Source organism: Mytilus californianus, unplaced genomic scaffold (assembly GCF_021869535.1).
Source record: "Mytilus californianus isolate M0D057914Y unplaced genomic scaffold, xbMytCali1.0.p SCAF_1, whole genome shotgun sequence".
Classification (NCBI taxonomy): domain Eukaryota; kingdom Metazoa; phylum Mollusca; class Bivalvia; order Mytilida; family Mytilidae; genus Mytilus; species Mytilus californianus.
The window spans coordinates 17,785,234-17,929,412 of record NW_026262581.1 but is presented as its reverse complement, the minus strand read 5'-3'; the positions used below and the strand labels follow the sequence as shown (position 1 = coordinate 17,929,412).

Here is a 144,179-nt window from a genome sequence, read left to right as displayed (position 1 = left end):
ATTGTAAATGACAATTCGAAGATAGATGTATGTGAATTAGAAATTGGTGGTAAGTATTCAACTACCTTTTTGATTCTTCCATGTTGATAAAGTTTGAATAAACTTGTGGTGAATGGAGGAATATCCCTTCTTACTTTAAATATTACAAGTGAAGTATAGATTCCAGTGACATTTAAAAAAATATTTAAGAAAAACCAAGCATACCCAAATATTTCTACAGCTCAAAATAATAACAAAAAAAACCAACCAAATATGACAAGCAAACAAACAAAATAATAATAAAGGATAAGTGGTCTTAAACATAGTTAATTTTGTTTAACGGTATCCACCATATATTCTAACGATTCTATACGTGTATGTTGGCAAGTGTTTTATAGGAGGAACTAAAAACCTTTGGAATTTAGATCTTTAGAGGTAAAAACAAACCGTATCACCTATTGGATTATGTATACGAGAACATTTCATTATGTCAACAAAAAAAAAGCAACCAAGAGAACAGTTGAAAAACTAGTAAAACACGTGCCCTTCAAAGGGTTTTAAAGCAGGTAAAACATATTTCTGATCACTGTAGTGTATAGTATTAATTTTAGGATGCCCCGGTGGACGATATGGAGTTGACTGTGAAAAATCTTGTCCACAGAACTGCCATGGGCCATGTGATTTACAACATGAAAATTGTTTATTTGGATGTTTAGATGGTTGGCTTGATCAAAAATGTGCAACAGGTATATTTTTTGGTTGCTATTTGATACTTTTTACATTCGAAAAGGACTTCTTTTTTTAGGAGTATTTTGAGCTTAGGTATTTGTCAATTCACTTCAGTGAAGACCATGTGGGATGGAAAAAACTAATAAAAAATACAAGACCCACATGTTTGTCTCGCGCCTCGCCCACTAAAGAGTCATCATAGACGCTCGAATAAAACAAAGTCGAAGGCGAAATACAGTTTGAAGTTAAAGAGCGTTGAGGGCCAAGCATTCCGAAAGGTTTTGCCAAATACAGCTGAGGTAATCTTTTCCTAACGAAGAAAATCCTAAGTATTTCGAACAAATCAAAGTTTTGTAAATAGAAGATAATAATGATTAATGCCAACACTACTAAATAACTTAATTAAACAAAAAAGAACTGGTTTTGCATTTAGATATGATTATAAGTCATAAAGGGACAGAGTCTTCTCAGTTGCTTTGAATTTTAAATTTGCAGATATGATTTCAGCGTCCCAGTTATGAACTTTCTATTTCTATGTAGCAACATTCTAGCAGCACCTGCATATGGAGAGTATATCTCACTAGTTGATACGATATTTTAAAGCTTTTATTTGCTATTATGATATCCTTGATAGGGGGTTGCTGCTAACAAGGAATTATTGAACCAAGAGTTCCAAGTAGTGAATTTGAAATCGCCCGTTCGAAGTTTCTACGGACGCCATAACGAATTTGTTGACCGTTATGGAATATATGTTTCCAAGATGACGACGGATATGTTCAAAATTGTTGTAACCACAATCTCGTCCCCTTTTTGTCGAAAGTAACTACCGAATTAGACTTATCAGTGGATTTGTACTTACATGAGCAACACGAAGGGTGCCACACGTGGAGATGGATTTGTACTTACATGAGCAACATGAAGGGTGCCACACGTGGAGATGGATTTGCTTACCCCTCCGGAGCACCTGAGGTTACTCCCTGTTTTTCGTGAGGTTCGTGTTGCTCAGCCTTTAGTTTTCTATGTTGTTTGTATTTTTGTCGTTTTTAGCTCACCTGGCCCGAAGGGCCAAGTGAGCTTTTCTCATCACTTTGCGTCCGTCGTCCGTCGTCGTCGTCGTCGTCGTCGTCGTCCGGCGTCGTCTGTTAACTTTTACAAAAATCTTCTCCTCTGAAACTACTGGGTCAAATTTAACCAAACTTGGTCACAATCATCATTGGGGTATCTAGTTTAAAAAATGTGTCTGATGATCCGGTCAACCAACCAAGATGGCCGCCATGGCTAAAAATAGAACATAGGGGTAAAATGTAGATTCTGGCTTATATCTCTGAAGCCAAAGCATTTAGAGCAAATCTGACGGGGTAAAATTGTTTATCAGGTCAAGATCTATCTGCCCTGAAATTTTCAGATGAATCTGACAACCCGTTGTTGGGTTACTGCCCCTGAATTGGTAATTTAAGGAATTTTGCCGTTTTTGGTTATTATCTTGAATATTATTATAGATAGAGATAAACTGTAAACAGCAATAATGTTCAGCAGAGTAAGATCTACAAATAAGTCACCATGACCAAAATTGTCAATTGACCCCTTAAGGAGTTATTGCCCTTTATAGTCAATTTTTTACAATTTTTTCATAAATTTTGTAAATTTTTGTAAATTTTTACAAAATATTTTCCACTGTAACTACTGGGCCAAGTTCATTATAGATAGAGATAATTGTAAGCAGCAAGAATGTTCAGTAAAGTAAGATCTACAAACACATCACCATCACCAAAACACAATTTTGTCATGAATCCATCTTTGTCCTTTGTTTAATATGCACATATACCAAGGTGAGCGACACAGGCTCTTTAGAGCCTCTAGTTTCGTTTATTGCCATCGCATTGTCAATCTGTTTTCGAATTTATGAGTTTAAATATCCCTTTGATATCTTTTGCATCTTCTGCAGTAGCTTGAAGTTACTGCAAATCATCATAGATCAGATGGTTTTTTGAAAGTTGAATTTTGCTCTTCGAGCAGATCTGGTCAAACCATTTCCAACTTATTTTTACAGTTCTTAGGACGTGCTGTAGCATCACTTTCCTAGGTTCGGAGAAGAGTGGTTGCTGCCTCAAACATGTTTAACACCACCACATTATGTATGTAATTGTTCAAACTCATGAACATGTAGTCAAGTGGTTGTCGTTGGTTGCTATGTGACATATTTTGTGTTATCATCATCCACACTACATGTAGCAAACTTATTTTAGTATGAAACGGGCATTTTGATCTGAACAGCTCTCAACAATCTGAACAATATATTATTAAGTAGATATAAGAAGATGTGGTATGAGTGCCAATGAGACAACTCTCCATCCAAGTCAAAATTTATAAAAGTAAACCATTATAGGTCACAGTATACGGTCTTCAACACGGAGCCTTGGCTCACAGTCTCACAGGAAACCATGCAAATCAGTCCTAATTTTTTTTTTCAAAAACAAATGAAAGCCTTACCAGACAGTAAATACGAACAGGTAAAATTAAAACACAATTTTTTTTCGTAAATTTCATTAGAAAAATAAATTATAAGGAGGTGAAACTTTATATGTCATTTTACATAATAAAATTATGCAAATAGCCAAAAAATCACAATGTTCAACATTTTTTACCTTAGATATTTCATTACCATTAAGAAAGGTACATTTTATCAATGATTTTTGCAGAAGAACTATATCTAACGATTCAAACCATAAATATTTTTTTTTTATCTTGAACAACATTCTGACAAAATAGATTTAAAACATCTATATAATGGCACTTTGCTCATAGAGCTAAATTGGCATAAACTTAAACAAGTGTATTTCCATAAATGATGAAAATAAATCCAAATTAAGGTAGCTGGGGTGTTATCCTCCATCTTGGATTTTGAAACAGCAGATAACAATCGGTCTCGATCTTTAATGAAATGTGCAAATTTCAAGAGTAGTATGTAATTCATGTGTAAGACTTTTCATATTAATATAGAAAATTAAGTGATTTATCTTATTTACGGCATGACGTATTTTACAAAAAACAGAATATTTTTGTTTGATTCATTTTTTTTTTTCAACTTTGCCACATAATGGGAGATAACTCAGATATGAGGAGAAATAACTCAAATAAAGTAATTTTTATAATAGAATGTGTTGTGAATTTACCAATTTATTATGTAACACGAAAACGAGTCCGGTGACCCCATTTTTTCTTTCTCTTATCTGAAAGCATTTTAAAAGAGCTATCTTCTCATATTTTATCTTTAAATTCTATAGTGTAGTTTCATTTTTATCAATCAAAATTGGGTTTTCCATGCATAATCTATACAAAATCTGACATTTTTGCACAACCTGTAGCGTGAAAAAAAAGCCCGGTGACCTATACTTTTTATTATATTTTTGAAAAAAAGCATGATATAAACTACATTTTGACAAATTATTAAAAAAATCTATTGGATTTTAATTTAGAACCCCCATCTACATTAAAAGACTTTCTAAAAACCTTAACTTAAGTATAACAACATATAAAAAATTGATCCTCGGCAAATAATCATGAGGTAAAGGAAAAGTTTACAAAATTTGGGCACATTTGTCATGTGTACTTGAACGATTTTCAACAAATTGGCATAATAAGCTGTATCATACAGATACTTCGGACATTTAAAATGCTAAGATGTGAGATTTCATGTAAATAAAGGTTTCTTGAAAATTTTGATAAAAAAAGAAGGAGCGATAAGGACCACATTTGGCCTACATTTTTCAGAAATATGAACTTTTTAATTTTATATTTCTTTCTTGATTTGTATAAAAGATGAGGTAGTGGAAAATCAAAAATAATATGCTTTTAACCCATGAGGTCATAATTAAAGCAGTCATGATGTCACAAAAAAGGGCATTTTAACTGTTTTCAGGCAAATATGCAGATTTTGATCATTTTACCTTGTTTTTGGACATGCAGATATAGAGCACATGCAAGAACCAACTACATAATTTACGATTATGTTTGTTTAAATCTACAACACATTTCATGTTAATATTTTCGTGGTTTTTGCATGTGTATAATATTTCCCACTCCCTGACATGATTGAAATAATGCTTTAAAAAACTGAATTTTTATAAATTATAAATTTTGCTAGTTTTGACTTTAAAATCTGTGTAAATGGTCAATATATTTAAAACATATGATAGTTCACATTGTGCATATACTTAACAATTATTCTTAAGCTGAAATAAATCAAATTTGAAACAATTCATTTCGGAAATGACCTTTAAAGCACCTCCTCCTTTCATGCAAGTATGAGTAAAAAAAATACAAAGAATCGACGAGTTTCGCCTTTAGAATGTAAGACATCACATTATGGTACTGAAATGTAAGATCATCTTTTTTATGGACCCTTATATGATTCTTAAGTTAATGTAATGGTGTATATCATTGTACATACTGTTAACAAGCTTTACTCAAGACACCAAAATTATTTTGTATTGGGTAGTTTGTGACAACTTTCTGTATCGTATGGTTATTTCTCACATATGAAATGATCTACAATTAATCTAACAAGTTTCTTTTCCTGTATATACATGCAGTTTATATAGCATTGAAAATAATATAATAATAGAGACTGACAAACTTTTACTCAAGCTCACATACCACACAGCCCCACATTGAAGCTGGGCAAACAAAATCTGACCAAATTCCTAAGTTAAAAGACTCATAACTCCTACAAAAGACAATTCATAAAATGTTGTTGTGGATATGCACACCTTCATAGTATGTTCCTAAACGTTTCACGAAAGTTACATGAAATTCTGTCGTGATGACAAACTGTTGCAGTAGTAAATCATGACCACAAATTCAAAGGGGCAACTCTTTTCACTAAACTAGACACATTTTTGATTAGGGGCAAGCTAAAGCCCTCATCTGGGTGCGGGATTTTCTCGCTGTGTTGAAAACTTATTGGTAACCTTGTGCTGTTTCTGCTCTTTGGTCGGGTTGTTGTCTCTTTGACACATTCCCCTTTTCCATTCTCAATTGTATTGAAAGTCCCTATGGTATTCTTTGCCTCTCTTGTACAAATTATCTATGACGTTCTGTTGTGTGGTGTCAGAGGAATTGCGATAACGAGAACAGACTGACAGAGAGAATGACGAACGAATAGGTCAAAAACACTTTTACCAAATAATGGTAAATATAAAGTGACTATATCATAATAATAATACTATATTGCTTTTGGTCAGATGAAATTAAAACCTATGTGACATTATATGTTAACAGCATTGTATACAAAATTTTCAGTATTGTCATTATATGCATTTGCTTCTATAATTGCAACAGCTTATAGTTTTTTTTTTATCTTGTTCCACATTTTTCTTCAATTTATCTCAATTCAATAGACTGAACAACAGCACTATTATCAGTAATATAATTTGAATTAATAGATCCTGATTTTAGTTTAGTCACTAGTGTTGCAAAGTAACTTTTAATTTGAGTAGGGTTTAGCCATTCCTCAATCTTAAACATTATTTCTCCATTTTCATCGCATGATTTTCTCAGTTCATCCAACAGCGCAAAAATAATTTGGGCGTTTCCCCGTTTTCCCACAATTAAAACATATCTCATTTAAATTTTTTTAACTTTTGGTGAAAAGCGAATATTTGTCCTTTTGCCTTTTAGAGCATATCCCTTATTTTTCATATCACTTCTTGTATATCACTGTGTAGCTGTACTCACTGTATGAATCAAATTGTTTTGTCTATCCTGAAAAGATTGAGTCATAGAAGCATATACTTCAACTGAAGTATCTAATTATTTCCAGATTTTTTTTGGTGGTATATGAATGATTTCCACCAAAATATGCTTTTCCAGATTTGTTGCTCAAGCAAAGGTTTTGTTACAAGAAAGATCGGGACAACAGAAAAGTTTACATTTTGACTGTCACATACACTGGTTGGTTACTTTTCTTGAATAGTTGATTGTTCATTTGCTGTGTGGTGAATATTTACGGACGAATGTACTATTTTAGGTAAATCCAGAAAAGCGCTTCGGACGCATGAAATTATTAAACGTGTTGTTTTCAATTTTTTACATCACTGGGTCGATACCTCTGCTGGTGGACTATCAGTCCCCGAGGGTATCATCAGCTCAGTAGTCAGTACTTCGGTACTGACATGATTTATAACAAACTTTTCTAAAATTGTCCGTTTATAAATTTTGAAATTATAAAGAAACTAAGGTTTCAACTCCCTCAGGCAAAGTTGACCTTAGATGAATTTGGCTATTTGTTTTAGGTATTTTTGTCATATAGCTCTTCAACTGTTTCGGTACTTATACATCCCTCGGATTTCAAATGTTTGGCATTGAGCGTTCCTGATGAAGGTAAATCCAGAAAAGCGCTTCGGACGCATGAAATTATTAAACGTGTTGTTTTCAATTTTTTAGGATTAGGAACCTTCCTGGCTGTTTTAATACCTGTAAAGAGTTCATGGACCTGAAACATTAAATATATATATATATATATATATATATATATATATATATATACATGTATTGTCAAACATTCGTTGAACAAAATATTCAATAATATATAATAATCATTCTGAGTGTATTTCAAGGCAATAGTCACATTACAAGGTCACCTACGAGCCATAGTTTAAAACTCAAACTTATTCTACCAGTACACCTGGTCCATGCTCTCAGTATATATATGTAATCGAAATAAATGTTGCTAGGCCAATCATTAAAGATTGACGTTAACATTCTATAATAGGTGACATGTAAAGGGTTTTTTCAAGATGAAAAGGGTTAAGATGAGGCAAGTATTCAATTGTACTTTCTATGATAATCACCTAGGATACATTTGTTATGTTTAAATTATGAATGCCAGCTCATAGATATTCTATGAGATGTACATTGAAAGTCCTTGCTTAATCCGGATTGATTGTTCGTACATATTTTGTAAAATCCAGGGATAATTTGAAAAACATAACAGAAGTTTACAATTTTTTTTCAGTGCATCCTTTTTGAACAATTCTTAATCAAATCTAATATTCTAATACTTACCTCCATATTAAACATGTTTAACACCCTTTCTTTAGAAAGGTTTTGGTCAGATATTCCTGATGTTCGTATAAGCTACAGTAACTAGTATCACGAACCAACTTGATAGGCTTTTTTTGCAACAATCCCGTTGTGCAGTGAAAGCAAAATTGTTTAATACACTTATTCCATGAATTTTACTTGTAATCTTAGGCTCAGAAGCCTGATCAATAGAAACAAGACAAATATTTGTTTCTTTAACACCTCCATAGCTTTCACGGGCTTTTTCATGTCTTCTGCATTCAGAACATTGTGTCCTTCATTTGCAACCTTGAGGACCCTGTTTTACTGTCACACAAGTCTTTCCCTGATTGAGCCTCGATCAAATTGTATTCTTTGATTCTTAATGGGAATGATGAGTTGTTCTACTGGATGAAGCTTAAAAGGTTCACACAGTGGTTACATGCAGCATTATCACTTTTAAGATACATTTCTTCGAAAGACTGATTGTTACACTTGAGTTTTTCTAACAAATGAAGCAAATGTTTGCAATAGAGAACCATCCTTATGTCCCGTTTTCAAGTATGTGACTGTAACAGTTGAGATCTAACTCAAATTCTGACTGAGTCTTACGAAATTGTACAGGCAAAAACTTCATTGCCCAATTCATAATGATCACACCACTCTGATTTATATGTTAAATTCTTCAAAATATCATGTCTAGCAGCATCTTGATGCAGAGTTCTTAATGGGTGCCTTTTCCATTCCAATAAATTCTCTGTTGCACTGTTAAAATTAAAGCCAATATAAACTTGTACCCATTTGTTAACTTGAACTTAAGACAGCTCTGTTGTAATAAGGTCAAGAACATTGTCAATCAGGCTGCATGTATCACAATTAGCTTTATTCTGATGTTCATAACTACACAAATGTAGAAGCAAAATAAAAAATTGATGGGTCACTTAACACGCTAAAAGCATATATAGTGCAGTGATCTTTACAACCATTTAATTTATTCAAATGTAGTTTATACTCAAATTTCAAGAACTGATTAATTGCATGCAAATTTTCTTTCAATCTTTCCTCACTTTCATGACTTATACCAAAGGTCTCAAGTGTTGTCCCCAGTTTTAGCAATGTGTCAATTGCTCCCATTTCACCAGAAGTTGTATTGTCAAGTCCTTGTTAAGCTTTTTGTTTAGATGCTGCACATACTTTGAGAATTCAAAGTTATTCACTTCACAATAGTTTTGGTATTTACTTATAATTCTTGTATTTATTACATTTCTTGTTACTCTAGGAATTTCCATTTTTTCATTAGTTAACATAGTTTGTTCAAAACCAATGATTGTCGAGTATAATGGATTCATAACGAAATCAATGGAATGTGCAAATCTTGGCTTTGTTAATTTAGTTTGGTAATTTTTGGGTTGATTTACAAAGTTTCCTGCCCGAACAAATAATGAATGTTTTCGAGCACTATCCATTTTCGCCAATGATAATCCAAGGATCATTTTTTGAAGTCTAGTTTGGTAAAGTTGTTAACAATGAGAGAAATAATTTGGATCTGTGTATTTGAGTTACTAGCATTGTGGAAAGCATCAATTATGCATTTAGTAGTCGAATCAATGAAAACAAAATGTAAAAATTATCATTAAGGTAGTATGAGTGTTTAAAATAAAAATGATAGATTTTACTCAAACTTTGCACAGCTGATCCCTACAATATGTACAATGAAAATATAAAAAAAAAACAAAATGGGGGGTCACCGGCCATATAAGAGAATTATATGGACCTTAAAAAAATCATACATTTCTACATTTCTAGACTATTTTGTATAGATATATAGGGAAAACAGTCACCTTTTAACTGAAAGTCGTATTTTCATAAAAAAACGAAAACTGATGCTGATCATTGTCATTGTAGTCCTTAACACTTGCTGCAGAACTCATCTTTATGTCTTTTTTCCATCAATCCATACAACTGGCTTAGTTCTGTTCTCTTGTGAGTAATTATATGTGGAGATATTACTCCACCAGGACATGTTGTGTTATCAATCTGAAAGATAAAATAAACCAAGATAGTGAGATTGGCAACACAACAAATTTAAACCAATCAAATAATTCAATCTGATGTTTTTTTGTCGAGCCTATAACTATACTGACGTATAGATTTCCACATGATAAAAATATTTTCTGTAATTGAAAAATGGACTGTTTTATAAGTAAACACAAGAACTATTTAATCTAGTGAATACAGATACAGAACAAAGTTCCATCAATTTAAATGGCATAATTCTGGCTTGACAAGTATTGCGAAATAACATGTGACTATTTCAAGAATGTTTTTTTGTTTTTTTATATTATATTTCTAAAATTAAAGGTAAAGTGCATCCGATGTACTGTTTAATAGCACATGTAACCTGCTCGAAGAGTTTTTACTAATTGAGAAGGTTTATATCAACAAATCTTCAGTTTCCATGATAATTTAATATATTTGGAAAGGTAATAAAGTTCCATGTACAGATGAAAAAGTTGATTTTAGGAATTCCCCATTGTAAAACACGGACTTAATCCATTTTTCCATTCAAATAGCATCAACATATCTCTGAAAATTTCCATTAGAATTAATCGAAACGTTGCTTGATTATTAAGTAGCATGTGTAGATGTGGAAATAGCCTAAGTTTATTTTATCAAACAGACTTTTAGGTTTTCAATGGTAAAACAAGGACTTAGTTTTTTTCGAGTGCTCTATATCAGTATCATTTCTGAGGAGCACCACCCTGATGTATGCTGTAAAGGAGACATTTATCACACTGAATAGGCACAGATTTATGTGAGCATTTACCTATCCTGTTCCCCAGTTAGGCTGTTTTTAGTTCTTACTACTACATGTTAAACTACTTTCTAACTCTATAGGGTTGTGTACAGGGTGGATGGGGAATGCTTTATACCCTTAATTTTACGGTATGAATGAGCAGCTGCGACTTCCAGTACACATACCAGATGTATATTTTTTTTAATATGAAAATGGTATGAATATAAAAAGATACGTACCTTTTTTCTCACTAAACAATTCAAAATTTGCCGACTATGTTGAATGCATCTATTTCATCGAACTTGAGATAAAGGATACATCTAGATATTAACAATGAGGGTCTGTTGAAAACAAAACATTACGATAAAAGAGGTGATTTCAGTTTCCTAATTCTGAACATTTCATTTGTATGTTGCATCATTCTAGCAGCGCCTGCATACAGAGTATATATTCTCGTGATCGTATAATTGTAGAATGCGTTGTGTTATGAAGTGAGAAAAAGACGTCTATACAAATGAATGATTTAATGCTGGAATACAATGACGTTAACACATAGCAACCATGACGTTACATATAGACAGCGCTAACGCGTATAAGTACATGTATAATTCCCGCGGTACTGTGATAGTCTCTATTTATCCTCGACATACTCGGGGCCGCGAGTTTGTGCAATTAGATTCTTAATGAGCAATGAATCGAAATTAAGAAAATTGTCTATGAAATGAAAAGAAATGAAATATTTGTAACTTTAATGTCTATGAATCACATATAACTATCATTGAATCTAGTTGCGATTGAAAATTGTTCTCAGTTATAATTACAGTCTCTGATTGCGGTTTTGTAAACGAACACTCCTTCTAAGTATTTGCGATTCATCATTGTCATTAGAATTTATCTCTAGTGGATACAGTTTGACGATTGGTCTATTGGTAAGTCCAAATTTTGTACGCACTATTGCTGATCTCACCAAACCATCTCTACCACGCACAAGGTTCCCGATGATACCAATGTTCCATAGAGTTCTAGGCGAGTCATCATGAATCTGTACGATGTCCCCGGTCTTCATCCTCTGTAGATTATTTCCACTGGCTCTGTGGAATTCCCGTAGTGATGTTAGGTACTCTTTCTTCCATCTCGTCCTAAAGTGTTGTAGCAATTCTTGCATAAGCACAAGTTAGTGTTTTTCTAGTGTCTTTAAATTCGCTATGGTCATTTGAAGGATACGGAAGTGTTTTTATACGACCGTCAAATTTTTGACGGGACGTATTATGGTATACAAATGTCCGGCGTCCGTCCGTCTGTGTGTCCGTCTGTCTGTCTGTCCGGCATAAACATGTCGCACCGTAACTTGAGAATGACTTATCCAAATTTCATGAAACTTAACATAGTTGTTTCTTATGATGGTCAAACGATCTGTATACTTTTTGGTGAAAATGAGATTAAAACTTTTTGAGTTACGGGACTTAGTAACTAAAACAGGTGTGTGTTTTTTTTTCACATGTCGCGCCGTATCTCAAAAACAATTTATGATTATTGCTTAAAACTTTACACACTTCTTAGTTATATTAATCTTAAGATCTGTATACTTTTTGGTGATGATTCAAAATTTTATTTTAGAGATATTGAGTTTTTTGTAAAAAAAAAGGGGGGTTTTCGCATGTCACGCCGTATGTCAGAAACTATTTATGCTTATTGCATAAAAATTCACACACAATACGACGGGCGTATCATGCGCTCATGGCGCAACTGTTTATTAATCTTCTACTATACAAAAGATGAGACGGCGTAAGTGATTCTGGATCCTTCTCATCAGTAGAGATGTACGTTAACGGTCGGTCATTCAGTGTGCACTCGATTTCTGTAACAACGGTGTGTAGCATATCTAAGTCTATACAGGCACGTCCTAATATTTTCTTGAGCGAAGTTTTTGTGAGTCCAATAAGTCGCTTCCACCATCTTCAGTACCAAGGAGCCCTGCTGGGTATAAACTTCCACTCTTCCAAACTCACTAAGTTTTCTGTGCACAGTTTCTGACTTGAATATTTGAGAAATCTCTGACGCTGCAGATTTATATGTAGAAACATTGTCAGATATCATAATGTTTGGTAAAGATCGACGGCTAACAAATCTGCGAAATGCTAATAAAAACGAATGTGTCGTTAAAACCTGAACTAACTCCATGTGAACAGGTCTGGTTGAGGCGCACGTAAATAGACATATGTACGCTTTCGTTTCCTTGTTTCCATTTTGTCGTACATGTAACGCTCCTGTGAAATCAACTCTGTGACGCTGAATGGCGGCTCTTCTCCAAGACGATCCTTTGGTAGCGGTGGTGGGTCAGGCGCAACATACGGTCGACTAATTATCTTCCTACAGGGAATACAATTCCGTAATGCGGTTTTCACTCTTTGTCGGATTTTCGGTATCCAAAAAGTCTGTTGAATTAACGTAATTGTCCCATTTATTCCACTGTGTTTTTGTAGTTTGTGTGCGTCCAAAGTAATCAATGTTGTCAATGGGTGTTTTGTCCGAAGTAAATATTCCTCCGGAACGTAGTAGTCCTTTTTCGTCGATATATAACATGTATTATCGTAACTGACGTACAATAGGTAATCGATTAGTATCCTTTTGAACAATATTGCGGATTTCATTAATGAAAATAGTTTGCTGTACATTCCGTATCAACACAAGTGAAGCATTTTGAATCTCGTCTACCTCTAACTGTTGGTATTTCCTGTTTTCTGAAAGTGTTCTGCAATTCGTTATAAAGCGCAAAACGTAAGACATTATACGGAGCAGTTTTGGATAACTGCTGAACTTCTCTATATTGATGACTTCCTTTACAACTGTGAATCTGTCATCATTTTGTTGAATTTGCCGGTTTATTTCTTTAATTTTATTGTCTGTAATTGTTGTCATAGCAACAGAATTTCGATCCCAATGCGGCCATTGATCTTCATGTGCAAGCCATTTCGGTCCGTTGAACCAAGTTTCATTGTTCAAAAACTTCGATGAAGACATTCCGCGCGTAAGACAGTCAGCGGGGTTACAGTCGGTTGGACAGAACCTCCAAGTTTTATTTTCTACAAGTTGTAGGATTTCTGTAATTCTATTAGCAATAAAAGGTTTTTGTATTTTCGACGAATACAACCAGCTCAGAACGATTTGGCTATCACACCAAAATGTGATTTCTGTAATTCCTAAAATATTTGACACATGTTTACCTAATTTCGCTCCAACTACGGCGCCCATCAACTCCAGTCGCGACAAAGTAATAACTTTAAGTGGTGCAACTCTGTTCTTAGCCATAACTAATTGTGAATGTTTTCCTTGTATAATGTAGGCGAATGCTCTATAAGCTTGTTTGCTTGCGTCGGTAAAAATGTGTAAACTAGCTGTTTGCGGTGATAATCCATCGTTGTTTTGTACAGTTGTCTGGAAAGTTCAACTGATTTTGTATCGTAAAGATCTGTAGATAAAGTAGTCCATTGTGTAGTTACATCTTCAGGTAAGCGTTCGTCCCATCCAAAATTACGTTTCCATAGCGACTGCATTAGTATCTTAGCTTTCACTGTCACGGGACTAAGTATGCCAAGCGGATCAAAGATTTTAGACGACTGTCGTAATATTTCTCTTTTTGTTACATTTACCTTGGTTGAATCTGTGTCTACTTCTGCAAATAAAAGTTTGTCGTCCGCTACATTCCAGCGCATTCTAAGTATGTTGACCTCGTTACTTGAATCTAGTACGTTTTCTGTGTCAGCAAATTGTCGTAGTCAGTTAGAATTAGAATTCCATGATCTGAGATCAAATCCTCTTTTCTGTAATAAACACCTGGAATCACGGTAAAATTGCATTAAGTCGTCGTCATCAGTAAAACTAGTTAAAACATTGTCTACGTACAAGTCTTGTGTAATTCTTGAAGCTGTTGGACTAGGATTTTCTTCAAAGTGTTTTAATAAAGTTGCATTCAGTATAAATGGTAACATGTAGCTCCGAATAAGACTGATTTGAAACGATAAGTTGTAAACGGACTGTTTGTATCTGTCTGGTCACTTAACCAAAAGAAGCGAGTTACATCACGGTCAGATTTATGAAGTCCAACTTGCAGAAAATGCCTTTTCAATATCTGTTGTCACTGCAAACGTCTGAGTACGAAATCTGGTAAGTATCTCTGTTATATCATTTGAAATTGGTGGATATGAATGAAGACAGTCATTCAAACTCGGACTTTTTGTGATCTCTTTACAACTGCAATCAATCACAATTCTAATCGGAGTAGTTGTATAATCTTTTTTGACTGGGTGATGCGGTATGTAGTGTATGCGCTGTGGCTCATCCTCATTCTCTCCTACCTTTTCGATGAAACCACGTTTTTCCTGCTCTTTAATTATGTCGCCATAGATTTTAAATAAGTTTGGTTCCTGATTTAAGCGGTTAACGACTCTATGGGTCCTTGCTCTTGCAATCATCTCGTTTGTCGGTAATTCAGGACATTCTTCAATCCAGGGAAGTTTTGCCACGTACTTTCCATCATCATATGTTATCGATGTTGATGAAAATTGTTTGATGTTCTGTTTCTCCGTGTTAAGTTTGTCGTTTTCTTGTATACCAAAGGACTCCAATTTCCAAAACCTTTTAATACCATGTCCTCTTTTGTGTGACTAGATAATATATGCATCATGTGTGAATTGCGTTGTCCTCTGGTACATGTAAGCGGTCCAGATAACAAATATCCTATTTTCGAGCTCATCGCTGTCGGTTCGTCGCCTCGAACGATATCATCCTTGATTACATCCCAGTAGTTGTCTGCTCCAATGAGTAAATAAATTTCAAAGCTATTATCCTCTGATAACGGATGGGCTAGTTTTAGTCCCTTCAAATAATGTAGTTGCTGTGAAATGTACCTGCGATTATTCTGGATCGGCACTGCTATGGTAGGTACAATCAATACCTGTAAAGATATGTTCTCACCTGAGTCTGCTTCTAAGTACGCTGTGGCTTTATTCATGTGGCGAACATTCTTGTCTGAATTTCCAAAGGCGGATATGTTGAGGGTTTCCTTTCCGTCTGGCTTGACGTTCAACTTGTCGGCTATTTCCTGCGTCATAAATGATCGTTGCGCTCCTTCGTCGAAAAGAATATAAGCGTCGGCGGACTAATTCTGTGACCATATGGGAGCTATTGCGGTTTTCAAGAAGACGGTCGAATTTTCCTATTTAGCAGATGTATGCGTGATCCGCGTGCCATTTTCTGTATTACTTGTAATATTCTGACTCTGTGATTTTTGAATTGAAGATTCATTGCACAAACTTGTGTGGTGCTTACGTTTACATGTACGACATGTGTTTTTCGACCTACATTCTGATACTTTATGGTTACCCAAACAATTGAAACATAGGTTTCCCTTCTTTACAATCTCAATTCTTGATTAGCTATCGGTGAACTTTTTACATTCTGCAGGGCTATGTTGATCATTGCAATAAATGCACATTTTACTTTGAGAATAGTTTTTAGATTTTGATTTATTTACGTAATTTCCATTTTTCTTACTAATTCCGGCATGGAAACTTGCGGTAGGGATTACATTTGTTTCACTCCCATTAGTGCTGGCTTCTTGAATCGATATTTCCTGTTGTATTGCCTTTCTAAGATTTCCAAGGGTCCAGTCGTCGTTTCCGTTTTCTCTTGTTATATTAATTTTTACGGTAATAGGGAGCTTACCAAGAATAATTGGGATTAACAGGGAACTATACGTATTTTGGCACTGTCCTTAAGATTCCAATCCACGGATATAGAACTCTGACTTATTAGAAAAATTACGGAGACTATCTAATGTGTATGAGGGTGCTGGCAGATCTAAAAGTGCTTTCATATATGCGTTCACAATTTTATGTGTTTTCCCAAAGCGATTTACTAATAATTCTACGGCTTTGTGGTAATTTGCGCTTGACAAGTTCAAACCATTACGACATTCATAGCGCCTGCATCAAGAAGTGACTGTAGGTAGGTGAATTTCAGTTAGAGTATGATTACTGTGAACGACTCCCAAAAGTATTGCCACTCAAGAATATCCCCAGAAAAAGTAGGTAGGGTAAGCTTCGGCAAGCGGTGGTTTTGACTTGACAGTGAACTAGTTTGTGACGAAAATCTTGGGATGAATTCTGTGTTCATTACAGGACGGGTTTCGGGATTGACTTTATGCATGTTCATGATAGAGCGTGTGCTTGGGATATTTTAATGAGATACTTCTGTACATGTACGTGTAAATTTTTGTGCTAACTTCTTATAACGGCGTAAATGTGTTTCAAGTTCTAAAGCATACTCATCTGCATCTGTGATTTCTACTTCTATATCTTCTTCCGAGGTATTTTCCAAGATCTGTTCATCCAGTTTTTTGTTCATCTTTGTTTTTTCACTATAGCGTCAATAATTGGACCTGCAATGTCAATATCCATCTCCGAATCAGTGTTCAACTCATCTAGTTTCTTGAAGAATTTCGTGACAGCGGCTCTATTTCCAGCTTGAATAGACTTGATTCTCGTCGAATCCATCTTTTATCCTGGTCTCGGTACCAATCTTGTGATCGTATAATTGTAGAATGCGTTGTGTTATGAAGTGAGAAAAAGACGTCTATACAAATGAACGATTTAATGCTGGAATAAACTAACGTTAACACATAGCAACCATGACGTTACATATAGACAGCGCTAACGCGTATAAGTACATGTATGATTCCTGCGGTACTGTGATAGTCTCTATTTATCCTCGACAATATCTCCCAGTTGGTACGATATTTCATGGCTTGTATTTCCTATCATGATTTCCTTGATAGAGGGTTGCTGCTCACAAGGAAGCTATTTATTCAAGAGTTCTAAGTGGTGAGCTTGAAACCATCCCTACGTGAATTTTACGGACGCCATCACGCGTCGGTTGACCGTTATAGAATATCCGTTTCACAAATGATAGCGGATATGTTCCAAATGTCGTAACGGTATTCCCGTCCCCTTTTCCCAGAATGTGACGTTCCGAACTATACTTATTACCGGGTTTGTACTAACATGAGCAACACGACGGGTGCCACTTGTGGAGCAGGATCTGATTGCCCTTCCGGAGCACATGTGAGCACCCCCTTTTTTGTTAGGTTCGTTGTGCTCAGTCTTTAGTTTTCTATGTTGTGTTTTGTGTACTGTTTGTCAGTTTGTCTGTGTGTCTTTTCTTTTTTTTTTAGCCATGGCGTTGTCAGTTTGTTTTCGACTAGTGATTTGAGTGTGCCTTTGCTATCTTTCGCCTTTCTTTTTATCATATAATTTTTAACAAGAAATAGAACTAATGCTTCAGTTACTTATGATATAAACAACAACCTAATCATATATTTCTTCTAAATTTCTGGCCCATATTACATATATTATCAAGCTTGAAATAATTACCAATACCACGGACTCTTCCTTATCACTCGATACAAAGAAAGGGTAAAGGAGAAAAAAGGGTCACAGAAAAAAAAAATCAAAGGAAAAAAAGTCACAAATTAAGTAGGAACAAAAAATTACAAATCTTATACAAAAATTAGGTTCATTTTTGTACAACCGTTGAATAGTGTTTCGTTTCTTTTTTTCTTTTTTTACATTTATACGGAACTTTGAATAGTAAATAAAAGACACATTATTAAAAAAAAAAACCAAACAAAATCTTTTAAGGCTTTAAGTCTTACAATCTGCCTAGACATTTTGTAGATGATTGACATGAAATATAAACAGTAAACTGAAGGCAGTTATTAATGATTAGTTACTAACCCTCTGTTTAATTTTAGAAAAAAACTTGACATTTTCATGGTCAACATTTTGTTTAAAAATTTACTTAATTACAATAAGTACAGATGTTGAAATACCTTTCCCCTTCATTCGTGTGACTTTTTCCAATCATTAGAGACCTAGAATACATATACCGGAATATGATTCTGCCTACACTAGTAAAAATCTATCAAAATTTATATATATTCAAAAATTTAATATAAAACCAAATTTTCAATTGTTTTTATTATTGTGACTTTATTTCCTAAGATTTTTGATCTGTGACTATTTTCCTATGACTATTTTCATACATCAAAAGTAAGTGCCCCTTCCTTACCCCCATGGAGCCTTCCATAAAACCTATATCACAAAGTTTCTAAATAAATACACTAAGCGGACATCCCATCCAAACTTGTTGAGATGAAAATACTTATTGTGATAAAAACAAATCTGTGTTACAATCTGAACAAAAGAACAGAGTTCCAATGTCCCTCGCATTGCACATATCTTATCTATCCAAGGGTAATCCAAGGGCAATATTAAAAAAAAAACATTTCGTTCTTTAAAATTTTTAACAAATATCTTAGAGAAATTAAGACTTGAGAGCAAATCATACAAAGCAATTTCGAATGTTATCTTTATTTTTAAGGGACATATCTCTTTTAAAAATATTGATCGGAACGGTTTTTCGAACTTGTCCGAGACATTGCTGATATAAATCTTTGATATATATTTGATCAAAATCTGGCAAGACTTGTACACATGAGAGCACTAACAATGCAATTTTCCATATAATCAATATTTCTAATGGCATAACTCTTTTAAAAATAAATGATCGCCACTGATTTTCGAACTTGTCCGAGACATTGCTGTGATAACCTATGATATAAGTTTAAAAAAAATCTGGCAAGAATTGTACATGTGAGTGCGCTAACAAAACCGGACAGACAGACGAACGAATGGGCGCCCATTATTTTTATGTCCCCTGCAACGCGTCGCGCGGGGGACAATAATTACTTTTTAATTAGTGATGCTAAAATTGTGTAAACACCTACAATATAGCAATGAACAAAAATTGTTCAGTTGAATGTCATTTCCTTCTATAATTTTTATCATTGTTTTTCCTAAATCTAAGTTATTTATAGAAAACATTGAATAAACAATTTTTTTTTACATATCAACAGTCAAACCAATTTAGACAATTTAATAAATTTTAGGAGGATTTTCTTAATTCTCATACTCTTATTGAAAAAATAAACATTTGTCTAAATGTGTGTTCCTGCTGTCCTAAGAGTTACTGGACTTATACTTTTATGAATTTATACTTTTTAAAAATTATTACCAATATTGCATATTACCCAGTAGTGCCTATTATTACCCAGTAAAACCTGGACAATATTCATAAAACCCAGTTTTTTGCCATACCTGTTTTGAAATGCCTTACATTATATGTGTCATACACAGGCCTTAATAGGTGACTTTAATACAGTATTGGTATTGTAATTGTTGAAGGCTTTAAGGGTGACTTGTAGTTATAACATCATAGTGGATTAAGATAATAGGTAGAAAAATAAAATACTTTTCAACACTTGTTATAGTTGAGTGGACATGTCAAATATTAAGGTCGATGCATAATGATATATACATGTACATTTAAGTCGAATTGTCAGATATTTCAGTGGACATGTCATATTATACATCAAAAATCTGTGTTTTTTTTAATTTTTAATTGGGATAATTAAATACCACTTTTTAATGTTTTATATACTTTAAACATGTTAAACATCAATCTATTGAGATAGAAAGTTAAATTGTGTACCAAACTGCTTGCGTTTGCTAAACTAGTGATTTAAAGATCATATATTTTGCAGATTCATTGTATAATGACATTTAAATTTAGAAATGGGAAATATCCGATACAAATTTTCACTTTCCATGATGTATGTTTATTTGTATTTCTAACATGTTTATGTTTAAATTTGCTATATTTTATTGGGATCAAACAAGCAATTTATTCATTTTCTGGAGGAGAAATGAAAAATCGAAAGTTGCTTCTATTGATCTAGACAAATGCACTTTCAATATTTGTGCTAAATTCAAATATTAAGATTTTTAGCACAGTAAATTTAAATATCCTATTTGGGCAATCATATCCAAAATGGGTTACTGCAACCCATGTGGAAGATTGGTCCAAACCTAATAAGGGGAATGAAGAACATTAAGTAAATAAATTGGAGAGTCCTCAAGTCATGCCTTTTTGACAGTCCCCATTTTAGGAGTATATCTTGGAATTAACTTGGTCCTTTAGGCCCGGCCAGCTGAGGCATAGAAGCTGGTTAAAACACTTGAAATCACTCGTCATCATACAAAAGCTTCATTGTAATGACTGTGTACATGAATGATGTTGTATGATGTTTACATGTAGTTACAGTCCTGAGGTTAGTCAGTTCCCGAGTTTAAAGCATACTGTTGGCTAACCCCTACTTCAGAATGAGATGAAAATGTAAGATTACCTACCCCTACTGGAAGTATCTGTCTTGTCTATTACCAATACTGTTTTCAAAGATTAGGACAAGCTCCTCGATCTGCATTCGATTTTCTCCTTTGAATAACAAAATAATCTCTATGTGATTTACAAATAATTAAATTCAATTCTGTACTGTCAATGGAGAATATCCCAGTTCTATATAATATCAGAAAGGCTTCAAGGATGTTATAAAACTGCATACACTTATCTTGTATTTTCTTTGAGCACCGCAAAAGCGACAAATGTGGGTTTGTGCCCTTCTCACAGTAGAAGGGTTGGATTGAAGGACCACCAGAAATTCTGTGTTACTCAATTTTGAAAATTTACAAGGATTGCTCATTTTGGTCTGCTGCTGTCATTATTGAAATAACCTTTCTGTACTTTATACTTGGAGACTTGATTCAGGGGAATTAACACTTGATGCACATATGTGTTATTTCTATAAGACGTGTAAAAATATCATTTTATTTTGATTCTTCTTATTTACTACCATAAGTTTGATTTTGCAAATTAATATTTTAGCAATCTAATTTTTTTTAAGGTTTTAATTTAATAATTATCGAGTAATTTCGAAATACTTAACAAAAAGAAAGGAGGCGAGGATGGGTGTTAGGATGTATTTTAACTGAAATTTTAAGGTATTTTAAACAATTTGCCATCAGTGGGTTTTTTATATTTTATATAACCAAGAACAAAATTTGCTACAAAAGATAATTAATTCAATTATTTTCTACATTTAAGCAGATCAAGGGAATCAGACTTAACGTAAAAATGAAATATATAAATATAGGCATCATGTACATAAAAGGCTGATAATGGAATTCTTATTATAAACCCAAAATTAGGTGGAAATGGCATTTATGGATTTTAGATGTCTAAAGCTAAACCAACTTATGATGGTATTTCCGGCCTTTAGCATTGAAATATGCAATTTAGGTTTAAACACATAAGAACTGAAAAAATCAACCTCAGGAGGAAAATTTCAAACCACCCTTCTGGACAATTTTTACAATATTGCATGTTTTTATGTGAAACAAGCACTTAAGTCATTTGTATTTTTTCGGTCATTTTTTCAGGCTTGTCCACTGCAGGAAATCAGTACTGTTCAGACAACTCGCTTCCATTAAAATCTGTTCAGTCAATGTTAAAACTGTTATGAATCAGTAGTTGTTATTCACCAGTACAAATAAAACAACATACTGAATTGTTTAAAAAGCTCTTTGAACCGTACTGAATTGGCTGCAAGTGAATTATCTTAACCGTACGGAATCCACCAAAATCATTAATCTGATAATTGACTGAAAGACTGAACATGACTAAATTATTTGTTTTTGTTCAGACATTGAAGATAATGTAAAGAGCAAAATGATCCTTTCTAAGTGCTATATGTTTACTAATGTCATGCTGTTGGTTTTTTGTTTAACAATTTGTCTCATCGATCGGAGTCTTCTATAGCTTTATATATGATGTTTGGTTTCTCATTGTTGAAGACCGTTCGATGATTTAAAAATGATTAGTTCAACTTGATGTGGTTGATAGTTGTCTCTATTACAGTCAAACAACATTATAAGTCTGATAAGAAATTGTTTCAATACAAAATATTATGAATATTCATGCAGCATTTTTGGTATTCCTTGTTTTGAGGGAGTTTCATTTGTTATAAATAAGGTGTATCAGGTAGCAAGTAATTTTACCTCGTACAATTTCTCACTATCTCGTTCTCTATAAAAATATTACCAGCTCAATACATCATCTGTATTTAATGTTTGTTTTTTCAGTCAGTGTGTTTGATACTTTCTTAGTAGAAAGTAAATAATTACATGTACTTAGGAATTAGAGAGATATGTATTTTCCACAGCTTGTAGAGATGGTACGTTCGGGGGAAATTGTCTAAGAAAGTGTTCGGCAAATTGTATATCGGACCCTTGTAATCATGTAACAGGAGAATGCGAAAGATGTACTAACGGATGGAAAGGATTTAACTGCACAACAGGTTCGTTATAACATGTTTAACTGTGGATAAATACAACACGTTGGGGTTTGCATATCCCTTTGTTTCTTTCGCCTCTAGATCTTTTTGGGAAGAAAAATATTTTTATATTATAACATGACATTTCCTTAAATCTGATTACAATTATTTTTTAAGATCTACTTATCTTTATTTTAGTCTTTTGAAACGGAAACCAAAATAAAAACTAATCAAATAAGAACATTGTTACAAAATATCTATTTTAAGAGGGTTTTTTTTTTTTTTTTTTTTTTTTTTTCAATTTCTTTGTTTTAATATGAAGTATTTCTTCTAAACATTAACAGCCCAAGGACTACAAGTGGTTATCTTGATTCGTAATTAAGAGAGACTCAACAAGTTTGGTGGAAAGATTGCAGTTTTCAAACAAATAGTTTTAAGTCACGGTCAAAATTCAAATCAAGTTGTTTTCCCAATCTTTCGTTTCTAAATCATTAAGACGATGAGTTATTTTACTATATTGCTCAAAACATTTATAATGGAAGTTGGTATGTTGATAAAACGTATACATTTAACAGAAAGGATATTAAGTAGATGTTGGTACCAGTGTACTCGAGGAATTTATTTGCATAGAAACATCTGTAATTAATTTTACACAAAGCATTTCTGCTCTTGTGAACACAATGATTGATAACGTCCTTCAGATCAAGTACAAAAACAATTACGAGTTTTATTTGTTAGTCTTTGTAACGGCGACATTTTTTTCTCATAATGTTTCAATCTGATTAAGAATAAGAGTTATCATATCGATTGTGATAATATATATTTCTCTTCTCGAGACATTCTAAATCTCCTTCTCTAATTATGATCTAACTGTGTGTAGAAAAACTTTATTTTCTGCTATAAAATAGGCTCTTTAGATGTGATGTCATCAGATATGATCGCCCTTTGGCGTGACATCAAATTAAAGAAAAATATTCAACCTGTTGGGAAAATAATAAATCAGGGAAGAAAGAAAAAAATATTTAAACCATTGTCGTGACGTCAGCCTATTCATTTACCGTGGATTCTTTTTCTAGAATAAACGCTTTCTAAATCTGCGGCTGAAATGGATTCACCAAATTATATTCAATTTTTTCCTTTTTGTGTCTAGGGTGCCACATGTGGAGCAGGATCTGCTTACCCTTCCGGAGCACCTGAGATCACCCCCACTTTTTGGTGGGGTTCGTGTTGCTTAGTCTTTGGTTTTCTATTTTGTGTCATCTGTACTATTATTTGTCTGTTTGTCTTTTTTCATTTTTGGTCATGGCGTTGTCAGTTTGTTTTCGATCTATGAGTTTGACTGTCCCTCTGGTATCGTTCGTCCCTCTTTCATTAAGTTTGAATTAGCTAATTTACTGATTTCTGTTCACTAATGGAATTAATTTAAAAACTTGCCTTTAGTTTTTGTTATTTATATATGCCTTCACTGGGAATCGAACCCGTCCTTGAAATCTGTAATGTGTGACTGACATCAACATATCGACGAAACTTCTCGGCTACTAATTGGTTACAATTTAAATGTCTATTTTATATATATATAAATGAACATATGATATACATCGGTACAACGGACACACAGGGCTTGTACCTTTATATATACATAATAGGCAATCGTTTAGTATAAGTTGGTAGCCGCGAGGTTAGCATGGTTAAGATCAATGAGTTATAGAGTCAAGTTAAAGGTAGGGACTTGTCGGTTTAGGTTCGGATCCCTGTATTCTCTTTGTTGTCCCTATTCTTTAGTTTATCTGGTTTTTTTTTTTCTTATTTTGTATGTAACTGTGGATATTTTTGTGATAATAACGAGTTTTACCGTTTATTTTTGAATTATTATTGGCTATTTCACATATTTGAAACGAAAATGACTACATTCAATTTGTCCATTTTTGTTTTATAAATATAGTAAGATTTCATCTGTTTTACTGCATATAAAAATATTACTAGCTCAATACATCATCTGTATTTAATGTTTGTTTTTTCAGTCAGTGTGTTTGATACTTTCTTAGTAGAAAGTAAATAATTACATGTACTTAGGAATTAGAGAGATATGTATTTTCCACAGCTTGTAGAGATGGTACGTTCGGGGGAAATTGTCTAAGAAAGTGTTCGGCAAATTGTATATCGGACCCTTGTAATCATGTAACAGGAGAATGATAAAGATGTACCAACGGATGGAAAGGATTTAACCTCCGGGCTCATGGTTTCTTTTTCAAGAATCAACGCTTATTCATTGTATCTAAATTACAGAGTCTACCCCAACAGCAACCGTGAGAATATATGTCTCCATTCCAGATAGTTAATTTTGTATTTTTAAAACGCGAAGCTTGCCAATTTTTTTTACTTTTTAATTTGAACGTTAACTATCGACAGTGAAAACATATCGTATTACACGAGATTCGTTGGTGTAATTTGTTTCTCTGATAGTTTTTAGAAGATATGCAGATAAACTGCCAAACAATGTGTTTTTTCTATTAAACCTCATCAGAGATGGTGAGCTTTTCTTATCACTTGGCGTCCGTCGTCGTCGTCATTCGTCAAAACTTTTACAAAAATCTTCTCCTCTGAAACTACTGGGTCAAATTTAACCAAACTTGGCCACAATCATCATTGGGGTATCTAGTTTAAAAAAGTGTCCGATGACCACGCGTGCCAACCATGATGGCCGACATGGCATAAAATAGAACAACGTGGTAAAATGCAAGTTGTTCTGTCTATTATTTTGAAAACCGTTATAGATATAAATAAATATATATTATTATTATTTATAGTTATAAATAGAGAAAATGCGACCATAGCAAAAATGTTCCGAGTGTTGAGCTCTACCAATTGTTTATTAATGTCAAAACTGTCAGATGACATCTTATTTGAGTTATTGCCCTTAAATGACACAATTTACCATTTTGTTTCTTCTTTTTTGCCTATAATCTTGAAAACTATTATAGATAGAGAGAAATTTTACACTGAAAAAATTACCAGGAAAACAAGTTCTACAAACAAGTTTTGCGGTCGAAAACGTCAGTCAACTCCTTATTAGAGTTAATACCCTTTGATGACGATTTTTACCAATTCTGTGCGTTTTTGCCTCATACAATGTATCTTAAAAATCATAATTAGATAGATAGAAACTTTAATAAGCCAAAAAAAAATATTAGCGATACAAGATCTACAATTTAGACATATGGAGGGAATCGTCCGAAGACTCCTTATTGGAGTTATTGCCCTTTAATGACGAGAGAAACTAAAAAAATAATGATCAGCAATACAAGATCAACAAAACAGAGATTTTTTTAATGAATTCTATTCTCTTCTACAATGTTGGAGAGTGTCCTTTGTTGAATATGCACATAGACCAAGGTGAGCGACACAGGCTCTTTTGAGCCACTAGTTCAAATCATTGTAGAAAATCCAGTAGAAAGCAAAAAATGTGTCGTCATAAATGAATTTTTATCAATGCGGGAATAAGATCAAACGTTGGTGATAAAAAAAAATCAACTGGTCGGGAAAAGTATAAATTGGTTTAGAATTAGAGGAAAAAAATACAATGTTTATATACTGCATATGAAATTAAAAATTGTTGGAGCTGCAAATATGCAAATGTTTGATAAATACACTAACTAAGCAATGGACAGTCAACAAATAGAGTAGGGATTATACGGGAGTTTTGATAAAATCATTTCTAGCAAAAATGACATACAACCATCGGTCTATCTTTAACTGATTGCAAAAATCAATCAGCCCTGCATGTTTGTAGGAGCACTGTTTTGTGTTCTTGCATTGGCCAAACAGGCATGAGAGAAATTTTGGGCTAAAAAATCAAAACTTTAACAAATAAAAAAAAAGTTGCGACTTATTTATGCATAAGAGCGGGGAAAATAATTTCTTGAATTTCTTAAACACTAAAAAAAAAATTAACATGAGCACATTATTAGTTCTATCCAAACTAAGATAGCGCAAGGATCAAATTCCCTTATATGTTCGTTTTACTTATTATTGAAATTAAATGTAGTAAGCATATAAGAAAGAATAAGACTAAAAAAGTTATATTTGCTCCATATTTTAACTTTACTTTTGACTTTGGATTTCTGTTTCCTAATCAATAGGGTGTACAATATCAGTTGAGGTAACAATTAATTGATTAAAAGCATATACTTCAGAATTCATGTTCTTACTGAAGAAAAAAGGGAAGTATTTTTTGGAGCAACCTATTGCAAGGTGAAATCTCTGATCCTGTCTACAGTATGTCCTCTTTTTCCAGTTGCAGTCGAAAATCTTGTCCTTTAACTTAATCGACCCATTTCGTTAATTCGTCTCGGTCTAGCGAAATTACATAGAACACTGTTCCCCAGAAGAATTTCAAACAAAATTAGATCAATCTAACAAACCTACTTTTTGTATTTAAAAATACTGAAACTCTTTTGCGTCGACGTTTTTACCCTTAAACCATCCACTCATAATACTCATCGTTGTTTTCGATTTTGCGCCTAGAAGGAATTGATGTTTAATGCCCAGTGGCAAATTAAGATCATAATCAGGACGATAACATGTTAATGCAATATGAACATGAACCCGACGTTGTATAAGCCGACACGCTTGGCGGTATTTTGTTCGTGCTTGGTCAAAACATGATATGTCATGTCATGTCAGTCTAGCCGTACACAATAATCCGACTCCGAGCCTACCATTCTTTTCTCTAACTTTAAATGCTACGAGCTTATCGGAAAAGCAGCAAATGTCAATTTTAATCCTTGGTTTGACCGTCTGCAAATATTGTGCTACTGTAAGCGATGTTAGTATTGCTCATGATACGGAACTGTGCGTGTTTGGATATTACATTTGATAACAAAACGTATTGATAATTCACTTTTTCAGAATGCAGCAAAGGTAAATTTGGGTTGGATTGTTCTGAACCTTGTGATGGTTGTATTGAAAGTACATGTGATCGTTTTAATGGTGAATGTGTTGATAAAAGTGGATGTAAACCAGGTTATGAGTATGGACGATACTGTAATAAGAGTAAGTAATGATTGCTTATAATACTTCAATTCCCGTTTAACCAGCAAACTATATCCAAGAAATACAACTATACGAACGACTAGAACTAACAAAAATGTTATGATCATATATAGGTCTAACTATCATCATTTACCGTGACGTGTCGTTCAACTTCTACAAGAATTTAAAACAACTGCTTTTCGCATATATACATATGTTTGGTAAAGAAATAATCAATCCGTTATCGTAGATAAGATACTGTTTTAGATTAAATGAAAAACAATTCTATTTTTAGCTATCGTCGAGTTTGGAAATATCAAAGTATATACCAGAATTATAAGCCAATATTTTCGGTAATACAAGACATTACTACAACAAAGCACGAATATATATCCAATCGATAAAAAGAGTATTAAGAAATCTTCGTTAGGTCTACAAAACCAAAATTTTCTTTAAGTAAAATGTGTTAAAGAAAAATGAATGCTGACACAACAAATGTTCAATTATATATATATATATATATTTCCGAAAAAGATGATGTTATAAAATCGTAATTCAAATGATTAAAAATTGAAAACCGTTTGTGATAGACACAATCTTTTTAATTGAAAATGTTCTAAATGATAAAGCACATTAAATGAAATACAGGGTTACTCCCGAAGGGTCACCCCAATCCCCTGCCATTTAAGAAAGTTTTAATATCTTTGTAAGTGGTCAAGACCCCCACTCCTAAACCATATATATTCTGGTTTGTAATGCTAAGATGATTTGAATGATATACATGGTTAGTCCCCAGAAGTCATCCCGACCCCCTGCCATTTGAGAAAGTTCTAATATCTTGTAAATGGTAGAGATCCCTAACCCCTAAACCATATATATTCTAGTTTGTCATGATATAGCACTTCAAATGAAATACAGGGTTAGTCCCTAGGGGTCACCCCCGTCCCCTGCCATTTAAGAAAGTTCTAATATCTTATAAGTGGTCAAGATCCCGACCCTAAACCATATATATCCTGGTTTGTCATGCAAAGGTGGTTTGAATGATATACATGGTTAGTCCCCAGATGTCATCCCGACCCCCTGCCATTTGAGAAAGTTCTAATATCTTGTAAATGGTAGAGATACCCAACCCCTAAACCATATATATTCTAGTTTGTCATGATATAGCACTTCAAATGAAATACAGGGTTAGTCCCTAGGGGCCACCCCGTCCCCTGCCATTTAAGAAAGTTCTAATATCTTGTAAGTGGTCAAGATCCCGACCCTAAACCATAGCCCCAGAGGTCATCCCGACCCCCTGCCATTTGAGAATGTTCTAATAGCTTGTAAATGGTCGAGATCCCCACCCCTTGATCATATATATTCCTGTTGGTCATGTCTCGAACAGTTGAATGACATATAGGGTCCGTCCCTAGGGGTTCCCACACCCCCAATGTTCTAATATCTTGTAAATGGTCGAGATCCCCACCCCTAAACCATATATATATTCCCGTTCGTCATGTCTCGAACATTTGAATGACATAGAGGGTCAGTCCTCAGAGGTTCCCCTCACCCCCTATGTTCTAATATCTTGTAAATGGTCGAGATCCCCACCCCTAAACCATATATATTCTGGTTTGTAATGCCAAGATGATTTGAATGATATACAGGGTTAGTCCCCAGGCATCACTAATGGATATAACTTTACTGGACCAAACCAATTTTCACTGGACTATGCCCAATGTCAGGCGACCCTAGGAATTACGAATTATGGGAGCTTCGTACGGGAGACTTCGTAACAGCATCCTGTTACAATCATTTCTTGTTTAAATGCTTATTTTTATCGTTATCCGATGTTCTTTCTTCTTGTTAATCTATTTATTTATATTTTTTGAGGAGAAAATATGTTTTAATGTTTTTATTCCATACGCATTGTAGAAGATCACGAGTTTGTGCAGCGCTAAGGTTTAAGTTTCAACAGGATGTTGGACAAGTGGTCATTGCATATGTAGTTCAAGCATGCACATTCAGGACGAGATAAATATGAACCTGACTTTGTACTACACCGACAAGCTGATCCAATTTTTTTTAAAGTGTTAGTTCACAAGGTAACCATGGTAACAGTACACAGAAAGACAAGTCATCCTACCGGGAAATGTTATTATGACTCCGGTCCGAACATTTTGCACTAACTCCTAAATATCGCATGCTTAGCAGAAGGACTGCCAATCTTTGATTTGAACCAACCGAGGATCGAACCAAAGACCTCCCGTAGTCGAGGCGAGTACGTTATCATACGGCCATCGAGACGGTTATGAATATTGTAAATACACATACATGTACATGTATATTCAACCCATTTGAAACAAGAATATGTGATCATAAGACACCGTGCTCCCTCACATTATCAAATCTCTATTTTAAGTAAACCACTTAATCAGGGTAAAAACCTAGTTTGGTTTATAATATTAAATGTTTTAAATTTAAAACGGGACGCGTGAATGAACGGACGCACAAACTAGAAAGTAACATCCCTTTGATATCATGAGTTGGTCATGAAAATATAAATATTTTACTTCACACAATTGCAATGAAATATTCCAAAGATGTCCGTTTTTCAGACGTATTTGTATAAGCTGAACGCAAAACACTTCATAAACATATTTTGTGAGCAATTACATTAAGTTACGTATGCAAACTCCTCATAGAACTTATGCATCTTTATAATTAAGAAACAAGAAGTAAATATAATAACTGATTTAGTAAAGTGCAATCAATTGTTTTCTTGATAAATTCCATCTTATCAAATTTGACAGTAAGATGATCAAGTTCTATCAGATACAGATACATCAGTTATCTGAATTTCTCCCTCTGACAAAAGTATCTTGCAATAAATCATATAAATGATAGAACTTTACGAAAAAAGAAGTTAGTCGTGTACACTTTGATATTTCGGCATGTTTGAGGCCCCTGTTTCAAACTTATAACTTCTAATTAAAATATGAGAACATCATCTCGCTTCAGTTTTCATTTTTTTTTTTAATTCTTTTTAAGTTAATTTTGATTTAGTAGTTTTAAGAATTTATCCATTGAGAACTAAATATGTGATCCAAGTTAAATGACTGGTCGGTGCGTTTGATTAACCATAACTGAATTAGTTTTTTACTACATACGTTATTGAAGTGTATGTGTGCTTCATAAGTGAAAAACATAAAAACTAATAAGATAATAAGTTTCCAATAAAAATCCAGTCAAAAAAGCACGCTTATATTTTCCTTTTTAATGTTTTTATTCCTTATGCAATGTAAAAGATCACGAGTTTGCGCAGCTCTAAAATAAAACTTTAAACAGAATGTTTGACCATAAGTGGTCATTGCATATGTAGTTCAAGTATGCACATTCAGGACGAGATGAATATGAACCCGACTTTGTACTAGACCGACACGCTTATCCAATTTTTTTAAAGCACTAGTTCACAAGGTAACAGTGCACATGAAGACATGTCATTCTATCGGGACATATTATTCATGTTATTTTGACTCTGGACCGAACATTTTTTTGCACTTACTCTTAAATATAGCTTGCTTAGCAGAGGGCTGCCAATCTTTGATTTGATACAGCCGAGGATCGAACCAAAGAACCGAAGTCGAGGCGAGTACGTTATCATACGGCCATCGAGGCGGTTATGAATATTATAAATACACTTACATGTACATGTATATTCAAACCATTTGAAACAAGAATATGTGGTCATTAGACACTGTGCTCCCTCACATTATCACATCTATATGTTAAATAAACCACTTAATCAGGGTAAAACCCTAATATGCTTTATAACCTTTTTTTTTTTTTAATTTTAAACGGGACAGATGAATGAACAGACGTACAAACTAGGAAATAACGTCTCTTTGATATCATAAGTTTGTCATGAAAATAAAAATATTTTACTTAACACAATTGCAATCAAATATTCCATACATGTCCGTTTTTCACACGTATTTGTATAAGTTGAACGCAAAACATTTCTTAAGCACATTTTGTGAGCAATTACGTTAAATTACATTTGTACGTATGCAAACTCTTCATAGAACCCATGCGTTTTTTATAATTAAGAAAAAAGAAGTAAATATAATTACTGATTTAGTAAAGTGTCATCAATTGTTTTCTTGAAGATATATCCTAGCAAATTATATCTTATAAAATTATACAGAAAGATGATAAAGTTCCATCAGATACAGATACATCAGTTATCTGAATTTCTCCCTCTGACAAAAGTATCTTGAAATAAATGATATAAGTATACGAAAAAAGAAGTAAGTCGTGTACACTTTTGATATTCCGGCGTGTTTGAAACCCCTGTGACAACCTTATAACTTATAAATAAAATATGAGAACATCATCTCGCTTTTGATTTAATTATTTTATTCTTTTAAGCTAAATTTTGATTTTAGAACTTTTAAGAATTTATCCTTTGAGAACTAAATATATGGGTCAAGTTAAATGACCAAGTAATGGTCGGTGCGTTTGATGACCTGTAACTGGATTAATTATTCCCTTAAAAGGTTGTTGCTTATAAAATCATCCAGAATCTAACAAAATATGTAAAGATTTGAAATAGAAAATTGTGTTGCTTTTTGAAAAACAATTATTCCTACAAAATATGTGTATTCAACGAGCAAAAATGTCAATGAGTCTATGATCCCCTCCGTCATTGTAGGTTGGTTATGTCGAGTTTCGTCATTTTATAGGAAATCTCTAAAACAACGTGATATAACATAAAAAGGACTGAACTATGCGGATTATGAAACTGCATGATCTACTCCACCATTTTCTACATAAGGAAATGCCTGTACCAATTCAGGAATATGACAGTTGTTTTCCATTCGTTGGATGTGTTTGAAAGTTTGATTTTGTCATTTTAGAAAGGACTTTCCGTTTTGAATTACCCTTGGAGTTCGGTATTTTTGTTATTTTACTTTTTTCTGTTCTGTGTCAAACTTGCACAACATGCACAAGGGACGTACATTTAAGAAGCGACGACAAAAGTTTTGAAAAAAAACTAAAAAAATAAATACAAACTAGAAAAAAAACCAAGAAAAAAAAAACCCTAAAAAAACCAGTGTTGATCTCTATTTTGTTCCCGCTCAAAATGTTGCTTTACATTTTAAATGAAAAATTAACTGCAATTTTGTCACAATGTAGGCACTTATGTATACATATTGTTATTTTGATGATTGTGTGGATTGGCACTTTGGATCCAATTGCACAAAACATTTTTTACTGTTTGAACAACCCGAATGAAAATTCTTCTGGCAATTGCTTTAATGGCAGCTGCAAAGGGCTGGTGTTGTATCACTGTGTCCAAACTACCCCTGCAAAAAGTGTTTGGACCCGATGGTATCTAATATCCGGCACGGTGACGGAACATCAATAGACAGACAAAAGGTAGTTTTCTGTTTATTTATTTGTTATTTTTATGATATCGAAGAATATATATACATATATAACTATTTTCTATTGTGAGATGTAATAATTTCTACAACCGTTCTAGATTAACAGAGAAATAAGTACAAATGCACGACAAAATGACGAATTGAGTGAACCTTGCCTCGAATTTGTTTAATTTCTCGTTAAATTGTTCACATGGTACGGAAAGAAAGGTACGGAAAGAAAGATATTGAGATGGAGATTGCAAAACTAGTCACTTTGAGCACCTCAATACTTGTATTTCTGTGTATGGAACGAAAGAAACGGGTCATGTCAAAATGGAAGCACCCGGTTTTGTCAATGTGTACAACCCGGTTTTGTCCTTGATTTCACAAGGCAGAACCCGGTTTTGTCAAAGAAAAAAAATGCATAATTGCATAACATGTTTGAACCTCAGCGTTTAAAAGGAGTTTTGTGGCTGGTTGGAAAACGATTTCTCACAGAGGACAACTAATTATTGATTTGAATCTTCAAACACTTGAATTCCTACTTTATTGGAACAAAAATAATTATAATTATTATTTTGCTTTGCATTTAAAAAAAATACTCTTACTGCAAAATAGATAGAAATGAAGGTTAAACCACAAATTGAGGTTTAAGCTCTCTATATGTTTTTTTTTTATATGAATTATGTAAATTTGAGTGTTTAAACTTTAAATTAGAGTTCATGGTTTTAAAAATTAAAGGACGCACATTTGATATGTGATTTTCTTGCACAACAGGATGGTTATCTTTATAAGTAATCTAGGGGTGTAATCTTTCCTATGATCGTTTAAAATAAATCTTCTTAGGGCTAAATGTTCATTATAAGGCATGATAATCAGACAAATGTATATATGCATGCAGAATCGCCATAGAAAATGAATGTTTATGGTGTGAAAAGGATTACAATAATCATGTATAAAAAATCAAATCTATTTATCCCCAATTGTAACTATAATACTAAGTATAAATTAGAATAATAGTTTCAGGCCATCGAGAAAATGCAATAATGATTATTTTATTAATAAAGAAGCAATTCTGTTATCTCTCCATTGTGTTATGATTATCGTACATTGACAATGTATAGGATCGGATTCAGTTTTTTTCAAAATAGGCGTAATTCAAACGGCTTACATACCACAGAGCGTAGCGAAGCGAACAATGTTTTGGACGAATTTATGCTAAAATAAATCGTAAAGAAACAGATTTAATATTTTTTGGTCCATCAAAGGTGGGGGTGGGGGCGTACGACCTATACGCCGCCTGGATTTGCCACTGATGTTATATAACTAAATCGTAAACCAACTTAAAATTTTATAAGAACTAAGAAACCAGGGACACCCGCGAAATTGGATGTATGTGAGTAGGATTATTATGTTTATTCGAAAAATTCACATTGATATTTTTGAATTGTCGGAATGCGAGACCAAGGGATGCAAATTCGTGGCGGCTTGAACTATTTGTATGAGGCTTTATATGTCAGAAGTTTATATGTTGACTGCAACAAACCTCGTACACAGATCTTTTATGTAACGATGTTTCTATCTGTCATATATATGTCCATTGCCCTTGACATCATTTTCATGGTCCATCGATTTCCTTACAAAATGAATAGCTGATAAAGGCTGATATCTATGATCAAGGTTAACATTTCGTGTTCATGTCCGCATCTCTAATATCATAAGTAATAGGTCAACTATATTTGCTTGTATGGCGCAAATGACTATTTATGTGACCTTGAACTTATTTTCTTGATTTATTGGTAAATGTTAAGTTTTATATTTTTTGTTGGTTTGTTTTAATGATTGTAATGTGTTCATGTCCGTCTGGCAGGTTTTATCAGACCTTGACTTTTTTTTATGGTTCCATGAACCATGTTAATTTTATGTGATACTATTATTTAATTATTTATCTTACAGACCTTCAAAATAAATTTAATAACGATCATTCCAGCAGTCGCGACATGTCAGTGCGTACAGTCACTCTTGTATAAATAATACGTAGTATTCATTTTTGTTAAAAAAAAACGCAATTGAAGTTATTTTGCCATGTATAATTAGTTTATCTCGTTCGTGTAAGCCTTAATTATGAATTGTTAGACATTTTTTTCATTCAAGAACGGTGCAATCTTGTTTGGAATTCTTGGTTGGTTTTAGCTTACCTGACCCCAAGGGAAATATGAGTTTTTTTTCATCACTTGGCCCCTGTCGGTCGTCGTCTTCCGTTAATTTTTTACATAATTTCTCCTCTGAAATTACTGGGCTACAATACATTTAACAAACCTTATCCACAACCTTATGTAGGTTTTAAAAGGTCTAACGAAATTATGTTTAACTGTTTTTCATCATCGTTGGGGTATCTAGTTTAAAAAGTTTTTGATGACCCCGCTTGTCAACAAAGATGGCCGACATGGCTTAAAATAGAACATAGGGGGATGCAAGTTTTGTTAAACAGCTATAGATAGAGAAAATTTAACAGGAACAGATATGTTCACATTGTTGAGCTCTACCTTTTGTCCATATACATCAAAACTCTCACACGAACTCTTACAGAAGTTAATGTCCTCGAATGACAATTTTTTTTCTTTTTTCCATTTCTGTCTATTATCTTGAAATATATAAAAGTTATATCCATAGCAAAAATGATCAGCAAGACAATATATAAGAATACGTCGACTTGGCCGATATCCTTGTAAGCATTATTCACCTTTAATTACGATTTTTACCATTTCTTTGCGTTTTTGCCAATTATCTTACAAAAATCTTCTCCTCTTTAACAATGTAATTAAACTTAGCCAAAGTCTTTATTGAGGTATCTGGTTTGAAAACCCACATGATCAGCCATTTATAAATTTGTTTTTTTTTGTTTCAGAATACCGGTGTTAACGTTGCTTTTCATAAAATAAACAAAACCGGGTTCTATACATAGACAAAACCGGGTCATTGTGTAATAAACAACATTGACAAAACCGGGCGCTTCTATTTTGACATGACCCATTTCTTTCGTTCCATACGCAGAAATACAAGTATTTAGGTGCTCAAAGTGACTAGTTTTGCAATCTCCATGTCAATATCTTTCTTTCCGTACCATGTGAACAATTTTACGAGAAATTAAACAAATTCGAGGCAAGGTTCATATAATTTGTCATTTTGACGTGCATTTTTACTTATTTCTCCGTTAACCTAGAACGGTTGTAGAAATTATTACATCTCACAATAGAAAATAGTTATATATGTATATATATTCTTCGATATCATAAAAACAACAAATAAATAAACAGAAAACTACCTTTTCTCTGTCTATTGATGTGCCGTCACCGTGCCGGATATTAGATACCATCGAGTCCAAACATTTTTGCCAGGGTAATTTAGACATAGAGAGTATATAGTGTGATGAAAGTAAGAATTATATCATTATCATTTATACACAAAGAAAAAGTTGTATTCGTTTATCTCCTGTAATAATTTAATACTTTTGTCCTTGAGAGCCAATTACCAATATATAAACTGCTTTACTTCATATTAAGATCGGGATGCAAATATTAGAGTTCGAATGGTAAATTAAGGCGGTATTATAATTTAATTATCTTATGTCATGATTATTGTACTCAGCAGACCGTCCACAAATATTGTGCTACTGAAGGTGTTGTGAGTATTGTTGATGATTCGAAACTCTGATTGTTTGAATATTATATCTGATAACAAAACGTATTAATGATTAACTGTTTCAGCTTGCATCACAGGAAAATATGGGTTGGATTGTTCTGAATCTTGTGATGGTTGTATTGAAAGTAAATGTGATCGTTTGAATGGTGATTGTTTTTATAGTTATGGATGTAAACCAGGCTATGAGTATGGACGATACTGTAATAGGAGTAAGTAATACTTGCTTATAAAACTTCCATTCTGTTAAACCAGCAAACTATATCCAAGTAATACAACTTTATATGAACGACTAGACCTAATAAAAATGTAATGGTCATTTGTACATGATGTAGGTCTAACTATCATCATTTACCGTGTCGTTCAACGTCTAAAAGAACTTAAAACAACCGCTTCTTACATATATACATATTTTTGGTAAGTTATAGATAATGCATTTTTTAAGGTTTTTCTTGTCGTAGAACACACCAAGGGGTGTCAGGATTGATCAAATGAAAGACCGACCGTAGGGAGGACTTTCTTTGGGCAATCCTGACACCCCGAGGTGTGTTCTACGACAAGAAAAAGCAAAAAATATGCATTATCTGAATTGAATACCGTAAAAAAAATATTGTTTTTATAAAGATTTGTAAAATTTAGCATCCTATTTTACCGACCACACTAAAGTGGGATATTCCTTTTTAAAGCGTTCAGGTTTTAATACGCCATCCGGCTCATTTAGAAAGTGAAATAAAACTCACTAATTAATCTGGATATAAACCTTAGAAATTATTATCCATTCACAATAAAAATATTACTGTAACTGCATGAAGTAAGACACAAATGAATTGTTACCATCTGATAAAGGTGTATGAAAAAAACAAGATACTTTGTAAGCAATTTATTGTACCAACTTAGTTTATGGGAAGGGGGAGGTGATTTGTTTTTTTTTTGTCTATTTGTAATAACATTTTATCGCAGAAAAGTAATTATTTTTTCAACAATTTTAATTGAATCGAATGAAATATTCAGAATGATTTTCTTTTGAATAGCAATACATTTTTTAACAGATAATCAGGATATAATTATTACCCTTCCCCAACCCGACATCATTGTGAGGTACATGAATGTTATTCAATAGAATATAAGAATATTTTATTAGTTAATCATTTGATAGAGTAAAAGGTATACATAAATGTAAAAAAGTTAAGAACTGACACGAAGGGGGTACGAAATCGTGATACATGTACATGTTACACAAAAACGAAAATCAATACATGTAGGTCACAGTATGATTTCCTATTCAGTGTGTATCGTCCTGAACATGCATGAAATATTTGCCACTAGACGTTAAGTAACCATCAATCAATCAACCTATTCAGTGTGAATCAATAAGATTTTCAAAATCTTACACACGAATATGTTAAATCTGGCTTTATTTTAAAGTGTTATGAAAGTTTAACATTAGAATTCATCTCGCATATATGATAATGTCTCTGTATTGTAGCGATAAATTAACAAAACTTCACATTATTGTTTCTAAAATTAAAATTCGGGCAATGACGATTTTTTTTAAACCTATCATAGATTGAACTTTAAAAAATAAATTCCCAAATCGGCAACAAAAACTATCAGACGAATATAATTTTGAAGTAAATCACACAGATCATTATTTTATGCCTTGGAGAATATTTCATTGAAACATGGTATCGTCCGGGTTGATTCTTCGAAAGAATGACCTATCGTTCTGAAAGAAAATAACTCCATATAAGTATATAAAGAAATAATAAATCCCTTATCGTAGATAAGATACTCTTTTAGATTGAATGAAAAATAGTTCTATTATCAGCTATCATCAAGTTTGAAAATATCAAAGTATGCACCAGAATTATAAGTCAATGTTTTCTGTAGTACCATGCATTACTACAACAAAGCACGATAATATATGCTATCGATAAAAAGAGTATTAAGAAACTACAAAACCAAAATATTCTTTAACAAGTTTAAGTAAAAAGTCTTAAAGAAAAATGAATCCTGACGCAACAAAAGGTCAATGATATATGTATCATACCAAGAAGATGGTGCAATAAAATCGTATTGACAAATTTTCGGCTCAACAAATGGCGATCTTCAAATGTAATAGAATACTAGTTGTTTATGTTAACTTCTTTGTATATTACCATCTTCTATCACTCTCGTTGCGGAAATCTTGAGACTATATAATGTTGTCCGTATTTGCACAATATCGCCTATTCTAGACGGTTCGATACAAATTTTGCTTGTAAAACGAAACAAGTATTATAACACAACAATGTAATACTTCAGGTAATTAAGAATTTCATTTTGACAATTTCTATAATTGCAGCTCTGTAAAGTTTGTAAAGGAACACACAAAAAACATAGTTCCATAATACAGCGTAATGACACATAAAAAGAGACTTAACTATGCGGAAAAAGGAAACAGCATGATCTTCTCTGTTAAACTTGAAATTCCTGATTATATATCATCAGGACTCTTTCAAACTTGCACACGAGACATATATTCAAGCAGGCAACAACGACAAAACGTTTGGAACAAAACCTTAAGAAATAAAAACTAGAACAAAAACGAAGAAAAACAAACATGACTGATCTATATGTTGCTCTTACTCAAAATGTTGCTTTACGTTTAAAATAAAGAATGTACTACGATTTTGTCACAATGTACACACATATATATGCATATTGTTGTTTTGAAGCTTGTGTGGATTGGCACTTTGAAGCCAATTGCAAAACAATGTGTCACTGTTTGAACAACCCGTGTAAACATTTCAGTGGTAATTGCTTTGATGGCGGCTTCAAAAAGGGCTGGCATGGTAAATCGTGTGATGATCTACGAATATTGTGTTACTATAGGTGTTGTTAGTATTGTTCATGATACGAAACTCTCCGTGTTTGAATATTATATCTGATAACAAAATGTATTAATATTTAGCTACTCCAAAGTGCGACAAAGGCAAATTTGGGTTGTATTGTTCTAAATCTTGTGATGGCTGTATTGAAAGTATATGTAATCGTTGTGATGGTGTATGTATTGATAGTAGTGGATGTAAACCAGGGTATGAATATGGACCGTACTGTAATAAGAGTAAGTAATGCTTGCTTATAAGGCTTCCATTTCCGTTAAACCAACAAACTATATCAAGGATTACAACTTTATACGAACGACTAGACCGAACAAAAATGTTATGGTCATATAGAGGTCTAAATTTCATCATTCACCGTGTCAGTCAACTTCTAAAAAAAATTGAAACAACAGCTCTTTACATATATACAAATGTTTTGTAAAGAAATAATAAATCCCTCATCGATGATAAGATGCTGTTTTAGATTAAACAAAAAATAATTATATTTTCAGCTCTAGTCGGAAATATCAGAGTATGCACCAGAATTATAAGTCAGTGTTTTCTGTAGTACAAGACATTATTCCAACAAAGCAGGATTATATATGCAATCGATGAAAAGAGTATAAAGAAATATTCGTCTATATAGGTTTACAACACCAAAATATTCTTTAAGTAATATGTGTTACACCGAAAAATGAATGCTGGCGCAACAAATGTTCAATTGTATATACATACGAAGAAGATGAGATAATGAAATCGTATTGACAAATTTTCGGCTCAACAAATGGCCTTCTTTTGTGTCTATTTATCAAATGAAAAACAATACTAGGTGTTTATGTTAACTTTTTCGTATATTACCATCTTCTATAACTTTCGTTGCGCATATCTCAGGGTTTTTATAATGTTGTCCTTATCTGTATAATATCGCTTATTTTAGACTGTCTGATACAAATTTTTCTCGAAAAACCAAACAAGTGTTATAACACACCAATGTTATACTTCGGGTAATTAAGAATTTTATTTTGACAATTTTTTCAATTTCTGCTCTTCAAAATTTTATAATGAACACATTTGTCAAGTAACAATAAAAAATAAACATAGTTTCATAATACAACGTAATGTGGAACATAAAAAGAGACTGAACTATGTGGAATATGAAACTTCATGATCTAGTCTGTAAAGAATGAAACCCCTGATAATCTATTATCAGGACTATTTCAAACTTGCATACGGGACATACATTTCAGTAGTCAACAACGACTAAACCTTTTTGAAAAAAATTTAAAAAAAATTTAAACTTTGACAAACTAGAACAAAAAAAAACCCTAAAAAAACCAGTGCTGATCTTTATTTTGCTCCCACTCAAAATGTTGCTTTACTTTTAAAATGAAGAATATACTGCGATCTTCTCACGATGTACGCACATATATATGCATATTGTTGTTTTGAAGCTTGTATGAATTGGCACTTTGGAACCAATTGCACAAAAATTTGTTACTGTTTGAACAACCCGTGTGAAAAAAACAGTGGTATTTGCTCTGATGGCGGCTGCAAAAAGGGCTGGCATGGTCAATCGTGTGATGAAGGTAAGAATTATATCACTATGATCATATATGCACAAAGAAATTGTTGTTTTCTTTTATATCCTGCAATATTTTAATACGTTTATTCTGAAAAGTCGTATACTAATATCAACTGCTTTTATTTATAATAAGATCGTGATGCATATATTAGAGTTCGAATGGTAAATTCAGCCGGTGGTGTTATGAATGATCTAATTAATTAATGTCATGATTATTGTACTTTACAGTCCGTTTGCAAGTATTGTGCTTCATAAGGTGTTGCTAGTATTGTTCGTGATACGAAACTCAGCGTGTTTAAATATTCTATCTGAAAACAAAATATATTGATAATTAACTTTTTCAGAGTGTAGCAAAGGAACATTTGGGTTGGATTGTTCTGAATCTTGTGATGGTTGTATTGAAAGTGCATGTGATCGTTTTAATGGTGAATGTGTTGATAGTAGTGGATGTAAACCAGGCTATGAGCATGGACCGTACTGTAATAAAAGTGAGTAATGCTTGCTTATGATAATTCCATTACCGTTAAACAAGCAACCTTATATCCAAGTTATACAACTGTATACGAAAGAGGAGACCTAACACAAATGTTGTGGTCATATGTAGGTATAATTTTTATCATTAACATTGTCGTTCCACTTCTAAAAGAACTTAAAACAACTGCTCCTTACACACATACATATGTTTGATAAAGAAATAATAAATCCCTGATCGTAGATAAGATACTCTTTTAGATCAAATGAAAATAATTCTATTTTCAGCTATCGTTGAATTTGGAAATATCAAAGTTAACACCAGAATTTAACTCAATGTTTTCTGTAGTAGAAGACATTACTCCAACAAACCATGATTATATACAATCAATAAATATTATTAAGAAATCTTCGTTAGGTCTATAAAGCAAAATATTCTTTTAGTAAAATGTTTTAAAGAAAAATTAATGCTAACGCAACAAATGTTAACGGATATATATATATGTATGTATATACGAAGATAGTGATGTTATAAAATCGTATTGACAAATTTTCGCTCAATAAATGCCAATCTTCAGTGTCAATTTTTTATCAAATCTAATTTAATACTAGGTATTTATTGTTTAAATATACATTTTAAAAGATCATTTTGATCTGAACAGTTCTCAAAAACTGAACAGTATCAACTTCATTGAATTTTTGGTGGGTAGTTGTCTCATTGGCAATCATACCAAGTCTCTTAATTTAATATAAATTAACCATGTTAATTATCAAGCCATTTGTTTGGTTTTTTTTTTTTCATTCAATTTTCAGACATTTTTCTACTGCAGAAAATCAGTACTGTTCCGACAATTGGCTTGCAATTAAAATCTGCAAGTCTATGTTTAGACTTTTCAATAGTTGTTATTTATCTGTACAGATTAACAACGGACTGAATTGACTACAAGCAAGTTGTCTTACAGTCCTTGGATGGTGTAAACTTCCCACTAACACCATACACCATTACACCATTCAGCATACACCATTACACCATACACCCTGTGCCATTACACCATATACGTTACACCTTTGCACCATACACCTTACACATTACACCATAATGCAGTTTAATTTCAAAGAAAGCGTGCAACTACAAAATTATTTATTTATTTTAGAAAACAAATTTTGATCACAATATTGTAAATTAATGTACAAAATTAACAATCAGTTCAATATTTTGCATAGTTTTAAATGTCGTACACCATTCATTCACACCATACCCGATCGCACGTTACACCATTACACCATTCCCCTTACACCATACACCATAGCATCATACACCTTCTACCATTGCACCATATGCCATACACCATTACACCATACACGTTTTTTTTTTGGAAGTTTACACCATCCAAGGGCTGTAACCGTACGGAATTCACTAATGTCAATAAATCTGAAAATTGACTGAAAGACTGAACATGACTAAATTATTTATTGTTCAGACATTTGAGATGATGTAATGATCAAAATGACCGTTCCTGACTACCATGTGTTTACTAGTGTCAGGCTGTTTGTTTTCTTGTTTGAGTTGTGTATTTTCCACAGTTTGTAGAGATGGTTCTTTCGGTGGAAATTGTCTAAGAAACTGTTCAACAAATTGTGTTTTGTACCCTTGTAATCACTTAATAGGAGAATGTGAAGGGTGTAACAACGGGTAGAAAGTATTCAACTGCACAACAGGCTTGTTTTAATGTGTTTAATTGTTGATGAATACAACACGTATACAAACGTTTTTTCTTCGACTTATCCCTTGGTTACTTTTGCCTCTCTTTGTGAAGCGAAATATTCATAGATAAGTACATGCTATTTCCCTAAATCTGATAACAATGCCTTTGTTATGATCTAGTTAGAAGTTTTTCATGTTTTTGTAATATTTTTTTCCTATGCTTTACACTTTGATTTGTAGATACTCAGATGTCTCTCCCTGCTAGTTCTGGTACGGCCATCAGAGGAGGCATAAGTGCTGCCATTATGATCATTATTATAAAGATCTTCGAAGTAAATTATGTTATATGATATATAAATTTATAAGTAGAACTCTATGCACAAAACTTTTGCTGAAATGATGCATTCATATGGTTGCAGGGTTATTCATTGTAAAGACAATAAAACGTCAAAAGTTATGTCAAATTTGCAGATTGAATGTGTCGATTTCAAAGTAGATAACTAATAAAATATCTATCAATTTACAAGGATTTCCATATATGAAAATATGAAGATTTAGTATAATTGTCAATGAGACAACTCTCCACCAGAGACCATTCAACAATGAGCAAAAACCATACCACATATGAAGCGATGAAAGGCTCCATAATGACAAATTTAAGACAACTCAAACGAGACAATTTAAGGCCTAATCTGCATGATCTATGAACAAAACAATTTGTGAAAATATGATATTCAGCAACAAAGTACTTCATGTACCACTAAGTTACAGACTCATGATTTGCAACAGGCATATACACAATGTAGCGGGATTAAACATGCTTGTTTGCACCAAACTCTCACCTTACCAAGTACAGAGATGTTACAGCACAGCATAAGAAAAAACTTTAACAAGAGGCTCATGAGAGCCTTATATCGCTCACCTGGATGTAATTTCAGTTTCAGGCATTTGACTTATTTGTAGATCTTACTTTGCTGAACAATTTGGTCATTTACACTTTCTCTCTTTGTATAATAATTGTTTAATAATATTAAAGATATTACATAACCCAAACTGTAAACTTTCCTAAAAAATAACTATTTCTAGACAGTATACCAACAATAAGTTGTCCTATTGGTCTGAAAATTACTTGACAGGTAGATCTAAACCTGTTTAACACTTTCACCTATGTCAGTTTTGCTGTAGCTGCTTTAGTTTTTGAGATGAAAGCCAAACACTGCATTTGACCCTAGCTGCGAAAACGTAGCTCTTAAGGTCCTTTTGATGATTTTGATATTTGCGGACCGTAGAGCTACGATTTACTCCCATTGAAAAACCCACGAAATAGCGCTCTCAAACAGGTGCGCTACGTTTCATTCGTTTTCCTTCTTTTTGAGGGCATGGGACAATGTATATCAATCGAAAGCTGACACATTTTTCTTTAACCTTCCATAGTTATTTACCTTCGGAAACCTCATTTAACGCCCACATTCATCAAAATATTTCTTTCCAGCTAAGCTCCGCCTTTTCGTCGACCATTTTTGAATCAAACGAGATCGCTAGATTTGTACCACGTGATTTCAGGGGGACGTAACTCCACTTACAAAACACGTGTACGGTTTGTTTACGTTTTTTGCCGGTAAAGTCGCTAATTCGTTGGTATTTAAATTCGTTATTCGACTTGATTTTTTATGTTTGCACATTAAATTTTGAGAAAATAAACTTATAATATTGAAGTACATTTGTTGAATTCACATTTTATTGACAAAAGTTGAAAAATATGATACTTGTAAAAAACACATTCTCAGGATTTTTCTTAGCCAAAATCAATGGATGTAGAAAAGATATATGAGGAGAAAATAAGGGGAAAATATAAATTTCCTTTCCCCTTAAAAGAAAAACAAACTCAAATCATTGAGAATGTGTTGAGAGGGAACCATTCTGTTGGTATTTTACCAACAGGATATGGGAAAAGTATTTGTTTCCAAATATTGAAATATTGCCAATATTACATGAAGAACTTAATAGCTTTGGTTTTTTCACCTTTAAAAAGTTTAATGTACGATCAATGTGCAGCAACTACATCACAGGGCATTTCGAGCGTCTGCATTGTGCAAAGAACAGACATGTTTGATGATACAATAGAAGGTAAATATAATACCAGAAAAGGAAGTAAAAATAATTCCAGAAAGGGGGGGGGGGGCTCAATTTAATAAAAGCTAATTAATTTTAAAAGAGCTGAATAGAACATTGCCAAGTAATTTCAATAAATCATATAAATAGGTCTATATTCTAACCATTTTACAGTGATGACATCTTGGTAATTTTAATAATGAAAAAGAGTGGACCCCCTCCATAAGGTTCAACATTGGTTCATACATGAATGTGTTCTGTGCATATATAAACAATTATACAGGGTCTGCCCCTTCTTGATCCACCTAAAAATTAAAAATGTTGTGAATTTTGGGGGATTTGGGAAAGAAATGGTTAAAAAAATGAGGAGTTAAAAAAAATAGAAATGTCAGAAAAGTTGTTTCAGGGAATTTGAAAAATTATTTTTAGAGCATATGCTGTACTCGAGGATGAAGGGGGTTACAACGCCAACATTGAAGTAACGAAAAGTAACTATCAACTTTTAAACAATATATTTTCAATGTATTGTATGAGTTTTTGCTACACTCACAGTCACTCCATAACATTTTTTTAATGTCATTATGTAAATTTAAATGGTCTCGTGTTATTCCAGGCATAAAAAATGGATTGTATTCCCTAGTTTATCTGTCTCCAGACATTCTGCTTAAATTCAAGTACTGGCATGAGATATTAGTTGAGTCAGCTGTATATCAGGAACAGATTTGTGCCATTGTTATTGATGAAGTGTATCTCCTTAAAACTTGGATATCACAAACACTAATACATGAGATTAAAGTAATTATAAATGCATATCACGTGGCCATCTTGGTTTATATGTATAACCTGTCTTACATAGTGGTGATACCCTCCCAAAATTGCAGTTGAGTGTCCTTGTGTCTGGACCCTGGTGGTTTCCAGACGATTACTTGGTAATAGATTAATGATTTGTTGGCAAGATGAAGAAAATTAAGAAATAAAATCACATACATAAAATTTCATATCCTTTTTATTTTAACTAGTGCCATATTAAATCAAAAAGCACAATCGAGCACAATCAAACTATAAAACAAGCAATTTCTGCATGTATACAAAGGCGTGATTGACAAATATTGACTATTTTTCAACATATATAAGAATATCTTATTGAAGGGAAAAAAGATATTGCTTTCCATAAATTGACTGAAATTGTTAACAATCATTCTTGTCAAACATTGTATAAATGATTACAAAATCTTATTAGGCCACAACAAAATATATGTGAGTTTCAGGTTTATACATTGCTAAACAAAAAGGGTGGGTATGTACATGAATGTAAAATCATTTCATTTTTTAAAATCATTTTGTTTAGGCTACATGGACTTCAAAGGGGCATATTTCTTGACTTTAAATGAGCTTAACCAAAATCTTGATATTAAGCGATGTTTTGCACAAAATTGTCCATTAAATTGAGCTAGGGTAGGCATAAAAACTAGGGAAGTAAGGTCACCTGAAACAGACATATGTTTTTGCCTTATAAGTTTTAGAAATTATTGGTTATTGTAGGGGCGAGAAATTCAGGACAACATTCCAGAAGCTTGGGGAGCTAAGGAGCCATTTCACAAATGTTCCTTTCCTTCTTTTAACTGCCACCTGTACTGATAGCATGTTACAATCTATAATAAGAAAACTGTATATTCAAGATCCCATCATTGAATCCCTATGTCCTGACATGTTTGTTTAATCTCTATAGTATAAAAAGGCAAATAATGGGGACATGCAATAAACCCAAAAATATTTAACCACTGGAACAGTAACATCAAAGTGCAACAATGAACGGCACTGGTAAAATTAAGTGTCAATCTACTTTGTTTCATACTTTTTTGTCAAAAAACATAAATTTTACCATATTAAGTACCACACTTTAAACAACTGTGATGTGTCAAACTCTTGAAAAGTTTGTAATCTATTAACAAAATTAATATAATCATTTTTAATTATCAAAATCCATTATCGAATATTTAAGAGTGTTAAAAAATTGGGGTCAATAATGGCCTTTCTCCTTTCTTCTGCTTTTCATGTAATCTTGTCTTCAGTGTGAACAAATATATAGCATGTTCATTATTTTTTAAACAGACCAAACATATTTCTAAAATACAAAAGTGAACCAGGCATGGAACCGTTAGTAGAAATTAAGTGGTATCTTGATGAAATTAAAGAAAAAGGTGTAGGGGCAGATAAGGCCATATTGTATGTAAGGTAACTATCACTTTAAATTGGTTATGAAGAAGATTGTTGAAATAAGATTTACCTTAACACCATTCATAAATGAACATATTCACTGCATATGTTTGTTTAGAAAACAAAGTACAGTTGCTCACAAGATAAAAAAAAGTCTACATACAAAGTTTAAACATAAATATATACATAAAAAATCTAATATAGATGTAAAAATATCAGTACAATATTGTAGCAGAAAGAATCAATATTGTAGAAAGGCAATATCAGTGGTACAACATTGTAGCAGAAAGCATCATATATAAAATACATATTTTTTTTTATCAAAATCAATCAATTTCTTTCTAAGTTAAAATAATTCACTAGCTATGGTTACTTGAAGATTAGAAAAATTGATTTTAAATCTATATACTAGTATACAAGAGCAAGTCACAATAACAGCATAAATAAATTTTGTTAATCTGGTAAAAAGTTTCCATAACCAGTAACTGGTCAAGTATTTGTCTCCACTATCCTCTCAAGTAACAATAATGATTTGCAGAGTAACCTGTACATGAAATACATAAGTATCCATGGTAGCAAAAATATTGTATCAATATATATAAAAGAAGATGTTGTATGGTTCTCAATGAGACAACTCTACACAAGAGACAAAAATGACAAAGAAATGAACAACTATAGGTCACCGTACGGCATTCAACAATGAGCAAAACCCATACCACAAAATCAGCTATAACAGGCCCCGAAATGACGATGTAAAAGAATTCAAACGAAAAAACTAACGGCCTTATTTATTACAGGCTCCTGACTGTTTTAATCACCATTATTTCCTAACAATCATCCTTAAAAATATGACAGGAGTGTAACTGCAGTAGGAACATTGTTCAGAGACATAATGGGGAACCTACGTGATGATGGATATAAAGACAGGACAAAGAGATCACAAAACCGTCTTGTTGGGGAATTTCATGGTGCCCTAGAAGATCGTGACCAAAAAAAAATTCTATCCTCTTTTCTTAAGCCTGAGTCCCCAGTCAGACTACTCATTTGCACCGTTGCATTTGGGTTAGGTGTTAACATACCAGACATTCGGTATGTCATTCCTTGGGGGGCATGTGACTCACTGTTACAGTATTGGCAGGAGGTTGGTCGTGCCGGAAGGGACGGGCAACCATCTGCCACATGTTATTATGCTGTTAGGACTTCCCTCATACATGTGGAGGATGACATGCAAACGATATGTGGAAACATTAAAAATGGGAGTGCCAGATGCTTTAGACATGGTATTTTCAGCCACATGATTGGAAATTATTAAAAAGTTAGCCACAAATGCAGCGGATCATGTGATAAATGTAATTGTAGTTTCTGTAAATGCTGCAATATTTGTCAGTTACAGTGTGAATGTGTCAAAAACAAATAAAATCAATGTTTCTAATCTTCAAGAATGTATGCTTCATCCTCTAAAACTTTTGAGTACTTTTTGAGTCGACAAGAGAGTTTCTCTGGCTTATTCACAGCCACTGCATTGTTGAAACCACTAAAACCAGGATGGTGTCTTCGGATATTCCTGTCAAACAAATTTTCTGGCAAGTATATTCTAACAAATTTTTTAACCAGATCTTTATGTGAATGCCTCGAAGAGTTTGTCTTTCTACAATATTGATGCATTATTTTTGACTCAAAAATGTTTTCTATTCCCTTTCCCAGGCTACCCACAAGTCTGCTGCACCTTTGCACCTGCCGATCTGAGTATTGGCCGTGAGCATTTCTCAGGTTTGCTGAAAAATTTATGAGAATTAAATAAAAGGAAAAATATTTTATAGACATTTATGTACATAGCTTGTTTCTTGTGTTATAGGGGTTTTTAATTCTTTGTTATCTGTTATTGAAAAGATTTTTTTTACTGTTACCTGTTGTTGTCAAAATCAATTCACTGTTCTGCTGTTTTATTCAGATGGTTAGATAATTGCTAAAGGTTTTTAATAAAAATTGGTAGCCACATTTTGAAAGAGTTAAGTCCCCCTTGTATTTATATGATATTATTACGTGAGTATTTCTGTATTGGCCTTGTTATTGGTCCGAGGCTTGCTGTATTGGCCGGAGGCGAAGCCGACGGCCAAAACAGCTGGCCGAGGACCAATAACAAGGCCAATACAGAAATACACGTAATAGTATCTTTATTAATTAACTACAGTGTTACAATATTTTTTTTTATTTCATTTCACAAGAGATAAACATTTTTACCTTGAAGTGGAACTATCCAAATCTCAGTTTCTTTTTATAAGATGCAATATCTAATGATCTGGTGCCGTTTCCAGGTGTCTTCAGCATTTTCTCATCTGATGAATTTTTCTACCCTTTCCAGTCACTATAAAGTGTTACAATTTAAATTTAGACACAACACATAAATAGTAATTGGAAAGGTACTGCCATTGCATGTGTTATGTAGAAACAAATTGAATATATTTAAATAAAAATAATGTAGGAGTTGAAAATGATACAACTATCCATAAGCCAACTGACCAAAGAACGAAGATTTGCACAATTACAGGTCACCCTTCCAGAATGCATATGCCTGGTTCGGGTTTAAAAATAAATGACAGTTTACAAAACATGAGAAACGAAAGTAAACAGTAAATCGATTTGTACCATCGTGAAATTATGAGGTCGACAAGAAATGAACTTTGTGATAATCTACTCGTTCCCCAAACCTGAAATAATTCCATCGTCTGCTTTCAAAATGCTTTTTAAATGAATGTGACCATCTTTAGCCTGAAATATATTGCCATACTGAACGTTTCAGCATGTTTATGGTGAGTAAATGAAAACTGCGTCTTCCAACAACTGTTTACTTTCAGTTTGTGTTTATCGTGACTTTCGATCTAAAAACTAGAGACGTTCCGAAATCCTGTATTGGCCGGATCAGAACTCGGCCAATACAGAAAAAAAATCTATATTGGCCGAGTTATTCTGTATTGGCCGAGTTGACACCTTTATATTGCATAGGCAGTTTTCATCATATTAAGTCCAATAACAGTGTAGTTAATTAATAATTGCTTATACAGCCCTACCCCAGTTTCAATAAAACCCATTTGGCAGTTCTCAAGTTATCACTGCAATATATACTTACATTTGAATTCATTATTTTGAAACTCATTCACAAGGTCTAAGGCCAAATTATTGCCTGGTCCACCAGAGAGATTGGCTGTACTATTCTATGTTAACTCTTCATGAAGGCGTTGTGGCAGCCATCCAGCAACAGCTGTTAAAAAAAGTCAAATATTTAAAAATTAAATGTGGTTTTTACAACTTAAGAAGTTTTGAAATAGTTCATAAATTATCTTCTGTGATTAATGGGACCTTTAGACCCATATTATTTCTTTCTTAAATATTCTTGTCAAATGCACATTATCTCCATTTGCCTTAATCAATATGAGGTAAGCAAACATTATTTGTATACATATACAGTAATTTTATCACAGTGCTGGTCTGTAACATTTCATAAATACATGATTTTAGAGTTGTTGTTGTATTCAATATTTTTTGGTTGAGTTTAAAATCATTTAAGACCAAATAACTTGATAGAACAAGATGATAAAAACTTTCATTGTCTAAAATTGGAATCAGATGTTTAGGCAACCAGCTACCGTTACACAATAAAATTGAGAATGGAAATGGGGAATGTGTCAAAGAGACAACAACCCAACCATAGAACAAACAACAGCAGATGGTCACCAATACAAGAATGAATCAAATCATTGCAATAAATTAATTTGCATTCCTTTCCAGGTTTATCTCTGAGGTGTAAAATAAATGTATTTTTAATCTTTAAATTGACAGTGCATGGTGTACTAATTGTTTCTTTGAATAAACTTTTTTTTCATTTGGCGGAAATTGTTATACCTGCTAGTAATCGATGACCACTATCAGGTACTTATTGTGCCCATTCTCCCAGAAACTGACCATGTCAGTTTTCCAATCGGACAACATTGCCAACCCATCATTTTCCCTTTCAGCATCTTTGTCAGCCATCATTTTTAAGCCATGCCACAACATACTGCATGTATACATAAAGACATGGTCATCATCATATATATCAACATTAACATGGCGAGTATCTGTGAAGAAGAGAAATAGATTGTTGATAACAGTAATCATTAAGTGACAAAATCATACACATTACAAAATAATTTCTTTTTTACCATACCCAACTCGTCTTCATTTAACTTCAAATATATAGAAAAATGTTCATATAAATGCAAAATAATATATGTGAAATTTTTGCATATTAAATGATTTTCAAGTAAATGGAAAGATTGCTTTATTTGAAACTCATAAAATCCTTCATTATGAAAAAAGTTGATTATTGCTTACCATTTGTGGTACTCAACTTACTATTGATGTTATATGATAATCAGTTAAATCAATATTTGAATTATTGTATGACAACAAAACTGAATATGTAATTACTGAATCTCTTACTATTTTCTATGTCTTCATCATCACTAAATATATCCTCATAATTAAGGGTGTCATCTAGTTCATCAATTTCATCTGTAGCCTTTTCATTATCGTTGTACGGTATTGTTTTATCCAAATATTCTATTACTGTATTGAAGGACTCCTTGATTATTACTGGCCATATCATATTAACGATTTGCTCTGATGTGTGTTTTAATAAATCGGTTATGTCACCGTCATGATCGGGGATCTCCTCCAATGATGTTATATTCAACAATTTGCAACACAAAACACAGACGAGGCCTTCAGTGACAAATGTCCAAAAATCCTGTGTGTCGTTGATGCAATCTGATGTTTCCTTTTTCACAGTTTTGAATTTGAAGCGATTGCGAATTTGAAATAATGACCCACGTGATCCAGCACTCTTTCCATCGAAGAACTTATTCATACAGTCCTGAAAACGAGAGATAACATTAGTGTAAATATTATTTCAGGACAATTCAGCCATGGTTGTTTTGGAAGAATATTAAATGTAGCTTTTGTATACCGTAGTTGAATATATTACCCTTCACTTTAAATTGATAGAGTAATACTGAATAATGATGTTATTGAAGCTACATATTTCACATCCAATCTTTTATGGTAATATTCTTTACAAAGCACAAAAATGCCAGTATTCACCTCAAAAGCTAACAAAACCTTTAAACAGACTTATTAAGAAAGGATATAGTTACGATACTGTTGTCAGGTCATTAAAGATTGCATATTTTGGCTTTAATATTGATTCACTTATAGGGTCTTTGCATCGGAATTAAACATATTTATTCTAAAACCAGTTGTTGGCATGACACGGGTCATATATTTTATGACGGTATAATACTAAACCCCTAACAGGAGGGATTGTGCCTGATATTCATATGATGAAGACATAATCTTTCAATCAGTTTAATTGAGGTCTGGAGCTGGCATGTAAGTAACTGCTAGTAGTCTGTTGTTATTTTTGTATTATTGTCATTTTGTTTATTTTCTTTTGTTTCCTATTCTGACATCGGACTCGGACTTCTCTTACTGTTTTACTGTGCGTACTGTTGTACGTTTGTTTTTTCTACATTGGCTAGAGGTATAGGGGGAGGGTTAAGATCTCAAAAAACATGTTTAACCCCGCCGCATTTTTGCGCCTGTCCCAAGTCAGGAGCCTCTGGCCTTCGTTAGTCTTGTATCATTTTTTAATTTTAGTTTCTTGTGTATAATTTGGAGTTTAGTATGACGTCCATTATCACTGAACTAGTATACATATTTGTTTAGGGGCCAGCTGAAGGACGCCTCCGGGTGCGGGAGTTTCTCGCTGCATTGAAGACCCATTGGTGGCCTTCGGCTGTTGTCTGCTCTATGGTCGGGTTGTTGTCTCTTTGACACATTCCCCATTTCTATTCTCAATTTTACATGTACAAACACAAAAATAATTAGGAAAATATAAAATATTGTTAAGATTTCATGTCCATTTTGTCAATATGCAAGTTGCCACTTGGCATGAAATATGTGTATATTAGGCCAAAAAATATAATTTCTTGGTTCTCAGGCCCACCCTCATCTCTTCCGAGGGTGCCTCATTGCCCCTTTTTATTGACAATTCCATAAATTTAAATAAATAAACACTTCCCTCCTCCAATTAGGAACATTTTTACAATGTAAAAAAGGCCTTTATCACTTTTTTGATAGAAGAAAAAGGTAAAAACAGAACACATCATCATTTTTTTTTTAAATTAGCTTGAGAACCAAGGAATGAAATTTTGTATGGCTTTACCTGTAATAAGATACATCGCTTGTGGAAGCCCTGTGGTCTTGGAACCAATCCAACTAATTGATCCTCTGCTTCCTCACTTACAGCCATTGCCAATCGTCCTGTCACCATTCTTTCCACGATCAATTGGTCACCATTGCAAACAACTGTGATCGGCATTGCATTGCGGTCCAGGGGAATGTACTGTTTCAAAAATTTCATAATCTCTATAACACCCCAACAACTAGCTGGGTTTTCTTTCAAGACAACAAGGTTGACCTAGAGAAAGAAAATCCAAGGGTTACAAAATATCAGATATATGTGCAATAAGTTTAATTTGTGAAATGCCAACTCTGTCCCATATTATTAAAAATAAATCTATTTTCCATTACAATGAATGATATGCGGTACTTGTATTACTATTTGAAAGGATTTAAAATTAAAAAAAAATCATTAGTTTTGAAATGTTTTTTATTTGTCAAAGGAATTATATAGGTTAAAACTCCTGAAACTACTAGATGGATTTAGCACATATTTTTGTATGGAGTATCACATGTAGATACATTATATAGTTTATCATACCCCACAGTCATTAATTATTAATTTTCACAAATTTTATGGCAGCTATGGGATTATAACTTTCCTAAAGTGTGTGACATTTGGTTATATGCAAAAGAAATTTGATTTGATAGATTTGGGGAATCAATTTGCATGCCACCAAGACTGCCACTAAATTTTATCATTTCAAAATTAAGAAAGGAATTAAATGCACGTACAATTTCTGATTTTTTACTGGATTCTTTGGAATATCTGTGTGGGATATGCATGCAGACATCAGTTCCCTCAAATGCAGCACAGTGTTTCTTTAGAATCCTCTGAGTAAGAATCTCCATCTTATTGTGCAACCTCTCCCAGTCAGCGTCCATAGGCAGGAACTTCTATGATAAAATGAGGAAAAAATTTAACTAAATGAAATATTTCAAATAAGATTTGGTTCTATATAGTTAAAACAAAGACATGTTAAGTTTTTCGATTGGTTGGAAAATCTTGCTCTCACTACATTATAATGTTAGATTTCCAAGATAATTGTGTTAAGGGCATACGATACAGTTTTGATCCCATATTAAAAATGTTCTGACAATTTGCATATAGGCTATTTTTTTGCCTGATTAAATCAAATATGTAATAAAAAATATACCTTCGTGTGCTACTTTTTGAGTAAAATCAGGTCAAAATTTTATATATTTGCTCAAAATAACAATTTACGTTAGCAACGTCATTACCTCCCCTGTAACTATATTGTATGCCTTTAACTACTGGATGTGACATCATTTGAGCGACTCAGCAGGTGTTTCCGGAAAAGCAGAGGAAGGTTGGTTTTAGTGGAGTCTGGGTCCCTTATTTATAGTTTTAGGTTTTGACTTTGAGTGTTACCATTTTGTTATTTCATGCTGTTTTCATTGAATGTGTTAGGTTGTACATGTCACTGAATTTTTTTTATTTTGTCTAGCCTTATAATTTCCATTGCTTTGTTTCCACTTTTAAAGAAAGTAAGTGCTGCAAATTTTAATCTTATTTGATCGATAACAAAATGTATGACCAGGGTATAAAATAAAACAAATGAGACCTCCTAAAACAGACGAGGGAGAAAATTTGACCATTTAAATAAATTACATGTAATGGAATATCCTGAGCAGGAACAGTTTCGTCAAAGTCATCTAGGTTAAGAAATCCAATCCGATTTCTGGTGGCAATGGACAAGGCCCACAACATCATTTTATTGTCTGTTCCATCATCTTTGTGTCTAGCAATGCTAAGCTTTTGAACGTTGTCCCAGCACAGGGAAAATCCAGGCTCTGAAATTATCAATTGGTCATTTATTTAGTTATAGGCAACAACTGTTGGATTTTTTTGCCAAAAAAACATATACATAGATTCTGAATTTTGAGAAAAAATAATTTGTCTCAAAAGGAGACAATAATAATCTGATGATTTTTTTTTTAATCGGATATGGTAATGTTAAATATTAATATAATAATTTATTGTGTCATGTCAAAAAAAAGTTGTCCTATTAGAAAAATATTCCTTACTATATGCACAGATAGCCACAGAAAATCAAAATATGCTGTCTTTATATTGTGTGTGTATGTTTGAGGGTGTATGTGCAAGTGTACCAGTTATACTAGAATTTTAAAAGTTGTAACAAATATTGACAACACGCCATTCTTTCATTAGTTAGACATAATTTATACAGACACTCTTTTTATAAAAATTGAAAATTTATATTAATGTATTGTTTACATCTTGTGACCATCATCTTTCAATCAAAATGTTTGAAGATTTTTAAAAACTATAACAATACCTTGGTTATGATCAGCAGGATCATGTTGGTCATCAATTACAGATGATTCCAGTAGTGGAACTATCCCATCTAGATCGTCATGCACATGTGATCCATCAGATATATCTGAATCTAAGTCATCATTGCCATTCGAATCTACATCTATGGTGTCATTAGTCGATGATTCCATATAACCAATAGTGACATCAGACGAAATCGATGACCTCTCAGAAGACCCACCAGAACTGCCCTCAAATTACCGGCATCTATCTGTTTAATAATATAAAAAATATATTGAAAAAAAAAATAAAAGGTCTGGTCCTTGATATGTTGGAGTTTTTATAAATAAATGTTTGAGTTTTTGGTCACATATACATCCGCTTCATATCATTCCATTTGCTATTATTTTTACTTTTTTCAATTTCATTCAAATTTTGTATGAGATAACTTTAAAAGTCAAAGTATATACATGTACGTTGAGTATACTTTTCAAAAGTTTGATCTAATAAATCTTACTTAGTCTCATACATCGGATTTCAAGAGAATGTGATTAAATCGCTAAAATCAATATAGATGAGAGTACTAGTATGCAAATTTAATTGGACCATAACCATGTATTAATTATGAAATTGTGTCAATAAAGAATTTGTATTTTTGTGAAGAAATGAGTGGTGTTGATACAAAAATCTGAAGGAATTATAAATATTTTCTGATAAAAGGGAGTGTAGTCCATCAAATCTATATACGGGTATATATGTTACTTGATGCTTTTATGTAATATCACTACCTGAACATTATGCTTCCAATTCTTTATTTTGCTGTCATAATTAGCACATAGATCATCAATAACCATCTGGGTAGTTGTAACACTTCTACACAGTCCCAGCCTGTTGAACCATCGGAAAATCTGTAAAAATATATGTTTATAAAAATTAAATAATGACAAGATTGATCATATTCTGTATATGCATATTTCAAGGCATAACCATTTGTTGGCAGCATTCAACTTGAAACAATAGGAAGACAGGAAAACCAAATTATTATAAGAGAAGCAAAGAGTTTACCTCTATACTGTTTGATAAATAGCAAACTTGTACAAGTATATTTTCTTACCATAGCCTATGATGGTCATATCAAAATGCAGGTATTGAGAACAGAGGCAAAGGTCACAGCTCTGTCACGAAAAGAAACCTAAAGGTTAAACGAACAACATAATCTTTCACAAGACTAGTCAGTCTCAAATTTTGAAAAAAAATTACAGAGAATCTAGATTTTTTAAAATGATATAATAGTTTTACCTTATGATTACATCCTGATCGATACATTTCAACTGAAACAATGTTTTGCATGAAGTTGACCCTGGTTGGAAAGCGAACATGCAGTATGTTTGCCAGTAATGTCCCATAAGCAGGGAGTAGAGGTCCAACATGATTTTTCTCATCACTGTCAAAATATAAAATGATTTGAAATTAAAGTACAGATATAAAAAACTTGATGCCATTGTAATAATTAACTTATCTCCGGATTATACTTGTATGTTACATGTATATTATGTATATGTCTCACATATTCATTTGTGGTGTTTATACCATTTCTAGTTTCAGTTTTGATAGCACCAAAAAAACGTTTTACAGCTATTGTAAAAATAATAAAATATAATATTTTTTTTTCATTCAATGAACATCATCAGTTCAGACTCTCTCTGAGTTTTTTTTCCAACATTTTGATAAATTTCAAAGCAATTGAGACTTCATTTATATGGCTTCCTGTTTCATGCATTTTTTTTTGTTTTTGTTTTTTTTGTGACATATTGCATACTCTTCTATTGAAAAAGACTATAGTTGTTTTGATCTGCCTTTTCACAAGTGTTTACAATACACCAGTAAAAATAAGTTGTAAAAAGAAATCACCTTGTGTCTGACTGGTCATAATCAAAAGCTAGACCGTGGAAGGGGAAACAAACAATCTTTTATATGCGGCCTGGTTTTGAGGGTTTTGTCTTATTTATTATTTTCTCTATCAAATGTCTATGCTACATGTATTCAAATAATTTTATATTATATATAAGAATACCTCTTTAAAAAGGATCAGGTGGTTAATGTTTGGGTATCATAGAATTTATCAACTAAATAGCAGATGGCCTTAAACACATTTTTTTCAACAAAAAGTAAATTATAATTAAAGAATCATACATTGCAACTTTTATCTCTTTGCGAGGTGTTGGTGTCAAGGCGGCCTTAATGGCAGATGTAAGGGTTGGTATGCATTTGTCACTAGCATCTTTAAACGGCTTCCAAGAAAACTCATCCAGAGTATCTTCATTTAAAGGCTTTGAGAGATTTATGACACCAAGATCCAACCGCTTTATCTCCTGTCGAACTCCATATTTGATCAATTTCGCAAATCCCTGTCTCGCTGACTTGCTCTTCTCATAAAGGCATTTAAAGGCACTAAAGTAGTGAGAACTTCGAAGGGCCTGAACAGCCTTGTCCATAAAACCCTTAAAACTACGAATACTTGTTTTTTTTTTTGGAGAGACAATAACCTTTTTTGGTGAATAAATGTTACATCTCTTCTTGGAGACAGGAGGCAACAAAGATTTATCTACAGTACTTTGAGGCGAAAAAAATTCAAAAGTCTGTTTATTTGGCGTCGATTGAAACAGAGGCCGTTTTCTTTTTCTTATGTAAGAAGTGTCTGCTTTAAGTTTGTTGAACTCATCTGATGCGTCTTTAGTAGTGGACTGTGAGTTAAAAAAATTCACAACTGAACTGGCACATGTATTACAGACATATAAAGCTGGCAATTTGTTGTGACTGTCAATGGATGTTCTTTTGTATCCCTTATTCCTTTTTTCGAATTTATTGTTGCAATTTATACATGTGTCACTATCGTCCATTGTTATTATCTCCCTTTAAATCCTAAAAGGGACCTGGTAACCGTCGATTATGACCCATAACTGATCGAAATTGTAAACTGCTTACAAATTAACTTTTAACAACAAACTTACCAAATTTCACTTGTTCCAGATGATGATACCAATCAATGCGCCTATCTGTCAACTATAAATCGATTCAAAACACTATGTTTCTACGAAAATGTCGAACTTTTATGTCAAACTAAAAGTTTCTAACCGTAAACAAATAAACCGGAAGTATGTTTTGCAGAGTTACGTCCCCCTGAAATCAAAGGAAGACGAAGACGAATCACGTGGTACAAGCTTCGAGATCTCGTTTGATTCACGAAAGGCCGACGAAAAGGCGGAGCTTAGCTGAAAAGAAATATTTTGATGAATGTGGGCGTTAAATGAGGTTTCCGAAGGTAAATAACTATGTAAAATTAAAGAAAAATGTGTCAGCTTTCGGTTGATATACATTATCCGATGCCCTCAAAAATTTTAAAGAAGGAAAACGAACGAAACGTTGCGCACCTATTTGAGAGCGCTATTTCGAGGGTTTTTCACTGGAAGTAAATCGTAGCTCTATGGCAAAAAAAAATTCAAAAGACAATAGAGCTACGTTTTCGCAGCTACATTTGACCCCTATGTTCTATTTTAAGAAACTGCCGCCATGTTTTTGAATGAATCAAATCCCCGAATACAATCTATAAACTAGATAACCTAAGAAACATTCAATTAAAGTTTTTAAGTATTTGGCAAAGCAGTTTCAGAGTAGAAGATTTTTGAAAAAGTAATTGGACTTTCACAAAAAATGTAAAAAAAAAAAAAGTTTTAAGGGCAAGAACTCCTCAATAACTCCTCAAGGGGTCAATAGACTATTTTGATCATGTTGACTTATCTTACTTAGCTGAACATTTATTGCCATTTATACTTTCTCTCTATCTATTATAATATTAAAGAAAACAACCAAAAACAGTAAAATTTAATATTTCTAACAGTAACCCAACAATGGGTTGTCGAACTCGTCTGAAAATTTTATAACAGATAGATCATGCCCCATTTATCACTTTAACTCTCTTTCGCTTTTGCTCTAACTGCTGTAGTTTTTGAGATATTAGCCAAAAACTGCTTTTATCCCCTATGTTCAATTTTTAGCCATGGCGGCCATGTATATTGATGGATCAAAACTTCGGATATATTTTCGAAAACTAGATACCATAAGGAACATTCAGTTAAAGTTTAGAAGCATTTGGCCCAGTAGTTTCAGAGAAGAAGATTTGCACGAAATAATGTAAAAAATAAACGTTTCAAGGGCAGTAACTCCTTAAGGAGTCAATTGACAATTTTGACCATTTAACTTATTTGTAGATCTTACATAGCTGAACATTTTTGTCTTTTACATTTTCTCTCTATCTATTATGTTATTAATGAAAATAGCCAAAAACAGTAAAATTTCATAAAATAAACTATTTCGGAGAGTAACCCTACAATGGGTGGTCCAATTGGTCTGAAAATTTCATAGCAGATAGATTTAAGATCTTGACTTATTCATCACTTTAACTCAATGTCACTTTTGCTCTAACTGCTATAGTTTTTGAGATAGAAGCCAAAAACTGCATTAGACCCCTATGTTCTATTTTTAGCCATGGCGGCCATGTTTGTTAATGGATCAAAACTTCGGATACAATTTATAAACCAGTTACCCTAAGGAACATTCACTTAAAGTTTAGAAGTATTAGGCTCAGTAGTTTAACTGTAGAACATTTTTAAATGTTAGCAAACATGATGAACAAATTGTGTAAAATTGTCTTTTGAGGGCAATAACTCCTTAAGGGGTCAATTGACAATTTTGGTCATATTTTTTGTAGATCTTACTTTGCTGAACATTTTTGCTGTTTACTGTTTATCTTTATCTTCAATAATATTCAAGATAATAACCAAAAACGGCAAAATTTCCTTAAAATTACAAATTTTGTGGCAGGAACCCTGCAATGGGTTGTTCGATTCGTCTGAAAATTTCAGGGTTGATAGATCTTCACATATTGAACTATTTTAATTCGTGTCAGATTTGCTCTAAATGCTTTAGTTTTTGAGATATTAGCCAAAAACTGCATTTGACCCCTATGTTCTATTTTTAGCCATGGCGGCCATGTTTGTTGATGGATCAAAACTTCGGATACAATTTATAAACTAGATACACTAAGGAACATCAGTTAAAGTTTGAAGGTATTTGGCCCAGTAGTTTCAGAGGAGAAGATTTTTGAAATAGTTCATGACAACGACGACTGACGACGACGACGATGACAGACGACGATGACGACGACGACAGACGACGGATGACGACGGACGCCAAGTGATGACATAAGCTCACATGGGGCCTTTCGGGCCCCGGTGAGCTAAAAAAGTAATGCGAAAGAACATAACTCATCCAAACGATACAATGCCCGAAAACAATAAAGAAAATCACTAAAGAGACAACAGATCTGAGAGTACTCGCAGTACTGAAAGCTATTTCGAAGCCAGTAACAACTAACAAAAAGCACATATCTAAGATCTAACTTATTTGATTATAAATTGTATCATTCAATACTCAATACAACGATTTGTGAGTTTGAATGTCTCTATGGTATTTTTTGAATCTCTTTTACAATGTAATTCATTTGATGACAGGTATTATGCTTAGTAGAAAAATTGAAAATTATACTTTAAAAATGTTGTTCGCCTAAAGTGCTTTTACGAGTTTACCTTCATCAGGAAGGCCCAAAGCCAATAATTCTAAAGCCAAGGAAGTAAAAGTACTGAACACCATAGAGCAAGCGGATAAGTATGCACAGATAACGATCTTCTGCATTGTATAGAGACAAAACTATACAAATAAACTTAGTGACTATACTAACAATTATGTAGGCATTTTTTCTGGTTTTATTGGTAGCTGTCAGGAGGAATAATTTCTGCATTTCTGTATCAAATATAAAACAAAGATTCGGTACCTATTTTAGTCATCTCTTTAACATATCCACGGTAGCGTCAAGCAATTCATTATTACAAATATTGTGTGTGACCAATAATTACAAACACGTGTTGCTTGGAAGATGCTGTTGGTATCATTTGCTCCTATTGGCCATAAGTATTAGTTACCATATGTGTTATTGAAATAAAACTTCAATGCTTAGAAACTCTAGTAGATGATGTAATACAAAACAGAGACAACTATCATGGTAATACTTGAGTTTTCATTTGATTTAAGCTATATTATATATATGTATAAACTTTGTATATTGAATTGGGAAAAATACTGTTGTGAATTTACAGTACTGAAATATGATTATTTTTTATACAAATTATACAGACATTTTGAAGGCATCCTAAGTGTTTACTTGTACATGAAAATATAGCACAAATTATGTTTCTTTAAATTAATACATTGTACCATGTGCTGTAAATTAGAAATTACATCATAATAAAGCATCCATAACCTTCAAAATAAAAATAACAAACGCTTACAAACACTCGTGATATTGCCCATGTGTAAAGGATTTCGTCCTTTTCAAAGATTTACTAACTTTATGTTAATCAATTTTCTAAAATGTATTACGTGGGGTAAAGAAAAGGCAGTGAAAAAATATGATCACATTTGCCACATATCTCTAGTATAGTTCATATTTTGTACATTGATTAGGATAATTCATACTGATCACTTAATGATAGAGACGAAACTTAATCGCATTTAGTCATATGAAACGAGTTTCATGTAAGTCTTTAATGCATGTTTTTGCACTTATTACGAGCCAATGACATATAATCGACATCAAATATTGCATTCCCTGATTGAACTTTAGCTGCTCATTAAATTTCGTGCCAATGTTTACCGGATAGTGACCTTGATTAATGATAAACACATCATCATGGAGTACGTGAGAAATAAATGAGTTAATAGATCGATGTTATTTTTTAATATTGTCCATGCGTTCCCATTTGTTAATTTAACTTTGCCATAACAATGGTTAAATGATTTGGTGTATTTCAGAATCAATTAACACTATTTACAAGCTTAACTCTTGAAAATACAGGATGAGAACTTTTTGGCAGTTAAAATGTTATAATTGTACTATAAACATTTAAGTCAATGGTGTGTGTCTACCTGTACTATATATGTGCCCTTGTATACAGCGATTTAGTATGTTTTTGCTTATATATTACTCCCTTTGTTTATGTATCATCATCTTGTAAACATTTTGTTACAGGTATTTTATATGTATCTTATATGTAAATGTAGAAGGCCACGGGAAGAATTATTAACTGTTTTGTTAACTGAGTAACCTTCTGTATATAGGGATTTTACTATTATTCCAGTGTACGATTGTGTTTATTTAATTACGGATTTTCCCGCGCTTTTATGTAGTACGATTGTCGAAGGTCACTGCATATGGAAAAGCTTTTGGCGATGAAGAGTATGCGAAGGCAATGATTCAAAAGACGTATATTTCAGAAGATTTTGATAAGATAAAGGATTTTCTTTTACAAGAATTTCCATGCACACTTGTTTTAAAGTAAAACTTAGTCAGGAACCTGTTGTTCAGTGGTTGTCGTTTGTTGATGTGGTTCATATTGAGTGTTTCTCGTTTTTTATATAGATTGGACCGTTGGTTTTCCTGTTTGAATGGTTTTACACTAGTTATTTTTTTGGGCCCTTTATAGCTTGATGTTCGATGTGAGCCAAGGCTCCGTGTTGAAGGCCGAACTTTGACTTATAATGGTTTACTTTTACAAATTGTGACTTGGATGGATAGTGTCTCAGTGGCACTCATACCACATCTTCATATATCTATTAGCTATTCAAGTATATAAATCATACTCAATTTTTTTTTTAAATTTGAAGTTTTATATGACGTTATATGGCTGTAGTTAATATTTAACATGTATTTATATAAACATAGCCATATATTTTAACAAAATTGATACATTTACAACTTAAACTATTTGTAAAGGTTATAAATGTTGAAAGTGAAAAATCGATACTAGGTATGTACTTAATACTTTAAGAATATTTGTTTCTGTCTTTAGTTATGTTTAAATCAATAACTATGATTCTGTTTGCTGTATGTATATATTTATTTTGTTTGCATACATTTTTAAGTGTAATGCAGAAGTTTAAAAAGAATTTTGATCATGAATTTTCTTTCTTTTTTTTTCTAGCATTTCCTTTCAGTTTAAATATGGCGTACTGTACTTCTTAGTTCATGATTCATACAATTTCACATCAACCAGGTTCTGACAGTGGTACTATATGATATGTTTACCTATTATGTTTGTTTTGTTCACATATTGTTGTCAATATAGTGGAATTTTATGCGACTGTCATACAAGTGAGAGGTTTAGCTAGCTATAAAACCAGGTTTAATCCACCATTTTTACATAAGGAAATGCCTGTACAAAATCAGAAATATGACAGTTGTTTTCCATTCGTTTGATGTGTTTGAACTTTTGATTTTGCCATTTTATAAGGGACTTTCCGATTTGAATTTTCCTTGGAGTTCGGTATTTTTGTTATTTTACTTTTCTTTCTTTTTCTTTTTCAATGAACACATAATCTAAATGTTTTCTAAAAAAATATTGCAAATACATGTATTTTTATTTTAGTTTCAACGGTAGACATCAAGGAATTATAAAACAATATTATAAAGGGACAAACATCCCTGTATAGCATACTTTGTCATACTTTAATAAACGTTCCATTGAGAATGATCATACACTCACGTTGTCCGAAAATCCTCTTTTTACGTAATTATGAACGCTATTTATTCTTTGAGTAATAAAACAGTTGTTTTTTCACCTGCGTCTATTTAAGAAACAGACAAAAGTTTCTATTCCGTTTTAGTTTTGTAGGTGTATCCTTATTTGCCATATCTCCACAAGTTTTATTTTGAATCCATACTGAATCATAAAAAAATTGGTTTGAGTCTACCTCCAAACGACACAAAAATCTGTTATGAGGAGTACCTAAATTGCACCCATGCTTAACCTCGCTTCCGTAAAAATCGAACAACTGATGTTTTGTTTTATTTCTCTACATTTTAAGAACAATTTGACAATATTTCATGCCTACTATTCATTTTTTAAGAAATTGATGCCTGTAACATGTTATAGTTGCTCATTTTTAAAAGCTGACATTTTGTGGACGTCGCGTCGCATTCGACGTTTCCGTAGATTTTACTTTTTTTCTCTAGATACATCAACTGTTGATATATAATGTGACTGTTTTGTGTATATTTGAATATACTTAGCTATGTTGAACATCGCAGTAAATAAAGCAACCTTCACAAAAAGCGTTCACAAAATAACTGAAGATTCAATTACATACACACCAACAAATTCCGTACATTAACTTAAGTGTTCCGAATGGGTATGTTAATCATGCTCTCCACTAGTAGCCACCGTCGTGTTGCTTATTGCAGGTAAAATTCTAGTACTAATTCATAATCAAGGAACAGGGGAGAGGAGTGTTGCTGCAACAAGAGAACATATCAGAGGTCATCTGTGACATATACATATTTAATTTAAGGGATCAAATAAACAGAAATAGATATATCAAAGTATGTGCCGTAGATATATTCAAATTAGTCACAATTGATTGTGTGGAAGACTATAGAAATTTGGTATTCTTTCCTACTGATAATCGTAGCATTTATTAAGTAATTCATTGGTCAATGGGATATTCAGTGTAATGGTAAGCCAACTTGAAACCATTAAATAAGCAAATAACAAATCAGCAAAGATAGTTAAGCAATTAATTATAACACAATATACAAAGGAGCACCAATTCAAGGAAGGTATTTCAAACAAATTTGGTTTCAATCTTTGTTTATTTTTTTCAAAAGGTTGTGATTTTTTTAATTTTTATTTCATATTGCAATATACTAACGTTGTAACTCCTCATATCTAGCTAAACAGTGGATGATGTTAGTTGTAATGTTTAGTATGGAACTCCAAAACTGTCTTGTTATGACCATTTTTCATTATATGATGTGCATTTACCTCAATATGATGTGCACTTGTCATTATATGATGTACAAACACCTTTATATGATGTGCAAATATCCTTATATGATGTGCAAGCATCATTATATGATGTGCAAACATCATATATGATGTGCAAACATCATTATATGATGTGCAAACATACTTATATGATGTGCATATATATACTTATATGATGTACAAATATACTTATATGATGTGCAAAGATCCTTATATGATGATCAAATATACTTATAAGATGTACAAATATACTTATATGATGTGCAAATATCCTTGTATGATGTGCATTTTCAATTAATTTCATGTGCAAACATCTTTATATGATGTGGTTGTGTCATTATATTATGTGTTTCTAATCTTATATCATGTGGTTCGGTTAACTTCATTATATGATGTCGAAACGTCATTATAATTATGATGTGCTTTCATCGTCGTTATGGTCAATGAACATGATTACGATTAGAATGATTACTGTCTACGTCATAACTGATTCCGATCTGCTTCTGCGGAGTTACTATAATGCGAAAGTGCATTTTACAGTGGCCCTCCAGGCCCCCCTCCTGGATCCGCCTATGTTTTAAAGATAGAGTGAGACAGTGCAATTTAACAAAATTTAACGTTTCAAACATTTTGGAGGAAGAATAAGATCAATTAATACAGGAGCTAGTTGAAGAATTTCCCGGCTGCGGCGAAAATATGATAAAACAAATTTTGGGGCCCTTACTTATAGCTTGGTATTCGGTTTGAGCAAAGGCTCCGTGTTGAAGGTCTTAATTTGACTTATAATTGTTGACTTTTTACACATTATGACTTGGATGTAGAGTTGTCTCATTGGCGCTCATAACACATCTTCTTATTTCTATTTATTGCAAAAGACACCAATGAACTCAAAGTCAGTTTTAAAAATATTTCATAACGATAGCTACATTATTATCCTCTCTTGCATATATAATCATACCGGTATGAATGATTAGTTGATTAATTTGTGGATTGATTGGTGTTTAACGCCACTTTCAACACTATCATGTTATTTCGTGGCGGTGAGTTTATATTGATGGAGGAAGCCCCGGAGAGAACCACCGACTTTCGGTATGAAAACTAATAATTCTATTCAATTAAGATTGGAGTCGAACTTACCTGCCTCGTGTGGGATTCGAACTCACAACCTATAAGTATTGACAGGCTAGAAATACAGTAGGTCGACTACTTGGACCACTTAGCCACCGAGTTTTTCTCTGACTGTTGATGACGTCTGTACACTTAATCCATTGGATGTTGAATGTGTACTGATTGATAATTTAGTCTTAGATGCATGATTTTTTTTATTAGTTGTTAGTGGCTTTGAACTAGATGTCAGTAACTGCGAGTACTCTCAGATCAGTACTTTTTGTTTTTGGGAAATACAAGTACCCGGCCACGTCCACTTTGTGTAATTGTTAGATGTACTTCTATTTGTATCCGTCTGATGAGTTAAGCCTTTTTCAACTGATTTTTATAGTTTGTTTTTATGTTGCACTGTAACACCACTGTCCCAGGTTAGGAGGGGGTGTTGGGATCCCGCTAACATGTTTAACCCCGCCACATTCTGTATGTATGTGCCTGCCCAAAGTCAGGAGCCTGTAATTCAGTGGTTGTCATTTGTTTATGTGTTACATATTTGTTATTCGTTCATGTTTTGTACATAGATTAGGCCGTTAGTTTTCTCGTTTGAATTGTTTTACATTGTCATTTCGGGGCCTTTTATAGCTGACTGTGCGGTATGGGCTTTGCTCATTGTTGAAGGCCGTACGGTGACCTATAGTTGTTAATTTCTGTGTCAGTTGTCTCATTGGCAATCATACCACATCTTCTTTTTTATATTAACCCTGTTTTGTACTAGACGGACACCCTTAGCCGGATTTTTAACATGCAAGTTCACAGGAATACATTTCACCTTACCCGGACACATTATTCTGATTCCGAGCCGACCAGTCTTTGCTTTTACTCCTTAATTTCGCGTGATTAGCAGGGAAGCAGCAAATACCAATTTTAAAGTCTTTGGTCTTGAACCGGCCGGGGTTCGAAACCATGACCTCCCGCACTCGAGGCGAACATGCTACCATGAAAGCACTGCCAGTAGACAGTTACCCGTAATATAAAAGGAAAGCCGCTCAGATATACAACTCCATACTCTAGTAAACAGGGCTAACGTACTGACCATTGATTTTTTGGGGTGATTGTAAATGTTTGATTCCAAATTTTTTGAAAGATATTTTTTCAGAAGGGAAGCAAAATAATTTGTTTCCAGTGAAAATAAGAGAGAAAAAATAAAAACATAATGAAATTAAAAAAACAACAAAAAACATGTTATAGGAAAAAAAGTTTGTTTTTTTTTTAGTAAAGTCGAAAAATATGTTTGTCCTGAGCACAAGGAAATACACTGTCCACACTATAGATGAAGAGTCGTTGCCTTACCAATCTGAGTAAGATACAATGTACAGATAATCTGTCTAAGCTTTGATTACAAGGATCTGACAATACTTTCTGTTCTGGTAAATATTACATCAGCCAATAAGATTCATCCTCACATTTTTGAAGGTGTATATAAATCCGACAAAACCAAAGAATCCCAATGGTCTTTAAACAGAAAATAGAATGGAGCGTTTTCAGATCCGCGTACATATATATCCTGAACACACAATATCTCAGTGTAATTTAATTAGAATGGTGTCTAAATGAGCTAGACTCTAAATGAACATAAAAACATGATTGATTTATTGTTTACTGAAGCCTGGTGGTCTCTGACAAATAGAGAGTTGTGTTTTAATTTTTTCCAAGTGAAGATTTACGGCGGTGGCTTTTAATATTTTGCGTTTATCTTGAAACCTAAATAGAATAATAAAAAAAACAAATAGTGCAATGTGTCTGAATATATTCTATAGTAAAGGTCCCATTTTGGGCAATTTTGGCTCTTATGAGTTTTGTTGTTTTATTGCCTCTTATCTTGATACAGTGTAACTAATCTATAGAGAAACCTTTTTTTAGCAAAATGGTCTAGACAAGAACAGATTTAAAAATAAGTAAATTAATTATGGTCATTTTCTTTCATTGGTGGTTGGGACGTGGAAGCAAACATCGGAATTTCTCTTATTTTTGAGGATTTCTATAATTGTTTCCAAGTCAACACCTTGAAATAGGGGAATAAAAACAATCAAGACCCCTTTCCAAAGACCTAAATATTTCACTTCCCCCTCCCAAATAAAAAACCGCCAGCGAACAATTACACCCACATTTCTCGATACTTTTGTTCGTAACAACAAAAAAAATCGCATTAAATTTCTATTGCATTATAAGTTTAAAATAGCAAGTCAATAGTGGATCTATAACTTCAAGTGTGTAAGTTGTTTGCGACTTAGAACTTAATTTGGATATGCCGGTTATTGTTGAAAATAAGGATTTAGGTTTTAACAGTTGAGGCCAGTGGAGCGAGGCATAAAAATTGACGTCTTTCGAGTCAAAACTATTATTTGTTATTGGGGGGAGAACCCTGAACAGTTAGGGCAAGTATGGACACACCATTCAAGCTTGATACACATCTGAATGTTGATACTATTAAATATCTGACACCTCATAGGTTTGTGACACATAATGAATGTGGTCTAAGATTTTAAAAAGTTGAAATTGGACAATTAACTATTATATTGTCCAATATCCAAAATCTAAATATATTGTTAGATTCAGCATAATTATCAAAGAAGCCTAAGAATTGTTTGTTTTTGGTCCCGTTTTAGCCCCTAATTTCTAAACAGTTATTGTCTGGCAACAAAGTATTTACGGACAACAAACACATCGCCATAATCTTATACGGCGGCAAATCTATAAGTATAAACAATTGAATACCACCATTCTATTAAAAATAGAATAAAATTCAAGGCTCCCTTTATTTCTTCCTATCTCCTCTTTATGGGATTGCAAATGAACGGTCCATTGTATTAGTCATTACCCTATCAATGTCCGATTTTTGTGTCTATCTTGAGAAAAGGGATACATTAAGATAAACTTAAGCTTGCACAGCTAAAATGATCAGCAAGGCAAAATTTACAAAAAAAAAAACATACTGGAAATTCATGTATTTACTTTTTATAAAAAAAATACGCTAACGCTAGGTATAAAGATGTTGACAAATATAAGCCTAGTTCCCTTGTTAAAATGAGTATAGAGCAAGGCATAAAAGAATTATTTCTAACTTTAATTTAATAACTTTAACTGTATGCTCATTATTGTAGACCCTGTATGTTCATTATTGTAGACCCATCGATTAAAACTATAATACTTTGCAATTTATAATTTGACAATTTTCCAACAATATGTGGTGTATACGGAGTATATATCTCCCAGTTGATACGATATTCCAGGGCTTGTGTTTCCTATTATGATTTCCTTGATGTAGGTTTGATGCTCTGAAGGAAGCTATTAAACCAAGAGTTCCAATTAGTGAACTTGAAATCATCCTTTTGTAAATTTTAAGGACGTCATCATGAGTTGGTTGACCGTTATGGAAAATCTGTTTAACAAATGACAAGTCGACAGATATGTTCTAATTGTCGTAACTACAACCCTTCCCCCAAATATGTCTTTCCTATTTAAACATGTCCGGGTTTCTACTTACATGAGCAACACAACGGGTGCCACATGTGGAGCATTATCTGCTTTCCCTTCAGGAGCACCTGAGATCACCCCCAGTTTTTGGTGGGGTTCGTGTTGCTCAGTCTTTGGTTTTCTATGTTGTTTTTTGTACTGTTGTTTGTCTGTTTGTCTTTTTTATTTTAGCCAGGGCGTTTTCAGTTTATTTTCGACTTTGAATGTCCCTTTGGTAAATGTATCCTTCACCTCTTTTTTTAGACTTGAAATGGGTTTTGTTTTTTTTTACTTTGAGATACGTATTATTTTTTTTTTTAATTCTGTAGAATTTATTTAATGTAAGTTTTTTTTTGTGAAAACAGAAGAAAAAACTAACAGATAAATTGTATAATTTTCTACGTATTTGTTTTAGGGCGGCCCATTTGAGTCATATTTTCTAGTATACCAAGACACATGCTTAAGAGATAGAAAAAAAGTAATTTTGCCTGATACATGCTGTAAGGAACAAATTAGCTGAAAGATATATAGATTTCTGAAAAAAAAACACTCTTTTTTAATGACCAAAATAACCGTAAATATCGAAATATGGGATGGGTACTTTAAATGACAGACAATGTATTTGGACATGTGATTGGCTATTAGTGTAGTCAAGTTGACTGAAGACCTAAAGACCTAGTGTCGATAACAGTATTGCTGTAAGAAATGTTTTTAATGTCGGTTGAGTCAAGGTTAGCCCAACATAGGTCCATAATCGGGCCTAACATTACTGTCCGCTCTGCAACCCTATACATTTAATATATAAACACATCCTTTCTGCAATGATTTATAGATATAGGAAGATGTGGTATGAGTGCCAATGAGACAACCTTCCATCCAAGTAACAATTTATAAAAGTAAGCCATTTAAGGTCAAGGTACGATCTTCAACACGGAGCATTGGCTCACACCGAACAGCAAGCTATAAAGGGCCCCCAAAATTACTAGTGTAAAACCATTCAAACGGGAAAACCAACGGTCCAATCTATATAAAAACGAGAAACGACAAACACGTATGAACTACATAAACAGACGACAACTACTGTACATCAGATTCCTGACTTAGGACAGGTGCAAACATTTGCAGCGGGGTTTAACGTTTTAATGGTACCAAACCTTCTCCCTTTTTGGAACAATAGTATAACATCACAACATAGAAAGACACACTATAAAATATCAATTGGAAGGCTAAACTCAATCAAAAAACGTAAATTAACACACAATCTGCATTAGTTGCAAATGATAGACAGATAGACAGAGGCCTAAGAAATTCGAATTCATAACCGAAAGCCCAGTTAGATTAACCCACGGTTAATAATAATATCATAACCTTAACAGGCTAAATTATCTGTTTTATTACCCAGGTGCTGGTGATTTTTCGTTTTTTTTTTGCACCTGGGGCCTCAAACCCACGGTTAATAATAATATCATAACCTTAACAGGCTAAATTATCTGTTTTATTACCCAGGTGCTGGTGATTTTTCGTTTTTTTTTTTGCACCTGGGGCCTCAAACTTGCAAAATAATTCTGCTGTTTCTATGAATATGGAATATTTAGTACTTTTTCAGGATAGAAAACACTATTGTTAGTTTCATTGAGTTATTTTTGTATACCTAGATTGTATTTTTTATGCAAATGAAAGCCATTCAGGTGTTACGGCTTTCTTTTGGGTTTTTGACAGGACAAAAACACCCCAACAACAATATTTATCAATACTCTACGAGTTTCAATAACTGCCAAACAATTTAAATTACAAATGTGCATATATTATGAATTTATTTTGCATACAGGGCTTTAGGTTAACTATGTATATTGTAAACTGAGAACTTATGCTGAGTCAACATAGTAAAGGCCTAGGATTTTCTCAATCTTCCAGAAATATTTATAAAACTTTCTATTTGAATTAATTTCATTAAGGCTCTGAAGATAAACCAGATTTGGTGAAATTCAACATGTTCTCTTTTTTGCACCTTATATAGGTTACAATTCTGTAAATATAGACAATGTAATTTCCCATAGGAACTCCCTTTACGGCTAAAACTGTACCACTTTTACTACCAAGTTTCGTAAAAAAAATTATATCCTAGAATGGAAAGCTCATATGCACTACTTTCTTTTTTCAAAGGTCAAAATATAGGGTTGTGCGGCATATTTTCAACATTTATATGTCCCATGCCAGGAATGTTAGCACATCCAACAGATTCAATCCCTCTAATAGTATAGAATTATGTTTCAAGCAATATGTGGTTAAGTATTTAGTATCTGTATATATACATTTGATATTAACAGTATTGTTAAAATTATTGACACTGACGAAGGCTATTTGCTAAGCCGAAATATCTGTCAACACGATTTTATAACATCCTCTTCGTATATTACCATCTTACATTAGCGTTGTGTAAATCTTTAGACTTATATATTTTTTTACTTTTCTGCGCAGTATCGTCTATTTTAGACGATTTGGTACATGTAAAATTTGCTGGTTGGTCCTTTTTATAGACTTCTATGTATATACATATATATATAATTACTCTAAATATCAGCACAACAATGTTAAATCTGCAAATTTGCTGACTCAAATTTTTGTTCTTCCCTCGCCGGGATTCGAACTCATGCTATTGAGATATCGAGACAACACTGCCTGCACTGTGTCCAGCTCTCTACACCACTCGGCCACCTAGACTGAACTAAAAAAATCAGCTTTCGGTGGCCTAGTGTTACCTTTCCTCGTCAGTAGAATCTAAAGTTGTAACACAGTACATGATATATTAGGCATGATATATAGAAAAAAAAGCTTTGAGAAACACGAATAATATGTTTTCTTGAATTTTGCATGATACATCCTGAATAAAAGACAGGCATATTCAGGTATTATTAACCTTCGTCCATTAATAAAACTGAACTGTGATTTTTGAAACGCTAAATCATGTTTCAAATCCAATGTCCTATTCTGTTTATTGCGAAATCAGTCCGTTAATATACGTTTGTAAAGTAACATAGGAGAAAAACAATTTTTATGGAGTTGGTTATAGCTTCATTGAGAGTAACTGTTGTAACAATTGTTTAATAAATGATTTCTTGTATTGATATTGTTTTTGCCAAACGGTAAAACATTACATGCATTACTAAAAACCACTTGTAATATTCACGAGCCTTTTTTGGTATGACTTAAAATTTAACGTACTTGATTCAGTTCTCTTCATCATTTTGAAACATACGGCTGTTATAGTTGTTCCACATCCCCCTTTTTTGTTGGTATGTTCCTTTGTCTCATTTAAGCTAATAATAATTTCTTCGGGTTTTGTCGGCCTTGATTGTCTCCAGCTTTGAAAAGGTCTTCACAGTTTTCGATGTCCTTGAAGGTACCATTCAATGACTGTCTATTGATAGATCGGAAGATTTCATCAAAATGTGACCAATCCAAGCAGTGCCATGCTCTTCTATTTCGTTGTATAATTGATGATTCTTGGTTGATATGTCCCTAAAACCTTTTGTTTTAATTGTTTTCGGCGATTTAAATTAGCATATTAATGATATTTGCAGCAGCAACCTATATTTTCTGTTAAACTCCTGCTAAAGTTTCAAGTTTTCAGTTCCATAAAACAGTTCTGAATGGACATTGTTATTAAAGATACGAAATTTGGTGTTTTTATGGATTGATAAAGATTTCGATCTGGGCTTATCTTAGTAAAAACATCGTGTGCTTTCCTTATTCTTGATTTAATTTTCTTGATTGTCTCGTGCAAAAAAGACCCACCAAAAGGCAATTTATATACTAATGACAAAGAGTCCTGACTAACAGACTTTTTAATTCAAAAACCTTTGCACCCCATAGAAATAAGACGTCATTAGGAGGGTATTAATTTGTTCAAATTATACTTCAACATTGCTCCTTTCGTATTTTAGAAATATTGTATATAAGTTAATAATGGAAAATCGTGCTGTACCAAGTCTATACAATGCATTATCTCTTAGTAATTAAGATATATGATTTGTATGTTGAATGTTAAATCTCTATCTTCAAAACGACAGATACAAGTTTAGTGACAAGTATAATAATTGCACACATCTATAGGAAGAGAACAGGTTCTTAATCTCTCAATTTTGGCCCAGTGTGTATACTAACATTTTAATAAGACACACACTACCTATTTTCTGGCCCTTATTACTATCCACGTTGAATTTTTCACTTCCAAACATTAATTGACGGCTGGACCAATTTCATTGTTTATTCGTCGGACAGTACTGGTTACCGGAAATTTAGACACACCAAACCAGGAACTTCATATATGAGAAACAGTCAATATATGCCCTCCATTTTAAATTTAATTAATAATATTTTGAATTATTCAAAATTATCAGTCAATATTGGTTCTACAAGGACCACCAGTCCTTCGTCTTTCATTTTAAACCTTAATTACTAATATTTGTTCTGCAAAGTTTTATATTTACACCTTTTGGTAGTAACTATTTAGGTTTTAAATATGTACTTCTTTTCAGTGTGATCTTTTTTCCACCGGGCCCGATTTGATTGTGTTATATCTTACCAGTTCTATTCTAATCGTATTGCAATGAATTCCGCTCAAACCGGTGCTAGGGACCGTCTTAACTTGCAGTGGGGTAAGAGTTTTTGGGGTTGTTCTTTGATCCGTTATAAAGACCTCACTGTGACATTGAGATTGAGAACGGCAATAAAAGCGGTGTTCTATTGCTTTGTGTTTTTTTTATGTGCGTGTACTGGTGTTGTGTCATGAATGGATAACCTATGACTTTGCTTTTCTATTGCATAAAAAGATAATTAACCTTAGAAAGATGCTGATAATTTGCCCTGTTACCTAAAAACAGGTTTAATGATATCAGATGATTCCTTTCCCCGAACACATACATCAAATCCACCGTCGAAAATAACCGGAAATGACCGAATGTTTCAATCTCGAATGGACGACTCCTCAAGGTTGTATGACGAAGCGTTTCGTTTATGGTCGCGTAAGGTATACAGTATCTAAACGTTTAACATATGATAGATAGTTATGTTTAGAAGTAGCATTTTTCTTCACCTTAGCTCAAGTAAGTATCGTTAAATTACCTTATCATCTTTCGGTATATGTTCTTGTTCATGAAAATATGCCGTCATTGAAAAACTTTTACGGTTCATTCAAGTCAGCAAACACAAAGAATACAAATTCATTAAGTGATTTAGATTTAGAAGTGAAAAAAATAATATGAAAAGAAAAGATTTCATTACACAGTCATCAACAAAAACATTCTTTTTTTTAATTCTATGATGCTCGAAGGGTACATGGGGAACCGCTTGCGAAATGCGGTGCCCAATTGAATGTATAAATGGACACTGCTATCCTGAAAATGGCTCCTGTGTTTGGGGCTGTAATGACCAGAGCTGTTGGCACGGGATATGTGATTCAAAAACAGATGTGTGTACGAAGGGATGTGTGCCTGAACAAGGAGGAAGATAATGTACTTTCTGTAGGTATAATGTTCAAAAACGCGTCAAATTTATCGATTTTTTTTTTTAAATTTTATACAGTGGTAAATATCTAATGCTTATTTGCTTGCCTGGCCCAACGAGCCATTATGATCTTTTGCCATTTGTGTGGCCATCGTCGTCCGTTGTCTTCCATTGTCCGTGAACTTTTACACAGATTATCTTCTCTGAAACTACTGGTCCAAATTTAACCAAACTTGACCACAAAAAGTATTTCAGTATTTAGTTTTAAAAATGTGTTCAAGATCCCGCTTGCTAACTAACATCACCGACATGGCTTAAAAACATAGGAATAAGATGCAAGTTTTATCTTTTATCATGAAAACAACTTTAAATGAAAAAATCTGTCAGGCCGAAAATGTTTGGAATGATAAAATCTTTTTTTCAAAAATACATCAAATATGTGAGACAACTATAAGAGGAAAACAACGGAATAACAGAAACACTGAATTCAGCAAAAACAAACTCCAACATACATAGAAACGGACTATTTAATAACAACTGCCAAACTCCTGACTTGGTACAGGACATTCTTAGAAAAAAATGGTGGGTTGAACCTAGTCTTATGGCTAACCAAACCTCCCGCTTATATGACAATGTTAAAAATACCGCTGAAATGACAACATTACGTGACAGGAATACAGTACACAAAAATGCAAGAACACTCAGGACAGAGAAATAAATAGATAAATAAATAATATAATAGTACATAACAACATGTAAATAAAGGCAGCAGTAGTAAACAGTAGTAAACCACAGAATAACAACGGACACCTCCCATGAATTTACGACAGTATACCAGGACACCACAGACGAAGAATAAATTGCGATTCACACAAATGTGTCAATACCACAATAAGTGACGTTTTTTTTTGTGACGTTTTTATTATCACTGGTCAATTTCTAAAAATAAAATAGATTTTTTAAAGACACGTACATGAAGTAAAATTTGCATGAATATGGTGTAGTGGCGATAGGAGATATATAGAAATATAGTCGTTCAAGTCTACCACTTAATAACATTTAGAATGACTTCCGCCCACGCCGACGTCATTGACGTTCCGACGTAGACAAACAAAAGTACATTAACATAGGAACGTAGTTCGCTATATTCACGACATTCTCCGGGCGCGCAAAAGAAAATAAATACAATTATATAAAAAATCAACTTTCCAGTTACCAATTAATTATTTTGAATGAAATAATTCTCAAAATTGTCCATGGTAAGTTACGGTAGAAAGTGAAATTAAATTTAAACTGTCGATATAAGATTTCACTGAATTTAACTTTAACTTCACAAATTATTGTCCATGTATCCACTTGTGAATTCTTTCATTCGCTCGGACTGATGCTTCTCTTTTTGATAAAGTACGACCTGTGTTTTTTGTCAGATTTAACGTGATCGATAGAATCGTTAGTTCGTACAAAGTCAGTTTTTCCATTCACGTCAATTGGATAGAGTTTAACAATGGGTCGCGTTGTGTGTCCTATGCTAGTTCTCACTACGGCAATTCTGACGTGTCCATCGTTTCCCGTCACCAGTTCCTCGACGATTGCTAGTATCCATTTGCTTCTTGGTAACATGTCTTCATGAATATGCACGACATCACCAGTGTTGATTGCTCTGTCGTTGTTTTCTGTAGTCCGATGGAATTCTCGTAATGACGTGAGATATTCCTTTTTCCAACGGTTCCAAAAATTGTCCAGTATGCTTCTCTGTAGTTGTGCACGTTTTAAGATCTCCGATTTTCCACTGCAAATATTTGATGTATCTTGAACGTCTGTTTGCGGATACGGAGTTGTGGTTATTTTCCTTCCGTATAGAAGATGTGATGGTGTCAAAGGCTCTTCGTCTGTGATGTTTGAAGAAACGTATGTTAGGGGTCGGTCATTGATAATCGCTTCAATTTCTGTGAGGATAGTTTGAAGTGTCTCCAGTGACGTATGATCTACCAAGTGTCCTTTTCAAACAAGTTTTTGTCAAACCAATAAGACGCTCCCAAAAACCTCCATATCAAGGTGCGCGTCGTGGTATGAACGTCCATGTAGTCCCATGTTTTGCAAGTCTGTCTTTCAAAGTTGATGAACTTGTACGTTTCTGTATTGTGTCGGCTCCTGCTAAGTATGTAGACGCATTATCCGAAATCATTGTGCGAAGGAGAGATTTATGGCTGGTAAATCTTCTAAATGACTGTATAAATGATTCTTCTGTAAGGTCAGGTACTACTTCAAGATGAACGGCACGTGTTGAAGCACACGTAAACAGGCAGATAAATACTTTTCTCTCAATTCCATTTCTGTCGTTAACGTACAATGTACATGGGTCCCGCAAAGTCCACTCTAGTGACTGTAAAAGGCGGAGCTTATGTCAATCTGATTTTCGGCAACGGCGGCGGATCAGGTGCTATGTATGGTTTACCGCTGACTTTTCGGCAAGTTATACATTTGTGTAAAACTTTCTTCACATACTTGCGAATGGACGGAATCCAATATGTTTGTCGTATCTGAGTTACGGTAGCTATTTCTCCAGAATGTTTTAATGTTTCGTGTACATCTAGTACAACCAATCGAGTAAGTAGATGGTCTTTAGGTAATAAATAAGGGAATCTAGAAGTCTCTGTCAATGGTTCGTTGTGAATCCTCCCACCGCAACGAATAGTTCCAGTTCTATCAAGAAATAGTCTTAACTGTTTCACGAGCGACTATCTTTTGCTGGTCTGTGACTTCAAGTTTGCAATTTCCTCCGAGTATTGTCTCTGCTGACAGTTCATTATCCATAATTCCATGGCATGTTGTAATTCACCAGTTGTAAGCTGGTCGGGTTTTCTCTGTGATTTTGGAATTTTACAATTGGCTACAAATCTTAGAATAAGAGCGGTCACTCGAATAGTTTTGAATAAACTGCTGTTCCGAGTTATGTCCATAAAAATGTCAATTCCTGCTTCATTTTGACTGTTACTTTCTTTTCTTTTGTTGTTGGGATCGTTGTTTTTGTGTTCTACGAAGGATGATAATACGGTACTATCTGTGAGCGTTGACTTCCATGTCGGCCATTTTTCCTCATCGGTTAGCCATTCGAGTCCGTTAAACCAAAGTGCGTTCTGTCAAAACTGTTCCGTAGTCAGTCCTCGAATCAGTAAATCCGCTGGATTCTCTTTAGTTGGACAATATCTCCATTCATCCTGTGCAGTCAAATTTCTAATCTCATAAATTCTGTTTTGTACAAATCGTTTTAACTGTCTTGACGTATTCAACTAGTGTAGAACAATTTGACTGTCTGACCAAAATACGACTTTGTTGCTAGGTAGGGTAGTCCTGATATGGCTAGCGAGGCGAGCGCCGATAATTTCAGCCATTAGTTCTAGTTGTGGAAGAGTCAACTTCTTTAGTGGTGCTACACGATTCTTCGCCATTACTACTGCTGAATGATTTCCATTACAAATACATGCTATAGCTCCATATGCGTCTATACTTGCATCGACAAAAACATTTAATTCATTGTGGTCCATGTTAACTGACGAGCTTGTGAAATAGTCCCTTTTCATTTTTAAGTTGTTGTGATCTTTAAATCTTTAGCAAGTTTTATCCATAGATGTTGTAGTTCCGATGACGGTATAGGTTTGTCCCAGTCTATTTTCTGTCTCCATAAATCTTGCATTAGTATTTTGGCTCTCACAGTAATAGGGTTTATAAGTACTAACGGATCGTAAATCCTTGATGACTGGCTTAAGATCTCCCGCTTTGTGATATTCCCGATTTCCTGGTTCAATTTTACTTCCTGAAAGGAAAGTTTGTCTGTAATTGTATCCCAACGTAGTCCAAGTATTTTTGTTTTAGTGTCTTTGTCAAGCCCAGTTTCAGCTTGTGCAAGTTCTCGTAGATGGCTACTATTTCATGTCCAAGAGCGTAGATTAAGCCCAGCTTCTGACATTAACGATCTTGCTTTACAGAAATATGTAAGAGCTTTCTTCTCATTTTCATTGACAAAACATTATCAACATACAAATCCTTCTTCATGGTGGATGCAGTTTCCTTTTTGTATTTACCTAAGTGTTTCAGTAATGCTATATTTAAGATAAATGGAGAACATGTGGCGCCAAATAATACAGATTTGAACCTGTAAGTAATCAGCTGGCTAGTTTCGTCATTCGGATCGCTCAACCATAAGAAGAATGTTACATCTCTGTAACTGTTGTCTAGGCCAACATGTAGAAAGGCTGTCTCAATATCTGTGCTCACTCCAATTTTGTTCAGTCGAAATCTCATCAGAATTTTTGTAAGATCATTAAGTACTGGCGGTATAGGCATTAAACAGTCATTTAAGCTGGCATGGTGTGGCGATTGTCTGCAGCTGCAATCGTATACAATTCTTATGGGTGTGGTAGCTGAGTCCTTTTTTACAGCATGGTGAGGAATATAATGAGTTTTTAACGGAAATGTATCTTCATTTACCTTTTCTATAAATCCTCTTTTCTCTTGCTCTTTAATTATATCCCCATATCTATGAAGTAGCTCTGGTTCCCGGCAAAGTCTTCTGATTGTGCTCTCTGTTCTCGATTTTAGTGATATAGAAGTTTGATGACAAGTTAGGGTGGTCCTGTTTCCATGGGAACTTGGCGCGGTACTGTCTATTTTCAAATCTCAGTGAAGTCTGTTGATATGTCTGTAGGTACTTTAAATCTTCATCTGTTTCAGCTGGATTTATTCCGAGTGATTCTAACTTCCAGACGTTTTCAATACTTTTCTCCTCCATATGATGACTTGAAATGATATTCAAAAGGACGGGAGAAATTGACGAAGTCCTGTTATCGCTAACTGGTCCGGACAATAAATAGGCAATTTTGGAATTAACTGCTGTGGGTCCATCACCTTGTATCACTTTATCCTCCACTATCTTCCAGTAAAAGTCTGCTCCTATCAGCAACAAAATTTCAAACTGTTCATGTGAACTTAGTGGATGCGCTAGTTTATAACTTCTCAAATACGGCAAATTTCTTAAGTTACGAGTCATGTTGGTCTGCATAGGAACGGATATGGTTGGCACAATCAGTGCGTGAATTGGTATCTTCTCTCCAAAATCGGTCTGTATATCAATAGTTGTAGATTCAAGTTGGCGTACATTGTTACTTACGTCTCCAAATGCAGCAAGTCTCTTTTTCTGTGGCTTTAACATTTAGCTTCCTGGCTAAACTCTCAGTTATGAAGGAATGTTGAGCACCCTCGTCAAATAAAATACTTGCTTCTGCGTAATTGTGTTCAAAATGTACTGGTGCTATTGCGGTTTTCAACAAAACATTTGCATGTTGATTAACTATGCATTAATACTAGTACGGCTTTATCTCCATTTTGACCCCCCGACTTTACTAGCTGTGACTTCTGTTCAGCTACAAATCGACCTCTACCCATGCTTGTATGGTGCTTTTTGTTGCATTTTCGGCATTAATTGTGTGATTTACATTCTTTGGCGAGATATGATCCAAGGCAATTAAAACATAATTTCTTGCGTTCTACTACCGTAACGGCAATTCTGTCTGTGGGGTCCTTTACCTTTGTACATTCATTAGAATGATGTGTTTCGTCACAGAAAACACAAGCGTGTGTCCCTTTTGGCATTTTAGTCTGTTTATGGTCATAATGAGGTTGTTGTCTCGACTTCGCTCCGGTGAAAAAGGTAGCGGTCATGTGATTATCTCCGCAATCTGTAGTCTGGCCTATTTCTATAATTTTGATTTCTTTTACAATCGATTGCGTAATTTATTCAAAGAAATATTGTCGCTGTCATGTTCTCGTGCGATATTTTTGCGAATTTCAGGTGGGAGTTTTCCAAGTACTACCGGAACTAACAGGGCTCCGTACATCTCTTGAGTCTGACCTAATGACTGTAGTCCCCGGACATATGCTTCAAATTTGTCCCCATAACTTCTCAGGCTTTGTAAACTGTTGCTAGGAGTCGTCATTTCCATTAACGCTTTCATGTGGTCATGAATTATCTTGTGAGGCGATCCAAAACGCTTTTTGAGTAAATTAATGGCAGTGGTGTAATTGGCATTTGTCAGTGCGAAACCTTCAATAGTTTGGGCGGCATGACCATGGAGTTGGGCCTTCAAGTAACTAAATTTCTGTATCTCGGTCAAATTACTGTTGAAATGGATAGTTGATTCATAGGAATCCCAAAAGGTTTGCCATTGTAAAATTTCCCCATCAAAGTGCGGTAAATCTAGTTTAGGTAATCTGTGGTTTTGACTGCTATTTGATACCGAAGAAAAGCCTTGGTTGTACAAATTACTTGTAGACTGCAAGTCACGATGGGTATTTTGCATGGAGCGGAAATTATCAAAATTGGTTGGCTGTACATTAATTTCAGTTTCATTGTTGTGTATAACATTGGCATTGGTAAGCGATGAATTTGTAGGGTAAGATGGCGTAAAACTGTTTGCATTTGGATCTAGAGACGTTGATGCGACATTTTGAGAAAGTAAATCAGAATGTGATATTTTTCTAATTTTCCGAAGCTTGGACTCTAAATTAAACATATACTCATCAGACTCTTGAATTTCCTCCGCTACATCCTCCTCCGACGTCAAATCCAGTATCTTTTCATTCAAATCCACTATAGTCCTTTGTTTCTGTTCAATTGCATCCGATATTAGTTTCACTTCTTCTTTGTCTAAGCCCGAATTCTTTTCAATCTCATCAAATTTCTTTAATAATTTTGTAACTTGCCCTCTGTGTCCTCTTCTTACTGCTTTTAATTTTGATTCCATTGTTTCCGAGTCACGTGCACCAAAATGTAGTGGCGATAGGAGATATATAGAAAAACAGTCATGCAAGTCTACCATTTAATAACATATAGAATGACTTCCGCCTACGCCGACGTCATTGACGTTCCGACGTAGACAAAACAAAAAGTACATTAACATAGGAACGTAGTTCGCGCTATATTCACGACATATAGTTTAAATGCATATTTTAGTTTGTTTTTATGAAGATGAGAACTTTATTCAAACATCCATGCACAGTTTTTTCTCTGAAATAATACGATAAAAACTTATGACGGTACTGAACATGTAGTTAAAACATGTCTTATATATATATTTTAATGTGGTTTGTTTCTGTCTTGTTCTGTTAAAAGAAAACGAATTCATAAATTTAAATTATTCTATTAATTCAATCTAGTACGGTGTTTCTATCTTCTAAATTACTGTCTTCAATTTTAAAAATTGAGGTAAAAATAAAATGATTCATTTTTAAAAATAAATATATGTTCGGATTAAAACAAGGCCAGGTCTTGGTTTTTTGTTGTGTTTCTTTTCCGTGGTTTGTCTATTATGTGTGTGTGCAGTTTAACTTTTGCGTTTCAAAAAGGTGTTTGTATTTTATAATTATTTTTCAAAAACGGTAAAACTAAGTGTTCGTTTATCCGTTCTATAGGTAGCCATACTTGTAGGGAAAATGTCATTCTTGTTTCTGTGTCATTAGTGCTTACTGGATAGAGGGCATGACTTTTGCAACAATTTGGTTTGCTCACATGAAATTATGTATATTCCAATGGCTCTTCACAGCCAAAAGTTTTAATGAAACTTTACTTTTGAAATCAACTTAGAATTAGGCCTCATTTGCTAAGCCGATCGGACAGCAATTTTCACTTCACTGATAGCACTTTAACATCTTATGTCGATTTGGTACTTTAGACAGTAAATCCTATGTTCACGCTAATACATTAGTTTCTTTATATACATTTTGTTGTAAAATACGTTTTGTTTAAACTTAAAATCACAGATAATACGGTGTACAATTGGACTGCAAAAGAAGGCTTGTCTGGTTCCATTTCATCCACAAATGTATTAACCGATGGAAACACCACTTCCTGCATCAGTATAGGATCATCCAGTTTGGATTCGTATGTACAGATGGGAAATGAATCGTTAATTGTTATAACTGGGGTATATCTTTTCTTTGGAGGTGAGTTAATCATTTAAATAATATGTTCATTTATCGTATATTGAAACGTTGCATACGACCTCTATGCATTAAAAGTCGACTTTAAAAATTAGCAATTAATATATGTCACAGGCATTCGTTTTTTACGAAATGCATAATAAGATTGACTATTGTCAAATAATAAAAAAAAGTTGGAGGATTAAAACAAAATATCAGTTAATCGTTATGCATGTATTCAATGTACGTACACATACCTCCTCATTGCACAATCTTGGAACGATTTGAAGTCGGTTCAAAATTATTTTTCGATGATTAAGTATGGATTTCGAATTAAGTTATTGGAACTATATAGTAAATAGGGATACATCTAAAAAAAACACACACAGAATGGAAACTTTTGTCTGTTTATGAAATAAACATAAATGAACATGAGTAAACTGTACAATTCGTGCAATTTGGGTACCCGCACGCGCGTTAAGTAAAAGCATGGTTTGTTATAAAACGCTGTTTGTTCAATACGTAATATCATATTTTTAAAAAAATTGGAATCTTTTCCAAAATTCAAAAAGAAATATATCTCAGATTTAAACTATTCAATATCTTTAGTTTTTTTTATGAAAGCAGGCTACATTTTCTGACGGGCCTTTTATCTAATTTTTAACAACACGGCAGTAATGCCAATAGACATCTAGAGGACGGACAACATGCAGTCTTCAACAATAAAAGCCTGTCTATACAATATCTGAACTCTTTTTCTAAAATATTAGTATGGGCTAATGTTGCAACATAGCTTTCACTATAGTGGAAACCCTTGCAGCTATTGACTCGGTAATCGCATGGAGAAATTTGCTAGTTCTAACATTGTTTGACTGCATTCACCAACTATTTCTTCTTTTTCTTTCTTATTTAGGGTCTTTAGGGTCCATAACTCCGGACGGATGTTGTTGTCCTAATTGTTACAGAGGTTGTACCTGCTGCTGTGCCAAATGAACTAATATTGAATTATTCTTATCAAGTTATCAATAAATATTTATATATTAAGTGATATACATGTACATGTACTCTAACTGTCATATCTGTTTATTTGTTCCTGTTTCTATATTAAGATAAATGAATAGTGTTATGATGTTAACTTAATTATCAAAAGGTTTGTACGGGCGTATTTTACAGTTGAAATGCAATTTAGACATATTGGCAATAGTGCAAGCAGTGGAGGTTATACATGTACTTAAAAATGATGACGAAGTTTTTAGATTATTGACTATAGAAATTTTGACATAAAAGAGGAGAAAATCGATTATAATTTCAAAGTTTTTATTTCATGTGAGAATGGAAACTAAATTAAAAGAAAAATCGCCTAGTGTTATTTATATTCATCCTCATTCTTGAAGCCTTGAAGAATATGATTATCCTTCGACACGTTATGTAAAAACAAGTTAACAGTTTATTGTTGAAAACAGTATTTCACCGTACGATGTCTAAACTTATTGTAACCAAGAAAAATTACCTCGCAGATGTAAACCTTACATCTCCTAAGATAGTGTGTTTAGTGTATCTTGTGTTGTTTTTTTAATGTTAACTAGTCTGTAGCTATAATTTAAATAAATGAACCAGTGATAATAAAATTATTTATTAGAATATTATTCTAAAATTGAAAAGAACTATTATATTGTTAAATATTGGGATCTAACAGCTGCATCCACACAATCAACAATAATGACATATAAATGAAAACCAATATACACAAAACTTGAGGGATAAGATTTAAATTGTGGATAAAAGTATATAATTTTATCGAAAAGTCCAGTAAAAGATCCGTCGACATGATTAGATTTTTGAAAACTCATATATAAGCATGATTCCGCTCAAACCGGTGCTTGGGCCGTCTTAAACTTGCATTAGGTGAGAGGTTATTTTTTTGCTCCGTGTTGAAGGCCTCACTTTGACTTAATAAAAGCGCTGTTCAAATTACATCTTCAACTTTGATATAATTATGTGAACATTAATATTAGTCTATCATATCATTAACACTTTCATGCTCACAGCATTTCCAAGATCAGTATTTTCTTAAAGAATAGTTATGTACTGCAATACAAAAAGGGCTAATTCTTTAAACAGGTAAAGGGGTGTAAAAATGGTCACTGCATGAAGCCTTTCTCTAATTCATCATCAATAACAGTTGAGATTGAATCAAGATCTCTCCTGGCTGACAATGCATTTTTACTTTCAAATGCTGATACATTAATATCAGACACTTGCACATCAAAATCATATCAAACACTATTACACAGTAAATTGACAACATTTTTGTCGGTGTGATTTCTAAATTCAAATTCTAACTGATACTGATACAGAATAGGCGAAAGAGCTGGTATGGTAATTTAATAATCTTTTGGGTAATATTTTACTACTGGTAACTTGGTTTTGATTATTATTAGGTTGTTGTTCTCTTTTGTAGCTTTGGCAAGTAACTTTGCTGTGAGTTTTACTTTTACAAATTTTACAAGCATGTATGTAGACTCATCAGTTTGGGCGTAAATAACTCTGAGTAGGGTACTATATGGTTTAGTATAGGCAATCTCAAATAAATACCCTGTAACATATAAAACATACCATAAGAGATCATAAGACACAATACACACGTACTAAGAACGATAACTCTTATTATCTCCATATCAATAAAATCAAATATAAATTATCCAAGTAGTTAACTTCAGTTTGAAATATACCATAATTAATAATTACGTTTTACTACAAATCATAAGCATCTGTACCACAGTCTATATCCGGTAACTAATCAAAATGCAATATTACAGATATCAGTAACACCTTGTGTCAACGATCATTATTTAAAGTAATCAATATAATACACTATTTTATTTGGAGATAGTCGTAAACTGAACAATAACACATTACAATCACATAAAGTTTAAAAAAAAAACACATTACAATAACAGACAAGACACAAATCAATTAAAACACATAAGAACAAATAGACAACACGTAAATATATAAACATGTAAACACAGAACACAGCTTACCGTGTATTTAATACAGGGACTGGGCAGTGCTCCTCTATAAATTTACTGTACTTCTATATATACTTCGCATCCTGGAATCTGAATATAAAGAAATATTGACTTCATAAGTCTTAATGTCAAAAATAATATATAATCTTGTTAAAACTCAATGCAAGACAATATTCTATGCTGGAAATAATAACAGCCAAACATTTCCGTTTGAATGGTTTTGCACTAGTAATTTTTGGGGGCCCTTTATAGCTTGCCGTTCGGTGTGAGCCAATGCTCCGTGTTGAAAGCCGTACCTTGACCTATAATGGTTTACTTTTATAAATTGTAACTTGGATGGAGAGTTGTCTCATTGGCACTCATACCACATCTTCCTATATCTAAATATGAAAAATAATATAACAGCTGTAATATTTTATCTGTCTTGCAAATACCAATTTAAAGTTAAAATAAGAACTCTTTCATACTCATGGGAATCAAACTGGACTTTCATACACATTTTCATAACACTTTCATATCTTTCAAACCAAGATAAAAATATAGAAAATACACGCATCAAGGATTAATGTAGAGAATATAACTGACCTGAATGTGAAGAATGGTTTCCAGAATAAGAATAATAAATATATATATATATCACAATAAAGTGGTAGTGTTCTATATTCTACAAAAAAATTGAAATTAGTGCCTCAATATCAAAGGAGTTCAGGGGCCTCGAGTGGTCTAAGAAGTTACTACTGTAATCACTTGCCAGTCAACACTAAGGTTGTGAGTTCGACCCCGCTCGTGCGGGTGCACTCGACTCCAATCTTAATTGAATAGGATTGTCAGTTTTCCTATCGAAGGTCGGTGGCTTTCTCCGGACACTCCGGTTCCCTCCACCAATAAAAACTGGCCGCCACGAAATAGCCCAAAAGCGGTGCTTAGAAGTGGCGTTAAAAACCAAAAATCAAAAAAATCAAATCAAAGGAGTTCACAGACTAACCAATAGGAATAAAGAAATAGAAAACCGAGGATGTAAATACCAAAGTGAATAGAAAATCAAAGTACTGTCATACTGTATACTCTGTCAGAGTCAGTCAATAAGTCAATGCATGAACAAATATATACAAATACTGTTTATTAAAATGAATAATCAATTCAAGCTGTACCACATGTACATATTTACAAAAAGTTTTAACGCAACCTTTAAACCAATTAAAAATTTTACAGACAGATAAACCATCTACATAAACTACTTCATGACTAAGACAATCAGATGTGTTTTGTTGAATGTAGAATTTCGTTTCAGGCTGAGCATTATTTAGCTGTACACTGCACATGACGGTAGATAGGGTTGTTGAATGAAATTTCCTACATATGTTTATCTTTTATCCTGCGCATACCATTTGACGTAAAAGAGTGACGAAAGATACCAGAGGGACAGTCAAACTCATAGATCGAAAACAAACTGACAACGCCATGGCCAAAAATAAAAATACAAACAGACAAATAATAGTACAGTTGACACAACATAGAAAACCAAAGACTAAGCAACACGAACCCCACCAAAAACTGGGTGATCTCAGGTGCTCCGGAAGGGTAAGCAGATCCTGCTCCACATGTGGCACCCGTCGTGTTGCTTATGTTATTACAAATCCGGTAAATAGTCTAATTCGGTAAGTCACATTCGTGAAAAGGGAAGGGTATTGTAGTTACGACATAAGGAACATATCCGATATCATCTGTGAAACGGTTATTCCATAACGGTCAACCAACTCGTGATGGCGTCCGTAAAATTTACGAAGGGATGATTTCAACTTCACCATTTGGAACTCTTGGCTAATAGCTTCCTTGTGAGCAGCAATCCTCTATCAAGGAAATCATGATGGGAAACACAAGCCCGGGAATATCGTATCAATCGGGAGATATATACTCCGTATGCAGGCGCTGCTGGAATGTTGCTACATAGAAATGGAAAGTTCACAATTGGGAAGCTGAAGTCATCTCTTTTGTCGTAAAGTTTTGTTTTCAACCGACCCTCATTGTCAATTTCTAGATGTAAGTCAAGATATGAGGCAGAATTAACTGTATCTGTAGTATCCTTTATCTCTAGTTCGATGGGATAGATTCGTTCAACATAGTCACCAAATTTTGTATTATTTAGTGAGAGAACATCATCTACATGTATATAGCGGAACGTAGAGTTAAAGGATATTGCTAACTTCTTATCTTTCTTCCTAAGAAGTTCATGTATGAAGTCAGCCTCATAATAATAAAGAAACAAGTCGGCAAGAAGAGGGGCACAATTGGTTCCCATTGAAATTCCGACAGTCTGTTGAAAAACACGTCCTCCAAACGTAACAAATATGTTGTCAATCAAGAAATCAAGCATCTTGATAATGTCAGTTTCAGAAAAATGTTTGTTTGAATCAGAGTGATTTTTTACAAAGTAGGATTTATCCCTCCCCAAGACAAGATACTTCTATCTACGTTCGCCATTCTTTTTAATGAAACAAAGTAATACCAACTCTTTCAATTTGTCTTTTAGTTTGGAATGGGGAATACTTGTGTAAAGTGTAGAAAAGTCAAATGTTTTAATACTATTGCAAGATGAGAGAGTCTTAGATTGTATGTACTCTAAAAGATCTTTGGAATTTTTTAGTATCCACATCTGATTAACGCCACCTCTAGAATAGGCAGTTTCACAATAACTTTGGAGCCCGGCTTTGATTGCTGATAAAATAGATGTTAATAATTTAGAAAGAGGTTTCGTGGAGCACTTGGAAGACCCAGCAATATACCGTTGTTTGTAAGGACACTTGTGTAGTTTAGGTATCCAATACAGTGATGGAAGATCCAGTTCTTCATCTTTGGTTGAAATTGCAAAGGAACATAGAACAGACCTATGATTATCCAGGATTTCCTCTTTGGTAAGTGTCGTGAGGGTATATGTTGAGTTTCCAACTGAATTGTCAATACCTAATTCATTTATCAAGCAGTTTATGTAATGATATTTACACACAAAAAACGATGTTGTTTGGGGCTTTATCTGCGTAACTCTGGATCCCCCAGTGGACTAATCTATCTTGATATTGTGCTGAAGTAGCATAATACACCATTTTGCTGAGAACAATTTATTATATTTTTAAAACAAATCTGGCCAAATGTGAGCAAGGTTAAGATTTAACTCTTCAATTCTGTTTGGGAATGCTGCGCACATAACTCTTTTATAACGTCCAAGGCAGTTACAAACTCATCCATAGAGATGTTTCTCTGAAGTCTTTCATCACATTCTTTAAATTTATTATTTGCTGGATTTTCCATATGCACTGCGTATAAAACCGAAGACGAATCAATGAACTACCTCGAATTCTAAGTTGAAAAGGAGGCTATCATGCTAAAAGAGGCACAACAGTGAAAATTCCATCTTACTACTTTAAAATGAATAATCCTTTATGATGATTTCTATAAAAAAAATAAATCGCATCTATAGCGATCAAAGAGCCGGAGTCGGTCATACGGATTTCGACCAGCGCAAGAATACAGAATAGAGCCAAAAATAATTTGCGATTTATTTCAGTACACACGATCTGAAATGTCCTTTCATCTTATACATTGCTTTTCACTAAAAGTTATAGAAGCATACAACGTCTAAGCTTTAAAACAAAATGTTCATAAACAACACAAATAATACCGTCTTATCCTTTTTTGCCTCAGGAAGTTGCAACTTTTTAATACAATTATGAACTGAAAATTTGTCAAGATGTATCATTCAAAAAGTAAAATCAAACAAATACTGAACTCCGATTCAAATCATTCCAATACAATACAATACCAATACTGAGTCTGAACCTGCATCGCTGCAAATAGTAAAATAACAAAAATATCGAACTCCAAGGAATGTTCAAAACGGAAAGTCCTTTATCAAAGGGCTCAGAAAGCTCAAACACATCAAACGAATGGAAAACAACTGTCATATTCCTGACTTGGTACAGGTATTTCCTTATGTAGAAAATCGCTATATCTCTCACTTGTATGAAACTCGCAAAGAGTTCCAATTCCTACAGATCAACATTATCAAGTTCCAGACCATATATTTTTTCTGATAAAATCATATAACTTACAGCTATTCAAGTCGTGCTGGTACTGTTCCCGAATTTTGTATAAAAAAACATGTAACAAATTGTAAAGAACTGCATTTCCACAGCAGTAAATTGTGTGAAATTAGGTATTATTCCAAGAACCCGTACAGCAAGGGGCACTCGAGGTTTAACTAAATTATTAAAAACAAATTTCATGTCATTTGCTTCTGAAATTCAAATCACATGTGCAAAAATGTCTAAGTTTCGAAACAAGGCATCATAAAAACATATCCATTGATGTTAACCATGCTGAATAAAGGAAAATGTTACCATTACGGCCTGCATGAAGTTAATTGCATTTTATGAATATACAACTGGCTCAATTGCGCACATTGAGCCAGTTGTAATTCATAAAAGCTTTAATAAAAATATAAATATTGTTTGTACAATTCATCATTACATGCTTCAAAATGAAAAGACATGTAAAGACGTAGAAATGACTATTCTTCTTTCAGATGCAACATTGGTGTAAAACAATAGGAAAATATATCACCATGCAAAATTCAAGATGAAAAAAGATTTAAAAATTTGCAATATGTATAAAGAATTATCTTCAAAGCCATTGTAAAGCGGTGAATCACATTGTAATTTTATATCTTGACTTACATCTAGAAATTGACAATGAGGGTCGGTTGAAAACAAAACTTTACGACAAAAGAGATGATTTCAGCTTCCCAATTGTGAACTTTCCATTTCTATGTAGCAACATTCCAGCAGCGCCTGCATACGGAGTATATATCTCCCAATTGATACGATATTCCCGGGCTTGTGTTTCCTATCATGATTTCCTTGATAGAGGATTGCTGCTCACAAGGAAGCTATTAAACCAAGAGTTCCAAATGGTGAAGTTGAAGTCATCCCTTCGTAAATTTTACGGACGCCATCACGAGTTGGTTAACCGTTATGGAATAACCGTTTCACAGATGATATCGGATATGTTCCTTATGTCGTAACTACAATACCCTCCCTTTTCACGAATGTGACTTACCGAATTAGACTATTTACCGGATTTGCAATAACATAAGCAACACGACGGGTGCCACGTGTAGAGCAGGATCTGCTTACCCTTCCGGAGCACCTGAGATCACCCCCAGTTTTTGGTGGGGTTCGTGTTGCTTAGTCTTTGGTTTTCCATGTTGTGTCATCTGTACTATTATTTGTCTGTTTACTTTTTTTATTTTTGGCCATGGCGTTGTCAGTTTGTTTTCGATCTATGAGTTTGACTGTCCCTCTGGTATCTTTCGTCCCTCTTTTATAGATATGTATGTCGAAATATTTTTTTAATATGTAATATTTAGGCTCTTTGATATTCAAATTCTACTAGGTTTCATCAACTTATGAATTTTGACCTCTTGAGTAAATAAAAACTTAGGGGAACTAGGAATCATTATACTTTTTTGTCTCCTATTTTTACCTAGACTACTTCTATTTTAAGTAATAAGTTTTTAGTAAACTGATTTACAAATGCGAGTAATTGAAATACTGAATTCAACAAAACCAAGTATAATATATTTAATCAAACACGGTTTTTATTGAGACAACATTGCAAAGAAAAAATAGTTCTCTTCTGTTTTCTTTCATGATTTTGAAGAATAGCACAACTTTCGGGTTTTTGAAATTAAACGAAGTCGAATGAAAATAAAATAATGATTTGAAACACCCTATCCATTATCAATTAATGCTTCAATGTAATCTTGTACTAAATAGATATAAGAAGATGTGGTATGAGTGCCAATGAGACAACTCTCCATCCAAGTCAAAATTTATAAAAGTAAACCATGATAGGTACGGTCTTAACACATTATGCAATCTTTGGTGGACCCGAAGGACCAATTAGAATTAAACAATGGCTGAATGATTGTCTGCTGAGCTATATCTACTTACCCTACCTAGACCGGCTGACAAACTAATACAAAATAGTTTCCAATGTAATTTGAGACGGTATGGTTATTTCCCAAATAACAATGCATATCATATTAAAAAATTCATTTCTTAAAAATACTTAAATCGAAGGACATTTTCTGATATGATTCCCCATTTGTCTCATTCAAATTGCAAACGGTTTAAAAAAAGATAACTAGTTCGTGGCTATCGCCATCCAATTAAAACAACACTTTATAAATTTCGTATGTCCGAAGCGATTTTCCAGATTAACCTTCATCAGTAACTATCAACCCCAAAAAATTGAAATCAAGGATATATATTTGAACTCTTGAGTAGTTATATGACCAAAAGGGACTTAAAGGGAAAAGCCAAATTCACCTTACGTCAACTTTTCATGAATGAGTTGAAAACTTAGTTTTTCTTTATAATTTCTAATTTTATCAACTTATCAATTGAACATTTAAGTTCATTTGGTTTATCCGAATCGCGTTTTATTTACATTGAGGGTAATAGTAATAGTAATTATTAATATATAAAATGCCGGTTGATAACTTTGGATCAAACTTGTAAGCGAAACTTTTAATGAGTATGTTAGATTGTTTAGTTTATAACTCAGGTCAAACTAGATATTGTCAGCTTATGATGATAATTTAGGTTGAAACACAACTTGATGATAAATCTGGATTAAATTTGAGATCGTCAGTTAATGACGATAATGTTAGATTGAAACATAAATTGTTGATTACTCTCTGTTAAGCTTGGTATATTGTCAGATACAATCGTTTTATCATCGCAGTGTATATGAGCTATTGTGATAACTGTAATTAACATTATGAGTTGGATTATTGCATATACATAGTTGATACAACAAGGTGAGCATGGAAAATATATAAAATACTTTTATATTGGTTCATCTCAATTACAGTGAAGATTTATTTATATGGTACTCAAAAAATGAAGTAACAGGAATATATTATGAAATTTTGAGCTGTAAAACTTTGATAATCGCGTTTTGTTCTGATATTTGTTGTTCTTTATATTATAACACATCTTAATGATGCCTGCAAAAACTAGAATTGAGTTTCATTACTGTTAAAATGAGTGCCTGTGTCATCAATGCACTGTGATATAGAATCGGGGTACTTAACAATTACAAGCACAGTATAAAATAAAGAGATGTTATATCATTGCCAATGAGACAACAATCCATAAAGACTAAAGGATAACGAAGTGAATTAGGCAATTATTACATTGCATGTCCCTCTGTTATCTTTCGCCTCTCCTTTACACTTATTAGGCGGTTTTTTGGTGGCGTTCGTGTTGCTTAGTCTTTGGTTTTTTTATTTTCTATGTTTGTTAGTATATTGTTGTTTGTCTTTGGTTTTTTTTCTTTTTTTTACTATGACGTTGTCAGATTAATTTTAAGCATATGAGTTTGAATGTCCCTTTGATATATTTCGCATCTCTTTTACAATATCATTATAGAAATAAACGTGTGCTACGGATTCCCGTAAATGTGATAAGTGTTTAAGAAAAACCATCACCATGTGCATTTGTAACTAGCTGAGTATTAATAAAGAATCCGAAGACCTGTGTGGTGCTGTAAAAACTCTTTAAAGATACAAGACGTATAGTTTTGAACGCCAGAAACGCGTTTCGTAAACATTAGACTCATCAGTGACACTCGAATCATAACAGTTGAAAGGTCAAATCAAATATGAGGTTGATTTGCCATGGCGTTGTCAGTTTATTTTCGACTTATGAGTTTGAATGTACCTTTGATTTCTTCGCCTCTCTTGAACAGCATTGAATACCGAAAATTTCAAAATGTTGTGTAAACTAAACTTTAAATTTTTTCTCCGCATGTTCTTTAAGACCACCAATATAGTACGCATTTTCACACAACATTGATACTTTCTTTAGTAAACATAAATTTTGACACGGATTCCTTAATGTTCATTGTGTGCGCAACATAGTTCTATGGGTTATGCATGATATCAATTTTTAAAAAAAAACAGTTGTTATTAACACTATAGACGTGTTCTCTTTAATCTCATTAAAGTCAGACTTTTCACTTTTCTCCGTTCGAATAGTGTATCGCTGCGTCACTCAAAATGATTGGCTGATTAAAAATTTGCATACTTTGGACCCTTTTAAAAAAAACATTCGTAATTTGATTTATAGGCTGGTTACTTGTAAATAACCTCATCATAGATACCAGGATTAACATTTTGTAAGCCATACGCGCATTTCGTCTACAAAAGGCTCATCAGTGACGTTCGAATAAAAAAAGGTAAAAAGGCACAATAAAGTACGACGTTGAAAAGCATTTAAGTAAATGCAGTTTATAAACAAGACATTTTAAATATGTGTTCTTGTATTTTCAGTTATAAGTAAGTGAATTTCAAGTGAGAAGTTTGCCTGAAAGAAACACCTCTCAATATGAATATTTATATTTATACTGGTTAACGTTCGGTTGTCACATGTGGTTATCACATGAAATATTTTGTGCTGTCCTATATCAACACTCTTCTTGCCAACAATGACCGAGTTGAAGAAATCTAAACGACATCATTTACTAGCCCAGTTGAAGGAAGGGTTTAGGCGACAGTAGTTTACCCGTGTTCAAGTCTCGTTAATCGATTAAGAAAAAACAATCAAACTAACAAACAAAAACTGAGGGAAGCCATAACTAAAGCAAAGCAGATATTTTCATCGGTTGTTCTGAAAATTTTCACTTATTTTCCATATTATTTTGGTAAACTCCTGTTCCCTCCACATTCAATTGCAAGATAAACTATAGAACTACTTAACTCAGGTGCAGTGAGAATCAAATGTGGATTCTAAAACAATCCTTTAAAGATCTGTCACAGTATATAAATTCAAATTTTCTCTCCTCAGGCATTGGTATTAAAGACTTCATCACCTTTTACACAAGTATCATTCATTCAAAATATACGGGCAGATTAAAGAAAATATTCTCATTAGACATTCAATGGTCAAGCAACATTGTCGAAGATAACATATTTAATTTTTAAGGGAACAAACCTAACTGTATAAGCTGAGGTCACAGTAGTTAACCGATGTTCTAATCTCGTAAATCGGTTTGAAAGAGAAAAATCTAGGTAACAAACAGTAACTTGAGGAAAACTCAAAAAGCAGTGAGACCGGGTGCGTCGACAGCGTATAACACATTATAATAGTGCTCATAAAGAAGAATGAAAAGACTCTAAAATTCCAGTCAACTTCACGTCCACTATAAAGATTATGTCCTTTTAGTATATACTTCAATTTAGCGATTCAAGCTGATTTCATATATACCACTGAACTTGAATTAAAGGTTACACTCAGGTCTGCTTCATACCCTGACATGAACCGGCAGTGAGGGTGGTTGACTTTACTTTATTACAAGCTAAAAGATGAATTATATGTTCACATTGTTAATTTTTGACATTTATATAGCAACATTTCAGCAGCAACTATATATTTCTCATTTTTTATCGATTTCAGGATTTTTCTATAGAACGTTCATAATCACAAAAAGGCTACTTAAACAAGGATTTTAATTTGTTAACTTGCATTTCTCCCATATATATAAAATTTTATAGTCCTCATCGTAGGTTCTTCTAATGTTTAAAATGACGGAGAAAAATGAAAAGCATACTTCTTATTCTCTGGAGTTCCTCAGTTTAATGGGGTTTAAAATCGGGTTTAGGTTGCTCAGTCTATATTTCTATGTAAAATAAATTGACTCCTTGGTTTCTCAACACCTGTTTTTACAGTAGCTCTGCCTGAATATGGCTCGATCCAACTTGAGTAAATATAATGTGATGCTTAGTTATTACAAAAAATTAATAAGACGAACATTCTTAACTGCAACTAAAGTTAAACTGAAATTAAAGCTACCTTTCAAAAAAAAATTAAATAACAAAAATACCGAATTTCAAGGAAAATTCAAAACGGAAAGTCCTTTATCAAATGGCAAAATCAAAAGCTCAAACACATCAAACGAATGAAAGCAACTTCCATATTCCTGGACTTGGTACAGGCATTTCCTTATGTACAAAATGTGGACTTAACCTGGTTTTATAGCTAGCAAAACCTTTCACTTGTATGACAGTCATATAGAATTCCATTATGTTGACAACAATGTGTGAACAAAACAAACAGACATAATAGGTAAAAATGTCAAAAATTCGGGTACAGCAGTCAACATTGTGTTATAATTTTAATCACTTTAAAAACAAATAACTATATCAACAAAGAAAAACACAATGGCATATTGACACTCTATAGACAAAGTACATAAGCACAAATGAAAGACAAGAATACAAAAATGACAATAGCACTATAACACAATGGTGGGATGTATATATACCTAGCCCCGCCAAAAAAATTAAAAATGGAAACAGGGAATGTGTCAAAGAGACAACAACCCCACCAAAGAGCAGAAAACAGTCCAAGGCTATCAATGGGTCTTCAACACAGCGTGAAAATTCCGCATCCGGAGGCGGGCTTCAGCTGGCCCCTAAACATAAATGTGTACTAGTTCAGAGAAAATGGACATCACACTCAACTCCGAATCATATAAATGAACCAAAATAAGAAAAAACATAGAGTGGGGTGCTCATTTTCGCCATAATTTTCCATGTTTTCTGCAGTTTATGTTCAGGTCTTTGTGTTTTTGAAGTATACTGATATTTCTATATGAAGATAACATCAAAAGCAAAATATTCCTAGCTTGAAAACGTGTTTCTTTGAAAAAACTCATCTGAAAAGTTAGATTAAAGGCTATTTGAAATTTCCTGATGTTTTGTCATTGGGGGACACATATTCGCCGTTTATACACATCTATTTAAAACCAAATAACTGCAGCTTTAAACAATACTTATCAAATCAATTTCATTATAGATGAATAGCAGACATTTCAAAGGTGTAAAGAACTGAAATTTAGGGCAATCAGTCAAAGAGTTACTAAGAAATACTTCTTTGAAATCGTGTTTTTCATTCAGGAAATTGGCCGAAAATCGTTGTCCGTTTTCCGGTCCTTTGTGGTTAGTGCCTAAATTTTGTCTGTTTAAAAAATAATCATATTTGTTATAAAAATATAATTTACCGGCATATTTCTTCCATTTCAGCCACTGTGAAGTTTTTCACCTCAAAATCATAAAACGGCGAAATTGTGTCCCCGGCGAATATGTGCGCCCCACTTTACAAGACTAACGAAGGCCAGAGGTTCATGACTTAGGACGGTCGCAAAAATGCTGCTGGGTTCAGCACTTCAGTGTTGACATGAATATCAATTCTATGGTCATTTTTATAAATTTCCTGTTTACAAAAGTATGAATTTTTCGAAATACTAAGGATTTTCTTACCCCATGCATAGATTACCTTAGCTGTATTTGGCACCATTTTTGGGAATTTTGGGTCCTCAATGCTCTTCAACTTTGTACTTGTTTGGCTTAATAACTATTTTGATCTGAGCGTCACTGATGAGTCTTAGAATCATGTGCAAAACAGTGTAGGCGAGACCATTGATTGGCGCGCTAAAATATCCCATTGACTGGGTCAGATTAGGTGAACGTTCGTCTGTAACGCCCACAACTCACGACGTATTTATTATAAACATTTAAACTGTGGGGTTGCCAAAGGGTTTCAGTATATAAACGAACTACAGTGCACAGTATATTATATACATATTTTATTTGCGATCATAAAATGTACGAAGTCGTCCATTACTATGTAAATTGGGTCGATTAAAAAAAAAGCTGAAAATGTTTCTGTTGCCAAGGGTTTTTCACAAGTATAGTAGTTAGCAGAAAAGTTCACCAAACTATTATACATTTTACCTATTAAAAGACGTAAATGCAAATTCCACAAGGCTTGATCCAAATAGCCTTTTTATTGTCTAATAACTTGCAAGTACGAAAAAGACAGGACAGAAGTATATTTTGTCTATATGTTTTGTGTACGCACACTTTTTAAAGTTGATCATGCATTCGTTCTAAAATAAAATTTTGACCAGAAAAAAGTTAAAAGATGACATAATTGGACATGCAACCGCAATTGTTAAATCGCTTTGACGTCCGAAAAAAAAGATAATAATCAACACATGCATTGTAACTTTTAAAGCCAGTTAAATCCTTTTTTTTTTTGCTGAAAGAACGTGCGATATCATAAAAATTGATTATCAAAACATAACGAAAACACAAGTAAAGAACGTTTACACTGAAATGCAGTCAAGTTTAGCGATTGATAATTCATTGATAACATTCTGGCGTATCACAAACAAACAACTTGTAACGTCTCATTTCATTGGCCGAAAGATTTAAATACAACAACAATTGTTGTGTGCACGTGAATTGACACAGGTGACCGACAATGGAATGTACTACGTTACTACGAACGTAAAAAACAATTATTTTTGGTCGAAATAATTAAATAAGTATTTTGTGAATTTCAAATAGTGGGGTTGAAATATTATACTAATAATTTGTGTTAAGTAATATTCTTTATGCATGCAGCACTTGTACCGCACTATGAAAAATATAAAGATAAAATAAAATACATGTGCCGCTTTTATACGGATGAATGTATGAACCACTTTAATTTCTTTCATATTGACGCTAGGTTATTATCCTGACAATGTCGTAGTTACTTATAATAAGGATCTCATAATACTGGTCCATTTCAAATTTATGATGGGTTGCACATTCCTCTTTTATTGTTTTCATGCTATAAAACGAAAATAAAGTAGCTAAGCTTTTGGTCATTCAGAAATGACGTGTCATAAACGAGCAAATTGTCCCCGAAAGATCGTACCATGTGTGCACGTGAATATAGATGTACTATGCAATGTACTATCATGGTCACCACGAAATTCAAATGAATTCAGTGAAGGCATGTTGGTGTAAAAAGGTTTGAAATATTTCATCGGCGAAGATTTTATTTTTGCATGTGTGGAACTAAAAAGTAAATAAATACTTGTGAGAAATGTCGTAGTTTATAAGGAACTATATAAATGTACTGTTTTCGATTTTAATTGGTTGAAAATTTATCCTTTAATTTCATACCGTAAGAATAGAGCTTTGCATAACATTGTTGAACTATCCGCCAAAGTAACGTGTGGCATGCGTGCGTATTAAAATGAAATACAAAATCATACATGTATGATAAACTTATAAACGAAATCTTAAGAAATTAAGGATGACTACTGTAAAAGTATGTACAAAAATGGAGTCACCTTTTATCAATACATTTAGTGAATAAGCACACTGTTTAAAACTGATTGTTTTCTATGCAACTATTTAAATATTTACAATATATAATTTTCAACCGAGGATAGCAAAACAGTTAATTATAAATTAAGAAAGTATATCGCTGGAGTTTATAAAGTACATTTCCTTCCACTGTGCCATGGTTTGCAATCTCCATTTTTTCTCTAAACAAAGCATGGCTGGTTACATGTTCTGAATTTACTTAGAATTTCGGGATTTTTTTTTCAAAATCAAGTAAACTAAATCAGAAAAAAAATCACACTATCCTAAAACTTATGAAAGAATATGAATAATGAACATGACAGTTTATAACACAAACCCATTTACTGTAAAAATCGAGCAATATCTTTAGTATGTAATTTGGTTATTTTTGTAGTTAAGTACGGTTTCATTTCAAGTACAACGTTGATTCATCAAGTCCATTGAATAAATTAAAGATAAGGCAGGGTGAGCAACTTGACAAAAAAAAGGCAGGATGACGATTTATGTAAAAAATCAGGATAAACGAATAAATATAGTCAGGACCTAACAGACTGAAAAATAGAAAGACAGGACAGAGATAACAACTAAAAAAAATGCAAGACAAAATGTTTCTTCCAAGTCCTTCACCCCCAATCAAAATAAAATGGTAGCTCCCTTAATCCATGACCAATTGAGAGGAGACAGTTGAATTAAATATTTCGACGTGACTGTTAAGATTAAAGTTTAAAATTTTACATGCACATGTATAAAAGCTAGAATTGCCATGGGATAATCAAGAACACAATCATGTTCGGGAATACGAAGATGGAAGTTTTAACGACCTTGACCGGCTACGTGAATACTGATCAGTCCATTCAGCTTTTTAGTACGCGTGTTCTTCTTTTCGCAGGTGTGAGGTCAAAGGTTTGAAATTGAATTGACCAATGAAAACGATCGTTCCTTAACGAGTTAATCTAATAAAGTTTGTTTGACTGATTATGTTGCACGACCTTTCACTAAGCTTGGCCGCAGTTCAGTGTAAGTATTAAATATAAATCAAAACACAAAGGTTATTCCTGATTAGTTTTTCGAATTATTTTATTTAGGCGTTGAGACCCTTTGGTGACCTCACAGTTTAAATGTCTATAACAAATACGTCGTGAGTTTTGGGCGTTACAGACGAACGTTCACCTAATCTGACCCAGTCAATGGGATATTTTAGCGCGCCAATCAATGGTCTCGGCTACACTGTTATGCACATGATTCTATGTTGACGAAACGCGCGTCTGACGTATAAAATTATAAGCATGGTACCTTTGATAACTATTTACACCACTGGGTCGATGCCACTGCTAGTGGACGTTTCGTCCCCGAGGGTATCACCAGCCAAGTAGTCAGCACTTCGGTGTTGACATGAATATCAATTATATGGTCATTTTTATAAATTTCCTGTTTACAAAAGTATGAATTTTTCGAAATACTAAGGATTTTCTTATCCCATGCATAGATTAACTTAGCCGTATTTGGCACCATTTTTTGGAATTTTGGGTCCTCAATGCTCTTCAACTTTGTACTTGTTTGGCTTTATAACTATTTTGATCTGAGCATTACTGATGAGTCTTATGTAGACGAAACGTGCGTCTGGCGTATCAAATTATAAGTATGGTACCTTTGATAACTAATTAAACATGTTTTGTGAGATATCAACTCTCCTCCATACCTGCAGCCAATGTAAAATAAACATACACACAGCAATACGCACAGTAAAACTCAGTTTAAAAGTAGTCCGAGTCCGATGTTAAAATAGGTAACAGAAAAATAACGACAATGATCAACATTAATTAACAAAGGACTTCTAGCAGTTATTGACATGCCAGCTCCAGGCCTCAATTAAACTGATTGACAGATTAACATCAAGCACAATACAAAAGTATATACCAAAAATGGACCAAACAGTAAAGGTTAAAAATATATAAAGACAAATAAAAAGAACACTATATCACGTGATTATGATGATAAACAACGTCAGTACCTAGAATCTATACTTCAAGACCATCATGTATTATCTGTGAAGTTGATACGGAATATGTATCAACAAGGTCTTGGTATCTTCCAATGATTTTGTTTTTGAAAAAGGACGAGACGTTCTTTGACATAACCCTGGTTCATCAACTATCTGCTCAGATACTGGTGACGTTTTATAAAGTCTGAGTAGCAGCTGCAATCTCTTGAATACCGAATGAGTTGGGAAATGTATATCCCATATGCAGGTGAAGTTGGTATATTGCTGCTATGGTAGGGAAATTGATAATTTCAAAATTAAAATTGTCTCGTTTGTCATAGATTTTGGTATTGAGATGACCACTTATATCAAATTTGAGTTGTAAGTCCTAAAAATGAGGCGGAGGAAGCCGTGTCTGTTGTCTTTTTATTGTGTCTTTAATTTCCTGTTCTGAAGGATATATTAATGTAACCTAATCAGAAAAGTTTGGATTGATAATGGAAAAAACATAATCAATATATCTGAATGTGAAACTAAATGATCTGGCTTCTTTGATTTTCTTGTTTTTGTTAAGTGTCTGAAGGAACTCCAACTCAAATAAAAATAAGAAGAGGTCGGCAAGGAGAGGCGCACAGTTCGTTCCAATAGGAATGTCGACAATTTGTTGAAAAAGTCTACCTCCAAATTCAACAAATATGTTGTCAATAAGAAACTCCAGCATACTGGTCAAGTGATTATTCTAGATCTTGGTTTGGTAAATTGAATTACACATGCAAAGTTCCACGCGCTCTTTAACGGATAGGATTTACTTATTGAAAACCACCATCTCATCAAAGTTTATAGTTACAAAAAGAATATTTGGTATGTCACGGAAAAATGTAAACAAATAAATCATAAGTTCAAGCACGTCTCGCTTTATATAGTGATGTTGCTAACACGTACTATAAAACAAGGAAGGGAAATCAGAACAATCGGCGGAATCCGGTCAATACCAAATAGTATTCCTTCAATTTTAAGTTTGAAAATATACACTGTTGTATAATTTTATGTTTGAAATCTACTGAAAACAAACTTGATATGGATGCTGCTTAAATTGTATCATTGAATTTATAGATATCAGTATCTGGTATATCATTTTACAAAAGTATTTCTGTGTAATATTTGTAACAGTTTCTGAAAAGAAGCAAAAAGCCTTAACCCATACAATTGAGACTAATATCCAAACCAGAACTTTGGCGGGAGTTGATATTTATTTATTCTTTGGATAAATACATGAAATGTTCAACTTTTTATTTAGTAAGTTTGACAAATATAGATATAAATAAAATAGATATCAATATATCTGATATTAATTCAGAACTTCTTGGAATATTTTTGATTGTTTTTAACGTCGTTTAGTACCAATAAGTAAATAAAGGCGCAGTAGTTTACCGATGTTCAAATCTCGAAAATCGATTAAGAAGAGAAACAATATTATCAAACAAAAGCTGAAGGAATCGAATGATTCCAAACATAGTAAGCGTCTCCTGTTACGCATGCAGCACTGGCCATGCGAATCAACGATCAGAATTTAAACTTAAGCAGTGTAATTGGGGATATAACAATGTTTGGAAACGTTTAAAATTAACTTGATATGTTTGTACTATTTAATAGATACGCTAATGGTTTACTGTTTCATTGGCGGAAAGTATAATCTGATTAACAACAACAACAAAATAGCCAGAAAGACCTGGTTCTAAAACATAGTAATATGGAAATGCAAAAAATACAAAAATACCGAATATGTTTATGCAAATTGTTAAAAAAAATTGGTCATTTTCAAATCTAGAAATACTGAGAAAAAAAATGACAAGGAACAAGGAAGTATTTTAACTTGAAACGATACAATTAATAATCTTTCTTTTGAATTTTAGATGGATGCTTTTGATAGAGCTTTTGAACAAATTGTATTACGGAATAGATATTTAGGGCTTTGAAATTTTGATATCTTAGAACGCATGCATCTGAAGATTTTTATTCATTCAACATTAAAATCGATATTTATTGCTTAACTTGGCGCAATTTCCAATTTATCTTCATGTAAAAGTTCAAATGATACATTTCAGAGTCTTAATTATGAAATGCATGTGAAAAATATGTATCTACTTTGCAAGTAATTGCTTATTACCATATATGGATTTGAAAGCAGATTGTTACCCTATTATTTTTTTAACATACATTTCTGTAGTGTAAAACGTGTGTGTGTGTATTTCAGCTTTGAAATTCAACACTGAATTTAATAGTTGAAGACACATTTAAATTGCTAAAGAAGCTTGTCAGTACGCCAGTTTCAATGGAAGGGTTGAGTATGTTTAATTTGATAATCTGAAGTGGAAATTTATTGTACATAAACAAATCTTTGGCATGTCAGTAAAACTGTAAACCGATTTATCATGCACTGAAGGACCACATGCCTTTCACAGTGATATCTCTGACACGTTCCTATAAAACAGGAAGGATAATAAAATCAACGGGTTGGATTCCATTCAGCATTAAAGACAATTCCTTCATACAAGGTTTTGAAATATATATACTCTGTGGTATCAGTTGTGTTTGAATGTTACTGAAAACACACTTGATATGGAGACTGCTAAAATTATTTCATTTAATGTATGGATAGTTTTATTGATATTTCAGTATCAGGTATATAATTTTACAAACGCAGTGGTGTTATATTTACAACAATTAGTAATAAAAAATACATTAAGATTTGACTTTTTAGAACTCATCGCAACAGATAGTAATCAATATTTTTGTTTTAAAGTATATGATAGACCTATTAATATGCCATTTATGTATTTCTAATTTGATACTCTTCAGTGATAATTTGCCATTAAAATCAAAATGAGCTGAGTTACTCCGGTTAACGAATAAGGATATGACACAGATATGAATATCTATAGACCTTAATCTGTTCTTTAATGTGTATTAACATTTTTTGGAAAAATAGGTATACATTTAATATGATACTTATTAAGTTATCTGGTTTTAGATCGAAACAATCAAATGTGACAGCTATGTTTTAAATTATTGAAAGGATATATCAGAAATATTGTCTATAAAGATCTTCTTAAAGCTAAACATAACGAAGCAACTATTCATAGCTATCTAAAACAACAGATAAGTGTTGCATTTGACACCTTAATCACAGAACCAGTCTATTAAACTCTTTGTCATTTGTAAATAGATGTATTCTTTTTTTTTTGCAGATTGAAGACTCATGTTGCAAAGGGAAAATAAGTTTGAAGTTATTAGAATATAATAATCCGACAGGAACTGATGCTAAAGGAGACTGTTGTGATTCACCCGTAAATGTTCCTGGTTGTACTATAGGAAAATGTGATCATTTATTTAGGATATGTTTATTGGACAGTACATCTCGGTAAGTAGTATTAACCTCTTAAGGTATTACATAGTTTATAACATTAATGGTACCAATTTTACTGAGTGCTCTTGTAAACTGATTTTTTGTACGTTCTTTCATGTTCCTTGTGTTTTTTTTAATGGTAGACATTAAAAAGGTCGGGAATTTTTCCTGTATTTGCAAATTCACAATTAGGTTCTTCAATGCAGTTGTGATTTACAGTACTGAGTTTCCAGATTTATAAGTTCATATCCACTTTATGTGAATAATAATCTCTGTTGATAAAATGAGGAAATATGACTCATGAAAATCTTGTTAAAAATGCATGTATTCACTGTTGATACCTGTTCAATATTTTTTTTTTATATTTCAGTTCCAATACCAGTAATTGTTTACAGTCTACTGACATAACAACTTCAGAACAAAATGTTGTCAAGTTTGACCAGAATCAACAAAATGTACAATTTGTATTTGATACTTGGAAGGTAGGACATGTTCACAACTTTTGTGCAAAGTAATCCAACACAAATGTATCCCTGCTAAATAAAGGTAACAGTTGTATACCGCTGTTCAATAGTCATAAATCGATTAAACGAAAACAAATCCGAGTCACAAACCAAAACCGAGGGAAACACATCAACTATAAGAGGAAAACAACGAAACAGCAGAAACACTGAACTGCAACAAAAACAAACCTGGTTTTATGGCTAGCCAAACCTCCCGCTTATATGGCAATGTTAAAAATACCGCTAAAATGACAACATTACGTGACAGGAATACAGTACAAATAAACGCAAGAACACTCAGGACAGAGAAACACATAAATAAATAATATAATAGTACACTACAACATGTTAACCACAGAATAACAACGGACACCTCCCATGAATCCACTACAGCACACCAGGACACCACAAACAAATTATAAATTGTGCATCTCACGAATGTATCAACGCCACAAAAAGTGACGTATATTCAAACGATACTGAAATATACATAGATTTTTTAAGTGTGTAAATGTCCACACAGAGTAGTTGACTTACATATTGAGATACAGACATTTTCTACCTAAACATTGATTTAAATTGTATTTATTATCAAATTTTAATTAAATTCGTCAGTATATGTGTTTGCATCACTTGTCATCGTTGTAAACTGTTCAAAAAATAAATGCTCCTAAAATTAAATTAGTCAATTGAAATTAAGAAAATCGCCTCTTGCATAAAAAATGAAAACAACACGTTAAAAATTTGATTCGTTTTCTGGATTTATCTTCATCAGGAACGCTCAAAGCCGAATATTTGAAAGTCAAAGATGTATAAGGACCGAAAACGTTGCAGCGCTATAAACCAGAAAGTACCTAAAAAATAGCCAAATCCATCTAAATAAAGGCAACAGTAGTATACCGCTGTTCGAAACTCATAAATCGATAGAGATAAAAACAAATCCGGGTTACAAACTAAAATTGAGGGAAAGGCATCAAATATAAGAGGAGAACAACGACACAACAAAAACACAACATTAAAATGTAACACACACAGAAACGAAATTTAATATAACAATGGCCATTTTCCTGACTTGGTACAGGACATTTTAAGAAAAAAATGGTGAGTTGAACCTGGTTTTGTGGCATGCCAAACCTCCCGCTTTTATGGCAACGTCAAACACAACACCAAAACGACAACATCACATGACAAGACCACAATACAAATAAATGGGAGAACATATAGGACAAAGAAACACACGAATAATAGCTAGCAGAAGGTACTAGGCTTAAAATTCAATACGCCAGACGTGCGTCTCGTCCACACAAGACCAACCAGTGACGCTCAGATAAAAAAAGTTTGAAAGCCAAAACAAGTACAAAGCTGAAGAGCACCGAGGACCAAAACTTCCAAAAAGTTGCGCCTAACACGGACAGGATTTTCTGCCTGGGACAAGAACATCCTTATTATTTAGAATAATTTCTAATTTTGCAAACAGTAAATTTTATAAAATGACTATATAATAGATATACATGATAAAACCAAAGTGGGGACTAACTACAGAACAAAAACGGATACATTACATAAAACAACTTAATCCAACATATAAAAATACACAGCCGAGTTAGCTAAAGCCTCAACGCCAACTTCGCCTGAGGGAGTTGAAACCTAAGTGTCAGTATGATTTCAAAATTTCCAAACGTGCAATTTTAGATAGTTTGTTATAAATCATGTCAGTACCGAAGTACTGACTACTGAGCTGATGATACCTTCGGGGATTGATAGTTCACCAGCAGAGGTATCGACTCAGTGCTGTAAAAAAGTCATATATAAGGAAAACTGCGTAGCGATACAATAAAAAGTTTTCTTCAAGTTAAGAAGCTTTACCGAGTATTTTTTTTATTTGCAATCAAATTAATCCAAGGAGTTGATTAGAAAAACGGCATGATGTCTGAAATAAGGGATATAAAAGAACATGTGTCGCTTAATTTTGGCTGCTGGATGCCAATTATTGTCACATTATGTCTGTTTGGGTTGCTCACCAAATTTTCACCAAATAACGGAACTATTCAAAACTGTCATACAGGTGGGAGGTTTAGTGAGCTATTAACCCAGGTTTTACCCACCATTTTCTTCGTAAAATGTCTGTACCAAATCAGGAATATGACAGTAATTTATCACTCGTTCCATTGTTTGATATCGATTGATTTTGTCATTTTTTATGGACTTCCTATTTTTGATATACCATAGAGTTTTTGTTATACTTTTTTACCTGGATGTATGTGCACCTTGAGCTATGACCACTCTCCAACATTGTAAACTACAACATAATTTTTGATCAAAATCTCTATTCTGTTGATAATATCTTCCTGATTCTTTTTTTTTTATCGTTAACAGTTTCTCTCTATCTTCTATAGTTTTGTCCATGTTACAAAAATGGGTTAACATCGTAATTTAATTTAACTCATAAAAGTAGTCGACTGACTTTAAATCCTCCTATAAAGAGTCAAGCAACGATTTCCGCAATTCGACTTATTTGAACTTATCTTGTTGATCATTTTGCTATTCAAAGTTTTCTGTATCTATTCAAGTTTTCAAGATAAAAGGCAAACATAAAAAAATGGTAAAAATAGTCATTTAAGGTGGAGCGGTTGTATTCCGTCATCTTGGATTTAAAAAAAGCAGAACATAATGGTATATCATTAATGAAATATTCACATTTTGAGACAAGTATGTAATTTAGTTGTAAGACTTTTATTTTAATGAAGAAGATTTTGAGTTTTATCTTATCATTAACCTCTGTCTTTACAAATACAGAATACTATTTGTTTGATTTGATTTTTTTATTTCTTTTAGCAAAAAACGTGTCCTGTGACCCCAATTTCTATTTTGTTTTATTAAGCATTATAAGAGCTATCATCTTATATCTAATCTTAACGTTTAAAATTCTTTCTATCACACAAAACTGCTGTATTATTATAATCTATACACAATTTAACAACCTTGCTTGAAAAAAAGATCTATCACCAACTTTTTTAATATTTGTTTGTGACTTTTAACTTTAGTTTGCCAACTTATTACATTCCGTCGATTTTAATTTACCCCTCCCCACATCTTCCTAAGGACGAGAACTCCTATAAGAAGTCGTCTTGTTTGTTTTGATGTAAACGGACAATAAGTAGATCTCATCTATAAATATTTCTGCGCAGTCCAATTCTCTCTATCTATAGTTGTTTTCAAGTTAATAGACAAAACTTGCATTTTACCCTAATCTATTTTGATTCATGTCGGCCATGTTGATAATCAAGCGGGATCATCGGACACATTTTTTAAAACAAGTTAGTATCCCAATGCTATTTATGCACAAGTTTGGTTCAAATTGGCCCAGAAGTTTCAGATGACAAGATTTTTTTTTAAAGTTAATGGACGACGGACGGTGAACAACAACAGATGTCCAGCGATGAAAAAAGCTCACTCGACTTCATTTAGGGATGCATTCTTCTGACGTTTCAGTCTCGTTGAAATCTCGTTCTGGAATTATTTCCAAAACATCTGATACAAGTGGAAAATATCAATGAAATTAAATAATATAATAATCAAACTTAACTCTGTGAAAAAAATATGTTTTTACAATAAATAGTTTTTGAGTAATAAAATTTTCAAATTTTATAACCAGTCAAGTCAGTCTCATTAGCCAAAATGTTGAGAAAATGGGTGAGGGATACAAGAAATGATTTTACCAGATACATGTACATCCAATATCAAATTTTTCTTTTCAAATTTCTTAGATATGTATTTTTTCAATCATTTATAACAAAGAAGTTGAAATAATATGCTTTTTGTTCTTACAAAAAGAGAAAATCCCAAATTTACAAAATTGACTACATGGTAAATTTGACACGAAAAAGCAACAAAATTTGATAAAACTTTCTTATATTAACACCTACTCATAGTTTTTTTAAAGTTAAATTTATTCAGATTGGTCCACTTCATCTTTAGTCAAAGTATGAAAAAAGTTTAATTGTGAAACTGTGATTTGTTTCATGATAATAGCCCAAAAATAGATAAAAATTGATGAAAAATGGGAAAATCATCAAAATTGGGTACTTTCAAATGGCTGCAGCAAAAAAAAGAAGTGCACCACCATATGATTTTTTCTTCACCAATTATTTTTTTACAGTCATATAAACCCAAAAATCAGGTTTAGAAAAAAAGTTTAATTCTAGAAATTTTTAGCACCTCAGAGGTGAACATCCTTAAGTTAAAATTGGAGAATTCCTTTTTGTAATAATTCTCGACACGAACTTATTCAAGGGAATAGTGTATGGTAGTACAATTCTCCTGTAGACGTTGGGATGGTACTAATAATCTTTGAGGTATTTTTTCGTTAAGTATAAAAATAATTGTGTCATCTCAGATTATAGCTGTGCATACATTTCTATTTTTAAAATTTTATATTTATGTTTATGCTATTGCCCTTTCCCTCTTAATTTTGTATTCAGAATTAGGGCCGTTGCTGCCATATCATTTCTTTGGTTAATTTAGACACCAATGAAATGTCAACATTCCAATTCAAATACCAGTATTATCCTATTCTCCACGACAAGACTACTTGAAATCAGTCTATTGTAAACAATAAAGGGAATTATGGTCTTTTCCTTTCATTGTCAACCATAATTTATATCGAATAAATAGGATAGTCTATGGCTTTGTCAGTTTCTCCTCAACTTATAAGTTTTGAATGTCCCACTGGTATTTTCCATCTCTTTTTTTCCAACAAGAACTCTATTCATGTTATAAGCATAACAGTTTCTGATTGTCGATATACAATGCATTTTCTAAGGATGCCAAAATATTACTTTTTGGTCTCTGTGTATTGTAGCTTGTTTTTGTTGCCTTGTTAAAGGGATCGCTTAATTTATTTCTCTAAAAAAATAAGTATTTGTATTCATGAATTGCACAATCGTTATTTCAGGGAGAAGCACCTATCAAGATTGAGGTATTTGACTCCAATGCAGATTACCACAAGAATGTCTTAATTGATCAATTCATTAATATATACAATTCAACTAAGGCAGGTTTTAATCAGACCAGTATTACAGCAGTTAACTTCAATCTTATTGGTTCAAGAAGTAATAATCCTACGAGGTAAGGTTATACATTACATCTTCATGAATTTCAATTGATAGGGTGTTGCCAAATGTATACAGTATTTACATGATATTCTTTTTAGTTTATGTTAAACAAGGATTTACTAACTATTCATGCACAATAATGATTTGATTTGATTTTTGGTGTTTTAACGCCACTTTTAAGAACCGCTTTTGGGCTATTTCGTGGCGGCCAGTTTTTATTGGTGGAGGAAGCCGGAGTGCCCGGAGAAAACCACCGACCTTCGATAGGAAAACTGACAATCCTAGTCAATTAAGATTGGAGTCGAGTACACCCGCACGAGCGGGGTTCGAACTCACAACCTCAGTGTTGACTGGCTAGTGATTACAGTAGTAACTACTTAGACCACTCGGCCACCGAGGCCCCTGCACAATAATGAAATCGTTGTGAAATATTTGTTAGTCGAATGGAAAAAGTATCATAATCTGTACAAACTCTTTGTTTCTATCATAGACGTGCCCTTAATAATATAGCTGTGTAAATCATTCGGCCAAATTAATTTTTCAAAGTAATAGCTTTATTATTGCGTATGATGTCTGTTTGAAAGATATCAGGCAAAGTAAACTTAAAGAGTTAAAACCAATTATTGACATTAAACATGTGTAGTTAAGGGTCTTATATACACCCTACTTGAAGAGAAGGAAATGTGGTGTTGACGTCAGTGAGACAACAGGCAAAAATAAAAAATCCGTTTTAGAAAGTCGTTATAAACGGATAAAATGTATATGTTTTGTTTTTAGTTTGAGGTTTTCCCTCTCAGTATTTTGTGACCCACAGTACTATGGAAGTAATTGCTCTAGTAAATGTGTGCCTACAAACAAATGTGATGGTCATTATACTTGTGATCAACAGGGGAACAAAGTCTGTCTGAGTGGATGGAGGGGAAAAAGCTGTGTTGAACAGATTCCAGGAAGTGATGTCGACTGCAGTGTATACGCAAGTAAGTTGACTTTAGGGGCTGTGTTGACCTGTTTGTAAGGTTTGAGCTTTTAGACCTTCTATAGCTAGCAACTATCAATTTTAAAGGAGCCACAAAAAGCATTGTCCCTTTAATAATTGTTTATTTGTATAGTATTTCATCAGAAATATGTCCCAAGTAAATCCACTACATAATTCTCTTTTTAAACACCACAATTGATCAATTTCATTTTCACAAAAGTTAAGAACTTAATAAAGCGTAAAAATTAGAGTTTTACAGGAATTTAAACTTATGGAATCTAAAAGGCGTGCGGAAATGAAAAACACAACCTCAATGCTGACAGGCTAGTGATACATAGTTCTACTACTTAGACCACTCGGCCCTAAATTATACATCCTAAGAATAAGATAGAGAGGTTATAAAGGAATATGTTATGGCTTTTGAAATGGTCGTTTTTAAGGATTATGACTTTATTAAATTGAAAATTTCATTTCTGTCCTCCTCATAATCGACTTAAGCTGACGGGTGTAGGACGTTTGGGCTGTTTTATCATCTGTAACACAAAAGGACATTTGTGCTCCAAACACTATGGACATTCACGCTTTAAACTTTGATACACCTAAACAAAATTGACAGAACATTTGCGCTTTTTACCTATGATAGTTTACCTGTAATCTTAACAATATTTACCAAAGTCATGGAAAGATATTCAAATATTCTTTGAAAGTTCTTCCGAACAAACGACCATATCAGAAAAAAATATTCGGGTTAATCGTACATATAAAAAAAATATATTTGTATATGTTTCTGGGTACACGATGGAGAAAACGACATTTTTATGGATGGAACGTTTAAAGTTTGCCCTAAATTCTTCAAGTAGCTTTATGATTCGTGGATATAGAATTGGAAATTATATTCCTCTTGTGTCCATTCTGTTGCATTGATAGTCCTGTACTATCATAGTCTATCCAAACTTGTTTCAATTTGTGAAGACCGACGAAATTTGTTTTTTAAACCACTTGCTGTACATGTTGACTTTTAGAAAAAGTCATGTTGTTAAAAGGAATTTACTTTCTTCCACCCTCTTAAGGTGTTGTCGTTTTCATCTGACACAATCATGATAGGGAAAGGTTGATTATTTTAGCTGTATATGAATATATCAATGTTTTGTGTTTTTAATATAAAATGATTTTGTTAACTTTTTTACCATGATAACTCATTTGTAATGTTGATAAAGCACAGGTGTCCTATTGAAAGCGCAAATGTCCTTTTTTTAAAAGCGCAAATGTCCTTAATATCAAATGTCCTACTAAAAAGCGCAAACGTCCCGAGCCGAAACTGACATCATATGTTAGTTAACCACTTTTGTAAAATTTAGAAGAAAATTGAACTTGTGAAAATCGTTTCAACTTCATCTTTTTCCTAGCAGGAAAAGTGAAATGAGTACTTATAGTAAACACAAACCCTAACTAAATACTCTCGCTTCTCAAAACAAAAAATAAAACTACCAAGGTTTATTGGTTACCTGAGAGTTGATATTTATCTGTTTTTTCTTGTATGTTACTTGAAAAAAAAACCGAAAAAAAACACCTAAAAATGTTTCTTTCACTGCTTCATACAAAAAAATAAATAAGTAAGTCAGTGAGTACTACTACACCCGAAAGCTTTCCAAGTGAAAAAAATGAAATTCACTTTCGTTTATCAAAACTATCAATGCACGAGCTACTGGCAGTTCACGGAATCCATATACAAAGGTGAAAGATACAAATAGGACATTCAAAATTCATAAGCGGAAGTAAAACTGACAATGACATTTTATAAACGAAAGATGACAAAAAGTCAAACATATAAAAAAAAAAGGCTGAGCAACATGAACCCCTAAAAGATCAGGGGTGATATCAGATGCTTCGTAAGGTTAAGTAGATCCTGCTCTACTCAACCACATGTTGCTCATGATAAGTACAAATCGGTGAAAAGTGTAACTCAGGGATGTCACAATCGAGAAACAAGTACAAATTAATCATTTTGATTTTCATCGCAGTCCCCAATGGTTACCTTGATCATGTATCTAAAGATCTCAAGTAAATGGAATGCCTTTAATTACAATGTCCACAGAGATTTGAAACGAAATTGATAAAAATGTCAATTTGGCTGAATTAATTTTTTTTGGAACCCTGAAATAAACATCTGTGTTATTTGTACCAACCCCAGTGATAAAATGTTTATGTGTTTAGTAACAGGTAAGTATGAACACCATTTCCAGACTAGTCAAATGAATCATCTTGACACGCGTTTTAAATGCTATATTGTGAGTGTGCTTATTCAATCCTATTTTTTTGTAATATTTTGTTATCTTTTATCGTTTTTTATTCTACAGATAAAACAGAGTTTTCAACAAGTGAATGGGAAGGAATGTATTCCTGTGACAATAAACAACACAATTACCCATTCTTCTTGAATGCCACAAAACCTAAAGATACACTGACTATTGGCGCAACAGCTTCCTTTAGCAACATCACAGTCCACGTTTCTGGGACATATTCAAGTTGGAGTAAGGCATTAGCTTTGCAAGTGGAGACATCACTTTTATATGACGGTCACAATTTAACTAAGATTTCCTTAGAAACAAGAGAAATTAGTACATCTGGTATGATTGGACAGTTATCTTTATATAAATCAGACGGTGGCAAATTGAACTGTATTGTTGATCCTCTGAGTTTGAAAAAAGGTATGATAATTACTTCCAATTGTTAATCTTTAATTTTTCAACTTATTTTCAATATATTTAAATGTAAATTCGCTTGGTGTCACGGTGAATGTATTACTGCGACAATAATCGACACATATACCCATTTTTCTTGAATTCTACAAAACCGAGAAATACTCTATATTGTATTGAAACTGCTGATGCAAGCATGTCCATTAGCAACAATACAGCCTCGGACTCTGGGTCATATTCAGTTTGAATAAAGTATTAGCTATTGCAGTGAAGACTTCAGAGAAATTTCTTTAGGCGCTAGAGAAATAAGTATATCTGGTAATGGTATGACAATTTTTGTTATATACTGAAAATATTGATAAATTAATTTGTACGGTTAATCCTCTCAAATTCAGATTGTAAATAGTTTCCTTTTGTCGTTTTTGATTTCAGTATTTCAAAAATTTCCTCATAATCTCTTTAAGCAGTTTTTGTGTAAGGATCGGTCCTCTGCTAATGTAATCAGGATAGTGTTAACATGCACGGGCGAACCGTATTAATTAAGATATATAACCTCCATAAGATGAGGAAGAGAGTATGATACTGTTTAGATTCTAGTTTGAAGTCGTCCATGTGTGTGAATATCGAGGGAAAAGATCAAGATATGAAGCAGACCTTTTTTTGCCGATAATATCCTTAATCTCATTGGTATATATAAAAAGCAAGCATTCACTGAAATGTGGGTTATTGAGTGACAGGACACCATCAATATATCTGAAAGTGAAACAAAAGAACTTTGCAAGATGTTTTTTTTTTTCTTTTTGTCTTTCAAAAGATCTTGTATGCAATCTTCTTCATAGGAGTACCAAAACAATCCGGGAAGTAGGGGTGCACAATTAGTAGCCATTTGAATTTCGACTGTCTGTTGAAATATCTATCTACCAAACTCTACCAATATGTCGATCAAAACGTATTCCATTATTTTGATGATACTAATTTTTGTATATTTGTTGTTGGCATCAGTGTGTATCTTCACATTGTAAGATTTTTCATAACCCAAAACAAGAAAATTGTATCTACGGTATCCATTTTTGCAGAAAAAGCTCTGTTAAAATGAAACGATGTTTTTGACATTACTGCAAAATTGGAAAAATTGCTATTTAATCTTTAGAATTTTTAAGAATCCACATCTGATTGACACCACTGGTTGATCATACCTCATCACAACGTTTCTAAAGGCCATACTTAACTGTAGGAATAATGGTGGTAGAAACGTTAGAAAGATGTGTAGTCGAACGTCTTGACAACCTGGATATACATATTTCTTTATCAGAATTTTTGTGAAGTTTAGGCATCCAGTATAAATATGGGAGATTTGTATCGTTCAAAGGAAAGAAGGACGGATTTGTTATTATCTAAAATCCCCCTTTTTGTGAATCATTTAAATTGTGTTTTTGTTGAATATTAAGGAATGTTGATAGCAGACTGTCATTGAATTCCATTATTTAGAAATTATGAAAAATTGTCTGTTTTAGTTCAACTATAAAAGTTTAAATATATACCTAACTGCGTTTTTTTGAGAATTTTCAGTTACAGCCACATTTCCTTTTTATCCAAATTAATAGATTAAAATTGAAGGTGTAAAATGCCTTTTTTGTAGCATTTGGTCGAAATTGCTGCTGGTTGGGTGTCATATAATGAGGGTAACACCAGTCCATTAGTCAGTTCTTTGCAACCGACATGATATGTTACATACATTTCTTAAAAATTTCATTAATAAATTACGAAATTACGAAATTATGCAGAAACTAAGGTTCCAATTCCCTAGACAAAATAAACCTTAGATAGCATTGCCTATTCTTTTATGTATCTTTGGCCTTCAGCTCCTCAAGTATTTATTCATCTTTTGGTCTTCAGCTCTTCAAGTATTTATACATCTTTCGCTTTAATTCTTTGTTTTCAGCTTTTTTCATATGAATTTTAAGTATAATCCATAACAGCGCCCGGACGCATTTCTTATTACTACCACATAATCAACACAGCTGTTGGTGGACTGTTAGTAAATAAAGTTATCATCAGTCATTTGTTCAGTGATTCGCCACTGAAATGATTTGTAACGTACATTTTTTTTTAATTTTTCTTGATACAATTAAGGAACTAAGATTCCAACTACCTGAGACATCGGTGGTTTTGGCCATTATTTTTATTAATCTCTTTGTTCATATACCTATTCAATTATTGATATTTGGCTTTCATAGTTTTGGTTATTAACTTTCCTGATGAAGGGTTCCTGAAAAGATCTACCTGCACACCACTTTTCAGGAAATATTACCTTTTTCTCGACTGATATGTTTCGAAAATACTCCTCCAGAACATGATATAGCTGTTAAAAAAAACCAAATATCAATATATTAGAAATAATTTAGCTGCACTTTCAAAGTAAGTTGCTTATCGATAAGCAAGACGTTACCAAGGAAATAATTATTTGAGATATATTTATCGGAAGTCGTATAAAAATATCGAAAATTTGTGCAGAACGAAAAAAATGGGAGGAAATACACCGGGTATCGACCAATCATAATGTAGCATTCTTATATATATATTGTCATTATGTTGAAAATCAAAACAGCGAGATACACATGTCTTAAATTTGTAATATCTTATTTTTTGCTATGTGAGATTTATCGTTTCAACAAAACAAATATGACATGTTTTGTTCTGTTTACATATTGTAACATCTTTATCTAAAAATTTACTCATAAGACAATGAATATCATATAAGAATTTAAGATAAAAAGATTTTTTATTCCATCTTAGCGAAGTGTATATTAGTCTAATGATATAATACTTTATCTTATTTTTCGTTGTATTTTCTTTGCTCTGAATATCTAGTTGAAAAAATGTTATATTATAGACTAACAAATTACAAATAAAAATATTTTTGTGATTGAAATCGTTCCACATGTAACATGTTTATGCTACTGGAAGAGTTGATGGCACAAATCTTCTAAAAAAGCAGACATGATTAAACTATAATATTTATATCTCTATGTTCATATTTTTTCCATTAAACTTTATAAATATATATAAAAAAAAAATGCCCCCGTCTTTTCTAAATCCTGGATTTGAAACGGATACTATCAAAATTTGATGTCACTTTAGGCTACAATTAATTTTGCATTACAGTAGACATTTTCCTTGACAATATTTATAGTTAAAATTAGTCATTACATGCTAAAAATGTGAAGATATGATTGAAGCTTTAAACTTTCTCCTGGACAACATATATGTACGTTTCGGCGATAAAGTGTATCGACAAGTAGTATGTATTCCTATGGCACTAACTGCGCCTCTTTAATAGCAGATTTATTCCTGTATTGCTATGAATCTCAGTTTATGACCAAACTCAGTAAAGACACGTCATTGTTACATTTGGTTGATACATTCAACAATACCTTCCGTTATCTAGAAGATATTTTTTCGTTAAATACTCCAGAATTCTCTTAATATATTACCGAAATTTACCCAAAAGAACTTACTTTAACTAAATCTAACATAAACAGCAGTAGTTGTCCTTTTCTAGATTTGGACATTTCAATCTCTAAAGGAAAACTCCATACTAAAATTTAAGACAAAAGAGACGACTGTTCATTCCTTATTGTTAATTTTCCTTTTTTAGACGGCGATGTTCCTTTAGCTCCATCATACGGTGTTTATATATCCCAACTCGTTCGTTATATCGTGTGTGTAGTGATGTCATAGATTTTAACAAACGTAATCAATGCATTACTGGTAAATTATTAAGTCAGGGATTTCGTTACCATAAATTACGTAAAACTTTTACTAAATTATTTCATAGATACAAAGATTTGATTAGTAAATTTGGCCGTACCAAACTGATTAAAAACGGTATTTCACATCCTAAATTTTACGGTAATATTGTACTTAAAGCGCGGAAATCACTATGTGATCCGTGTAAACCTTTAAACAAACTTATTAGTAAAGGTTATCTTACCTTATTCGTTGGATGTGTTTGTGGTTTTGATTAGGGACTTTCCGTTTTGGATTTTCCTCGGAGTTCAGTATTTTGGTGATTTAACTTTTTACCAATGTTGTAATTAGATCTTTGAATATAGTTTACATTGGCACTAATATCGATTTTGTCATCAGCAAATTAAAACATAACTAAATTTGTATTCTTTTCAAACGGGATGTATAAAGACACACCCACGTTCATTTTGATCTATAAAGAGGTTAAACTCCTAACTATCCTACTGCCTGTCGATACATTTATTTTTGGCATTGCACAAGTAATGCCTTCTTTGACTGTCCATGACGTTAAAATGCTAAATCCCTGGGATGTGTTTTAGTTTATTTTAGTCTCTGATGCATGATTTTTTATTATGAATTGTTTTTGGTTTTTAAATAGCTGTCAGTAACTGCGAGTACTCTCAAATCGTACTTTCTTGTTTATTTGACTTGTTGATACTAATTGTAATGCTTTTTTGTTATTTAATGTTATTCAGGGTTATATCTGGTCTATATACCAGCTTTGATAAGTGTTTGGTATTACTATAAATTTTCACTTCTTCGTACTATGAACATCAAATTTATTCATTTTGTAAAAATATTTCCTTTCTCCATTTGAACTGTACACGTATACCTAATAACAAAATTATTTTCATTTACCTGTGTTTAAAGTAATTGCAAATGGCTGATATTCTTGTTCAAGCATATTGTTTTTCTTAAATTGTTTAACATTTCACAGCGGTATAACATGTTACTTTAATTATTCTTCCCTTAGTTTATTATTTTGTATTTACATTGTATTTACATTGTATCATAGATCAAATTTATTTGTTCAGTGTATGTTCAGTGGTGTTAATATGTCTTTTGATTGAGTTAAGCCAATTTAATTGATATTTTATAGTGTGTCTTTCTATGTTGTGATGTTACACTATTGTTTCAGATAAGGGTGAAGGTTTGGTACCATTAAAACGTTTAAACCCGCTGCATTTGTTTGCACCTGTCCTAAGTCAGGAATCTGATGTTCAGTAGTTGTCGTTTGTTGATGTGGTTCATAAGTGTTGCTCGTTTCTCGTTTTTTTATATAGATTAGACCGTTGGTTTGTCCCGTATGAATGGTTTTACACTAGTAATTTTTGGAGCCCTTTATAGCTTACTGTTCGGTGTGAGACAAGGCTCAGTGTTGAAGACCGTACTTTGACCTATAATGGTTTACTTTTATAAATTTTGACTTGGCACTCATACCACATCTTCGTATATCTATAAACATATATATGCCCAAAGGTATAATAACACCTGTGAATTAATTTGTTTGTTCTTTGTAACTTATTCAAAAAATTGAATAATACTTATGTCAAATCAACCGTTCACATGTCTTTAGAAAAGAACATATTTATTTGGACATTATATCAATTAAATTTTATTATTTAACATGCATTTATTTAATATTTATATTTTTTAAACTGTACTTGCATATAGTTGATATCGATTCCAAAACGATTTTTACCTTTTTTATCTTTAGCTTATAGTATGAGATTCATACATGCAAAACTACAGCAAAACTACAGCTCCTTGTTACTGACATCTATTGTATTGAGTAAAAAAAATATTCAATTACACAGTGCATTCAATTTCATGCAAAATAGAAATTTTCAATAATCCGTGCCTGTCTAATAATATCTGTTTTATATAAATCTTGGGGTAACTGTAATCGAATTCGATTAAAAAAGACTTTTTTACGACATACATATAGTAGGTGATAAGAAAAGCTAAAACGTTCCCATTAAACATATGAGCTTAAAAAATCAAGTGATTATTCGATTCAGTTATGCATACTAGTGATCATATAAATACTTTATTTTAGATTTATTATTTATTATTAAAATGAAACTTTAGAGTCCAAAGCGCTTTTTCAGAATTTGCCTGCATCAAGAACGCTAACCAAAAAAATAACAGTGCAGGGTATGTTAAATAAGCACGTGAAGAGCTATATGACCAAAGGGGACATACAAATAGCAAAATTCAACTAGGAGTAACATTGTCTGATGGAGTTTGAACCTCATTGCATTAATAGTTTCTGACTCTGTCAAGGTGAATTTTAAAAAAGTTTGGTATTATTATGTTAAGAGATAATGATTTTCAGACGAGAAAATAAAGAACTATAACGTTAGAAAATCAGATGCACCGAAATTCAATGGTACGAATAAATAAAACGCATTTTAAACAATATTCAATAAAAAGGTACGATTTATAGTAGGGGTTTCATAACATTAAATGCATTTTAAAATTCTTTATTTTACAGAAACAAAAGTTGAATCTTTGTACTCCAATATTTTTGTTTAAAATATCTAATAATACTAAAATGACAGTCAATCAAATGAAATGTCCAAATTACAAAAAATATTGACTGTTTTACTCATAAGTGCTCAGAAATCATATAGGAAATAACTCTTGCCTAAAAAAAAGATATGACTTTTCTAGCCTTTAAACTATACTATCACACAAAACAAATTACAAGACGATTGTTTCCATTTTACATAATTTTAGACTGCAGTAGTTTACCGAAGTAAATAGATAAAGAAGAGACAATCAAAGAAACGAACAAAAACTGAGGTAATCGCATGATCTCGTAAAGGAACGAGACCGGTTGCGTCGACAGCGGAAGCGTCTCCTTCTATGCATGCATCAGCCTCTTTCTGACGACCACAATTTACTGTAGAAAGAATGGTGGTTAGAAATTTAGAAAGATGTTTAGTCGAATATCTTGACGACCAGACTATATATGGTTAAGCTTATTATTTTTCCTAGATGATACTTATATTCGCTTTGGAGATACAGCATTTCACCATATTAATGGTATTCCAATGGAATCTAACTGTGTTCTTCTTATTGCGGATGTATCCCTTAACTTTAAGTTCCGCTATATAGATGATTTTCTCTCACTAAATTATTTAAAATTTGGTGCCTATGTTGAACGCATCTATCCCATCGAACTTGAGATAAAGGATATAACAGATACAGTTAAGTCTGCCTCATATCTTGACTTACATATAGAAATTGACAACGAGGGTCGGTTGAAAACAAAACTTTACGACAAAAGGGATGATTTCAGCTTCCCAATTGTGAACTTTTCATTTCTATGAAGCAACATTCCAGCAGTGCCTGCATACGTGGTATATATCTCCAAGTTAATACGATTTTCCAGGGCTTGTATTTCCTATCATGATTTCCTTGATAGAGAGTTGCTGCTCACAAGGAAGCTATTAAATCAAAAAATCATCCTTGTGACCTACCGAATAAAACTTATTACCGGGTTTGTATTAACATGAGCAACACGACGGGTGCCACATGTAGAGCAGGATCTGCTTACCCTACCGTAGCACCTGAGACCACCCCCAGTTTTGGTGGGGTTCGTGTTGCTCAGTCTTTAGTTTTTTATGTTGAGTTTTGTGTACTATTGTTTGTCTGTTGGCCTTTTTCTTTTTTTTTAAGCCATGGCGTTGTCAGTTTATTTTCCACTTATGAGTTTGAATGTCCCTCTGGTATCTTTCGCCTCTCCTTTACTGTTATGAATCATAATTTAGGATAGAACTCCATAAAAACAACACACTGCTGATAATTCTTACAAACCATATGATATTTAGATAATATATTATTTTCAAACAATACAATGATTAGATTTATGAAATTGAATTTTTTCTTCCTAAATCAAACATTAAAATTGACCGATATCCTTTTTTACCCTTGATATTGTAATTTATCATGGTAATATTAGTACTTAAATTGATGATAAACGGACTTCTCTTTGTCTACTGTTGATAGTCGTTTCCTTTGATGGTGATGTTTCAGTTGGTTCGATGTGCGCTTACTTGCTGTGGCGCATCATATTTTAATGATTGTAACATATTCGTAATTAAAGAACTTTTACAAAAGGAATTTAGATATCATGAATTAATCAAAGTTATTACTTTATTGTATTAATGATATAGAGATGTATTCCGGAGGAAAATGATTCCGTTTTCAGAAATTGAACAAAAACAGGAGTAGGCCAGGAAAGACCCCTTTTTGGCCCCAAAATATGGCATTTATGTATAAAATTTATACTGTTAACTATTTATTGGAAAGTAGAAAACTTTTGTTACATAAATATGGGCCGTTTACAATACAATGCACATCAATCAGGTACTAGCATTATTAATTCATGCCAAAGTAATGAAATCTTCACAATTTTAGCATTTGTGGTAATTATAGACAGTTTTTGTCTAAAATGGAAGTGGATGCACTAGTGTTCAGTCTTTATATTTAAATATATGTTGTATTTGATGATTATACAAAAGATATACACAGGTTGAGGCTTAACACTATTGCAGCCACTTACATTTTAGACAAAAACCATCAGAAAAGTGTCGTTTTATGGCATATTTGATAGATTTTTCATATTTAAGCTTGAATTTGAGCGACTTTAATGACCAATTCAGTTCAAATGTTTTACATAAACTAATTAAATCGACTAAAGTAAACACTTAAGTGGAACTTCGAACGAACAAAATATCCAAATTTTCAAACATCGGAACATCATCATCATCGACATCATCATCAACACCCACGTCATCATCACAGAATCATATGACTTTTCAATTTTTCCTTCTTTTTTTTTTTTCTCTCAACTTTTTTACCTATAGCTCGTATTATATTCTATAAACTGTTTGCATTACATGCACGCTCATTACACCATTATTGTATTTATTTATATTGTATTATGGAGAAGACTTTATAAGTATGATTTACTTGTGTCTAATCCATTTTGCTTTAAACTATCAAATAAAATATGTTTAACTAAACTTAAATGATAAAAAATGTCAAAAATCTTTTACAAGATGTACTTCAAATTTCAGGTCAAAATAAGCCTTTACTGGACCTTCTCAAAGCAAGTGTAAGAATTATGCTACAAAATTTTCTGTTTGGCTTTATTCGCTTATTGAGCAAGGCTATAATTATACTTTTTAGTATTGCCTTCATACTAACTATTTAAACTGTGTGATACTGATCTAAGTGCGCATTACTTGTATTTCCCGAGTACCAATCAACTGTGATCATAAAAACAAAAACCTCCTGTAAAACAACTTTTACATCAATATGCATAAACCCTATACTAAAATGATATAATTCTTTTTTACAGCGTATTTTGATGAATGTGGTTTTAAAGCAACATGTGTAAGATATGGAAAGAGTAAACAGAACTATTACTGTTGCTGTGATGATGGTAATATATCATAATTAATTTGAATTAGAAAAGAGCGACACTGTGTTTTTTTAGCTTCTAAAATTGATTATTATTTGATACCTAAATGAAAATAAAATATCAAGTTACGTGAAAAATACAGGCTAAAACTTGCCAAAAATTAACATCGTTTTTCAATAGTGTAAGTTTTAAATATATTTTACGAGTTATTTTTTCCGTGCAGATATAAGATAAATGGTGTATACAATATTACAATGTTGTCACCGTATGATCTGGATTATTTATCACTTGAACCCAATCGAAATATTTTGTATTAGAACTACTCATAGTGATCAACAGCAATCTTTATGACCCAATATGTTGACCTATACTTAAACTCAACATATACTCTACCAACTAATTTTCGATGGCGATTTATTTTCGCAAATTTCGCGAGTAGAAACATAACGCGAATATAAATCGTCGCGAAAAAGTAAAACTTGGATCTCTCCGTATTCAACTACATCAAATAAATTTGAAAATCGAAAAATTAAATCGCCGCGGAATGGGCTAGAAAGGACAAAACGCGAAATAAAGTATCCGCGAAAATAAGTTGGTTTACAGTAATCTAAGTATCTTTCCTATTGCAATAGCATAAATATATTCGACTTCTTTACCTGACTTGATCCTGTATCCGTATGCGGCCATCTTCATATAGGAGGTTATCATGAAAAATGAAAAGAAACGAACATTATCATTTAACTTCACATTATATTATATAGATGACGTCATCTCACTAAATCATTCAACGCTGAGGGGGCCGGGGGGAGGGGGTGGGGTGGAGGCGGTGTTATGTTAAAAACATATATCCCATCGAACTTGAAATAAAGGATACCACAAAAACAGTTAAGTCTGCATCATATCTTAACAATATTGATATTGAGGGTCGTTTGAGAAAAAATCTTTACGATAAAAGGGATGGATTTAACTTCTCAATTGGGAACTTTCCATTTCTTTGTACCAAAATTCCCACAGTGCCTGTATGTGGAGTATACGTTTACTAGTTGATACAGTATTCCAGAGCTTGCGTTTCCTACCTACCATGATTTTCTTGAAAGAAGATTGCTGTTTACAAGGAAGCTTTTGAAACAATGGTTGCAAGTGGGAAAATTGAAGTCATAGCTTTAAAATTTGTATGACGTCATTACGAGTCTGTTACGGATTTGTGTGTTACAGATGGCTACGGATATGTTACAATAATCTCTTCTTCTTTTCCTCGATTGTGAAATCATCGAATGAGACTTATCACCAAACATGTACTTAACATGAGGAAACATAACGGGTGCCACTAGTGGAACAGGATCTGCTAACCTTTCTGTAGCTTCCGAGATCACCCAAGTATTTGTTGTATTTCCTTTTACACTATGGCGTTGTCATTTTCTTTTTAACATATGAGTCTTGAATGTCCCTTTGGTATCTTCGCCCTCTTTCTTATCCAATATTTATAACTTTTATAAGGAATTATATAAGAGATAAATGTTTTTTGATCTACGTTTATATTAAAAATAAAATTAAACAGAAATCGTGTTTGAAATTGCATTTAGGATCAATATAACTTATCAACGAGCTATACGGGAGTATAACGACGGGTGACACATGTGAAGCAGGATCTGCTAACATTACCTTGTTTTTTATGGGTTCATGTTGCTCAGTCTTTAGTTTTGTATGAAGTTTTTAGTGAAATTGTTTGTCTTTTCGTCGTGTTTCTTTTCTTTTTTTTTTTTGCCATGGAATTGTAAGTAGATCTTTGATTTTCTCTTGGTATTGTCCGCCCTTTTCCCCTTCTAAATTGGTGCATACGGGAGCAGTAATGGCTTACACTTGTATTATTACAGGAACAATTGGTCCAAGTTGTAAAGAACCAACCACGCCTTTACGTACTACCACAAGAATAAATGCGCTTAAAATCAACACTTCTCTAGAACAAACGCAAAAAGCAACTAAACTAAATGCTCCTGCTACACATAGGCAAACAACAGTTGAACTTAATACAAAAATAACGACAAGAGTTTACCATTCTACAAAGATATTTGGTACGTATATTAAAAAAAATCATTTCTTCTTTAACTGAAAATATTCTATGTTTTGCACAAGATATAAATTATATACTTGCAATATGAAATAGTTGTTTTATAGTTTGTTTATGTTGCTGTTGCAAAGTAAAATACAGTTGATTTAGATTTGTATTGCAATATCCATACTGTTTGAAAGCAATAAATTTGTACTTAATTATGTTTTATACTAAAAGTTTCTTACGTTGAATTAATGTTTCATAAAGTGTACAGTTAATCAGAAATCTGCACTGTTTAAATAACAACTCTATAAGGCAGTACGAAATAAAGAAATTCCTAATATATTATAAATTGCGACAAAACCATTGAATTTTGGATCTGCTATCTTGTCCTATGAGGGGTAAGTAGTACAAGAATAGATGTATCGGATGCTTTAAATGCAGTTTTACTCATAATTCATCCATTAATTCATTCATCCATTCATACATTTTACTGAGACTACATTTTGTTATTTCTGGGAGTGTGATATCTCCAGACATAGATTGTCTTAAAAGAGGGGCGAAAGATAGATTGTCTTAACCGTATATGGCAAACTTTTCGGAATTTTTGGTTTGAATGCCTAACAACTTCGTTTTTGATTTTGACGTCCATCTGTTTTCATTCGAAAGTCACTGGTGAGTATTTTGATAGTTCGCATTTTCATTTAGGTATAAATCATTCAATATTATTGGCTTGTTATATAATTGTTTACATTCTTTTATAAAAATTGTCAAAAGAAACCATTTAAATATTACGAAATAATTAATAGAGGAGTAAATCGACAAAAGTAAATTTATCGGTATGCGCAAAAAGAGGCGAAAAATACCAAGGGGATATTCAAAACTCATGTCGAAGTAAAACTCACAACGCCATGGCAAAAATCGAAAGACAACGAAAAGACAAACAAGTCCAGAAAACACTTCGTAGAAAACTAAAGATTGAAAAAGACGTACCCCTACCAAAAACTGGGAAAAGGTTATATAGAAGCTTTTTTGTTACAAATCTTTAAACAACTTTGAAGAATCAAATTTATAATTAGTTTTATATTAAAAAGTAAAATAACAAAACTACCGAACTCCAAGGAAAATTCAGATTGGAAAGTCCCTTATCAAATTGCAAATCAAAAGCTTAAAAAACATCAAACGAAGGGAAAACAACTGTCATATTCCTGACTTGGTACATGCATTTCCTTATGTAGAAAATGGTAGATTAAAACCTGGTTTTATAGCTAGCTAAACATCTCATTTATATGACAGTCGCATAGATTGTCATCATATTGACAACAATGTGTGAGCAAAACAAACGGAAATAATAGGTAAACATGTAAAAAATTGGGATACAGCAGTCAACATTGTGTTATAATCTTAATCACTACAAAACAAATAACTATGTCAACAAAGAAAAACAAAATGGCATATAAACACTCTATAGACAAAGCACATAAGCAAAAATGAAAGACAAGAATACAAAAAATGACCATAGCACAATAACACAATGGCGGGATGTATAAATACCGAGCCACGACAAAAGGATATTACAAAAAAGGACTAAACAGTAAAGGATAAAAATATACAAAGACAAATAAAAAGAACACAATAGCACGTAATTAAGATGACAAACAACGTCAGAACCATCATGTTTTATTTGTGAAGTTGATACGGAATAATTATCAAAAGGTCTTGGTATCTTCCGATGATCTTTTTTTAGGAAACTTAATTTGATATAATATGTGACTATTTTTTTCCAATTTGCTATTATGTCTGTACTTGAGTGTAAGATATGCAGAATTTACCGCTTTCAAAAATATGTAACTGATATTACATCCACTTCATTTTAACTTTGGTGGATAGTTGTCTCATTGGAAATCATACATCTCCTTATTTTTATATGGTACTGACTGAATGACGTTTAGGTAACTATGGATACCAATCGGTAAGTAAACATAAAGCAAACTATTATTCAAATGTTGTTGGTTTTTTTTTATATTGGCGTCTTTCTTATGTTATCTAGAGTTGTGTTAAAAAAAAGAATTTACTTAATTAAAAATGATGAAAAACATACACATATTTGAGCAGATTTTGACAAATCAAATTAGGTTATTTTATTAAGTCTGTGGTATGGAAAAATCTTTCTTTCAGAAATATCAAACATATTAGACTTCAAAAAGATGAGGATGAAAACACAATAAAAAATGCAAAGCTAAGACCAGAGCTTGAAATAAACATTATAAATTTCGTGAGTCCGAAGCGCTTTTCAATATTTACCTTCACCAGGATGCTGAAACCTAAACATTTGAAAGCCAAAAATGAATAAATACGCTGCAACGTTAGGAGCTATACTAGTTAATATTATTACTCAAAACCTTAACAGAATAACCAAATTCATCTAAGGTCATCTTTACCTGGGAGTGGGGGGAGGGAGTTAGAACAATAGCATGTATATAGCGCAGGTATCTGTACGATAAATCCACATTTACTACTAGAAATAAACAGACATTGAAAAAAACAGAATATTTACTTTTTGCAGTGCTGACATGGAATATCCCTCAGTTTTAGTTTGTAACCCGGATTTGTTTTTATCTCTATTGACTTATGAGTTTCGAACAGCGGTATACTACTGTTGCCTTTACTGATACAGTCATTTCTTGTAAATGTTCTGTTCATAAGATATAAAGTATTTCGAAACATTAACTTACATATATTCTAAGGCATAGATTTTGCAAAATATTTTGATTTTCAATCATTTCAACTTCATTTTGTAATGTGCAGATCTGCTTATTTAGTTAAGTCCACTTTTGAGTCATATGAAGACGAAACGTGTATAATGTTTACTGGGTTAAAAGCCTGGTACCTTTTGTAAGTGTCACTACTTAATACAGTGGTATAAAAAAATCAGTGTTGTTATTACTATTAGCAAAACTTGATTAAGTTGAATAATATCAGTAAATTTTGGAAGCCTTTTGAGGCCTGGTGGGTTTTGTCTCTAAAAAAGATTGCGAGGATCTTTGGTTTTATCAATTCTGCAATGTCTGAAAATGAACTAATTTGTATTTTTTGGGGTAATAAAGAATTTGATGCTGACTAGGCAATTTGACTCTAAATGGACAACTTCAAAACAACTATCAACGCTTACTTTGTGGTAAAAAAAAACTTACAATTTTTTTCAATCAAAACCAATAAGTAGGTTAGAAACATTTACATATTCCGTATAATGGATTTTACGTTTTCAAAGTTTTTAAAAAATCTAGCATTATAATGAAGTTAGCAATATACTTTGACTCGAAATAAAGTTTTCTTTTAATTGCATAACAGTGAAAGGAAAATGTTTTCTTCAAATGGAAATAAATGTTTAATCGGCACAGAACAGACTGTATAATGCTTCAATATTAACGGAAATTGTGGAGATCATAAAAAAGGTTTTCACCATCTCACCTTCAGCTCATATGTACATGCAGGTTGTCTTTTTACAAATCTAAATGGCATACATTGCTGTGTATACAGTATGAGTTTTCTCTCTTTGTTGAAGGCCGTACGGTGACCTATCAATTTTTGAATCCACGTCATTTTAACTATGTTGAATTTTGTAAAATTCGGCCTAAACATTAGTGCAAGTTAAAAAGTTACTAAATATACTCTTAAATGTGTCCTTACTGTACTAAGGTTTAATAATTAAAATCAAATTTCACATTTAACAAGTTACCATGACAACAAATGACGAAATTTTTCTATTTTGTGAATTTTCTTGCTTGTTCTTATCTTATATTAACGTTTTGGTATATTTTGCATTGGAAAAATGTGTGTGCGCCCAAGAAAGAACTTTATATTTAGTGAGATTGTGTAAGCAATTTTTATGAAGCCTCTATAATATTATTTCATTGGGTGTTTTGGGCTTTTTTTTTGCGGCGCACGATCTTCTGATAAAGGGAATGCAGCAGTTTTCTTCGTTTTTATGACAAATATGTATATGATGACGTCTGAAATCATTTGTAATTCATTTACATTTCTTGATCGTATGCATTTCCAATCATAATGTATGGCAAGCCGTTTTTATATTTATTCACTTTCAGATATCTTATTAAGTTAAATCAGATATCTTTATAATTAAATAAGATATCTTATAAATGAATTGAGATATCTTGATAATTAAATAAGATATCTTATTAAACTGGTTATAAAGATATTTTATTTAACATATAAGATATCTTATTTAGTTAATAAGATATCTTATTTAGTTTAAAAGATATCTTATTAAGTTTATAAGATATCTTATAAACTATATAAGATATCTTTTATATAGTTTCTTATACAGATATCTTATAAACTTAATAAGATATCTTTTAAACTAAATAAGATATCTTATTAACTAAATAAGATATCTTCCTTTCTTTTTAAGACTTGAAATAAAGTATCCCTTTATGTTGGAAAAAAGATTGACCAATCATAAAATCAATAGCAATTCAGATCGAGATTGCTTATTTGTATCTGTATCTGTATTATAGATTCTGACAGTGTAGGCACACCTCCAATGGAGTAGAATAAAAATTAAGTGTCCTTCACCACTCACTAGACAATAATATATCAATAAATATGACTTCTGTTTCGCCACCGTTATGTAAAATTAATATTTAATTTCACAATAAAAAGAGAAAACTATCTTTCATTTTAATTCGCATGCACCCATATAATAACCAAAATTTCTAATTGGTTAACAACGGTCTATTTGATTTGATTACAACTGATGATACCTGTGGATATTACAACCCTGATCATCCGCATTATGTCAAAATAATTACTGTGCACTTAAGCTTTATTTCAAGACTTGTTTTCTCCATTTTTGTTATCAATAAAGCGTTAAATTTTATTGGCAAACATTTATTCACGGCTGTATTAAATGGAAGTGCTTGTTGTTGACATACAAATTACTAAAAATGGGGGGGGGGGGGGGGAAGGATATGTGCATTCCCAAGGAGGTTGTAAATGATCATTTCACGATAAACGAAAGAAAACAAAGCGTTTCCTTGATCCCTATCAATATGAATGAAATTTGTTTAATGTGCTTCAAGCAGGAAAAATTGTAATGATATGAAAATAACAGTTTACTACCAGCAAAGAAAATTTTCATATCAAAAAGACATTAATTATAATTGTTTATTGTTTTGTAGATTCTTATTTAATAAATGAAATATATATCAGATATCTTATTAAATATATAAGATATCTTATTTTTTATATTAGATATCTTATTTGTTAAATAAGATATCTTATTTAATATATAAGATATCTTATTTAATAATTAAGATATCTTATTTAATAATTAAGATATCTTATTTAATAATTAAGATATCTTATTTAATAAATGAGATATCTTATTTAATATATAAGATATCTTACTTAATATATAAGATATCTTATTTTAAAAATTAATTACTGTAAAAGATATTTTATTTAAAGTGAAATATATCTATATAAGTCTCACTTAAAATGTATTGCCAATCTAGAAGTAAGAATTTACGAAATTATTATCAAGAATTAAAATATTTTATGAAATTCCAGTTGTTTTTCTGAGTTTTTTTTGGGTGGGATTTCTTTGATGAATTCAAAATGTTCTTCCTTTCAGGTTTCGGCAGCCAGAAATAGTAACAGGAATGAGACTTAGTTCACAAACTGACATGATACAAAAACTAGGGGATGTTTCAAATTCTTTAAAGCAGTCACTTGTGCTGGCATGATCATATTTGATCTACATTTTTTATGAACTTACTTTATATACTTTTAACCATACCTCTCTTTTATTCTATCCAAATATGACAAAAAACGTTTTGTAAGCTTACGGTTATTATATTTTGATGGTGTTTCTCATCACGATCTTTCCTTGATTATCACTTGCATCAAAGTCAACAGATTTTGTATAAAGTAAATGTTTTTTTTTTAGATAATATGTCATATTTCAAACAGCTTGAAAAAAAAACAAAGAGAGCTCAAGAACCATACTTTAGGACGCCAAAAAATCGTTTTTATTCTGATTGCAAAATTTAATATACACTTTTTGAAACAACTAACGTGTCTGTAGGGCGATTAATCTCAAGGCCAAGAATTAATTCAGGTCGCAGTTTGTCATTTCTAATACACCCATATGCTTTCTGGATACTAACATCTCGAATATTTATTAATAACCGACTCTTCTCAACTGCAATTTTGAAAATGCGATCACATGATCTATTTACTGCCTCGTAGTTCAAGAGGGAACTTTCATTGTTGAATTTATTTAATAATGCTATTTTAAATAAGATATCTTATATAGTTAATAAGATATCTGATAAACTAAATAAAATATCTTATTAACTAAATAAGATATCTGATAAATCAATCATATAAGATATCTTGTATAACTAATAAGATATCTTATATAGTTAATAAGATATCTCATAAAGTAAATTAGATATCTTATTTACTTTTAAAGATATCTTATAAACTATACAAGATATCTCATAAAGTATTTGTTTAAAAGATATCTTTAAAAAGATATAAGATATCTTATAAGCTTTACAAGATATCTTTAAAAGTTAATAAGATATCTTATAAAATAAATAAGATATCTTATTAGATTCAAATTAAATAAGATATCTTATAAACATTTGAAGATATCTTATATACTTTATAAGATATCTTATTTACCATATAAGATATCTTGAAATTGAATAAATATAAAAACGACTTGCCATAATAATGTACTAATTCAAAATTGTTCTTGAAAAACTTTATTTTATGGAACCATTAACGGAGAACATTTACTGGGATCAGTATAAACATGACACAGACACGAGAAGATGTCACATACCTTACGGTATCAAAAATTAATTATCACAAAAGATCCGTATCCATCTCTCTATCAAAAAATATACCAGTCTTCACTATCAACAGTATTTATATTTCAATGTATTTTTTACATGTCATGGTGAATGCATTAGTAATTTTCAGGATTTCTTATGTCTGTCGCAGTCAAGTACAAATGGGCGATCACCATCAGAATAAAACAGTGTTAATGTAAAATGAGAATCTGTGTATGCTGGTGTGAAACCGGTAGAAACTGCTTGTGGGTGTATAACATGTCCACCGTAGAAAGAAGAGACATGTCTGGTCTGTTCGAATTAACATTTACAGACCAGTATGCAAATAAATCATTTGAAAACTTCGTTATTTTTTTTTCCTTCATAATTTGTTTGTATTACTATATATTTAACAAACAAAAACAAAAGATTTTTTTCCCATTTAATTAACCTTCCGCGTCAACTTTTCTTAGATTGCTCTGTTTTATATAGCTGTAACGTTGTCTTCCTTACCTTTTACATTGTACATTTGTTTTCCAATATAAAATGTCGACTGATAGAACTCTATACATAATGTAGACGTCTATTGAACTTCCTTGTTTCGGTCTTGCACATCATGGGCTTTAAAATGTTTTGGTTTGAGCGATAAAGGTAAATCCAGAAAAGCGCTTCAGACGCACGAAATTAATCAAGTGTCTTTTTCATTTACTAAAACATTGCCACGAATATAAGGTTAAACATAATTTCCCTACAAGAACACTTGATCTCATATCGTTTTCAGGTTTCTGGATTTAACACTTGCTGTCATAAGCCTAGTATCTTTGAGTGAGTTTTTACAACCACTGGGTCAATAGTAAAACTAGAGGCTCTAAAGAGCCTGTGTCGCTCACCTTGGTCTATGTGCATATTAAACAAAGGACACAGATGGATTCATGACAAAATTGTGTTTTGGTGATGGTGATGTGTTTGTAGATCTTACTTTACTGAACATTCTTGCTCCTTACTATTATCTCTATCCAAAATTAATATTCAAGATATAACCAAAAGCTGAAAAATTTTCTTAAAATTACCAATTCAGGGGCAGCAACCCAACAACGTGTTGCCTGATTGGTCTGAAAATTTCAGGGCAGATAGATCTTGACCTAATGAACAATTTTATCCGCGTCAGATTTGCTCTAAATGCTTTGGTTTCAGAGATATGAGCCAAAAACTGCATTTTACCCTATGTACTATTTTTCAGCCATGTCGGCCATCTTGGTTCGCGGGCGGGGTCATCGGACACATTTTTTAAACTAGATACCCTAATGATGATTGTGGACAATTTTGGTTAAATTTGTCTTAGTAGTTTCAGAGTAGAAGATTTTTGTAAAAAATTACAAAAATTTACGAAAAATGGTTAAAAATTGACTATAAAGGGCAATAACTCCTTAAGGGGTCAACTGACTATTTTGGTCATTTGACTTATTTGTAGATCTTACTTTGCTGAACATTATTGCTGTTTACAGTTTATCTCTATCTATAATAATATTCAAGATAATAACCAAAAACGGCAAAATTTCCTTAAAATTACCAATTCAGGGGCAGCAACCCAACAACGGGTTGCCTGATTGGTCTGAAAATTTCAGGGCAGATAGATCTTGACCTAATGAACAATTTTATCCTCATCAGATTTGCTCTAAATGCTTTGGTTTCAGAGATATAAGCCAAAATCTGCATTTTACCCTATGTACTATTTTTTAGCCATGTCGGCCATCTTGGTTCGCTGGCGGGGTCATCGGACACATTTTTTTAAACTAGATACCCTAATGATGATTGTGGACAATTTTGGTTAAATTTGTCTTAGTAGTTTCAGAGGAGAAGATTTTTGTAAAAGATTACAAAAATTTACGAAAAATGGTTAAAAATTGACTATAAAGGGCAATAACTCCTTAAGGGGTCAACTGACCATTTTGGTCAAGTTGACTTATTTGTAGATCTTACTTTGCTGAACATTATTGCTGTTTACAGTTTATCTCTATCTATAATAATATTCAAGATAATAACCAAAAACGGCAAAATTTCCTTAAAATTACCAATTCAGGGGCAGCAACCCAAAACGGGTTGCCTGATTGGTCTGAAAATTTCAGGACAGATAGATCTTAACCTGATAAACAATTTTATCTTCATCAGATTTGCTCTAAATGCTTTGGTTTCAGAGATATAAGCCAAAATCTACATTTTACCCCTATGTTCTATTTTTAGCCATGGCGGCCATCTTGGTTGGTTGACCGGATCACCGGACACATTTTTTAAACTAGATACCCCAATGATGATTGTGACCAAGTTTGGTTAAATTTGACCCAGTAGTTTCAGAGGAGAAGATTTTTGTAAAAGTTAACAGACGACGCCGGACGACGACGACGACGACGGACGACGGACGCAAAGTGATGAGAAAAGCTCACTTGGCCCTTCGGGCCAGGTGAGCTAATAACAAAAATACCGAACTCCGAGGAAAATTCAAAACGGAAAGTCCCTAATCAAATGGCAAAATCAAAAGCTCAAACATATCAAACGACTGGATAACAACTGTCATTTTCCTGACTTGGTACAGGCATTTTCCTATGTAAAAAATGATGGATTAAACCTAGTTTTATAGCTAACTAAATCTCTCACTTGTATGACAGTCGCATAAAATTCCATTATATTGACAACAATGTGTGAACAAAACAAACAGACATAATAGGTAAAAATGTCAAAAATAGGGGTACAACAGTCAACATTGTGTTATAATCTTAATCACTATAAAAACAAACAAATATGTCAACAAAGAAAAACAAAGAGGTAAATAAACAAAGCACATAAGCAAAAACGAAAGACAAGAATTCAAAAATTTACCATAGCACAATAACACAATGACGGGATGTATAAGTACCGAGCCACGTCAAAGGGCTATTACCAAAAATAGACCAAACAGTAAGGGTAATGACTTACAAAGACAAATAAAAGATCACTATAACACGTAATTAAGATGATAAACAACGTCAGTACCTAGAATCTATACTTCAAGACCATCGTGTATTATTTGTGAAGTTGATACGGAATATATATCAACAAGGTCTTGGTATCTTCCGATGAACTTTTTAGAAAAAGGACCAGACGTTCTTTGTCATAAACGTGGTTCATCATATTTTGCTCAGACACTGGTGACGTTTTATAAAGTCTGAGTAGCAGCTGCAATCTCTTGAATACCGAATGAGTTGGAAAATGTATATCCCATATGCAGGTGAAGTTGGTATATTGCTACATTGTACTAAGGTGGGGGAAATTGATTATTTCAAAATTAAAATCGTCTCGTTTGTCATAGATTCTGGTACTTAGATGACCGCTTATGTCAAATTCGAGGTATAAGTCTAAAAATGAGGCAGAGGAAGCCGTGTCTATTGTTTCTTTAATTTCTAGTTCTGGAGGATATATTAAAGGAACCCAATGAGAAAATTTTGGATTGTTAATGGAAAGAACAGCATCAATATATCTGAATGTGAAATTAAATGATCTGGCTTCTTTGATCTTCTTGGTTTAGACAAGTATCTGAAGGAACTTCGACTCATATAAAAATAAGAAGAGGTCGGCAAGGAGACGACAATTTGTTGAAAAAGTCTACCTCCAAATTCAACAAATATATCGTCAATAAGAAACTCCAGCACTGATCACTGATCACTTGTTCCTCTGTGTAGCATATTTTACCTTTTTGTTCACTATTAACAAAATATGCCGTATGGTATCCCAAAGTAATAAATTTATAGAGTATGCCACCATTTTTATGTTGAAAAGCATTGTGGATTATTTCTTTTAGACGATTTTTCAATTTCACATGGGGAATGGTGGTATACAGGGTTGAAAAATCAAAAGTTTTGATAGAATTGATTTCAAAGAAAGATCGAGATTTAAAATTATCCAGAAGTTCTTTAGAGTTTTTTAGAATCCACATATGGTTAATACCACTGCGCGAGTAAACAGTTTCACAGTATTTCTGGAGACCCTCTTTCACTGCGGACAGAATTTTTGTCAATCTAATGGACAATTCCTTCGTCGAACATGCAGATGAGCCGGCAATGTACCGTTGTTTGTACGGAATTTTGTGAAGCTTATGTATTCAAAAACAAACAATGTAAGTCCTCAGATTTGCTGTTCAATGTAATGTTCATTGAAGCCATGCAGGACTTATGATTCGCCAAAATCTCACCCTTGTCAAATGATATGTTTTTGTATGTGGGATTACCTGCTGCTGGTGGATTTTTTACCCCGAGGGTATCAGCTCAGTATTCAACATTTCTGTGTTGAATTGCAATATCAGGGATGTGTTCATTTTTCTTTGAATTTACTGTTTATAAAAGTTTAATTATTCGAAACAATCTATTATATTAATATACGTTGTATCTCGTGGTGTGTGACAGATGTCAAAAGTTTCCCCGTGCTCGAGGTGTTTGTTCTGATATTTGTCTTCTCTTATTCGTGTGTTTCATTTTTCAATTTTTGTATTTATCATTTTTTACCGTAAAAATTTCATGAAATGTTTTAGCAGTTTGTGGTAGTACTTATTAGATATCTATTCCAGATATAATTGATAACTTGTGATATTACCCTTTTCTACAGAAATGGAAATAGAAGACATTCCTTGTTTTAGGTCATGAAAAATCTAACATTGTGAAGAACTACATTGATTAGAATAACAAATACACCGAAGATGATATCATCAAAATGACTTTTTGTATCTACAAAATGTTTGTTGAGTTGGTAGATTGATATTTAAACACAAAGCCGGTATTCAATGGGTATTAAGGGTTCACTACTACTGACCAACTTATTTTTGTACACATATGAAGCAAAATTCATACATAACATTTTCATTGATGGACAACTTCAAACTAAAATTTATGACAAACGTGATGATTTCAACTTTCCAATTGCCAACTGCCCATTTATTAGAAGTAACATAACGTTTGTCTCATCATATGGCGTTTACATATCTCAATTATTACGTTCCACTCGTGCATGTTCACTCTATGTGGAATCCATTAACAGTGGTATGCTCCTGACAAAAAAGTGTCCCAACACAATTATGCTGAAGAACAACTGAAATCGACACAACCAAAATTTTACAGTCATCACCACGAATTGGTTGACCGATACGATGTGTTTTTGTCTCAACTCACTAGCGATTCAAGATTTGTAGAAACCAGAATAGTCGTCTGTTCTGTAAATTTACCGATTGAGTACTATTCCTGATTGTTATATTTTGTCTAAGTGGATTGGGAGCTTGTATTGTAGATGTATCGGCAACATTCCAGCAGCGCCTGCATTAAGAGTAAATATCTCCCAGTTGATCTTCTCTGTGTATACAATATACCATCGATTTACGATGATAACATACTGTTGCATTCGTCGACTATTTACCCCAGTTGATTTCAGGTTTCAAATAGTGTCATTTTCATTTTTTTTTTTAAACAATAGGGAACAGCAAGCGTGAGTTGTTTTCTGCAAGTATAGATGGTGCCCGAACAAGTCATTCGTAAAAACGATTTCACTAGTGTTTTGTGTCTAGAAAGTACAAGTGTCAGTAAAAATAAAAATCAGTATCATTTGGCAACTCAAAAGATCGGTACGAGGCACAAAAACAACTAACATATGAATAGAAGACACAAAGCACCGAAATAAGAGTACGTGCAGTTACTGAAAGCTAGTTCAAAGCCAATTACAACTAATTAATAAATCATGTTCTCACAGAATATAGTGTCAATCAGTACATATTCAACGGATTTAGTGCAAAGAAATCTATGAGAAACGCATGACATTGTGCAATGCCAAAATATAAGTAAACAGTGAGTATCGACAGGATATAGGATAGTGAGTTCGCTTAACTGTAAATATAGCAATATATGTTTTAATTTTTCAAAAACGAAATCAATGTTAGTACCAATAAAAACAATATTTTAAGATTTTACTACTGTGATAAATTGACAACCTTAATAAGTATATTCAAAGGATCAATTAGTTAACATAGATCGTATCTAAATTTACAGGCTTTATAAACAACATCACCGTAAAAAATTCGGATGTAATATCCTGTTTTTTTATAAGAACTTTACCGGTACAGTCAATCTTCCCAACTAAATATTTGTATCTATGAAAGAATTTGGTGAATGTTTCATTTAATTTTTTTTTTGGTAACGAAATCCCTGACTTGATAACTTATCAGTTATACATAAATAAGGTTCATTGAAATCTAAAACGCGACTACAGACACTGGAATAGCGAACAAGTTGTGAAATATACACCCGTAAGAAAGGGCTAAAGGAACATCACCGTCTCAAAAGGGAAAGTTAACAATCAGGAACGAAAAATCGTCTATTTTGTCGCAAAGCTTTATATAGAGATTCCCGTGTGAAACTTAAATATCGAAATCTAGAAATAGAAAATTATTGCTGTCTATATTATATTTAGACCTCTTACCTGTCGATAAACTTTTTTTTTTGCGAAACGCCCATAGATGTTGCCAAGGAGAAAATGTAAAGCTTTAATCATCCCATCCCAGTTCTAGTAAGTATATCTAGCATATTTCCTTTTTCATTACCGAAAAAAGCTTTATATGAGTTGCATCAAATAAATCTGCAACCAGATTTTTCAAAGGATCATTTAATTGAATAAGATAACTTCTGTTTGATAAGATTGTGTGATAGTATAGTGTACAAAATCGAAAAATCATAACTGTCAAATGAATTGAACGGACCATCAAAATTACGTAATTTATCCAAAACTTCCAAAGAGTTTTTGACACTCCAAAAATAGTTTATTCCATTATTTTCATATGCTTTATTACAAAAATTAATAAATAGTTCTTCAATAGAAGTAAGGACACCTCTTTACAGTACAGAAAGATAAGTCGTAAACACTTACTAGAAGCTGTGTTAATCAATTTGTGGTAACGAAATCCCTGACCTAATAATTTATCAGTTATACATAAATTATGTTCATTGAAATCAAAAACGCGATTACAGACACGGGTATAGCGAACAAAAGACTGTTTATAATCTTTTCTCCTTTTTCCAATAAAAGTCATTCGTATATATTTTCACAAATCTGTTAATCTGTGTGTTAATCGTCCACCTTCTCTTTTATTACAAATAACTACTATACAAAATGAAACTAAAGTAACACAAAATTTATAAAAATATTTTTCTAAATTTACTAGTGCAATTTATTCAACTTTACTTACAATGAAAGTGGTGATCGTTATTTATATCTTTATCAAATACTTTTACTATATATTAACATCACTATCGTAATCTTGTAGAGATACATGCACATTGATTGGTACATTATAGTTTTAAATAGTCAAAATCTGTAATTGACACTGCTTTACAACCATACTTTATTTGTGTACGACTTTTTTTTTTTAGCTCTGATGTTTGATTGAATTGGTTTTTTTTATCTTTTGTTTTGTTTTGTTTGTGATTTTGAATTGTTTATTTATTTATTTATTTTTCTTGTTTAAGACACGTTTCTTTCTAGAAAGTCAGCTTAGATATACAGGTAAAATGCACATCTTTCTATCTCAAAGCTTAAATGGTGGTCAATTAAATTAGAGCTTTATAAAAGATTGTCTTCAAATATAGGATACCATCAGACCAAATATTTCTATTATAAATTGAAATGAATAAGATAGAACATCCTTCCTATTAAGTTATCAGTTTAAATATCACAGAAGTATTTCATTTAATTGTGAAATTTGAAATCAATAACTGGCCAATATTAAAGTTAAATTCTTTTTATTGTTCCTACTCGCTGAACATTGACGACTTGGAGTGGTGTCTCTTGGATACTGTAATGCGATTAGATAAACTACTTTATAAATTGTGAAATGTACAAACCGAGTAAACACTGTTTCACTATAATATCCACTGTACAAAATATGTCAGTTTAAAAAGAAGTAATTACCACCCGAAAACTATTTTATCAAAAAATCAACTAATTTTGTTTTAGTTTTGAACGTATATGTTAAACATCTGCTGTCCCGCTAAATAAACATTAAAACAACAAAGATAAACGTGTTTTGATTTCCTTTAAAAAAACTACTATACTAAGTGTACATAAACATTTTGCTTATTGTAATTGTAAAAAATGAATTACCTAAGACAAATTTTAATATGAAATGTGTGCTAAAATTCTCTTTATTATATACTTTTAGTATCTTTATATGTTTTCCTTTTTCTTGCTAATAAGAAGATGAAAAATCTGAAACGAATCGTAAACTCTGTCTGTAGCCTCATTGCTTTCTATGTTAAATTCTGCAATTTCTTGCATTCATAGCTATTTTGAAATTCCGGTCACAAGCGAAAAAGTGCTTGAAAGATACACTTATTGATTTCAAAACAAAATCAAACTTGTGACATAGTTAACTAAAGACATGCAAGTTTAAGATAAGATCTCACATACCACTAACCTTGGTTAATCTCAGTTGACCATTGATGTGACAGGTTTGAGGATGTGGTTATACAACTAATTCCAGTTACGAAGCTGTAAAAGGAGAAACATTTGTGTCTTTTATACAGAATTTCAACACGTTCTTCGTCTATTAATTATTCAAATGTCATTTAAATCTCTCGAATAAATAATGGAACTCTTTACACAAGTCAAACATAACCAATACTTTTAAGCTAGAGTTTAAAAGTGTATCTAAATTGACCATTTGAAGTATTACTGGTCAATTATCAGAAAGGTCATGGCATCTTTTTTTTTTCAATATAAAGCTGCATGCTTGATGTATTTGTTTTACACGAATCCGAAACAGTAATGCATTATTTATTTTCTTAAGTCTCAAATTTTCAATTAGGACATGATATTGTATGCTTCAAAAGAACCATATATTTACAATAAAAAATATACTCGCATACTAGTTTTGAGGGTCTACGCAAATGGAACATCAATTTTACTACACAATAAATATAAAAAAAGACATGTGAAGATGATCCCATGGGTCTGTACTTTTGTTTAAGCTTACAATCGCCCAAAGTGTAGACAAGTTGTGAATCCAAAGTCGATCTGCCATCCTTGAAGGTTAAAAATACTAGGATATGAACAAAGATAACCAATTGTAAAGTTTGTCAGTATGCATGGTATATGCAGTGTGTACATAAATTGGTTTTATACAGAGTAGTGTGTATAAGATTTACAATACGTTTGTTCTTAATTCAAACATGACATAGACCAAACCTGTCGATTTTTATTACAGAAGCATCTTGTGGTCACCAATAATATCCATATAATAATCGCAAATACCAAACGAATTCGTTTGAATTGAAATGCCCAGAACTTGTAAATTTGAGTGAATTGTTTATACAACAGAGACACCTGAAAATATATACAAACAACATTTTATCAATTAATGTGCTACATTTGGTACAAATATTTTGACATTGAACTTATTAATGGCGATATGATTTCCTCTTTTAACAACTTCACATTCATAAAATCTGAAAAACGGTGATATCACGTTCAGACATTTGGTTATTGTAGTGGACATTTAATTTGAAAAAGATATACCGACTTATGAGAACAAAGCTATGATGATAATGATTTACAGGTCCTATGTATATGGATTCAGATCTTTTTTAGGTTTGGCAGTTGAGACGTAAAAACATGCAAAGTTTTTTTTTCAAACATGTGAATAATTTGAAGTGAAAATCAAAACAAATGTAAATGCATAATTACTAAAACGGTAATATGCTTTGTTAAACATCGATTTACTACTGTAATACTGTGGCAATTGCGACGAATTAAAGAGAAAATTCAACATCGATAGAAGAGATAGAGAAAAATCTTAAAACAAACATAGGTTATACATCTTAAAATGTATGCAACGACTTCAAGAATTTTCGTACATTTCAATAGAAAAAATATACTCAAAGTTACTTAATACATGTATGCATGCAAAACATGTGTGATACTAGTAATAAAAATTATTTGGTATTGTCATAAAATCATAAATTAGATTTATTAACACAGAGATAATTTTGTTGAATTACTGAATCGCTAGAAAATATTCATATATGCAGGTATCTATTATTTTGTTCTATCTTAGAAACAGTCGTATTAGTAAGGTGCAGTTCGTGGGTTTAGACAACTGTTTTATGGAATTTCCACTGTGCGTAGGTGTCTTTGAAGCATTCTTATGATTAACTCAAACAGTTATAAGCACTACTTGAAGATAAATGAAACGTGTTATGTTTTTTTATACATACAATATATTTTGGCCATAAAAATCATTTATTTTTGTATTCGGCATTACTTTTAATTATTATTCTGTACAACAACGTCGGTATGTCAATAGTTCCATGTAATAAATCGTCGTAACATGGAGTTAAAAACGGTGCATTTTGCAAGGAAATCGATAAATACTGTCACAAAATCAGTTTCCCGCAACTTTAAGCAAAGAAAAAAATTTA

At 32.7% G+C, this 144,179-nt stretch overlaps 2 protein-coding genes and 1 long non-coding RNA gene across 3 annotated transcripts; 1 reads left to right on the top strand and 2 right to left on the bottom strand.

Annotated features, from left to right (window-relative positions):
* Positions 1-27,393: 27,393 nt before the first annotated feature.
* On the top strand, positions 27,394-44,073 carry LOC127707616 (multiple epidermal growth factor-like domains protein 10). Its single transcript, XM_052212613.1, has 7 exons — positions 27,394-27,400; positions 27,762-27,905; positions 37,063-37,206; positions 39,948-40,100; positions 41,310-41,444; positions 41,785-41,928; positions 43,857-44,073. Exons 1-7 carry the CDS (start codon positions 27,394-27,396, stop codon positions 43,964-43,966), a joined length of 837 nt encoding a protein of 278 aa, XP_052068573.1. The 3' UTR covers positions 43,967-44,073.
* Positions 44,074-46,671: 2,598 nt separating this feature from the next.
* On the bottom strand, positions 46,672-55,109 carry LOC127700321 (uncharacterized). The gene is made up of 6 exons (XM_052203737.1): positions 54,960-55,109; positions 54,208-54,462; positions 52,425-52,857; positions 51,846-52,060; positions 51,073-51,204; positions 46,672-49,720 (listed from the first exon to the last, which is right to left on the bottom strand). The coding sequence occupies exons 1-4, from the start codon at positions 55,107-55,109 to the stop codon at positions 51,849-51,851; spliced, it is 1,050 nt and encodes a 349-aa protein (XP_052059697.1). The 3' UTR covers positions 46,672-49,720; positions 51,073-51,204; positions 51,846-51,848.
* A 754-nt stretch (positions 55,110-55,863) lies between these two features.
* Positions 55,864-59,840, bottom strand: LOC127700585 (uncharacterized). Its single transcript, XR_007981651.1, has 5 exons — positions 59,535-59,840; positions 57,823-57,967; positions 57,312-57,431; positions 56,546-56,794; positions 55,864-56,039 (listed from the first exon to the last, which is right to left on the bottom strand). It is a non-coding gene; the product is annotated as an uncharacterized LOC127700585 (long non-coding RNA).
* Positions 59,841-144,179: the final 84,339 nt, after the last annotated feature.

What these genes read in the sequence shown, in the direction of transcription:
- LOC127707616 (XM_052212613.1), top strand. An exon ending in TGGTCAATCGTGTGATGAAG is followed by an intron (nt 41,445 to 41,784) that starts GTAAGAATTATA and finishes TAACTTTTTCAG; the next exon opens with AGTGTAGCAAAGGAACATTT. An exon ending in TGGACCGTACTGTAATAAAA is followed by an intron (nt 41,929 to 43,856) that starts GTGAGTAATGCT and finishes TTTGATTTGTAG; the next exon opens with ATACTCAGATGTCTCTCCCT.
- LOC127700321 (XM_052203737.1), bottom strand. Translation starts at nt 55,109, where the DNA reads ATGGACGCTGACTGGGAGAGGTTGCACAATAAGATGGAGATTCTTACT. An exon ending in CCAGTAAAAAATCAGAAATT is followed by an intron (nt 54,463 to 54,959) that starts GTACGTGCATTT and finishes TTCTTTCTCTAG; the next exon opens with GTCAACCTTGTTGTCTTGAA. An exon ending in AGCGATGTATCTTATTACAG is followed by an intron (nt 52,858 to 54,207) that starts GTAAAGCCATAC and finishes TCTCGTTTTCAG; the next exon opens with GACTGTATGAATAAGTTCTT.